Source organism: Ranitomeya imitator, chromosome 2 (assembly GCF_032444005.1).
Source record: "Ranitomeya imitator isolate aRanImi1 chromosome 2, aRanImi1.pri, whole genome shotgun sequence".
Classification (NCBI taxonomy): domain Eukaryota; kingdom Metazoa; phylum Chordata; class Amphibia; order Anura; family Dendrobatidae; genus Ranitomeya; species Ranitomeya imitator.
In genome coordinates, this window is record NC_091283.1 from 833,815,785 (window position 1) to 833,937,680 (window position 121,896).

At 46.3% G+C, this 121,896-nt stretch overlaps 3 protein-coding genes and 1 non-coding gene across 11 annotated transcripts; all 4 read left to right on the top strand.

Annotated features, from left to right (window-relative positions):
• Positions 1–8,066: 8,066 nt before the first annotated feature.
• TPI1 (triosephosphate isomerase 1) lies at positions 8,067–28,186 on the top strand. Its single transcript, XM_069754159.1, has 7 exons — positions 8,067–8,273; positions 24,795–24,918; positions 24,996–25,080; positions 25,266–25,398; positions 25,798–25,883; positions 26,624–26,711; positions 27,931–28,186. The coding sequence occupies exons 1-7, from the start codon at positions 8,162–8,164 to the stop codon at positions 28,047–28,049; spliced, it is 747 nt and encodes a 248-aa protein (XP_069610260.1). The 5' UTR covers positions 8,067–8,161; the 3' UTR covers positions 28,050–28,186.
• A 32,890-nt stretch (positions 28,187–61,076) lies between these two features.
• LRRC23 (leucine rich repeat containing 23) lies at positions 61,077–69,861 on the top strand. The gene is made up of 8 exons (XM_069754160.1): positions 61,077–61,149; positions 62,484–62,633; positions 62,747–62,859; positions 65,458–65,714; positions 65,926–66,056; positions 66,157–66,293; positions 66,376–66,595; positions 66,686–69,861. The coding sequence occupies exons 2-8, from the start codon at positions 62,484–62,486 to the stop codon at positions 66,698–66,700; spliced, it is 1,023 nt and encodes a 340-aa protein (XP_069610261.1). The 5' UTR covers positions 61,077–61,149; the 3' UTR covers positions 66,701–69,861.
• A 7,517-nt stretch (positions 69,862–77,378) lies between these two features.
• ATN1 (atrophin 1) lies at positions 77,379–110,803 on the top strand. 8 transcript variants are annotated; one of them, XM_069754163.1, is made up of 11 exons: positions 77,727–78,427; positions 83,862–83,987; positions 97,705–97,856; positions 98,088–98,225; positions 98,311–98,421; positions 98,757–100,465; positions 100,627–100,825; positions 101,016–101,826; positions 101,911–102,054; positions 104,121–104,301; positions 105,426–110,803. In XM_069754163.1, the coding sequence occupies exons 3-11, from the start codon at positions 97,830–97,832 to the stop codon at positions 105,457–105,459; spliced, it is 3,354 nt and encodes a 1,117-aa protein (XP_069610264.1). In that variant the 5' UTR covers positions 77,727–78,427; positions 83,862–83,987; positions 97,705–97,829; the 3' UTR covers positions 105,460–110,803. The 8 variants fall into 8 exon arrangements, with proteins under 8 accessions (XP_069610262.1, XP_069610263.1, XP_069610265.1 ...); XM_069754168.1 differs by having other exon boundaries at positions 78,150–78,427; positions 100,627–100,819; XM_069754165.1 differs by having other exon boundaries at positions 78,333–78,427; positions 98,085–98,225; positions 100,627–100,819.
• Positions 110,804–121,214: 10,411 nt separating this feature from the next.
• On the top strand, positions 121,215–121,270 carry LOC138668308 (U7 small nuclear RNA). Its single transcript, XR_011319134.1, has one exon. It is a non-coding gene; the product is annotated as a U7 small nuclear RNA (small nuclear RNA).
• Positions 121,271–121,896: the final 626 nt, after the last annotated feature.

The following is a 121,896-nucleotide window of genomic DNA, read 5'->3' on the forward strand; positions in this document are numbered from 1 at the left end:
AACGTGCACTCGGGGGATCCAGGTAAGGAGACGCCACTCTCCCCCTCCCCACACTACCTCCAACAGCATAAAGGCCATGACCAGAATTCCCTGGTCTTAAAGGCACATGACCAGTATTCCCTGGTCTTAAAGGCACTTGACCAGCATTTCCTGGTCTTAAAGGCACATGACCAATATTCCTTAGTCTTAAAGTCACATGACCAGTATTCCCTTGTCTTAAAGGCACATGACCAGTCTGAAGCCGGTTACCCCAAATGAGCGCAGGAGCCCTCCACCGATCCTAGCTTATCCCAGAGTACCTAGTTCCCCTGAGTGGGCTTCGTCACTGCCGCAATCTATGGCTTCTCTGACCAAGACATTGAATCCCTCCGTGAACCCTCTGTGGCTCGGCGTGCTCGCAGGACCGATATACATGGTCCCTCTCCTACATGGGAGATGTCGGCAAGCAGGGGCTGCAAGTATTCTAGAAACGTACAGGCGTCTAGAAAACGGGAACTTCACTTCCTGAGCTCCCTCACCAATGATTTGCTGAGAACAAGACTCTGAATATAGATCGGATATTGCATTGGATCTGGACTCGCCAGAGCTTCAGAAAAGGATGGATTCGCCTATTTAGACCATCAACCAATCTCTGTAGATTGACGAAGACTCTGGTTCTGCTCTAGATCACGCAGTGTCCTTCAAAAGGAGACTAAACTCCCTCGTAGAGATTCACCCGGACAGGGAGGGTCCGGATAAGCGATTCACTGGACAGAAACCTCTGCAAGCGCGGTACCCTTTTTCAGCCAATATGCGAACACTTGAGGTGTCCCCTCCACGTATACCCCCCCCTGCGACATGGGTTGCCATGCCTGGTCTGATTCTTAGGGGAGACGGGTCCTTTTGAAGGGCACCGATCTCCCAACACCATCAACAGACGAGCACATGGAGTGTCGCCTCCATGTATCGTCTTCTGCATCCAGGCCTAACGCTGTACAACCAGCCCTGTCCACCAGGGGACCTGAACTCCGTGGATGTACAGAGTCACCCTTTTGGCGTCCGAACACCCCCCTCTGCATTACCACTATTTAGCGGATGATGCAAGAGGGCGGACGATCCCTCTCCACTTCCCTGTTAAGAGGATGGTGGATCGAGGGTTCATCATTTTAACTCTTCACCGTCAAAAGAGAGCGGCGATAGCAAGAGATGGCTTTTTCCTGACCTGCTGGATGTAGCCGCGCATTCTGCCACTTGGCAGATTAACCAGGTAGAATCTCTTGTGGTATACCTACCAGTATCCCTACTCGTTGGGTCATCAATGAAGAATACCACGGACTGTCCGATAGCAAATCATGGATTGCTAGAGCAATGGTCTCTTGGTCGGAGACCTTAACTACTTTGATTCACAACAGTAACCTTTTCCCCAAGACGTACAGCTGGCCAATCAAATCTCTTGAGCAGGAGACTATGTGGTTCACGCCTCTTGGATGCGGCTAGTTGAGCGGCGCTGTCAGCAGCAAATACCATTACATTCAGAAGGGCATTATGGCTCAGAGAATGGATGTGTACTCTGCTTTCAAAAATCCTCTGACACAGTGGCGTAACTAGAAAGTTATGGACCCCGATGCGAACTTTCAAATGGGGCCCCACACCATGCAAAAATATTTTTCACCCAAATTCAGATTTTCCCTATTCATTTCGCACACTATAGCTTTATTGCAAAGTTGTATAGTGTGACCTCAGTGGCGTAACTATCCGGTGCCCCATCCTGGTATATATCTGTCCCCCGTACTGCCATTGTTATGTAATTTATAAAAGAAAATAAACCATTATACTCATCAGGGGCTTACATAGAAGTCATGGGGATCCATATAAGAAGTATAATGCACCCCCATAGTCCTCTATATAATATACTGCAAAGTTCATAGTCATCCATATGGTATAATACACTCTCCATATAGTACAATAGTATAATACACTCCCCATAGTCCTCCATATAGTATTATACACTCCTCAGTCCTCCATATAGTATAATACACTCCTCATCGTCCTCCATATATTAAAATACATTCCTCATAGTGCTCCATATAGTGTAATACACTGCTCAGTCCTCCATATAGTAAACTACACTCCTCAGTCCTCCATATAGTATACTACACTGCTCATAGTGCTCCATATAGTATAATGCACCCCTCATAGTCCTCCATATATTATAATACACTCCTCAGTCCTCCATATAGTATTATACACTCCTCATAGTCCTCCATATATTAAAATACAATGCTCAGTCCTCCATATAGTATAATACACTCCTCATAGTGTTCCATATAGTATCATGCACCACCATCGTCATCCAAGTCGTACAATTCAATTCTCATAGTATAATACACCCCATAGTATTTCATATAGTATAATGTATTCCCCATAGTCCACAGCCCACATATGGTATAATGCAGCCACCCCACAGAGTATAATACAGCCACCCCACAAAAGTATAATGCAGCCTCACCATACAATATAATGTAACCCCCATAGAATATAATGCAGCCCCTCCATACAGGTGCAGTGAGAAAGACACGGCAAATGGTGACTATGGGGCAGGGGAGAAGGACACAAGGGGGCTAGGGGAGACAGGCACAATGGTGACAGGTGGGCTAGGGAGCAAGGAAGACAGGCACAAGGGGACACATGCAGGCTAGGAGGCAGGGGAGAAGGGCACAAGGGGACTAGTGGGCAAGGGAGACTGACACAAGGGGACACACGGGGACAAGGGACACAAGCACAAGGGGACAAAGGAGACAGGCACAAGGGGACACACGGGGACAAGGGACACAAGCACAAGGGGACACACAGGGACTAGTGGGCAAGGGAGACTGACACAAGGCTACACATGGGAACAAGGGACACAAGCACAAGGGGACTCATGGGGACCAGGAAGAAGAGGAGAAGGGCACAAGGGGACACACGGGGACTAGGGGGCAAGGGAGACAGGCACAAGGGGACTCCGAGGGCAGAGTAGATAGGGACGCAAGTAGACGGAGTTGCAAGGGGACAAGGAAAGATGGGGGGGAGACTTGGGAGCAGGGAAGAAGGGGGCACAGGGATTACGAGGACAGGGTAGATGGGGAACACACGGTGAGAAAAGGGACAGGGGAGACTTGAGAGCAGGGCAGATGGGTCACATGGGGACAAAGGGCTGGGAATGCATGGGGGGTGCAGGAGGACTCGGGGCATGGGAGATGGGGAGCATTGGGGGACCAGGGGAGGAGTGACAAGGCGCATACGGGGGCCTGGAGGAGCACAATGACCTGAACCTGGGGACCTACGAGGACACGGGAGATCAGGGAGGAAACGGGGCTGGTGTCACGGGGCCGGGGACGCTGGGAGCCAAAGACGGCGACACACTGGCAGCAAACACACTTCACTGCTGCCCGTCCCGTACACCTCCATGTTCGTCCCTGGATCCTCCACATGGCTGAGCGGCATGCCCCTCCTAGGCGGATCGGTCCACGTGCCCCCCGCCAGATCCGGAACCGAATGCCAATATGGTGGCCGCCATCACCTGTGCAGATGCTGTACTGCCTGGGTCCTGCAGAGCGGGTGCGCGATGAAGTGATGTAATCACGCACCCTCAGTGTCAGGCAGAGGGGAATGATGGGAGAGGGAGCGTTAGCTGACGCTATCTCCTCCATCATTGCTTTGAACTGTACCGGCGTCATAGATGCCAGTATAGTTCAATGCGGCGGCGGGGGGAGTCGGGTGCCTTTGACCTACCGGGCCCCTGACCTGCCAGGCCCAGTTGCAGCAGCGACCACTGGGACCGTGGCAGTTACGCCCCTGCCACACACGCACACACTACAGATCACACACACACACACACTACAGATCACACACATACTACAGATCACACACACACATACTACAGATCACACACACACATACTACAGATCACACACACACATACTACAGATCACACACACACACACGATACCAGCTCATACACACATCTCACACTCTACTCTCTGGTACAGGGGAGGCTGATATAAATGTGCAGCTCCTCAGCATCTCCTGCTTACAGCCACTCTGTCCTGTTCCGCACCTCCCCCCTGCTCTCGCCTTCTGTCCCGGGGCTGCAGAGCAGGAGACGCTGTCTCACCGTGCTGACTGGAGCTGCATCCTATCTCTCACATGCCCTGGCTGCCCCCTCCCCCTAGATACACCTCTGACTGTTGCCGTGAGCCAGAAATCTCCTGCACTGCAACATGGTGTCGGGTGCCTCGGACCTGCCGGGCCCGGTCGCAGTGGCGACCGCTGCAACTGTGGTAATTACGCCCCTGCTCTGACATCACTCCCTTACCAGAGTGGTCGGTTATTCAGTGAGAAGTTGGATGCGTTCCCCACGCAGTAACAAACGATCGCATGTTTCCTATAAACCCAACCAGCAGTGGAAGGGTTGCCCAAAAAAGTCTAGATCTGAGGGATCTTAGTCCCAAAAAGGGGAAGGAAAAGTAAGACTGATCCTGGACCTCAAACTGCTAACTAGGTTGACAAGGTCCTCCTTCTTTGGATGGAGTTCCTTCGTTCAGCCATTACCTCAATAGGAACAGGTGCAATTTTCTGGCATCCTAGACATTCGGGATGCTTACCTCCCGCATTTGTTTTAATTCCCCTCTCTGAAAAAAAAAATTCCTGTGCTTTTCCATTCACGAACAGCATTTTCAGGTCACGACCTTGCCCTTCGGCCTTGCTACCGCTCCCAGAGTGTTCACAAAGGTCATGGCGGCTGTCATGTCCATCCTGCACTCTCGGGGCGTGTTTGTCCTGCCCAATCCGGTCGACTTTCTAGCCGTCCTTCTAGGACTGCGCTGAGTCCGACTATATCACTTGCGATACCCTTTCTTACCTGGGCTGGCAGATAAACTTCGACAAGTCTTCTTCATTTCCAGCCCAGCAAATCTCCTTTTTGAGGATGATCCTGGACACCTCAAGAGGGTTGGTAATTCTCCCTTGGGACAAGGCCTTGGCCCTTCAACAGGGAGCTTGCGCACTTGGTCACTCTTCCCCTCATTCAATTTGATTTGCTATGAGGGTTCTGAGGAAAAATGGTGGCGGCAATGGAAGCAGTTCCCTTCGCTCCTCTTGTTTTCTGCAATCGGATAACGCCACAGCTGTTCCGTACGTCAATCATCTAGGAGGTACCCGCCGCCAGGCGACCATGGCCGAGGTACCTCATATTCTCAGATGGACCGAGATCAATCACTCGGTGATCTCGGCAGTACACATCCCAGGAGTAGAACTCTGGGTGGCAGACTTCGGCCGTCAGGGTCTCGCCTCAAGTGAGTGGGAACTTCATCCGGAAGTCTTCCAACAGATCCGCCTTCACTGGAGTATTCCAGATGTAGATTGGATGGCGTTCAGACTGAATGCCAATGTACTCGAGTTCATAGTTCGGTCTCGAGATCCAAAAGCCATCGCAGTGCATGCTCTGGTTCTTCTGTGGTACCAGTTCCGTCACCCCTCTTCCACGACTTCCGAGAGTCTTTAGGAAGCGGAGAGGGTCCCAGTGATCCCTGGGCGATCTGCACTGACCACGTCCGATTTTGTTTGCGGGGCTAGTACAACTCGTCGACGATTTTCTCTGACGGTTGTTGGACCGTCCAGATCTCTCCAGGAACAGATTCTGACCCAGGCGGGACTCACAACAAGTTGTCAGCGACTAGTGCTTGTAAGCCCGCCTCAATACGAATTTTGCTTGGGGCAGAGATCACTGACTCCTTCCCCTTTGTTTTGAAGGAAAACTTAAAAAAAAAAAAAAAAGCTAGATTGAGGCCTGACACTCGTCTTGCTGTAAGTCTAGATTTTAGCCTTTTCGGTCTTATTAATAATCTTTATTTTTATATAGCGCTAACATATTCCGCAGCGCTTTACAGTTTGTGCACACATAATCATCACTGTCCCCGATGGGGCTCACAATCTAGAATCCCTATCAGTATGTCTTTGGAATGTGGGAGGAGACCGGAGTGCCCGGAAGAAACCCACGCAAACACGGAGGAGTGTTTATATACAAACATACATACAAAAATTTACATACAAACTCTTTGCAGATGATGTCCTTGGTGGGATTTGAACCCAGGACCCCAGCGCTGCAAGGCTGCTGTGCTAACCACTGCGCCACCGTGCTGCCCATACTTACTGCAACAAAACTGCAAGTAGGGACTTTCTTGCATAGAGTTTTCCCATGCAGTTCTTCCCTATCGCCTACCATTGGATCTTTGGGACCTTAATGGTCCTGGGGGGTCTTGCAGTAGACTCATTTTGATCCGGACAGACTTTAGTGTAATGAAAGGTCGCCTTTTTCTCTGTGGTCACTTCATTCAGGCGAGTCTTCGGAGCTAGTTGCTCTGTCCTTTCAGACTCATTTCCTTATTACCATCTAGGCAAGGTTGTCTTCATGCCGTCCTCGTCCCTTGTTACCAATGTGGTATCGTACTCCCTCTGTTACAAGGGCATCGCTCGTCCCTCGTCTTGTTCGGCACCAGTCCACATAACGGAACGGGTTCCCCATACTCTGGACCAGGTGAGTGCTCTAAGAAGGTATGTATCGAGGACGGCGTCCTTCCGAAGGTTGGACACTTTATTTGCGCTTCCCGACGGTCACATGAAGGCTTCCTGATGGTTACAGCAAGAGTTTAGCCACTTCATCAGCCATGTTAGCCTGGTGGATTCGTTACACCACCCAGGGGTCCTTCCGCGTCAGGTCAGCCTATCCCGGAAGGGATCAGGGCACTCCCCACTTCGTCGATAGTGGCTTCTTGGGCCATTAGGCACCAGGTGTTGGCAGAGCAGGCCGACACGGTTGCGGTTTCATCCAGTCCGCACACGTTCTTGAAGCACTACAATTTTCACACCCAGACTTCCACAGATGTGAGTCTGGGCAGGTGGACTCTGCAGGCTGCGGTAACGCACTCTTAGGTAGCGGTTACGCAGGGCCTGATCTGATGTTGTCCCCACCCAGGGATACCCACATATTAATTTAATAGTCAACTTTCATAAAATAGCCTGTCTCCTGGCATACTGAAAATATACGTCTGGCATAATTAAGATAAAATGCTGTGTCGTGACAACGTTCACATCAGGAGGTGAGCAGAGATGCAGAGATAGAGTATTTTAGGCGTGCTCGAAAAAAAAATGATCTAGTTCCTGAGGCTCCATGTCTCGTGTCTGTTTGACAGCCGCAACGCATGCAGGGATTCCCTGTCAGCGGATATTTACGCACGGGAGCAGGGGCCGCGTAGCCGCTTATACCCCAATAATAACCGTGCTCTTCTTGTAGAGATCCCATGCGCTAATCATGGGAAATCTAGTGTAGAAGTCGCATGCATTAAAGGGACACTGTCACCTGAATTTGGAGGGAACAATCTTCAGCCATGGAGGCGGGGTTTTGTGGTTTTTGATTCACCCTTTCCTTACCCGCTGGCTGCATGCTGGCTGCAATATTGGATTGAAGTTCATTTTCTGTCCTCCGTAGTACATGCCTGCACAAGACAATCTTGCCTTGTGCAGGCGTGTACTATGGAGGAAAGAGAATGAACTTCAATCCAATATTGCAGCCAGCATGCAGCCAGCGGGTAAGGAAAGGGTGAATCAAAAACCACAAAACCCCGCCTCCATGGCTGAAGATTGTTCCCTCCAAATTCAGGTGACAGTGTCCCTTTAAATTACTGCTGCACGGGGCCCTATGAATAAGGGGGGCCCACACCACGGGAATTAGACCTTGCCTCACTAGATTTGCTGGAGTACTTACAGGAGCTCTTTGATGGTGACTGTACTGGTGAACAGGGGCCAATGCTTCCATACAGGGAGAACTAGGGAAACAAAGACTTTCTGGCTCCATGTAAATAATAATTAGCGATTTTCAGGTCCTAAAGAACATTGTAAGCGCAGATTTCCCCTCTCAAATGGCAGAGAAATAATTTGCCCACACTAAACATGGCGCCCACAGCCTGGAGACGTAGAGCAGCTGTCAAAACGTCAGTGGGCGTGGTCACTGGAACCTTTGCCCTGGAGAGTGGGCGTGTGCTCAGTGGTTATTTAAAGGCGCCGCGCAGAGAAGGAGCTCTTGTCACCGCCGCGCCTGATTCATTCTCCGGACCTTGAACCCATCGCCGCCGCAGCCGCAGACATGTCTCCAAGGAAGTTTTTCGTGGGTGGAAACTGGAAGATGAACGGTGACAAGAAGAGTCTGGAGGAACTGATCAAAACCCTGAACGGCGCCAAGACCGACGCGGAGACAGGTGGGGGGTGGGGAAGGGGTTAATCCTTGCAGCTGCTCTTTATCCCACAATGTGCCCCCCAGATGTGGCGCCATCCAGCGGCCCCTGTGGTCTGTGCGCCCATTGTCCGGAGTGTTCCGATGTAATCGATGACCTTTAAGCGATCAGATCGGTGGTGATCAGATTGTATTGTGCAGACGAGAAGCATTGTGGGCACTGAGGAGCTTTAGATGATTGGTGCAGGGGCCCCTCCAGCTGCACCGGGGGCCCCAGACTTTGCCCCCAAGGATTTCCCCCAGTTGGACCTTTCCACGATCTATTGGTCCCGATTGTAGATCCTAAAAATAACCCTATAACTGCCAACTGCATATTCTGCATCTCCGCAAACATTCAGCAGTGAAAGGTCAAACTGAGCATCGCTGAAGGGCAGGCGCCACTATTACTGGGCCTGGTATTGATCGGATGATGGGGGGAGCATCATCCTGTAGATCTGCCGCCTGCTCAATGACACTACAACCCCCAGCATGCCCCGACTGTCGCAGGTTGCAGCATCTCCACTGTGCAGCCCAGATCCACATAGGTGTGATGGTTTATTGTAGGCTGGAGGGCGCTACAGGTGAATGGTTTAGTGGGTAGGTGCCATGCAGTGAAGGGGTTAATGCATCATCACCCAGCGCCTAACTTCCTGTGACTGGTGCAAACCGTTAACATGTTTGGTGTAAGCCCCTCCCCCATGGGCATGCTTGGTGTAAGGTGTAAGCCCCCCCCCCCCATGCACTTGCTTGGTGTAAGCCCCCCCCCCCCATGCACTTGCTTGGTGTAAGCCCCCCCCCATATACACATGCTTGGTGTAAGCCCCCCCCCCCCCATGCACTTGCTTGGTGTAAGCCCCCCCCCCCTCCCCATGCTTGGTGTAAGCCCCCCCCCCCCATGCTTGGTGTAAGCCCCCCCCCTCCCCATGCTTGGTGTAAGCCCCCCCCCCCATATACACATGCTTGGTGTAAGCCCCCCCCCCCCCATGCACTTGCTTGGTGTAAGCCCCCCCCCCCATGCACTTGCTTGGTGTAAGCCCCCCCCCATATACACATGCTTGGTGTAAGCCCCCCCCCCCCCCCCCCATATACACATGCTTGGTGTAAGCCCCCCCCCCCCCCCATGCACTTGCTTGGTGTAAGCCCCCCCCCCCTCCCCATGCTTGGTGTAAGCCCCCCCCCCCCCTCCCCATGCTTGGTGTAAGCCCCCCCCCCATGCACTTGCTTGGTGTAAGCCCCCCCCTCCCCATGCTTGGTGTAAGCCCCCCCCCCCCCCCATGCTTGGTGTAAGCCCCCCCCCTCCCCATGCTTGGTGTAAGCCCCCCCCCCCTCCCCATGCTTGGTGTAAGCCCCCCCCCCCCCCTCCCCATGCTTGGTGTAAGCCCCCCCCCCCATGCACTTGCTTGGTGTAAGCCCCCCCCCCGTGCACTTGCTTGGTGTAAGCCCCCCCCATATACACATGCTTGGTGTAAGCCCCCCCCCCCCCCCATATACACATGCTTGGTGTAAGCCCCCCCCCCCCCATGCACTTGCTTGGTGTAAGCCCCCCCCCCCCTCCCCATGCTTGGTGTAAGCCCCCCCCCTCCCCATGCTTGGTGTAAGCCCCCCCCCCCCTCCCCATGCTTGGTGTAAGCCCCCCATGCACTATCCCTGTGTGTGGTCGGTTGGCAGTGCCCCCTTGTTCGGGCCTGGACGCCTCCTCTGTCCCCATCGCTCCTGACCTGCTGTCCTTGAACAGTGATGGAGCAGGGCGATGGGCACAGAGCGACAAGTGTGCAGTGCCCGGACCACCGGCTGGGCACGCTCCGTCCCCCACATGCCAGAGCTGGGGCTTCGTTGTAACCGTGGGGGAGGGGTGACCTAAAACCCAGTGAGAGGAAACCAAGGGGCCAGAGCCGAATACCCAGGGGCGTAACTGACTGCACCCAGGCCCTGGGGGCCCAGAAGGTCTTTGTCCCATATTAGAAGCCCTTTACTGCAATATTTGGGGACCCGCTAGATCTCTTGTAGCTTGGAGTAGCGCCACTGTCAATAACCATGCACTTGACCTAGAACTACAAATCCCAGAAGATCCTGCAGAAGAACTACAAGGAGAACCCTGCAGGGCCGATACAGGGCATATACGGGGCGGCTGCATTACTGTGGTTCTTCCCCTTTGCTGCAGCCTCCTGGCTCTGTGCTCACAGGCACGTACTCGTCCTCTGCAGTGTCAGCCCTTAAAGAGACAGTACTAATGTGCCCACCGCTGGCTGCAGCCGTCTGGTTCTTCACGCTTTGAACCATTTTGCCATTTTTCGCCTCCAAGTCTCCTCTCCTCTTTGCCCCAGGGGGTTGCGGTCACAATGACGGAGGATCAGTTTGGTCCCTGGCTTTGACCTTTAACCCTTCATGCATTTGGCAGCTGAGTAGACCGACTAAAACGAGCTCTGACCTTTCGCTCTGTACTTGGTCTGATGTGAAGGTCACGACTTTTAACCTTTTCATTTGCCCAAAATAAACTGAGCGACTGTCCCAAAATAGCAGAGAGGTGGTAGGGGGCGGCGGTGAAGGGCCTGAGCTCCTCCAATATGTGCGCAGAGTGGGAACGTCCAATGATCTGGTGTCAAAACCAAATCTGATCTCTGCTTGCGGTCAGTGAATAGCAAACAATTCTATCCAAAAAGCTGCACCAATACCTGATTGTACCAAAACCCGCTGTGTGAATGCGTCCTTACCGTATTCCAGGTGCTCCTGTCAGCTGCACAGCAATGAACGCAGATTTGCCATAAAAATCGCCTTTAAAATTGAGGCTGTTGTGAATTCTGTGGCTGAGTTCACTTCTGTGGTCACAAGTGGTATTGCAGTCTCTGGGCTTCCTCCCTCAGGTGTTTTGGTGAGCTCGTTGGCTGCCTTGCTATTTAGCTCCACCTGAGTCTGTCTTCCTTGCTCCTTGTCAATGTTCCAGTGTTGGATCTGAGCTACTGCATCTTTCCTTGGGCCTGCTGCTCTGCTAGATAAGTGCTTCTAGTTTGTTTTCTGTTTTTTCTGTCCAGCTTGCTATTAACTTTTGCTGGAAGCTCTGAGAAGCAAAGGGGTGCACCGCCGTGCTGTTAGTTCGGCACGGTGGGTCTTTTTGCCCCTTTGCGTGGTTTTCGTTTTAGGGTTTTTTGTAGACTGCATAGTTCTCTTTGCTATCCTCGCTCTGTCTAGAATATCGGGCCTCACTTTGCTGAATCTATTTCATTCCTACGTTTGTCTTTTCATCTTGCTAACAGTCATTATATGTGGGGGCTGCCTATTCCTTTGGGGTATTTCTCTGAGGTAAGTCAGGCTTGTATTTCTATCTTCAGGCTAGTCAGCTCCTCAGGCAGTGCCGAGTTGCATAGGTAGTGATAGGCGCAATCCACTGCTGCTTCCAGTTGTGTGAGGATAGATCAGGTACTGCAGTCTACAGAGATTCCACGTCTCAGAGCTCGTCCTATTGTTTTTGGTTATTGCCAGATCTCTGTATGTGCGCTGATTACTGCACGCTGTGTTGCCTGATTGCCAGCCATAACAGTACAAGGAGCCCTTCAATGATTTCCAATAGAGGGAAAAAAGAAATCCTGACATCATTTTTTTTTTCTTAGCTCTGTCTTCAGTCTTTTTTTTCCCCTAGACATTAGAGTGCTTCAGGACACAGCTGTGGACATGGATATTCAGGCTCTGTGCTCCTCAATGGATAATCTCGTTGTAAATGTACAAAAGATTCAAGATACTATTGATCAGAAATCGATGCTAGAACCAAGAATTCCGATTCCTGATTTGTTTTTTGGTGACAGAACTAAGTTCCTGAGCTTCAGAAATAATTGTAAGCTATTTTTGGCCTTGAAACCTCATTCTTCTGGTAATCCTATTCAACAGGTTTTGATTATTATTTCTTTTTTGCGCGGCGACCCACAGGACTGGGCGTTTTCTCTTGCACCAGGAGATTCTGCATTGAGTAATGTTGATGCATTTTTCCAGGCGCTGGGATTGCTTTACGATGAGCCTAATTCAGTGGATCAAGCTGAGAAAAATCTGCTGGCTTTATGCCAGGGTCAGGATGATGTAGAAGTATATTGTCAGAAATTTAGAAAATGGTCAGTACTCACTCTGTGGAATGAATCTGCACTAGCGGCTTTGTTCAGAAAGGGTCTCTCTGAAGCTCTTAAGGATGTCATGGTGGGATTTCCTATGCCTGCTGGTTTGAATGAGTCTATGTCCTTGGCCATTCAGATCGGTCGTCGCTTGCGCGAGCGTAAATCTGTGCACCATCTGGCGGTATTGTCTGAGAGTAAGCCTGAGCCTATGCAGTGCGACAGGACTATGACTAAAGTAGAACGGCACGAACACAGACGTCTGAACAGACTGTGTTTCTATTGTGGTGATTCTACTCATGCTATTTCTAATTGTCCTAAACGCACTAGGCGGTTCGATAGCTCTGCCGTTATTGGTACTGTACAGTCCAAATTCCTTTTGTCCATTACCTTAATGTGCTCTTTGTCATCGTATTCTGTCATGGCGTTTGTGGATTCAGGCGCTGCCCTGAATCTGATGGATTTGGATTATGCTAAACGTTGTGGATTTTTCTTGGAGCCTTTGCGGTGTCCTATTCCGTTGAGAGGAATTGATGCTACACCTTTGGCCAAGAATAAGCCTCAGTACTGGGCCCAGCTGACCATGTGCATGGCTCCTGCACATCAGGAAGTTATTCGCTTTTTGGTACTGCATAATTTGCATGATGTGGTCGTGTTGGGGTTGCCATGGCTACAAACCCATAATCCAGTATTGGATTGGAACTCTATGTCGGTAACCAGCTGGGGTTGTCAGGGAGTACATGGTGATGTTCCATTTTTGTCTATTTCGTCATCCATTCCTTCTGACATCCCAGAGTTCTTGTCGGACTTTCAGGATGTATTTGAAGAGTCCAAGTCTGATGCCCTACCTCCGCATAGGAATTGTGATTGTGCTATCGATTTGATTCCTGGTAGTAAATTCCCTAAGGGTCGTTTATTTAATTTGTCCGTACCTGAACACACCGCTATGCGCAGTTATGTGAAGGAGTCCCTGGAGAAGGGACATATTCGCCCATCGTCGTCACCATTGGGAGCAGGGTTCTTTTTTGTAGCCAAGAAGGATGGTTCGCTAAGACCGTGTATTGATTACCGCCTTCTTAATAAGATCACTGTTAAGTTTCAGTATCCCTTGCCATTGATTTCTGACTTGTTTGCTCGGATTAAGGGGGCTAGTTGGTTTACTAAGATTGATCTTCGTGGTGCGTATAATCTGGTGAGAATCAGGCAGGGAGATGAATGGAAAACGGCATTTAATACGCCCGAGGGTCATTTTGAGTATCTGGTGATGCCGTTCGGACTTGCCAATGCTCCATCTGTTTTTCAGTCTTTTATGCATGACATTTTCCGTGAGTATCTGGATAAATTCTTGATTGTTTACTTGGATGACATTTTGATCTTCTCAGATGATTGGGAGTCTCATGTGAAGCAAGTCAGAATGGTTTTCCAGGTACTGCGTGCTAATTCCTTGTTCGTGAAGGGATCAAAGTGTCTCTTCGGTGTGCAGAAAGTTTCATTTTTGGGGTTCATCTTTTCCCCTTCTACTATCGAGATGGATCCGGTTAAGGTTCAGGCCATCCAGGATTGGACTCAGCCGACATCTCTAAAAAGTTTGCAGAAATTCCTGGGCTTTGCTAATTTTTATCGTCGCTTCATCTGTAATTTTTCTAGCATTGCCAGACCATTGACCGATTTGACCAAGAAGGGTGCTGATTTGGTTAATTGGTCTTCTGCTGCCGTGGAAGCTTTTCAGGAGTTGAAGCGTCGTTTTTGCTGTGCCCCTGTGTTGTGTCAACCTGATGTTTCTCTTCCGTTCCAGGTCGAGGTTGATGCTTCTGAGATTGGTGCAGGGGCGGTTTTGTCACAGAGAGGTTCTGGTTGCTCAGTGTTCAAACCATGTGCTTTCTTTTCCAGGAAATTTTCTGCTGCTGAGCGTAATTATGATGTGGGCAACCGAGAGTTGCTGGCCATGAAGTGGGCATTCGAGGAGTGGCGTCATTGGCTTGAGGGTGCTAAGCATCGCGTGGTGGTTTTGACTGATCATAAGAACCTTACTTATCTTGAGTCTGCCAAGCGCTTGAATCCTAGACAGGCCCGTTGGTCGTTATTTTTTGCTCGTTTTGATTTTGTGATTTCATACCTTCCGGGCTCTAAAAATGTGAAGGCGGATGCTCTGTCTAGGAGTTTTGTGCCCGACTCTCCGGGGTTATCTGAGCCGGCGAGTATCCTCAAGGAAGGAGTCATTGTGTCTGCCATCTCCCCTGATTTGCGGAGAGTGTTGCAGAAATTTCAGGCTAATAAACCTGATCGTTGTCCGGCCGAGAAACTGTTCGTCCCTGATAGGTGGACTAGTAAAGTTATCTCTGAACTTCATTGTTCGGTGCTGGCTGGTCATCCAGGAATCTTTGGTACCAGGGAGTTGGTTGCTAGATCCTTCTGGTGGCCATCTCTGTCACGGGATGTGCGTGCTTTTGTGCAGTCCTGTGGAATTTGTGCTAGGGCTAAGCCCTGCTGTTCACGTGCCAGTGGGTTGCTTTTGCCCTTGCCGGTCCCGAAGAGGCCTTGGACACATATTTCGATGGATTTCATTTCTGACCTTCCCGTTTCTCAAAAAATGTCTGTCATTTGGGTGGTCTGTGATCGCTTTTCTAAAATGGTCCATCTGGTGCCCTTGGTTAAATTGCCTTCCTCCTCTGATTTGGTGCCTTTGTTCTTCCAGCATGTGGTTCGTTTACATGGCATTCCTGAGAATATTGTTTCTGACAGAGGTTCCCAGTTTGTCTCGAGGTTCTGGCGAGCCTTTTGTGGTAGGATGGGCATTGACCTATCTTTTTCCTCGGCCTTCCATCCTCAGACTAATGGCCAGACCGAACGAACCAATCAGACCTTGGAAACATATCTGAGATGTTTTGTTTCCGCTGACCAGGATGATTGGGTGTCATTTTTGCCGTTGGCTGAGTTCGCCCTTAATAATCGGGCCAGCTCGGCTACCTTGGTCTCTCCATTTTTCTGCAATTCTGGGTTCCATCCTCGTTTCTCTTCAGGACAGGTTGAGTCTTCGGACTGTCCTGGTGTGGATTATGTGGTGGACAGGTTGCAGCAGATCTGGACTCAGGTAGTGGACAATTTGACCTTGTCCCAGGAGAAGGCTCAGCTTTTCGCTAATCGCAGACGCCGTGTGGGACCCCGACTTCGTGTTGGGGATCTGGTTTGGTTATCTTCTCGTCATATACCTATGAAGGTTTCCTCTCCTAAATTTAAACCTCGTTTTATTGGTCCGTATAGGATTTCTGAGATTCTCAATCCGGTGTCTTTTCGTCTGACCCTCCCAGACTCCTTTTCCATACATAATGTATTCCATAGGTCGTTGTTGAGGAGATACGTGGCACCTATGGTTCCATCTGTGGAGCCTCCTGCCCCTGTTTTGGTGGAGGGGGAATTGGAGTATATTGTGGAGAAGATTTTGGATTCTCGTGTCTCTAGACGGAAACTCCAGTATCTGGTCAAATGGAAGGGTTATGCTCAGGAAGATAATTCCTGGGTTTTTGCCTCTGATGTCCATGCCCCAGATCTTGTTCGTGCCTTTCATGTGGCTCATCCTGGTCGGCCTGGGGGTTCTGGTGAGGGTTCGGTGACCCCTCCTCAAGGGGGGGGTACTGTTGTGAATTCTGTGGCTGAGTTCACTTCTGTGGTCACAAGTGGTATTGCAGTCTCTGGGCTTCCTCCCTCAGGTGTTTTGGTGAGCTCGTTGGCTGCCTTGCTATTTAGCTCCACCTGAGTCTGTCTTCCTTGCTCCTTGTCAATGTTCCAGTGTTGGATCTGAGCTACTGCATCTTTCCTTGGGCCTGCTGCTCTGCTAGATAAGTGCTTCTAGTTTGTTTTCTGTTTTTTCTGTCCAGCTTGCTATTAACTTTTGCTGGAAGCTCTGAGAAGCAAAGGGGTGCACCGCCGTGCTGTTAGTTCGGCACGGTGGGTCTTTTTGCCCCTTTGCGTGGTTTTCGTTTTAGGGTTTTTTGTAGACTGCATAGTTCTCTTTGCTATCCTCGCTCTGTCTAGAATATCGGGCCTCACTTTGCTGAATCTATTTCATTCCTACGTTTGTCTTTTCATCTTGCTAACAGTCATTATATGTGGGGGCTGCCTATTCCTTTGGGGTATTTCTCTGAGGTAAGTCAGGCTTGTATTTCTATCTTCAGGCTAGTCAGCTCCTCAGGCAGTGCCGAGTTGCATAGGTAGTGATAGGCGCAATCCACTGCTGCTTACAGTTGTGTGAGGATAGATCAGGTACTGCAGTCTACAGAGATTCCACGTCTCAGAGCTCGTCCTATTGTTTTTGGTTATTGCCAGATCTCTGTATGTGCGCTGATTACTGCACGCTGTGTTGCCTGATTGCCAGCCATAACATGAGGCGCTACATTAAGGTCACAGCGGCTGATTAATAAACTAATGGAGAGCGAGTAATGGGAGCCGGACTTATTAGGACGGAGCACGTCGCAGCATCCTCATGGGGGATACATGTATGCCAGGTGTTTCATAGACCATGAATTGGGTACAGCCATTGTTTAGCAACGCCCCTTTAAGAGTCTGTGCCCCATTGGTTGCAATGTTGTCTTGCAGCTTCAGGGCTCTGGGCTTGAATCTAACCAAGGGCAACATCCACACAGGGGCAGGGTCTTTTTGGGGGGTCTTAATTGCCTAGAGACTGAGCATTTCTGTACTGTTCTGCAGAAAAGGATTGCACTATAGAAATTAAAAAATATTGTCCAGTTTTTGCAAAAAAAAAATCCCTTTTCTGATTTGCAATAGCTTTATTATGTGAATTGCTAATGTTTTCAAAATCTCTGCTTGCTGTCATTGGACAAAAAAACCCTGTTTTATATAAAGAGGGACACCCCCCCCCTTCTCCTGGCTGTGGGACGGAAACCCTAAACCCCCCCCGGACTCCTGGCCACGGGACGGACACCCCCCTCTCCTGGCCGTGGGACGGACCCCCCCTTCTTCTGGCCACGGGACGGGGACCACCGGTATCGCAGTCCTGCATTCTCACATACACAGCACAGATTTCCATCCTCTGGAGATTAGCAATAACATTTCTTATTCTATGATCACAGCAGCGGTCCTGGAAATCCTGCACAATAAGTACAGAAACTGTCAGAGCATTGGGCGTCTTTTCTCTATACAACCATTCGGCTTTATTTCAGGAGATTGGAAGACCTGATTGATGCAATAAGAAGCAGATCAATGGAATCATTAATTACCCTTTAGAGAGAATGATTGAGCCGCTCCTGTAGCTGCAGAGCTCCATTTGTCCATTACCTGCCCATCACTCCACTGAACTGTAACTTTATCGACAACTTGTTGCTGCCACTAGGTGGCAGTATATATGCAGCTCTTGCTTGTGTATAGAGCGCCACCTTGTGGTGCCATCAAGCATAAAGTAACTTTACAAGGGAAGAGGACAATGCCATGTATTAAAAGAAAATGTGATCTAATGGGTAATGTTTCTCCTTGTGGAGAGCGACAAGCCAGGCCTGGCATGTCAGAGTGAGGAGACTTATAAGCCATGCGTTCTCCTCTGGGAATACTTAAAAATAAATAAATGGGGCACTGTTCATAGAGAACTCTCCTTGGACCAGTAAGGGCACGTTTAGGGTACAGATAGGGCTCCTGTGCATGGTGCGCTGTCACCCCCTGCTGGTGATGTGCAGCCTGCAAGCACCATCCTTGTATAAATGATTCATTATACTTAGTGCAGACCCTTAATGAACAATTACAATGTGACATTGCATCTTTTCCCTCCATGAAACCTTACATTTTACATGTGGTCGCAGTTCTCTTCCTTATTTCACTTTCACACGTGTCCATAGGAGTTAGTTAGCATGTAAAGTACATTGGCAAACAGCACCCCGCACCTCAGCACCCCCCGCATCTCGGCACCCCCCACACCTCTGCTTCCTTCGAAGCTGGATTTTAGGTCCTCTGGGGGAGACTTGTTTTGCATATGGGTGCACTTCCCCTGCCCACGGCACCTTACTATGGAGTCAGTTGCTCAATGTGCAGCCATTCGGATGCATCGTGTACTTCTATAGGTGCTGTAGTTAAAGGTGCATTCTCCTTTAAGATCATTAGGGAGTTGCTATTTATGCAATTCTCTAACAGACTTCCTTTTTGCTGCAGGAGGTCGGTATAGTTGGATGATCTGATGGCTGCAGCTTCGTACTGGGTTATAATATTGCAAGTCGGGGAAAAAATCTTGTTCTTGCACATTGTGACGAGGCACCATGCTACCTCCAACCTCGCAGCCGGGGAGCGGACGGCTCCTTGACTGATATTAGTAAGACATGGGACCCTGCGCGGAGCAGCTGGCCGTGCAGAGGAGCTGGCACCTGTTGTCCCACCTCATGTCACCCCGGTGGATAGGTCAGCGCCGGGAATGTCGGGATAGTTTTACAGTAAACTTTCCAAACTGTATTTGCAGAAAGTGCAGAAGGCATACAGATCTAGAATTCTCCTTAGTGGGTGAAGATCCAGACTTCTAGAATTCTCCTTATTGTTATCTTCTATGTCTTTCCCTCTTAAAGGCAAATCTACCGACCTCCGCGTCTGACATACTGCGGCTGATCCACATCCTTCACAATTCAGTTCACCAAGGGTTCATGCACACACGGTGGATTTGATGCATATTTGCCACAGTAAAATCCATATGTTGCATCCGGATTTGTCACAAATTTCACCCAATGATTTCTAAAGCGGTGAAACTGTGACAAAAACCATCAGACTTAACCTGCTGCCGATTTACAAATGAAACGTTGAAAATATCTGGAGAAAAGATGTCGTCAACTTGTCTGCACCGGATTTTCTGCAAGTAAATTTGTGCAAAAAATTAGAACAGGGTACAGCCGGGACCAGCTGCTTCGAAAGCATCACCAAACCAGGGATTCAAGCTTCAGGAGGCTAATTTGCATATTCCAGGTGCCTTCTGGGAGAAGCGAAGTCTCCCTAAGCTAGAAGATCGTTGGGTACAGCCGGGACCAGCTGCTTCGAAAGCATCACCAAACCAGGGATTCAAGCTTCAGGAGGCTAATTTGCATATTCCAGGTGCCTTCTGGGAGAAGCGAAGTCTCCCTAAGCTAGAAGATCGTTGGGTACAGCCGGGACCAGCTGCTTCGAAAGCATCACCAAACCAGGGATTCAAGCTTCAGGAGGCTAATTTGCATATTCCAGGTGCCTTCTGGGAGAAGCGAAGTCTCTCTAAGCTAGAAGATCGTTGGGTACAGCCGGGACCAGCTGCTTCGAAAGCATCACCAAACCAGGGATTCAAGCTTCAGGAGGCTAATTTGCATATTCCAGGTGCCTTCTGGGAGAAGCGAAGTCTCCCTAAGCTAGAAGATCGTTGGGTACAGCCGGGACCAGCTGCTTCGAAAGCATCACCAAACCAGGGATTCAAGCTTCAGGAGGCTAATTTGCATATTCCAGGTGCCTTCTGGGAGAAGCGAAGTCTCCCTAAGCTAGAAGATCGTTGGGTACAGCCGGGACCAGCTGCTTCGAAAGCATCACCAAACCAGGGATTCAAGCTTCAGGAGGCTAATTTGCATATTCCAGGTGCCTTCTGGGAGAAGCGAAGTCTCCCTAAGCTAGAAGATCGTTGGGTACAGCCGGGACCAGCTGCTTCGAAAGCATCACCAAATTTTTGCCTGTAGGACATTATTGCAAGAGAGCTTGGCTGAGTAGATTACACAAGAAGGAAAAACACAGCAAGTCAGCAGGATCTAGGAGCAACATGGCAGATGTGACAACCTACATGGTGAGCTGCAGCATGTGCTACATGTTCACAGATCGACCAGAAGAAGAATCCAATTTCACCTGTCAGAAGTGTAGACTAGTGGCCCTTTTAGAAGAAAAGGTGCGGGGTCTGGAAGAAAGAATAGCAACTTTGAAACTCATCAAAGAGAATGAAGACTTTCTAGACAGAACAGAAGCATCTCTACTGGTCACAGAAGGTGCAAAAAGTGTCAGAGAACCTCCAAAAGCAGATGAGTGGAAGCATGTGACCAAAAGAAGCAAGAAGACCATGGAGAAATCACCAACCACACAACTGAAGAACCGATATCAAATCTTTGTAGAGGATGAAGATGGCACACCTAAGAATGAAGCAATACCAGCAAGCAAAAAAGAAAAGGGCACACAGCAACAAGTGACAGCAAAAAGTACAGCCAAGAAGCAACGAAGAGTGGTGGTGGTGGGAGACTCACTACTGAGAGGCACAGAAGCAGCCATCTGCAGACCGGACATAACTGCAAGAGAAGTATGCTGCCTTCCAGGTGCGATGATCAAGGATGTGACCGATAGGATACCAAAGCTCTTCAGCTCCAAGGACGTCCACCCATTTCTTCTGATACATGTTGGCACCAATGACACGGCAAGGAAGGACCTACCGACAATCTGCAAGGACTTTGAAGAGTTGGGGAAGAAAGTAAAGGAACTGGATGCACAGGTAGTTTTTTCTTCTATCCTTCCAGTAGATGGGCATGGCACCAGGAGATGGAACAGGATCCTTGATGCAAACAACTGGCTAAGACGATGGTGCAGACAACAAGGATTCGGATTCCTGGACCACGGTGTGAATTACTTGTACGATGGACTCCTCGCCAGAGACGGACTACACCTCAACAAACCTGGGAAACACACATTCGCCAGAAGACTCGCTACACTCATCAGGAGGGCGTTAAACTAGAAGAAGAGGGGACGGGAAGAAAAACATTAGACTCGAACAAAGACGACCCAGGAAAACATACTCAGAAGGGAGGTAAGAACATTTCTAAAACAATCCACAGCGAGGAGATTGGAACAAAACAAAATCCTCTAAACTGCATGCTCGCAAACGCCAGAAGCCTGACAAACAAGATGGAAGAACTAGAAGCAGAAATATCTACAGGTAACTTTGACATAGTGGGAATAACCGAGACATGGTTAGATGAAAGCTATGACTGGGCAGTTAACTTACAGGGTTACAGTCTGTTTAGAAAGGATCGTAAAAATCGGAGAGGAGGAGGGGTTTGTCTCTATGTAAAGTCTTGTCTAAAGTCCACTTTAAGGGAGGATATTAGCGAAGGGAATGAGGATGTCGAGTCCATATGGGTTGAAATTCATGGAGGGAAAAATGGTAACAAAATTCTCATTGGGGTCTGTTACAAACCCCCAAATATAACAGAAAGCATGGAAAGTCTACTTCTAAAGCAGATAGATGAAGCTGCAACCCATAATGAGGTCCTGGTTATGGGGGACTTTAACTACCCGGATATTAACTGGGAAACAGAAACCTGTGAAACCCATAAAGGCAACAGGTTTCTGCTAATAACCAAGAAAAATTATCTTTCACAATTGGTGCAGAATCCAACCAGAGGAGCAGCACTTTTAGACCTAATACTATCTAATAGACCTGACAGAATAACAAATCTGCAGGTGGTCGGGCATCTAGGAAATAGCGACCACAATATTGTACAGTTTCACCTGTCTTTCACTAGGGGGACTTGTCAGGGAGTCACAAAAACACTGAACTTTAGGAAGGCAAAGTTTGAACAGCTTAGAGATGCCCTTAATCTGGTAGACTGGGACAATATCCTCAGAAATGAGAATACAGATAATAAATGGGAAATGTTTAAGAACATCCTAAATAGGCAGTGTAAGCGGTTTATACCTTGTGGGAATAAAAGGACTAGAAATAGGAAAAACCCAATGTGGCTAAACAAAGAAGTAAGACAGGCAATTAACAGTAAAAAGAAAGCATTTGCACTACTAAAGCAGGATGGCACCATTGAAGCTCTAAAAAACTATAGGGAGAAAAATACTTTATCTAAAAAACTAATTAAAGCTGCCAAAAAGGAAACAGAGAAGCACATTGCTAAGGAGAGTAAAACTAATCCCAAACTGTTCTTCAACTATATCAATAGTAAAAGAATAAAAACTGAAAATGTAGGCCCCTTAAAAAATAGTGAGGAAAGAATGGTTGTAGATGACGAGGAAAAAGCTAACATATTAAACACCTTCTTCTCCACGGTATTCACGGTGGAAAATGAAATGCTAGGTGAAATCCCAAGAAACAATGAAAACCCTATATTAAGAGTCACCAATCTAACCCAAGAAGAGGTGCGAAACCGGCTAAATAAGATTAAAATAGATAAATCTCCGGGTCCGGATGGCATACACCCACGAGTACTAAGAGAACTAAGTAATGTAATAGATAAACCATTATTTCTTATTTTTAGTGACTCTATAGCGACAGGGTCTGTTCCGCAGGACTGGCGCATAGCAAATGTGGTGCCAATATTCAAAAAGGGCTCTAAAAGTGAACCTGGAAATTATAGGCCAGTAAGTCTAACCTCTATTGTTGGTAAAATATTTGAAGGGTTTCTGAGGGATGTTATTCTGGATTATCTCAATGAGAATAACTGTTTAACTCCATATCAGCATGGGTTTATGAGAAATCGCTCCTGTCAAACCAATCTAATCAGTTTTTATGAAGAGGTAAGCTATAGGCTGGACCACGGTGAGTCATTGGACGTGGTATATCTCGATTTTTCCAAAGCGTTTGATACCGTGCCGCACAAGAGGTTGGTACACAAAATGAGAATGCTTGGTCTGGGGGAAAATGTGTGTAAATGGGTTAGTAACTGGCTTAGTGATAGAAAGCAGAGGGTGGTTATAAATGGTATAGTCTCTAACTGGGTCGCTGTGACCAGTGGGGTACCGCAGGGGTCAGTATTGGGACCTGTTCTCTTCAACATATTCATTAATGATCTGGTAGAAGGTTTACACAGTAAAATATCGATATTTGCAGATGATACAAAACTATGTAAAGCAGTTAATACAAGAGAAGATAGTATTCTGCTACAGATGGATCTGGATAAGTTGGAAACTTGGGCTGAAAGGTGGCAGATGAGGTTTAACAATGATAAATGTAAGGTTATACACATGGGAAGAGGGAATCAATATCACCATTACACACTGAACGGGAAACCACTGGGTAAATCTGACAGGGAGAAGGACTTGGGGATTCTAGTTAATGATAAACTTACCTGGAGCAGCCAGTGCCAGGCAGCAGCTGCCAAGGCAAACAGGATCATGGGGTGCATTAAAAGAGGTCTGGATACACATGATGAGAGCATTATACTGCCTCTGTACAAATCCCTAGTTAGACCGCACATGGAGTACTGTGTCCAGTTTTGGGCACCGGTGCTCAGGAAGGATATAATGGAACTAGAGAGAGTACAAAGGAGGGCAACAAAATTAATAAAGGGGATGGGAGAACTACAATACCCAGATAGATTAGCGAAATTAGGATTATTTAGTCTAGAAAAAAGACGACTGAGGGGCGATCTAATAACCATGTATAAGTATATAAGGGGACAATACAAATATCTCGCTGAGGATCTGTTTATACCAAGGAAGGTGACGGGCACAAGGGGGCATTCTTTGCGTCTGGAGGAGAGAAGGTTTTTCCACCAACATAGAAGAGGATTCTTTACTGTTAGGGCAGTGAGAATCTGGAATTGCTTGCCTGAGGAGGTGGTGATGGCGAACTCAGTCGAGGGGTTCAAGAGAGGCCTGGATGTCTTCCTGGAGCAGAACAATATTGTATCATACAATTATTAGGTTCTGTAGAAGGACGTAGATCTGGGGATTTATTATGATGGAATATAGGCTGAACTGGATGGACAAATGTCTTTTTTCGGCCTTACTAACTATGTTACTATGTAGAACTAAATGTGCACCGTGTGAATTTACCCTTAATTAAAAATATTCTGCAAATACTGGAGTGTTGGCAGAAAAATCCTGCTTTAAAATATGTGCGCATTTGGTGCATTTTTTTTTCCCATTCATTTTGAATAGGTGATTAAAAAAAAGTGACATGCTGCAGATTGAAGCTGCGTATCTACACTGATGCGCTGCAGTTTGTTACTCCCTCTGCAGACATGTAAGCTTACCGCCCCATCTACACTACCACACTGTTCAGCCTGTGATCTGCCCTCTCTGAAGACTTGGATGCTTTCCTTCCTCTCCACACTGTGATCTGTGTACACAACCTCTTCTTCATTGCTGCCATTTTTTAATGGGTAGATATGGCACAAACACAGCCAGGAGTAGTGATAAAGTGACAGTTATGGGCGGAATATCCAAAATGATCAATCTGATTGTGGGGCCGTCATTGATGAGGTTAATGGAGTCCTCATAGAAGAAGATTGGAGTGGAGGTCTGAGAACCTTATTCTCCAGCCTGTGCTGCAGGGTCATGGTAAGGTCACAGGGTGTGAGGTCAAGCTGACAGCTGTCAATTCATCATACGCCTGAAAACTGTTTGGGTACTATATTGGATGTTTTGTGTTCTCTTTTAATTGCATATGAAAGCCTCTTAAAGTAAAATGGTTCCTTTCTTTCCAGAGGTTGTCTGCGGCGCCCCCTCCATTTACCTGGACTTTGCCCGGCAGAAGCTTGACGCCAAATTTGCAGTAGCCGCACAGAATTGTTATAAAGTGTCTAAGGGAGCGTTCACCGGAGAGATCAGGTGCAGATGTCGATATGACCCCTCCATGCACTGTGTAGGGTGCTGCACCCAGTCTATAACATGGTCTTCTCTTCTAGCCCTGCCATGATCAAAGACATCGGCGTCACCTGGGTGATCTTGGGACATTCCGAAAGGCGACATGTTTTCGGGGAATCTGATGAGGTGAGATCCTCACCCAGTGATTCTCTTGCGGTCCCCTAAATGCACATTCATGAATCAGATGTGATTCCTTGCTGGTTTTCTCCCTGTTTGACTTTTTTTTTTTTTTTTTTGTTCATCTCCCATTTGCAACGAGGGTCGGTGGATTTTTGCAGATTTGAGTCTATTTTGCATTTTGTGCTCCACAGCTAATCGGCCAGAAGGTGGCGCACGCTCTGTCTGAGAACGTCGGGGTGATCGCCTGTATCGGAGAGAAGCTGGATCAGCGCGAGGCTGGAATTACAGAGAAGGTCGTCTTTGAGCAGACGAAGTTCATCGCGGGTGGGTGTCCTGCACGTTCAGGGTCCCTACGTTTTACCCCTCTGTGCGTGTCAGTAGGGTCCGTTGGTGTATCCTCACCCACCCCCTGCAGACTGTGAGCCCTCGCGGGCAGGGTCCTCCCTCCTTATGTACTCGTGTGCCTTGTTATCTGCTCATGTTTAATGTATTTGTCTATATTTGCCCCGTATTCACATGTAAAGCGCCACGGAATAAATGGCGCTATAAAAATGTATAATAATAATAATAATAATGCATGTGTGAGTAGCCCCCAGGATGCACATGATTACAGCTTCCCTCCATTGCTGGGGACTGCACGTCTGTGTGATGTAGTACTGCTGCTCGGTTGGGACGTCCACTTCTCCCGCACTGACGATCGATGTTATCCCTTCTCCCCGGCAGATAATGTAAAGGACTGGAGCAAGGTTGTCCTGGCGTATGAACCCGTCTGGGCCATCGGTACTGGAAAGACTGCAACACCCCAACAAGTGAGTACCTCTCTCCCCCCCCCCCCCCCCCCAGAAAAGGCAGGATCCCCACTCCATCAATGGGTAAAGATGTCTGAAAGAGAAACGGTTGGGTCATCCGGGGTTATTGGGTCAGGAGGCCAAAATGTCTGACAAGCAGGTAGATGATCACTAGAACTACGCGCAGTATCGGGGTGACAGGTAGGAGATGTTATCTGTGCCATTGTGGCTCTTGTCTTGGTGGCTGGGGGTCTTCCAGCTTAGGCTACGTTCACATTTGCGTTGTTAACGCTGCGTTTTGTGACGCATGCGTTCATTTTTATAGCGCAAAAAAATGCAACAAGCCGCGTCCTCTGCGCCCTGACGCTTGCGCCAAAAAAACGCATGCGTCACAAAACGCATGTCCATGCGCCCCCCATGTTAAATATAGGGGCGCATGGCGCATGTGTCGCCGCGGTTGAGCCCGACGCACCGCAAATGTGAACGTAGCCTAAGCCAAATAGACGAAAGAATGCTGAATCTGCTTGCTGTATATGAATAGTGTCGGGGGTGAGGCTACAGGAGGAGCAGCGCTAACACTCGCACCAGTGCCCAGACCACCTAAGACCCCAGTATTATAATGGCACGTTATGCTCATATGTCATGTGACATTAAACTCCCGTTTTTTTTAATTAATATCATTTCCCCTCCCCTGACAGTTCCCGTAATATGACAATCGCATTATAGAGCGTCCGTCACGTTTTTAATCTGTGTTTCTCCAGGCTCAGGAGGTTCACATAAAGCTCCGCGAGTGGCTAAAGAGCAACGTCTCTGAACAGGTCGCCCAGTCAGTCCGCATCATATATGGAGGTAATCGCCAGAAAACTACTTGTCCTGTTACTAAACTGGTAGTGGGGTGATTAACAGCAAGCATTGCTGACTGTTTCCAGCATCTACTAGCAGAATAGTGAGTGCAGCTCTGGGGTATAATACATGATGTAACTCAGGATCAGTAATGTAATGTATGTACACAGTGACTGCACCAGCAGAATAGTGAGTGCAGCTCTGGGGTATAATACAGGATGTAACTCAGGATCAGTAATGTATGTACACAGTGACTGCACCAGCAGAATAGTGAGTGCAGCTCTGGAGTATAATACATGATGTAACTCAGGATCAGTAATGTAATGTATGTACACAGTGACTGCACCAGCAGAATAGTGAGTGCAGCTCTGGGGTATAATACAGGATGTAACTCAGGATCAGTAATGTATGTACACAGTGACTGCACCAGCAGAATAGTGAGTGCAGCTCTGGGGTATAATACAGGATGTAACTCAGGATCAGTAATGTATGTACACAGTGACTGCACCAGCAGAATAGTGAGTGCAGCTCTGGGGTATAATACAGGATGTAACTCAGGATCAGTAATGTATGTACACAGAGACTGCCCCAGCAGAATAGTGAGTGCAGCTCTGGAGTATAATACAGGATGTAACTCAGGATCAGTAATGTATGTACACAGAGACTGCCCCAGCAGAATAGTGAGTGCAGCTCTGGAGTATAATACAGGATGTAACTCAGGATCAGGAATGTAATGTATGTACACAGTGACTGCACCAGCAGAATAGTGATTGCAGCTCTGGAGTATAATACAGGATGCATATTATATTACTGTTGGCACTGTATGACTATCAGATGCTTATGGTGGGGCCTAGTAATAAATGCATAGTCTTTAATAGTCTGTTAAAATATTTAATATGATAAACTTGCATTTTCTGGTGTAAAATTGGCTAAAATTCATTACACAATATTTTGTAATGAATTTAGCATTTCTCAGACTGTCCATGTAAACGAGTAAAAAGGTGGTTCGCCAAAATTTGCCATTTTTTCTACACCACTTAATCTAATAAACATACCCGATGGATAAGGGCATGAGGAAACCAATCCACGAGGCCCTGTGTGGTGTAATGGCTCCCAATCTGTGTATACAGTTGCTGTGTCTGTATATTTCTACACTTGCATTATGGAGCTGTATTTTCGGTTTCACCGCCTCTGCTGCTTTCTCACTGAATTCATCTGTGTTTAGGGTCAGTGACCGGCGGTACCTGCAAGGAGCTGGCATCCCAGCCCGATATTGACGGCTTCCTGGTCGGGGGGGCATCCCTGAAGCCTGAATTCATTGAAATCATCAATGCGAAGTGTTAATGCGTCCTGTCTGCCTACGATTCCCATCACATTAACGGTTTAGCAGTGCTGTGCGTCTCTCATGTAAATGTCCAGTAGTCCTTGGTGTGAGCCGCCTCTTCCCGGGAGCTCGATCTGTAATAAAATGTCGAAATTTCTGTCTGCTGTCTGTTCTGTTTTTCTCGCTGGAATAATCAAACTGTAAAATCTTTCTAATAATGGGAAAGAAGATCCTTGATGATGAAATGGTGCCTCGTGTTCTTCTGTCCCGTCCTCCCCCAGTGCCAGCTGATGTGTTTACATGTAGACATGATCCGGTGCAGTTCCCTAAGGACAGATAAAGGGCGACCTCCCTCCCAGACCCCGACTCCTTGATGGAACATCGAGCAGATATCTGCCTCGGAGGTCTCGGAGCACGGTGGTGGTATATGAGCAGATATCTGCCTCGGAGGTCTCGGAGCACGGTGGTGGTATATGAGCAGATATCTGTCTCGGAGCACGGTAGTGGTATATGAGCAGATATCTGTCTCGGAGCATGGTAGTGGTATATGAGCAGATATCTGTCTCAGAGGTCTTGGAGCACGGTGGGTGGTGGTGTACGAGCAGATATCTGCCTTGGAGGTCTCGGCGCACGGTGGTGGTGTACGAGCAGATATCTGCCTCAGAGGTCTTGGAGCACAGTGGTGGTATATGAGCAGATATCTGTCTCAGGTCTCGGAGCACGGTGGTGTTGTACGAGCAGATATCTGGCTCGGAGGTCTCTGAGCATGGTGGTGAAGTACGAGCAGATATCTGTCTCAGAGGTCTCGGAGCACGGTGGGTGGTGGTGTACGAGCAGATATCTGCCTTGGAGGTCTCGGAGCACGGTGGTGGTGTACGAGCCGATGTCTGCCTCGGAGGTCTCGGAGCACGGTGGTGGTATATGAGCAGATATCTGCCTCAGAGGTCTCAGAGCACGGTGGTGGAGTACGAGCAGATATCTGCCTCGGAGGTCTCGGAGCACGGTGGTGGTATATGAGCAGATATTTGTCTCAGAGGTCTCGGAGCACGGTGGTGGTGTACGAGCATATATCTGCCTCGGAGGTCTCGGAGCACGGTGGTTGAGTACGAGCAGATATCTGCCTCGGAGGTCTCGGAGCATGGTGGTGGAGTACGAGCAGATATCTGCCTCGGAGGTCTCGGAGCACGGTGGTGGTATATGAGCAGATATTTGTCTCAGAGGTCTCGGAGCACGGTGGTGGTGTACGAGCATATATCTGCCTCGGAGGTCTCGGAGCACGGTGGTTGAGTACGAGCAGATATCTGCCTCGGAGGTCTCGGAGCATGGTGGTGGAGTACGAGCAGATATCTGCCTCGGAGGTCTCGGAGCACGGTGGTGGTATATGAGCAGATATTTGTCTCAGAGGTCTCGGAGCACGGTGGTGGTGTACGAGCATATATCTGCCTCGGAGGTCTCGGAGCACGGTGGTGGTGTGCGAGCAGATATCTGCCTCGGAGGTCTCGGAGCACGGTGGTGGTGTACGAGCAGATGTCTGCCTCGGAGGTCTCGGAGCACGGTGGTGGTATATGAGCAGATATCTGCCTCGGAGGTCTCAGAGCACGGTGGTGGTATATGAGCAGATATCTGTCTCAGAGGTCTCGGAGCACGGTGGTGGAGTACGAGCAGATATCTGCCTCGGAGGTCTCGGAGCACGGTGGTGGTATATGAGCAGATATTTGTCTCAGAGGTCTCGGAGCACGGTGGTGGTGTACGAGCAGCAGCTCCTGGTAATATTACACAGATGTTATTCAATCCACACTATATACTCTTGCTCTTTACGCTCCCGGCTCTCGCTTCACCTATAACTTCTCAGCCAAAATGACGCTTGTGCTGATCGACATTGTGACTACCGCTCTCCGCCTGCCTCTCCTGTGCGTAGCATGGGGGTCTGTCACATGTGTTCTGTGTAGCATGGGGGGGGGGGGGGGGGTGTGCCTCATGCTCTTCTCTTCCTTACATGCATAGCTTGGGGGAATGTCACGTGCTCTTCCTCCCCTTCTGTGTGTTGTGTGGGGGGTCCTGTTGTGTGCACTCTTCTTGCCTTTCTACGTGTAGCACGGGGTACTCTCCCTTTCTCACTGCTTCTTCTGCCTGTAGCATGGGGTTCTTTCCCATGCCCCTCTGTGTAGTGTAGGGGTCAGTCGCTTTCACCCTGCCCCTCTGTGCGTAGCATGGGGGGGTCTGTTGAATGCTCTTGTTTTCCCTCCATGTGTAGTGTTGGAGTCTGTCACACATTCTTTCTGTGCGGGGAGGTCTGTGGCGCTCTCCTGGTCCCTCCATGTGTAATGTGCGGGGTCCTGTCACTCTTAATGCCTTTACACCTGTAGCATGGGGCCGCTCTCCCTGCTCCGCCTCCTTCCACCTGTAGCGCGGGGCCTCTCCCTGCTCCTTGTGCCTGTAGTGTGATGGTCCTCTCTCCCTGCTCCTTGTGCCTGTAGCGTGGTGGTGCTCTCTCTCCCTGCTCCTTCCGCCTGGAGCGTCGTGGTCCTTTCTCCCTGCTCCTTGTGCCTGTAGCGTGGTGGGCCTCTCTCCCTGCTCCTTTTGCCTGTAGCGTGGTGGTCCTTTCCCTGCTCCTTCCGCCTGGAGCATGGTGGTCCCCTCTCTCCCTGCTCCTTGTGCCTGTAGCGTGGTGGTCCTCTCTCTCCCTGCTCCTTCCGCCTGGAGCGTCGTGGTCCTTTCTCCCTGCTCCTTGTGCCTGTAGCGTGGTGGTCCCCTCTCCCTGCTCCTTTCGCCTGTAGCGTGGTGGGCCTCTCTCCCTGCTCCTTTTGCCTGTAGCGTGGTGGTCCTTTCCCTGCTCCTTCCGCCTGGAGCATGGTGGTCCCCTCTCTCCCTGCTCCTTGTGCCTGTAGCGTGGTGGTCCTCTCTCTCCCTGCTCCTTCCGCCTGGAGCGTCGTGGTCCTTTCTCCCTGCTCCTTGTGCCTGTAGCGTGGTGGTCCTCTCTCCCTGCTCCTTTCGCCTGTAGCGTGGTGGTCCTCTCTCCCTGCTCCTTGTGCCTGTAGCGTGGTGGTCCCCTCTCCCTGCTCCTTTCGCCTGTAGCGTGGTGGGCCTCTCTCCCTGCTCCTTTTGCCTGTAGCGTGGTGGTCCTTTCCCTGCTCCTTCCGCCTGGAGCATGGTGGTCCCCTCTCTCCCTGCTCCTTGTGCCTGTAGCGTGGTGGTCCTCTCTCTCCCTGCTCCTTCCGCCTGGAGCGTCGTGGTCCTTTCTCCCTGCTCCTTGTGCCTGGAGCGTGGTGGTCCCCTCTCCCTGCTCCTTTCGCCTGTAGCGTGGTGGTCCTCTCTCCCTGCTCCTTGTGCCGGGAGCAGGATAGTTCTCTCTCTACCTGATTCTTCCGCCTGGAGCGCAGGGGTCTTCTCCCTGCCCCTCCGTACATAGTGCGGGGTTCTGTCGCACGCTCTCCATGCCTATCCAAGCCAGCATTTTATATTACCTTCATAAATAGGGTTCTGACTTTCTCACCTCGTGAGAGGCTGACATTTCAATGACTATAACATTAGTTAGTTTCACATCTGCTCCTTGGGGTTTTGCCCTCCCCTTGAATCATGGCTGTAGCGTTTTGGGTATGTTGCTCTTTACGTGACAGTTTCACATTTCCTTGATATTTATAACTGCGGGATCCAACTCTGTGTTGGTGACAGATGTAGCAGTGCTCAGTAAAATGTGAATTCTTGCTAAAATGTGTGTAAAATACTGAGTCACAAGCGCTGTATCTGAGTGTACCCCAAAGCTGGCCATCCCTGCCCACAATCTGAAGGTTGGGAGGAGGCTGCAGTCTGGACGCCATATGGGGTTAAAAACAGGACACACATGTCGAACCAGAGAGCGAATCCCCAGCCATTGTAGCATTTATTTATTTTTATACTTTAGTGCCTGTATTGTGCCATCTTGTACCTCAGCAGGTTATTTGGTTTTACTTCCTTTCTCTGCCTCCATTTCTTCCCATTTGTGACAAGAATCAGAAATTCTAAAGTGGAGACTGCAGGGCCGGAGCGGTGGTCCTTTGGGAGAGACTGGTTGCTATGGATACGACTTAACATCTACATATAAGCCCTACATGTGTGGTTGCCGGGTAGCTTGTCCTTGGCAACCTGTCTGCCTCAGATCGCTCCTGTCATCGGCTGCCTACAGACCGTTGCTATAGAAGCCCCCTGACATGTTAAGAGCATGCTGGGAGGAGATGACTTGTCATCCCAGTATGCCTGCTCATCCCTGGTGACACCGCACTGGTTTAGGTGATGCAGTTTTCAAGGCCACTTTTATTTTCTGGCTGACCTATTACTAAACCCGGCCATACAGGTGTAACGGATGACTACCCCCTTCCAGATTTGTCCCTTAACCAGTTCAAGACCAGGAGAGAGATAGATATATACTGTGTGTGTATATATGTATATATACACACTGTGCAGAATTATTAGGCAAGTTGTATTTTGATCACATGATACTTTTTATACATGTTGTCCTACTCCAAGCTGTTGAGGCTGAGAGCCAACTACCAATTAAGTAAATCAGGTGATTTGCATCTCTGTAATGAGGAGGGGTGTTGTCTAATGACATCAAAACCCTATATAAGGTGTGCTTAATTATTAGGCAACTTCCTTTCCTTTGGCAAAATGGGTCAGAAGAGAGATTTGACGGCTCTGAAAAGTCCAAAGTTGTGAGATGTCTTGCAGAGAAATGCAGCAGTCTTGAAATTACCAAACTTTTGAAACGTGATCACCGAACAATCAAGTGTTTCATGGCAAATAGCCAACAGGGCAAAAAATGCGCATGAATTGAGGTAAATCAAGCGTGAAGCTGCCAAGATGCCATTTGCCACCAGTTTTGCCGTATTTCAGAGCTGCAACGTTACTGGAGTAACAAAAAGCACAAGGTGTGCGATACTCAGGGACATGGCCAAGGGAAGGAAGGCTGGAAAACGACCACCTATGAACAAGAAACATGAGATAAAACGTCAAGACTGGGCCAAGAAATATCTTAAGACTGACTTTTCAAAGGTTTTCTGGACTGATGAAATGAGTGACTCTTGATGGGCCAGAGGCTGGATCAGTAAAGGGCAGAGAGCTCCATTCCGACTCGGATACCAGCAAGGTGGAGGTGGGGACTGGTATGGGCTGGGATCATCAAAGATGGACTTTTGGGACCTTTTCGGGTTGAGGATGGAGTGAAGCTCGACTCCCAGACCTACTGCCAGTTTCTGGAAGACAACTTCTTCAAGCAGTGGTACAGGAAGAAGTCGGTATCGTTCAAGAAAAACATGATTTTCATGCAGGACAATGTTCCATCACATGCCTCCAACTACTCCACAGCGTCGCTGGCCAGTAAAGGTCTCAAAGAAGAAAAAATAATGACATGGCCCCCTTGTTCACCTGATCTGAACCCTATAGAGAACCTGTGGTCCCTCATAAAATATGAGATCTACAGGGAGGGAGAACAGTCCACCTCTCGGAGCAGTGTCTGGAGGCTGTGGTGGCTGCTGCACGCAATGTTCATCGTAAACAGATCAAGCAAATGACAGAATCTATGGATGGAGGCTGCTGAGTGTCATCATAAAGAAAGGGGGCTATATTGGTCACTAAGCTTTTGGGGTTTTGTTTTTGCATGTCAGAAATGCTTATTTCTAAGTTTTGTGCAGTTATATTGGTTTACCTGGTGAAAATAAACAAGTGAGATGGGAATATATTTGGTTTTTATTAAGTTGCCTAATAATTCTGCACAGTAATAGTTACCTGCACAAACAGATATCCTCCTAAGAGCCAAATCTAAAAAAAAAAACACTCCAACTTCCAAAAATATTAAGCTTTGATATTTGAGTCTTTTGGGTTGATTGAGAACATAGTTGTTGATCAATAATAAAAATAATCGTCTAAAATTCAACTTGCTTAATAGTTCTGCATACAGTGTATATAATATATATATATATATTCAATAAAAGTTGCAGCTGAACCGCGCATAAAGGGACCAAAACCACATAAACAATATATAACAAGAAATAAAGCAAATAAGCACACACTCGTACAGCCACTAGAACTGACAACTGGGTGGCTACTAGAGGCTGGACGGAACCACCCGAGAAGCGGACAGAGGGATCCACCCAGGGCCGCTGTGTAGGAGCGACTCAATACCTGCACTGATAGTGCGGTGGGCCCCCTACCAGATATAAAGTATAAAATGGTAAATGTAAAATGAAAACACAACTGTGTAAAGATAGCGGACTTACCAAAACATAGATGCCGCAGCGTCAGCAGAAGAGGCAAACATGTAGTTCTACGGTAAGGAGCCCAGAACCACGTGGATGGAGCACCGTGCAGGCCAGCAAACCTGGAGGGGCTACGGCGCTGCGTTGCGCCGAGAGGTGGATGTGACAATGAATGAATGCACGTGGGTGCTGTGCAGGGAAGCCCTGATGCAGGAAAGGGCTGAACGCACAGGCGGACCTGCAGGGGAGCGGGCACAGAATCGCTGTGTAGTAGCTGCGTAGAGCCAGGGAATGCCCCGGCCGGTGGCGTCCCTGGATACGAGCAGGGGGAAGATGGCCGACAGAAGACTCAGCGTGTGACGTCACAGCTACGGAGCGGTACTGGGACCAGAATTAACCAACGCGTTTCGGAGGCACTGCGTCCTCCTTCGTCAGGGTTACCGGTCCCTGGGTGCTCAGATGATTTATGTAGGAGCCCTGTGGGCCAACCCCCCAGAAACGAACCGCCCCCACCCCAATGATATGGACTGCCCATATATGAGAGCAGAATGTAAAAGTATGGTGCCAAACAGCCCCCACTTAACCCAATGAAACCAAGCCCCCCTGGAGGTAACGAAAAAGGGGATAATTCAATAGTGGATAGATACATAGTAAATAAATAAATAAATAATGCGATTAATACAAATGATCGTAGCAACGTGTGGGTGTACTCAATGGATGCTGTATACTGGAGGGGCAGAGAGAAAAACACTATTCACAAATAAATAAATATAATGAAATAAAATAGCTTTTAATAAATAGACTAAAAAATACAAAATAGTATAATATAAGATAAAAATGGAAATGTTAGGAAATAAATATGAGATAATAAAAAATGCAAAGTGCATTATCCAGGAAAAAAAGATATATAATAAAAGTCAGAGCAATGTCCCTGATACGTTAGTAAAATACATGGTTAGGCAGAAAAAACTGGTGTGTGACCCCCACTATATCAGAAAGCAAATAATTCCAGCCCATGATTAACCCTCCGTCACATACAATATTCGGACTAACGAGTTCACATACAATGTGCCTGTCAGGCGCCTGCTGGAAAAATACCTATAATATCTAATGTTTGCAATTTCAGTGCTCTAAAAGTGATCAGTGACCTTCATAGGGATGTAATAAAAGAGACTACACATAATCAGTTGCAAAAAAAAACATTTACTTAACATAAAACTAATAACTATGAAATACAAACTTTTCAAAACTCCCGCCAAATAGTCCCCAGTTCGACTCTCTCAAAAAAATGTACAAAGAAAATTTTTGAACACAAACTTAATTTTAAGGTACCTTAAGTACTATTAAAAACATATTCAATCAGAAGTAGATGCTGAGGTTTCCCCAGAAAAGTCACACTTGCAGAGCAAATAGCAAGAATTACACACCATTTTTGCATGTGTCAGGCAAATTGCTTTATGACATTTGAGACATTCATAATTTGAAAGCCTTCTGGTTCCGCTTTCCGTTTGGCAGGTGGTGCATCTCCTTCTTTTGTGAGGTGGTGCAGATGGTGACTTTTCACCATCATCTTCTGGGCGGAACCTTTTGAGCTGAACTTGAAGGTGAGAGGGGATAACGATTGTTTTCACGCTTCTCCTGCGTAGCTCTCCAAGTACTAGTTCATGGGCCAATTTTTTCAGATACAATTGTCTACGGAGTGGTTCAAGCTTGTTTTCAAGATAAATTACTTGTGAATTTATACCACCCAAATTCAACATAGCAAAAAATATGACCATTGGCCAGCGTTTGATGTTTCTGCTGACGTTGAAAGTGGAGCACATCTGATCTGCTGTATCCACAACCCCTTTGGTGGCATTGTAAAATGTAATTATCTCCGGTTTTTTTTCTGCCCCAGTCCCAGGATCGATGGCAGCATCATCATGAAGTGTTGATAGAAGAAGTACGATTTTTTTGGCATGTGGTACATAGGAAACTAAAGCCTTTCCATTATGGAATGCAAACATACTGCTGTACTGTTGTCTCTCTTTCACACTTACAAACTGTGGCGGCAATTCCCTTTTGTTTTTTCTTACAGTTCCCACATATGACAGCTTCTGAATTTTCAGATAATCAATCAGATCACAACTTGTAAACCAATTGTCAGCTGTAATATTGCGACCCGATCCAAATAAGGGTTCAGCCAGTCTTTTTACAACATCAATGGGTTTGTTGCTCACACAGTAAGGACCTTCTGGTTGTTTTCCTGCATAAACTTCCAGGTTGTAAGTGTAGGTCTTACTGGCATCAACAAGGGCATACATTTTTATTCCATATTTGTTTGGCTTTGATGGAATATATTGACGAAAGGCACATCTACCACAAAAACCAGGGAGCATTTCGTCAATAGTGAGATTCTCTCCAGGGTAATAACTTTGTTTACAGTTTACAACAAATCTTTGAAATATATCACGAATTGGAGCAAGTCGGTCATGTGTTTTGCGTTCGGTTCGGGTAGTTCTGTCGTCAAACCGAAGGCAACGAATTAGAATCTTGAATCTGTTTATGGACATAACAAGGCTAAATTTTTCAACTCCATCCCCATCTTTACCCCAAAGTTCCTCCAAACTTTGTCTATTTGCCCTATAAGCTCCTGCAAGGTACAGTAATCCAAAAAAAGCACGCAGTTCTATTTCATCTGTGGGCTTGATGGTTCTGTTGCAGATGTACTTGTCCTTTATAATGTCTATATATTGGTTGGTATATGTGACAATAGAGTCCAGAATGTCATCTGTAAATATACTGTTCCAGCATTCAACTGCAGTTTTTGCATTACGTGCAGTTCCTATTACTTCAGGAAGGTGAGTAATAATGTTTAAAGGTTCCCTACGTTTTTTCTGGAATGGCTTCTTGTTCCATTTAGTATTTTTATCTTTTCCAATATAATATGATCCAACTTCTTCATCCTCACCACTGTCACCATCTTGCTCTGTTTCAGAATCCAGGACACATTCTTCCACCTCATCATGAGAATCAATCTCACTTTCCTCTCCTAAATCCTCATTCAGTGTGAGGTCTCTATCATCTAACAGCATGTTTGTTACTTCCTCAACATCAAGTTGTTTGGATAAATTGTACATTTTCCTCTCCATTTCAGCAGATAATCTGAAGCAAGAGAAGGAATATGTTAGGGAACTACTGTATATGCCTGAGCAGCACACTTTCTTTTATAAAATCTCCCTTATTTCTATGAAATATCCTCACATTTTGTGCTATACATTCATAAAACAAGCTAAATAAACTATTGTGATGAATAAAAACATAAAATACCAACCTTACTGAATGTGACGTATTCACATACAATGAGCCTGAGAGATCTGTGCAGCTATATCCTCTCCCCTGAAGCTCTGAAATCCAACTGTGATATCAGGTTTCACAGACCTTCAAGAGACAGGAGACTACCTGGAGGGAGGGGGTTTCCTCACAATCTGGTGAGGAAGGAGAAATGAAAGTAAAAGAGAAGCGCCTGTCAGATCAGTTGTATGTGACGGAGGGTTAAGGCCCTTGGGTGCAAGGCAGTTAAGGGAAAATATCCATTTCGATTCAATCCAAGGATGGAAGGTTGAGGATGGAGTGAAGCTCAACTCCCAGACCTACTGCCAGTTTCTGGAAGACAACTTCTTCAAGCAGTGGTACAGGAAGAAGTCGGTATCGTTCAAGAAAAACATGATTTTCATGCAGGACAATGCTCCATCACATGCCTCCAACTACTCCACAGCGTCGCTGGCCAGTAAAGGTCTCAAAGAAGAAAAAATAATGACATGGCCCCTTGTTCACCTGATCTGAACCCTATAGAGAACCTGTGGTCCCTCATAAAATATGAGATCTACAGGGAGGGAGAACAGTCCACCTCTCGGAGCAGTGTCTGGAGGCTGTGGTGGCTGCTGCACACAATGTTGGTCGTAAACAGATCAAGCAAATGACAGAATCTATGGATGGAGGCTGCTGAGTGTCATCATAAAGAAAGGGGGCTATATTGGTCACTAAGCTTTTGGGGTTTTGTTTTTGCATGTCAGAAATGCTTATTTCTAAGTTTTGTGCAGTTATATTGGTTTACCTGGTGAAAATAAACAAGTGAGATGGGAATATATTTGGTTTTTATTAAGTTGCCTAATAATTCTGCACAGTAATAGTTACCTGCACAAACAGATATCCTCCTAAGATAGCCAAATCTAAAAACAAAAACACTCCAACTTCCAAAAATATTAAGCTTTGATATTTGAGTCTTTTGGGTTGATTGAGAACATAGTTGTTGATCAATAATAAAAATAATCGTCTAAAATTCAACTTGCTTAATAGTTCTGCATACAGTGTATATAATATATATATATTCCCTTTTTAATTTTACGTTTTTTTAATTTTTACACTGACACCGCTGTATGAGGGCTTTAACTAACTTTTTTTTTTTTGCAAGATAAGTTATACTATTTAATGATTTTACCATATAATGTCCAAAAAAGCAGGAACAAAAATCCAAATTGTGTGAAATGGAGGAAAAAAAACCATTTCATTGTGCGGCAAAAATAACCTGACAAACTGATTGTCCAAGCGAGTACCATTATGGCGATAACTGACTTGTATAGGTTTTTAGTGATTAAAAAACGTAGAACTTTGTAAAAGAAGAAAAAACTGTTTGTGAGACTCACAACTTTTCATATTTTATTTTTTTTTCTGTCTGTGAAGTTGTTTTGCATATCGAGCTGTAGTTTTAATTGATGCCCTTTTGAGCTCTATTTGTTGCATTTTCTGGGGCGAAAAAAATTGCAATTCTGACGTTCCTTTTGTTTTTTTGTTTTTTTTTCATTTCAGCTCTTTAAGACTCGTCTTAAAAAGAACCGGTCGGCAGGATTTAGCCCTGTAATCTAAAGGCACGGCCATAATGGCGCTGAGATACTGATTAATCTGATACCTGATGTGAAGGGATCGGCTCGGTGGCTGCTGAATACTCGCCTTGTGAAGTTTTCATAAAATGACATCTTGTGTTCTTCGGGGTGGGATGTGGGGGTCGAGTCCTCTTCTGGTTCTCCGCCCCCAGCCCCCACCAGCATCCTTTTTAAAATTCTGCACTGCTGCCATAATTGTGAGGGCGGCACGTGGCAGCCGGCGTCCTGTGTGCAGGACTGCAATAAAATGGCGCTGGAGGCGGCGCATGCGCAGATCAAGATTTCGGCTCGGTGAAAAATGTACTCAGCTGAAATCTTGATCTGCGCAAATTTTAAAAAGGGGGCAGGTTAGTAACCTGTACAAGAAGTATAGGAGGCTAATGATGGGGGGCCGAGAACCAGAAGACCCTGCCCCCATATCCCATAGCACAGAATTTTATGAAACCTTCACAAGGTGAGTATTCATCAGTCGCTGAGCGGATCCCTTCACATCAGGTATCAGATTAATCAGCACCATAGCGCCATTATGGCCGTGCCTTTCGCTTATAGGGCTAAATCCAGGTTAGATCCTGCCGAATAAGTTTCCTGGCAGAATTCAGGTAGCAATACAGGTAGGATTATCACAGTACTGTACATGTGATCAATCAAACATATGGTAAAAAATTGAGCCTGTCCTATGAAATAATCATGTTATTTATTGTGCACATAGAACTAAACCAGAACTGAAATAATTTATACCTCCCGTGAATGCCATTAAAGAAGCCGTCCTCCTGCCATCAAAGTTATCTTCCTTAATATATTACAGTCGTCACATTATACAGCACTGTGTACTTACAATTGCTCATTTTACTTTTCTGCCCAGATAATTCTCTTTTCTCTGCTCCATCTAGAAACAGGAAGTCTCTTTTCCCTGCAGAAATCATTCCCCTCTTCACCTCCTGGCCCAGCTGCTCCCTCCTCCTCCTCTACCAGGGACTTTTGCACTGACTTATGAACGGAAAATTTACCTCCTGTTTCTGCATAGAGCTTAGAATGATTCACCTGGTCAGTTTTTAATCATGTGATGTTATAGTCCTAATGGAAAAGAGAAGAATTATTTGGGTAGAAAGTCAAAATGAGCAATTGTAAGTGTACAGTGCTGTATAATGTGATGAATGCAATATATTAAGATGATACAAATTGTGATAGGAGAGAGTCTTGGGAAAAAAAATTGAACTTAGTGGCCATAAAACAGCTGAGAGGAGCACAGAAGAAAGACAATAAGGCTACGTGCTCATGCTGTGAGGACACAGCAGCTTCTCTGCCATGTATTCGCTTGGTAAAAACACTGCATTGAACAGTGCTAACATAGTGCAAGAGATCTTAAAAAATATAGCTGCGTGCAATGGACAGGAGCGGTGGGATTGATATCTGGAGCAAGTGGCTTTCTGCTGCGGATGTTGCTGCATGTTGCCCCCTTTGTAACGCTTTGGGGGAACCTTTTTTGCATTGATATCTGCAGCGGTAAATGCCACACTCGATTTCACTGCAGTGGAGTAAATGGGAACGCAGTCTACGGCCACATTCAGAAATCCAAGTCTCACAATCCTGATCCAAGGACTGTCCGTGGTTTTCCTGACCCAAACTCGACAGCCTCATAGGCAAAATTGATATCTTCGGCTATCCGTAGTCACAAGGATGTCTGAATTCAGCCTAAAAGTTCTAGACTCCTCCATTAGAATGAGCTCACTGAAGGATTCTCAGTGAACTCATTCTGTAGCCAGCAAAAAGACGGAGGGTATAGAAGGAAAACCGTGCAACATTTTCAATGAAACCCAATTGCAAAAATTATTTTTAGCCCAAAATGTATGCATTAAAGTAAAGAAAAATTGTCCTTGAGAGTGTCCACAGCCTTAAAACACATTATGCCAGCTTGAAATCGCACACGGTTTTGGAACGGAAAACACATGAAACCATTTAATAAAAAAAAAAATGTGCAAGTTTTACATTCTGCTCATGTCTAGTCTTAATAGCCTAGCAGTGACACTTACGGTAATATGTCCTTGATGTACGTGACCTTCACAGTCTACATAAAATCACCTGGGTAACAGATAAATTTAGGCTCCATGTGAGATCTGTTCCCATGCCAGCCCGTGGGCCAGTTCATAATAAGATTCTGGAGAAAGAAAAATCAAGGTGACGTACTTGTGAGAACTGTCTGGGGAAATACATGATATTCAGATAATATATAACGTATGGAGAAGAGTATGGGGCCGCACGTATTAATCACTCAATTACAATTTTTCCTTTAGCCCCTCGCTCCCGGTGTTTAACAATGGCCCCCCGGTGAATAAGTTCCGGCCCCCCGCCATGCTGTCTGCCTTTACTAATGTGACAGAATGGCCGGTGGTGCGGAGCTCCTGATACCAGCGTGGTCCTGTAATAGGAGCCATCGGGGTAACCAGTTTGTCCATGACATTTCTTCCTCCTGAATCTTCCACCATCACCTGTGAATGATATTATTGAGGAGTGCAAGGAACCGCAGCAACTCAGCCATGAAGTGGAGACCCCATAACGTAACAGAGCAGGGGGTCGAGTGCTGTGGAGCAGAGGGCAGAAAAGTCACCACCGCTCTTCTGGTATAACATCAGCACAAACACTGAACCCCGCCGGGAGCTTCATGGCCGAGCAGCTGCATACAGCCGTACATCACCAAGCACAATGCCAAGCATCGGATGGAGTGGTGTAAAGCTGCCATCACTGGACTCTGGAGGAGTACAAATATAACATGAATACACATAGGCATACAAATCTGCATTGCAAAATGGTGCTCCTTCACTTCTGAGAGGTGCAGTGTGCCCTAATAGCAGTTTCTGACCACATATGGGTTATTGGCGTACTCAGGAAAGATTGGGTTACCGATTATGGCATCCATTTTCTCCTACTGTGCCCTGTGAAAATGAAAAAAATTGAGGCCAAAGCAACATTTTTAGTGTAAAAAAATTCAATGTTTCATTTTTAAGGTCCACTATGATAAAATTTTGGGATGCACTTGTGGGTTGAAAATGGTCTAGATGAATTGTTTGATGGGTGTAATTTCCAAAATGGGATCACTTGTGGGGATTTTAAATGTGATCGTGTCCACAATCTATTCCAGCCAAAATTGAGGTCCAAAGGTCAACTATTGCTTCTTCCCTTCCGAGCCCTGTTGTGCACCCAAACAGTAGTTTCCCCCCACATATGGGGTATAGGTATACTCAGGTGAAAATGCTCAACAAATTGTGGTGTCCATTTTCTCTCGTTACCCTTCAGAAAATGAAAAATTTGGGGCTAAAGTAACAGCTAAACTTTTAACCCTTCTAACATGCTGAAAAAAAATGCTGACATAGAGAAGAAATATGGTCAATGTTATTAATTTTGTGCAGAATGACTGTTTTAAGATCATAAAAGTTCAAACGTCGAAAAAAAATAGAGATTTTCATTAATTTTCAAATATTTTCATAAATATAAGCAAAGTGTATCAACGTAAATTTACTGCTAACATAAAGGACTATGTGTCATGAAAAAATAAAAATACACAATCTCTGAAATCCTGAGATTTGTAGAAGCATGTGCTGTTAACACATAAAGTGACGCTGATCAGATTTCAACAATTTGGCCTCGTCTGGAAATTGAAAACTATCGGGAAGGGAATACGGTAAATGGGTGTATATATTCTCTGCACTATGCACGTGAGATTTCCAAAAGTAGATCCCAGTCCTAACATTTTGTTCTGGTAATGGATCCTTATGGGGAGCAAAACTTTAAGCCAAGGCACAAATCAGTGCAACTATAAGTGGGCACCAAAATGCACTCACCACCAATCACTTGATCGGGAGCACAGATCCGACATAGCTGCATGGAAAGCTAACAAGCTTGGGATCCATATAATCACGTAATGAGATGATTGTAAAAGACAGGACAGACCTCCATATGCAATGATATCGGTGTCATAGTTGTAGACATTTGTGTTTTTGTCCTTTCCCTAATTCTAGATGATTTCCAATGGTATTGAGCGCATTGCTCAAACTACACCGCTTCAGTGGACTCACGTCACTTGGGTGGAGGGTTGTCTTTGAATAGGTAACCCAATCCCTGCCACATTTGCATCTTCCTCTGATTACCTACCTGCACCTCTCACCTTGGACTCTCAGTATCACCATGTCTTCTACCACTATCGGGGTTTTTAGTGCAGTCCACACCTTGGCTTTCCTCAGCGGATTGCTCACAAATGGTTTTGTCCTCGGGGTCAACATTTGGAGCCAAAAACATTCAGTTCCTCTGACTAAATCCGACTTCTACATGTGCTTTTTGGCAATAACCAACCTTTCTCTCCAGATCTGGACCACGGCCAGATGGATATGTAACATTGGCCATGAGAACGACTTTGTCTGCCGCTTAATGAATGCTTTAATGACAACCTCCATTTCGTGCAGTCTACTGTTGACCGCATCTCTGTGTATGTTCTACTGCAGCAGGATTGTCGTCTTCCGATTCAGTTTTTTTCGATGGGTGCAAAAACACGTCGTCCAAAAGTACCAATACCTGATCATACTGTCTGTTCTTTTTTGTGCAGCGATGGGTTTGCCTTTGACATGGACCATTGACGTGTACAAAAACTCATCATGCCTTAGCTCATCAGCTCCGTGTAACAAAACGGTCGACACTCCTTCTTACAAAGTGATATATCGCTCGGTAATAATGCTTTTTGGGTACGCAATACCACTTTTTTACGTTGTCCTAGCAGCTGGTCTTATACTTCGGTCGCTTGTACGCCATGTAAGGCGAATGCATACCAATATGAGAATGGGACCTGAAATCCGCATGGCGGCCCACGTACAAGCCGGATGCACCGTGCTGTCTCTGCTCCTTTTGTTTAGTGTATACTTTGTAATATCTGTACTGTTTTTGGCAGACTTGGTTCCTCGGGACAGTCCGTTCTCACATGCTTCTTATTTAGCACCAATGTTCTACTCCACTGTACACGGTCCTATAATGATTAAAGGAAACGTCAAACTAAGAAATGCAGCAAGAGGCCTAGTAAAATGGTTAAAAAAGTGGTAGCTATTATCATTTCCAATCCATATCTATTTCTGCATTCTGTTTCTTTCCGACAATACCTACAACAAAACATGGATCTCATTGTGTGCACCCTCGATTGTCTAAAGCTGACGTGTTACTGCCATGGAAACATTGGTGGAGAAGGTAACCCAATGCTCCTGTATTTTGCATCTCTTTGCCTCTGATCTTTTTTTTTTTTTTTCACCTCCATCTCCATCCTATATTTATGTATTGCAGTCTTTGCTGGTGACTTTGTAGTATTGGTCGATCTACAGCACTGGAAATTCTGGAATCTGTGTCCACCACTGGCTATTAAATGTCTACTTTCCAGTTGTGATCGTGATCGACTCTTTGATGTTGACGACTTTAGCCAAATTACCATTTTGTGCTCTTTCAATTCTATCCTCTTTTCTAGAAGACGAGCAACAAAAGTATATTAAAGTAGATCTTCTGATGGTCCACCTTCCTTCTTCTTAAATTGTTCTGTCGCTATAAAGGAACTGTTGGAGGAAATAGCAACACGTTGCTTCTGTACATGCTCACGTTGTCTATTTTGACTTCCCATGTCTTTCCGTCATGTAGTCAGCCATTGCCTTCGATCTCTCCGCTGCACAGACGTTTTAGGTTTATAACCTATGAGTATATAGTGATGGATCTACAGGATCGCTCTGCAGTGATCTGTATGCCTATAACCAACTTTGCCAATATAATACATGGTCAGGATTAAGCTGGTTTTGAATCAACGTCCGATGCTCCTACTATACACCTTCTTAGTCTGGCGTCATATCACGTCTTGGTTCTAATTCATAACTCTTACCAGGAAGACTACGCTATTGTTTCCTAAAGGATGGACACCGACGGAATGATGGGCAAGTGGAGTCCAAAGTTTAATGTTTCATTAAAGTCAATGGCTTTTCTTGGGTCATCAGAGTGAAGCCTATGAACGGCAGTCAATCGCATTGTGAACTTAGCCTTACGTGATTTCCACAAATCGTACAGTTACATCGGCACAACTGTGGTGTCTAACCATAAGGCCGGGATCACACATGCGAGAAATACGTCCGAGTCTCGCATGGTAATACCCGGCAATGCCGCCATCTCTCTGGAGCGGAGCATGAGGCTCCATGTATTGCTATGCGGCCGACGCGCGGCTCCTGAGTGACGGCGGCAATGCCGGGTATTACCATGCGAGACTTGGACGTATTTCTCGCATGTGTGATCCCGGCCTAAGTCGTTGCGACGGTACTAGGGCCTACTCATTTTGCTAGTTCTTACCATTAGAACATCAACTTTTTGCGCTTTTCCAAACCAACTTCTTATAATTTTTATTAAAATCAAAAATCAAGGGAATGTGTATGTAAATGTACCTATGCATTATGACGTTTCTCAGGCTAGGGTCACATGAACATGGATTCTTGGATCCAAGAGAATAGGCCGATCATGCTAATCACATTCTTATCAAACTCTGTCCGAGCTAAAAATTGGACCCATGCACGGCCACAAGGAATAAAACTGATCTGATATTTAGTTGGATCACACTCGGAGAGAAAATATGGTCGTGTGCACGAGTCCTTAGGACTTCAAGCTGATCACCGCACTAATTTTTTCTCCTTCACCCTCCGTCTTCTAAATCTGGCATGTGAAGCAATTGGTGGCAGAGGTAACTCAATGCGCCGGCACTTTGCATCCATCAATCCATCTTCTACCTACTTTGACTCCATTTTCACATCAATCTCCATGATGAATGCAGCTCTTCTTTTCATTCTTTCTGCTGCCTCTTTCTGTGGAATATCAATCAATGGTTTTGCCGTTGGAGTCAATCTATGGGACTGGAAACGTAGAGGTGATCTGAAAGCCTCTGATTATTTTATAGGTAGCATTGCCTTGTCCAATCTCTCTCTCCAGCTGTGGTTGGGTTTCGCTTGGCTCTGTGAGAACGACTGGCATAACGACACCTTTTGCCACATCAACTATGTCTTGACCATGATTTCCACTCATTTTAGCCTCGTATTGGCTTCAGCCATGTGTTCATTTTATTGTTCCAAAATTGTGACGGGCAACAGCTGGTTAATTCAGATTGTAAGAGGACTGTACAGTAAATCTTACAAATTTATCATCTGTCGCATCTTCGTCATCTGCACCGTCTTGGGGTTGCCACTTTTCTGGGTTAAAAACCTAGAACCGTCCACCGGCTCAGATTCTACGTCCCTTAACATAAGTGATTCCTCCAACTTGTATGAGACCCAAATGGAAGGCTATTTCGAGGCTTATAAGTACTTTATTTTGACCTGTGGGTATACATATCCTGTGATGATGAGTTTGGTGTCAGCTGGTTGTATAATTACATCTCTAGTAAAGCACGGGAAGAGGATGCGAAGCACCATGGAGAAAAAGCATGGCGTCCTCATAGAAGCCCACCGACGCACCGCCTATACAGTGCTGTCTTTACTCGCATTAATCCTTATGCACTTTGTGGCATCCGTTGTCATTGTGATGGAGGTGTTTCCCGCAGGAGATCTCGGCTCGGTTCTCTGTAACGTTCTCTCTCGATTATACACACCGATGTTTGGGATTGTACTTCTTAGGAGTAATTCTAAACTTAGGAGGGTGGCAAGCGAGATTAAAAGGAAAGCAATACGGAAGATAAAGGCACTTACGTGGAGAAGAAAAAACGCACCCGTCCATGTTAATTAGCTAAAAATACATTCCGCCTGTTTCACAATTTGTAGAGGTTAAAGGGGATCTGTCAGAAGTTTTTTTCCTATGTAATCTGAGAGCAGCATACCGTAGGGCCTGAAACCCTGATTCCAGTGATGTGTCACTTACTAGGCTGTGTTTTATTATTTACCGTAAATAAAATCAGTGTTTTATCAGCAGGAGATTATCCCTCACAGGCTAGGCGTCTAATCCCTCCTGGTCCAATCCCCCACGCCCACTCAGCATTCTGATAGATCTGCAGCAAAGAAAACAGTGATTGTATAAAAATAACAGCAAGTGACACATCGTTGGAATCAAGCTATCTGCCCCAACAACATGCAGCAAAAATCTGGGAACAGATTCCCTTCAAATGCATGTACTTTGGGATAAAAATCAGTTATGCATTAGGGTTCAATTAAAACATTTTGTACCGTTTTTGGCTTTTGCAGGATTTTTCTCTCCCTGCACATTGCTGGCTGCAGAATGAGATAACTGAGAACCTGATAGTGAGCTCCTTCTGAAGGGAGAGTTGGCAACTCTCGTCGTTAACTGAGCAACACTGCTGATTTATGTTTAGCTCAACTTTGATGTGGTCTATGGTCGGAAGCGACGGATTCTCTGTCAACTCATCCTGTAGCCAGCAGTAAACAGTCCAGCATAAAAGCTATGGGTGGCAGTCGGTGCAACATTTTTAACGAAGCTCAATTAAACATATTTTTAGCCCAAAATACAAATATATTAAAGTAAAAGCTTATACCACAAAAGGGCCAAGAATGACATATAGCCCTGGTGGGCCGGGGTAGTCCCCGGAGAGGTGTGGGGGGAGGGGGAATTCCATGGAGGGGCGAGATTGGGAATTAAATATCCCAAGAAATGTTGGTAACTTTGGTATTTTGTTTGTACTATACAACCACGGAGACACATAGATTTGCATAGGATCTATAAACACTGCAAAAGTGCTTCATTCTTATAACTTCACTGCATTAGAGTCATAGAAATGTCCTCCTGACCAATGAAATAAGAGAATCTCGATCTCTATGTATCTTGCTTGCTGGAATATCTTGGACCTGCTTTGTGTGTTTTTGATGATTATTCAATAAAGTGCAGATATTGTTTTATGTCAACGTCAACAACATTCAATGTGAACAGACCTTCTGCATTATTAGTTACAAGTTTATCATCCACAATAATAACAGTATGTTCACACAGAGGATGGGTCCTCAGCAACAGGAGATCATCGCCTTGACGTTGGCCGCTGGCCAGGCATGAATTGGCCGGATTATGTGCTAAGAATCTCCACTTTCTTCTTATGATATAGGGCAGTAATGCAATTCACAGTTCATATATTTCATGTTTACGTGCTATAGCACTACAGAGTGCAACGTTAGTGTGATGTAGTCATGACAGATAAAACACAGACGGGGGCACCGATTGTTCAGGAGCCCCTTTTGTGAAACTGCAAATTTCCTTTAATATCAGACTCATGACCAGTCCCCTAAATATACTAAGACCCAAGACCAAGCCCCCTAAATATACAGTTAGGGTCAGTAACAGAATCTTCATTATTCCAGCTCTGTAGGCTGCTAGTTTGTATTTAAAATGATAAAACTAAGACGCAACTGAAGTGGAGACTTTCAGGTTTAAGTAAAGGGTTGAACAAAAAGATCCTGTGAGACGTTTAGGAATTGCAACCACATTTCAGGGGTTCAAAAGTAATTGGACAAATGAACTTTACAATAAATAAAATGTTAATTTTACATACTTTATAGAGAATCCTTTGCAGGCAATGACGACCTGAAGTCTGGAGGCCATGGACGTCACCAAACGCTGGGATTCCTCTTGTGTGATGCTTTGCCGTCTTTACGGCAGTGACTTTAGTTGTTGCTTGTTTGTGGCTCTTTCTGCCTTAAGTTTTGTGTTCAGATTGTGAAATGCGGCTCAAAGGGGCTGAGATCTGGGGATGACTCGGCCATCGCAGAATATTCCACTTCTTTGCATTCGCAGTATGTTTTGGGTCATTGTCCGTCTGTGCGGTGAAATGCCGTCCAATCGACCTTGCTGCATTTGGCTGAATCTGAGTAGAATGTATGTCCCTTTACACACAGAATTCATCCACCGCTTCTGTCTTCAGTCACATCATCAATAACCACCAGTGACCCGGTGCCATTGGAGGCCATGAATGCCCGCGCCATCACGCCGCCTCCACCACGTGTTACAGAAAATGTGGCGTGCTTTGGATCATGAGCTGTTCAAACCTTCTCCGTACTTTTTTCTTCCAGGTTGATCTTTGTTTCGTCTATCCATAAAATGCTTTTCCAAAACTGGGTGGCTTCTTTAGAAGTTGTTTTTGGCAAAGTCTAATCTGCCTGTAAGGCTCACCAGGTGAGATGGATCCTCCAAGTCCGGGTTGGCACAGAGGTCACAGTGCAGGTGGGTCACGTGGAATATTGAGAGATGAGGGACTGGAACCGCAGGTAGACAGGTGGAATGCTGGAAACTGCAAGCAGGCAGAGATGTCCAGGAGACTGCAGATAGGATGCTGGAAACCGCTGGCAGGCAGGAGACCACAGACAGGCAGGCTGGAAATATGCAGGAGACCACAGGCAGGAGGGATGCTGGGAACCGCTGGCAGGTGGGAGACCACAGACAGGCAGGCTGGAAATATGCAGGAGACCACAGGCAGGAGGGATGCTGGGAACCGCTGGCAGGTGGGAGACCACAGACAGGCAGGCGGGACACATGCAGGAGACCACAGGCAGGAGGGATGCTGGGATCCGCAGGCAGGTGGGAGACGTCCAGGAGACCGCAGGCAGGCAGGAAACTTCTAGGAGACCACAGGCAAGCAGGCAGGATGCTATAAACCGCTGGCAGGTGGGAAACGTCCAGAAAACCTGCAGGCAGCAGCTGAGCAGGGCGAGGTGTGTGGAGCAAGCCAGTGTCTTAGTAATACTGATATCTTAATACCAAGGCACAGGTGTGTGTGAGCCTTATATAAGCCCGGGCGGATATTCACATGGAATCACAACGGGCAATCTGCAAATCCAAAAGTGAAGCACAAGATAGCAGCAAGGCACAGATCCGGGACAGGTGGCATTTCCATTTTTAAGGTTGATCAATGGTTTTCACCTTGTGGTGAACCGTCTGTATTTGCTCTCATGAAGTCGTCTCTTTATGGTAGATTTCGATACCTAAACATCTACTTTCTTGAGAGTGGTTTTCACTTGGGTGGAAGTTGTGAAGGTTTTTTTTTTTTCAACATGCAAAGGATACTGTGATCATCCACCACTGTTATCTTCCGTATGTTTCCAAGCTCATCAGTGTGCTCTTTTTTTTTTTGCAAAATGTACCAAATTGTTGATTTGGCCGCTCCTAACATTTTTGCTTGCCTCTCTGATGGATTTCTTTTTTTTTTTTCAACCTAATGAAGGTCTGTTTCTCTTCCATTGAGAGCTCAATCAACAAATCGAACATGAAGAGGAAGTCCGGGCTGAAGTTGATACATGACTGCTTCATGTTCAATTCGACAGAAGGCGAGGGTAGTGACGCCAGATTGGGCGCAGGGCATGACAAGTCATACAGCTGCACTAGAGCCCCGGGAGAGCGAGTGCTGACACCGCGGGAAAGGCACCAGCACGGAAGATCAGCATAGTCATCTTTATTTTATTGAAGCCAAGTGTGGGGGATGAGTAGAGGTTGTCCTAGTAGTGGACAACCCCATCAGTTCTAAAGTCAATTCGGCAAATATATATCGGGTCTCGACTAGACTCAAGACAAGCTCCATAAATGTAACCAGACTCCCTATCTTAACATCAGTCCCTTTAACCAGGCCCACAAATTCAACCCAAAAATTCAGAAACCAATTCAAACTACAGATTTTGTCTCCTTGCTCCCGAATCTTGTGGTTTACAACGTGACCACATTGACATTATAGGACAACCCCTTTTTGATTATAAAAGGATTATTCCAAACTTAAGTCTTTAATGACCCATGATGTACAATTTTGTCATTGGTCGCTAAAGAAAGTGGGAAGCGGGCTTACAAGCTGATCCTAATTCATACCAGAACCACAATTTCACTATATACTGCAATACTATAGTATAAGTGATCAAATGCTCAAAGGTTCAAGATACCTAAGGGAACAAAAAAAAAATAAAAGTAAAATAATGAAGAAAAATAAAAATAAGTTATAGAAATAAATAACAAAAGTTTAAATCACCTCTTTCTACATTTCAAATATATATTTATTGTCGCCGTGTCTGAAAAAGTCTGATCAATTAAAATGTAAAATTATTTAGTGTAGGTTAAATGACGAAAAGAAAAACAAAAATCAGAAAGCCAGAATTGCCATTTTTCAAGTTGCCTAAAAAAACAAACAAAAAAAAAACAATAGAAAGCAGTCATGAAAATGTCTTCTGTACCATAAAATGTTATCAATAAGAACATAAGAAAAGAGGTCCTCACACGGATGGGGATGGAAAAGAAGAAAAGTTATGGTTCTAAAAACAAAAGCACAAAAATGAAAAATACCTGGGACTTTAAAGGGCTTTTATCATCATAAAGCATATAGTATAACTGAAGAACTGCGCATATAAAAACAAATTTCCCATGAAATCAAAATTGCGCAGTTTTCCAGAATAATAATTTTAACGCCTTGGATGCAGACCAATAGAAAATGTTGAAGAAATATTTACAGCTCTAGCAAAAATTAAGAGACCACTGCAAAATGTTCAGTTTGTCTGATTTTTCTCTTTATGGGTATATTTTTGAGTAAAATGTAAATTGTTATTTTATTCTATAAACTACTGACAACATGTCTCCAAAGTTCCAAGCAATAAATTTTGTATTTATTTTCTGAAAATGAGAAATGGTCAAAATAACAACAAAATGCATTGCTTGCAGACTTCAAATGATGCAAAAAAAAAACAAGTTCATAATCATTTAGAAATAAAAAAAAAATACTAATAAAATAAATACTAATGTTTTAACTCAGGAAGTGTTCAGAAATCAATATTTTGTGGAATAACCATGATTGTTAATCCCAGTTTCATGCGTCTTGGCAGCTTTCCACCAGTCTAATACACTGCTTTTGGGTGACCTTATGCCACTCCTGGTACAAAAATGTAAGCAGTTCTTCTTTGTTTGATGGCTTGTGACTATCCATCTTCCTCTTGATTACATTCCAGAGGTTTTCAATGGGGTTCAGGTCTGGAGATTGGGCGGCCATGACAGGGATTTGATGTGGTGGTCCTTCATCCACACCTTGATTGACCTAGCTGTGTGGTATGGCGCATTGTCCTGCTGGAAAAAAACAGTCCTCAGAGTTGGGGAACATACGATACGATCAGAGAAAGCTTTGGCCCACAGCGCCCACTGCCCCTCTTAGCTGCTCAACCCTGCTCCTCCAAAACCAGCTTCTCCACCATGACAGAAGATCAGCTCTCCACCCTCCTGTCAAGATCACACCTCACCACCTGCACGCTTGACCCGCTCCCATCCCACCTCATCCCTAACCTTTCCACGGTCTTCATCCCAACCCTAACGCACCTCTTCAACCTCTCACTCACAACAGGTGTCTTTCCCTCATCCTTCAAGCATGCCAAGATCACACCCATCCTCAAAAAGCCCTCCCTCGACCCATCCTCTGTGTCTAGCTATCGCCCAATATCTCTTCTCCCTTATGCCTCCAAATTGCTGGAGCAACACGTCCATCTTGAACTGTCCTCCCACTTCTCCTCCTGCTCCCTCTTTGATCGGTTACAATCAGGCTTCCGTTCCCATCACTCAACTGAAACTGCCCTAACTAAAGTCACCAATGACCTACTAACTGCCAGGAGTAAGCGACACTACTCTGTCCTCCTTCTCCTGGACTTGTCTTCTGCCTTTGACACTGTAGACCACTCCCTTTTGCTACAAATCCTCTCATCCCTTGGCATCACAGACTTGGCCCTTTCCTGGATCTCGTCATATCTGACAGACCGAACATTCAGTGTCTTCCTCCCCCACACCACCTCCTCACTTCGCCCCTTGTCAGTCGGTGTTCCTCAAGGCTCTGTTCTAGGACCCCTACTCTTCTCCATCTACACTTTCGGCCTGGGACAGCTCATAGAATCCCACGGTATGCAGTACCATCTCTACGCTGACGACACGCAGATCTACCTCTCCGGACCTGACCTCTCCTCCTTGCTTACCAAAATCCCGCACTGTCTGTCTGCCATTTCAGCCTTCTTTTCTGCTCGCTTTCTACAACTGAACATGGACAAAACAGAATTCATCATCTTTCCCCCATCTCACTCTACCCCTCCACCAGACCTATCCATCAATGTCAATGGCTGCTCACTATCCCCAGTCCCACACGCCCGGTGCCTCGGGGTGATCCTCGACTCTGCCCTCTCTTTCAAGCCACATATCCAAGCCCTTGCCTCCTCCTGTCGTCTCAAACTCAAAAATATTTCCCGGATCCGTGCTTTCCTTGACCGCAACACTGCAAAAACGCTAGTGCATGCCCTTATCATCTCCCGCCTCGACTACTGCAACCTCCTACTCTCTGGACTCCCCTCTAGCACTCTGGCACCACTCCAATCCATCCTACACTCTGCTGCCCGACTAATCCACCTGTCCCCCCGCTATTCCCCAGCCTCTCCCCTGTGTCAAGCCCTTCACTGGCTTCCTATCGCCCAGAGACTCCAGTTCAAAACCCTCACACTGACATACAAAGCCATCCACAACCTGTCTCCTCCATACATCTGTGACATGGTCTCCCGGTACCTACCTACACGCGACCTCCGATCCTCCCAAGACCTCCTTCTCTACTCCCCTCTCATCTCTTCTTCCCATAACCGCATCCAAGACTTCTCCCGTGCTTCCCCCATACTCTGGAACTCTCTACCCCAACACATCAGACTTGCGCCTACCATAGAAACCTTCAAAAAGAACCTGAAGACTCATCTCTTCCGACAAGCCTACAGCCTGCAGTGATCCTCAACCTACTGAACAGCCGCACAGCCAACTCTTCCCTCTCCTAGTGTATCCTCACCCACCCCCTGCAGACTGTGAGCCCTCGCGGGCAGGGTCCTCCCTCCTTATGTACTCGTGTGCCTTGTTATCTGCTCATGTTTAATGTATTTGTCTATATTTGCCCCGTATTCACATGTAAAGCGCCATGGAATAAATGGCGCTATAAAAATGTATAATAATAATAATAATAATAACATTGCCTGAGCAGAAGGAATCAACTTTTTTTTCAGGATAGCCTTGTATGCTGCTTGATTCATACGTCCTTCGCAAACAACCTGCCCAATTCCAGCCTTGCTGAAGTATCTCCAGATCATCACCGTTCCTCCACCAAATTTCACAGTGGGTGCAAGACGCTGTGGCTTGTACGCCTCTCCAGGTCTCCGTCTAACCGTTAAACGACCAGGTGTTGGGCAAAGCTGAAAATTAGACTCATCAGAGAAGATTACCTTACTCCAGTCCTCTATGGTCCAATCCTTATGGTCTTTGGCAAACTTCAGCCTGGCTCTCCTTTGCTTCTCATTGATGAAAGGCTTTTTTCTAGCTTTACATGACTTGAGCTCTGCCTCTTGGAGCCTGTTACAAACTATTCTTGCCGTGCACTTCACCCCAGCTGCCATTCCTTTTGTAGGTCACTTGATGTCATCATGCGGTTGCTGAGTGACATTCGAATAAGATGACGGTCATCCCGGTCAGTGGAGAGTCGTTTTCGCCCTCTGCTGGTCTGTAGCCTTGTTGTCCCCAATGTCAGCTGCTTGACCTTGTTGTAATGGACTGCCATCTTAGAAATTTTATGGATGGAGGCAACATGACGCTCACTGTGTCCCTCTGCTAGTAAAGCCAGAAGTGAGCCCTTCTTTTCCTCACTCAAGACTTTTCAACTCCTTTGGCATGGTTAAAAGTTATTTTTTCATTCCTACTACTTTTGGCATATTACTATCACTTGTTTTGCCATCTAGCTTGTCCCATTGCAGGAGGACTGTGAACACCACAGCAGGTTTTTATACTTTCCTTTGTTAAATAAGATTTGGTTCTGGTGATCACCTAATCAGAAGCACATTAAGTAGCATGAAGTGTACTCTAGTTGGAATTCAACTGACACTGGAATGGAATGGCTGTCCGACGTGTAGAGAAGTGGATTTTTACAAAACTGTGCAGTGGTCTCTTAATTTTTGCCAGAGCTGTATATAGCTGGTACACGTGTATACAGTGTGTGGACGGCTGTATATAGCTGGTACACGTGTATACAGGTTGTGGACGGTTGTATATGGCCGGTACATGTGCATAGTGTGTGGATGGCAGTATATAGCTTGTACACGTGTATACATTGTGTGGATGGTTGTATATAGCTGGTACACGTGTATACAGGTTGGGTACGGTTGTATATGGCCTGTACACATGTATACAGTGTGTGGACGGCAGTATATAGCTGGTACATTGTGTGGACAGTTGTATATAGCTGGCACATTGTATGGACGGTTGTATATAGCCGGTACATTGTGTGGACAGTTGTATATAGCTGGTATATTGTGTGGACAGGGTGGGCCATTTATATGGATACACCTAAATAAAGTGGGAATGGTTGGTTATATCAACTTCATGTTTGTGGCACATTAGTATATGGGCATGGGAAAACTTTTCAAGATGGGTGGTGACCATGGCAGCCATTTTGAAGTCAACCATTTTGGATCCAACTTTATTTTTTTCAAAGGGAAGAGGGTCATGTGACACATCAAACTTATTGAGAATTTCACAAGAAAAACAATGGTGTGCTTGGTTTTAACGTAACTTTATTCTTTCATGACTTATTTACAAGTTTATGACCACTTATAAAATGTATTCAAAGTGCTGCCCATTGTTTTGGATTGTCAATGCAACCCTCTTCTCCCACTTTTGACACACTGATAGCAAGACTGCAGAAGAAATGCTAGCACAGGCTTCCAGTATGCATTGTTTCAGATGCTGCACATTTCGTATCTTCACAGCATAGACAATTGTGTGGACGGTTGTACATAGCCGGTACAATGTGTGGACAGTTGTACATAGCCGGTACAATGTGTGGACGGTTGTATATAGCCTGTACATTGTGTGGACGGTTTTACATAGCCGATACAATGTGTGGATGGTTGTACATAGCCTGTACATTGTGTGGATGGTTGTATGTAGCCTGTACATTGTGTGGACGGTTGTATATAGCTGGTACATTGAGCAGTACTCCTTGAGCAGCACGTTCATGCTGAACTTTCCTCTCACTTTGCATCTAACTCTTCGACAACCTACAATCTGGATTCCGTCCCCACCATTCCACTAAGACTGCTCTGACCAAAATTACTAACGACTTACCTACAGCCAAAGCTAACAGACAATTCTCTATACTCCTCCTCCTAGACCTGTCCTCTGCCTTTGACACAGTTGACCACTGCCTCCTACTACAGATCCTCTCTTCCTTTGGTGTTAAAGACCTCGCCCTATCTTGGATCTCCTGATACCTTGCCAACCGCACATTTAGCGTTTCCTTCTCCCATACTACCTCTTCATCTCGCCCCCTCTCTGTTGGAGTCCCCCAAAGCTCTGTCCTAGGACCCTTACTCTTCTCAACCTATACACTTGGCCTGGGACAACTCATAAGGTCCTATGGCTTCCAGTACCATCTATATGCCGATAACACTCAGATCTACCTCTCTGGACCAGATGTCACCTCTCTGCTCTCCAGAATACCAGAGTGTCTATCAGCCATATCCTCCTTCTTCTCCTCTCGCTTCCTCAAGCTCAATGTGGACAAATCTGAACTCCTTATCTTTCCTCCATCACGCATATCTTCCCTACCTGATCTATCTATCAAAATAAATGAAATCACACTTTCCCCTGTCCCCAAAATCCGGTGCCTCAGAGTAAAGGTACCGTCACACTAGACGATATCGCTAGCGATCCGTGACGTTGCAGCGTCCTCGCTAGCGATATCGTCCAGTGTGACAGGCAGCAGCGATCAGGCCCCTGCTGTGCTGTCGCTGGTCGGGGAAGAAAGTCCAGAACTTTATTTGGTCGCTGGACTCCCCGTAGACATCGCTGAATCGGCGTGTGTGACACCGATTCAGCGATGTCTTCACTGGTAACCAGGGTAAACATCGGGTTACTAAGCGCAGGGCCGCGCTTAGTAACCCGATGTTTACCCTGGTTACCATCCTAAAAGTAAAAAAAACAAACACTACATACTTACCTACAGCCGTCTGTCCTCCAGCGATGTGCTCTGCACTCCTCCTGTACTGGCTGTGAGCGTCGGTCAGCCGGGCTTTCCGGCCGCTGTACTCACACAGACAGTACAGGAGGAGTGCAGAGCACAGCGCTGGAGGACAGACGGCTGTAGGTAAGTATGTAGTGTTTGTTTTTTTTACTTTTAGGATGGTAACCAGGGTAAACATCGGGTTACTAAGCGCGGCCCTGCGCTTAGTTAACCGATGTTTACCCTGGTTACCGGCATCGTTGGTCGCTGGAGAGCGGTCTGTGTGACAGCTCTCCAGCGACCAAACAGCGACGCTGCAGCGATCCGGATCGTTGTCGGTATCGCTGCAGCGTCGCTAAGTGTGACGGTACCTTTACCCTTGACTCTGCCCTGTCCTTCAAACCGCACATCCAAGCTCTCGCCACCTCCTGTCGCCTCCAGCTCAAAAATATTTCCAGAATCCGTTCCTTCCTCAAACCTCACTCTACCAAAAGGCTCGTGCATGCCCTAATCATCTCCCGCCTCGACTACTGCAACATACTCCTCTGTGGCCTATTTTTTAACACTCTTGCACCTCTCCAGTCCATCCTTAACTCTGCTGCCCGACTAATTAATCTCTCTCCTTGCTACACTCCTGCTTCACCTCTTTGCAAATCCCTTCACTGGCTCCCAATTTCCCAGCGTATCCAGTTTAAATTACTAACACTGACCTACAAAGCCATCCATAATCTTTCTCCTCCATATATTTCCACACTAATCTCTCAATATCTTCCCTCACGTAATGTCCAGCCCTCCCTAGACCTCCTCCTCTCCTCCACGCTTATTCATTCCTCACCCAATCACCTCCAAGACTTCTCCCGAATATCCCCCATCCTCTGGAAATCAGTGCCCCAACACGTCCAGTTATCCACTACTTTTGGATCCTTCAAAAGAAATCAGAAAACCCACCTCTTCAAGGAAGCTTACAGCCTGTAAAGACCACACGGCCACCTCAACACCATCGGAGCTCCTGCAACCCTCGACCTACTGTTTCCTTCCCCACCATCCTGTAGAATGTAAGCCCACAAGGGCAGGGTCCTCGCCCCTCTGTATCAGTCTGTCATTGTTAGTTTTGTTTACTGTAAGTGATATTTGTGTTTTGATGCAACCTCTTCTCATGTACAGCACCATGGAATTAATGGTGCTATATAAATAAATAATAATAATAATACATTGTGTGGACGGTTATATATAGCCTGTACATTGTGTGGACGGTTGTATATTGCCGGTACAGTGTGTGAACGGTTGTATATAGCTGGCACATTGTGTGGACGGTTGTATATCGCGGGTACATTGTGTAGATGGTTGTTTATAGCTGGTACATTGTGTGGACGGTTGTATATAGCTTGTACATTGTGTGGACGGTTGTATATAGCTGGTATATTGTGTGGACGGTTGTATATAGGTGGTATATGTGTGGACGGTTGTATATAGCTGGTACACATGCATACAGTATGTGGACGGTTGTATATAGCTGGTACATTGTGTGTACTCTGTTTATAGCTGGTATACATATATACAGTGTGTGTACGGCTGTATATAGCTGATACATTGTGTGGACGGCTGTAAATAGCTGATACATTGTGTGTACGGCTCTATATAGCTGGTATACATGTATACAGTGTGTGGATGGCTGTATATAGCTGGTATATTGTGTGTACGGCAGTATAAAGCTGGTCTACATGTATACAGTGTGTGGATGGCTGTATATAGCTGGTACATTGTGTGGACGGTTGTATATAGCTGGTACATTGTGTGTACAGCTGTATATAGCTGGTACATTGTGTGTACAGCTGTATATAGCTGGTATACATGTATACAGTGTGTGGATGCCTGTATATAGCTGATACATTGTGTGGACGGCTGTAAATGGCTGGTCTACATGTATACAGTATGTGGAAGGCTGTATATAGCAGGGCTACATGTATACAGTATGTGGATGGCTGTATATAGCTGGTCTACATGTATACAGTGTGTGGACGGCTGTATATAGCTGGTCTACATGTATACAGTGTGTGGACGGCTGAAAATAGCTGGTATACATGTATACAGTGTGTGGATGCCTGTATATAGCTGATACATCGTGTGGACGGCGGTAAATAGCTGGTCTACATGTATACAGTGTGTGGACGGCTGTATACAGCTGGTCTACATGTATACAGTGTGAGGACGGCTGTATACAGCTGGTCTACATGTATACAGTGTGAGGACGGCTGTATATAGCTGGTCACCATGTATACAGTGTGTGGACGGCTGTATATAGCTGGTCACCATGTATACAGTGTGTGGACGGCTGTATATAGCTGGTCACCATGTATACAGTGTGTGGACGGCTGTATATAGCTGGTCACCATGTATACAGTGTGTGGACGGCTGTATATAGCTGGTCTACATGTATACAGTGTGTGGACGGCTGTATATAACTGGTCACCATGTATACAGTGTGTGGACGGCTGTATATAGCTGGTCACCATGTATACAGTGTGTGGACGGCTGTATATAGCTGGTCACCATGTATACAGTGTGTGGACGGCTGTATATAGCTGGTCACCATGTATACAGTGTGTGGACGGCTGTATATAGCTGGTCTACATGTATACAGTGCGTGGACGGCTGTATATAGCTGGTCACCATGTATACAGTGTGTGGACGGCTGTATATAGCTGGTCTACATGTATACAGTGCGTGGACGGCTGTATATAGCTGGTCACCATGTATACAGTGTGTGAACGCCTGTATATAGCTGGTCTACATGTATACAGTGTGTGGACGCCTGTATATAGCTGGTCTACATGTATACAGTGTGTGGACGCCTGTATATAGCTGGTCTACATGTATACAGTGTGTGGACGCCTGTATATAGCTGGTCTACATGTATACAGTGTGTGGACGCCTGTATATAGCTGGTCTACATGTATACAGTGTGTGGACGCCTGTATATAGCTGGTCTACATGTATACAGTGTGTGGACGGCTGTATATAGCTGGTCTACATGTATACAGTGTGTGGACGGCTGTATATAGCTGGTCACCATGTATACAGTGTGTGGACGGCTGTATATAGCTGGTCACCATGTATACAGTGTGTGGACGGCTGTATATAGCTGGTCACCATGTATACAGTGTGTGGACGGCTGTATATAGCTGGTATACATGTATACAGTGTGTGGACGGCTGTATATAGCTGGTCACCATGTATACAGTGTGTGGATGGCTGTATATAGCTGGTCTACATGTATACAGTGCGTGGACGGCTGTATATAGCTGGTCACCATGTATACAGTGTGTGGACGCCTGTATATAGCTGGTCTACATGTATACAGTGTGTGGACGCCTGTATATAGCTGGTCTACATGTATACAGTGTGTGGACGCCTGTATATAGCTGGTCTACATGTATACAGTGTGTGGACGGCTGTATATAGCTGGTATACATGTATACAGTGTGTGGACGGCTGTATATAGCTGGTCACCATGTATACAGTGTGTGGACGGCTGTATATAGCTGGTCACCATGTATACAGTGTGTGGACGGCTGTATATAGCTGGTCACCATGTATACAGTGTGTGGACGGCTGTATATAGCTGGTCTACATGTATACAGTGTGTGGACGGCTGTATATAGCTGGTACATTGTGTGGACGGTTACCCAGCGCTGAGGGCAGCACATATCACTTTCCTGTCATTTTTGGGCCTATTGTATATATATTACATCAGACATCGCTGAGAGGAAAAGTAACAAAATGGCCGCCGCCTGCGGCGATAACACACAGAGCAGCAGCGCGGCCGGAGCTAGGGAGTCACGCGTCGTCATGGACACCAGCTCATGCACTTCCGGCAGTTTCTATGACAACTGAGTGACGCTATTACAGGTTTCCGGTGCTGAGTTTTACTACAGCAGCCAGAGTCGGGTGTCCGGTGGAGGTGAGTGCTGTCTCCGGCGGCTCCGGTGTGCTGGATCCTGTCACAGGCGACATTTATAGCTGAATAGTACATGATTATTGCTGTCTTCACTTCTTATGGGATTGTGCTCACACTGCGGCCATGTTTGGTCAGGGGAGGGTCACTACGCCCCGTGTTTGGTCGGGGGAGGGTCACTATGGCCCGTGTTTGGTCAGGGGAAGGTCACTACACCCCGTGTTTGGTCAGGGGAGGGTCACTACGCCCCGTGTTTGGTCAGGGAAAGTGGTCACTACGCCGTGTGTTTGGTCAGGGAAAGTGGTCACTACGCCCCGTGTTTGGTCGGGGGAGGGTCACTATGGCCCGTGTTTGGTCAGGGGAAGGTCACTACACCCCGTGTTTGGTCAGGGGAGGGTCACTACGCCCCGTGTTTGGTCAGGGAAAGTGGTCACTACGCCGTGTGTTTGGTCAGGGAAAGTGGTCACTACGCCCCGTGTTTGGTCAGGGAAAGTGGTCACTACGCCGTGTGTTTGGTCAGGGGAGGGTCACTACGCCCCGTCTTTGGTCAGGGAAAGTGGTCACTACGCCGTGTGTTTGGTCAAGGCAGGGTCACTACGCCCCGTGTTTGGTCGGGGGGGGGGGGTCACTACGCCGTGTGTTTGGTCGGGGGAGGGTCGCTACTCCCCGTGTTTGGTCGGGGGAGGGTCACTACGCCCCGTGTTTGGTCGGGGGGGGGGGGGTCACTATGCCGTGTGTTTGGTCGGGGGGGGGGGTCACTATGCCGTGTGTTTGGTCGGGGGAGGGTCACTATGCCCCGTGTTTGGTCGGGGGAGGGTCACTACGCCCGTGTTTGGTCGGGGGAGGGTCGCTACTCCCCGTGTTTGGTCGGGGGAGGGTCACTACGCCCCGTGTTTGGTCGGGGGAGGGTCACTACGCCCGTGTTTGGTCGGGGGAGGGTCGCTATGCCCCGTGTTTGGTCGGGGGAGGGTCGCTACTCCCCGTGTTTGGTCGGGGGAGGGTCGCTACGCCCCGTGTTTGGTCGGGGGAGGGTCGCTACGCCCCGTGTTTGGTCGGGGGAGGATCACTACGCCCCTGTTTGGTCGCAGGAGTGCCTGCATCTGGAGGGCTCCAGCGAGGAGCACTGCTGCTGTCGGCCAGTGTGGGCAGCCTTTGATGGTGGTCCCCCTCATGTACACCTTTTTATTGCCGCTCAGTATCACAGCTGGGGATGACGCGCCGTGGACCCGCTGCCAAGAAGCAGCTAAGAGCGTACATTTATAAAAGTTTGATGATTCGGCCCCCGGGGGCCACACATATTAGAATATTACGAGACACTAAATGTTTTATATTTTTTGTAGATGTCTGACGCAGAAGACGACATTTTAGATGAAGAGCAGGAAGGAGAAGAATCATTAGAAGAGCCAAATGAGGATGAAGAAGCCGGAGCTGAAGAGGGCGACGATAAAGCAGAAGAGGAGGGAGAAGAAGAGGAGCCTGAAAAGGAAGAGGTGAGGAGGCACAAGCAAAAGCGACCACCTCCTGGACGGCAGATGACGATGCCGCAGTCCACTGCCTCCGTGGGGAAAATGCTCCTTATAATTCACTGCCTGTTGTATTTCAGCCGCCACCTCATGTGCCGCTGACTGAAGAGATGATCAAAGAAGGATTGTCCGTACTGTGCAAGACGGGGAACGGCCTGGCCCACGCCTACGTCACACTAAAGGTGAAAGACAAGTGAGTCCAATATTCTGTGTGACCGGCGGTGACATCAATATCTACTGGAGGACAAAGCCTGCTGCAATTATACAGTAGTGAGCGCAGCTCTGGAGTGTACCGTGTGTAACTCAGGATCAGTAATGTATGTACACAGTGACTGCACCAGCAGAATAGTGAGTGCAGCTCTGGGGTATAATACAGGATGTAACTCAGGATCAGTAATGTAATGTATGTACACAGTGACTGCACCAGCAGAATAGTGAGTGCAGCTCTGGAGTATAATACAGGATGTAACTCAGAATCAGTAATGTAATGTATGTACACAGTGACTGCACCAGCAGAATAGTGAGTGCAGCTCTGGAGTATAATACAGGAGGTAACTCAGGATCAGTAATGTAATGTATGTACACAGTGACTGCACCAGCAGAATAGTGAGTGCAGCTCTGGAGTATAATACAGGATGTAACTCAGAATCAGTAATGTAATGTATGTACACAGTGACTGCACCAGCAGAATAGTGAGTGCAGCTCTGGAGTATAATACAGGAGGTAACTCAGGATCAGTAATGTAATGTATGTACACAGTGACTGCACCAGCAGAATAGTGAGTGCAGCTCTGGGGTATAATACAGGATGTAACTCAGGATCAGTAATGTAATGTATGTACACAGTGACTGCACCAGCAGAATAGTGAGTGCAGCTCTGGAGTATAATACAGGATGTAACTCAGAATCAGTAATGTAATGTATGTACACAGTGACTGCACCAGCAGAATAGTGAGTGCAGATCTGGAGTATAATACAGGAGGTAACTCAGGATCAGTAATGTAATGTATGTACACAGTGACTGCACCAGCAGAATAGTGAGTGCAGCTCTGGGGTATAATACAGGATGTAACTCAGGATCAGTAATGTATGTACACAGTGACTGCACCAGCAGAATAGTGAGTGCAGCTCTGGAGTATAATACAGGATGTAACTCAGGATCAGTAATGTAATGTATGCACACAGTGACTGCACCAGCAGAATAGTGAATGCAGCTCTGGAGTATAATACAGGAGGTAACTCAGGATCAGTAATGTATGTACACAGTGACTGCCCCAGCAGAATAGTGAGTGCAGCTCTGGAGTATAATGCAGGATGTTACTCAGGATCGGTAATGTAATGTATGTACACAGTGACTGCACCAGCAGAATAGTGAGTGCAGCTCTGAAGTATAATACAGGATGTAACTCAGGATCAGTAATGTAATGTATGTACACAGTGACTGCACCAGCAGAATAGTGAGTGCAGCTCTGGAGTATAATACAGGATGTTACTCAGGATCAGTAATGTAATGTATGTACACAGTGACTGCACCAGCAGAATAGTGAGTGCAGCTCTGAGGTATAATACAGGATGTAACTCAGGATCAGTAATGTAATGTATGTACACAGTGACTGCAGCAGCAGAATAGTGAGTGCATCTCTGGAGTATAATACATGAGGTAACTCAGGATCAGTAATGTATGTACACAGTGACTGCACCAGCAGAATAGTGAGTGCAGCTCTGGAGTATAATACAGGATGTAACTCAGGATCAGTAATGTAATGTATGTACACAGTGACTGCACCAGCAGAATAGTGAGTGCAGCTCTGAAGTATAATACAGGATGTAACTCAGGATCAGTAATGTAATGTATGTACACAGTGACTGCACCAGCAGAATAGTGAGTGCAGCTCTGGGGTATAATACAGGATGTAACTCAGGATCAGTAATGTAATGTATGTACACAGTGACTGCACCAGCAGAATAGTGAGTGCATCTCTGGAGTATAATACAGGAGGTAACTCAGGATCAGTAATGTAATGTATGTACACAGTGACTGCACCAACAGAATAGTGAGTGCATCTCTGGAGTATAATACAGGAGGTAACTCAGGATCAGTAATGTAATGTATGTACACAGTGACTGCACCAGCAGAATAGTGAGTGCAGCTCTGGAGTATAATACAGGGGGTAACTCAGGATCAGTAATGTAATGTATGTACACAGTGACTGCACCAGCAGAATAGTGAGTGCAGCTCTGGGGTATAATACAGGATGTAACTCAGGATCAGTAATGTAATGTATGTACACAGTGACTGCACCAGCAGAATAGTGAGTGCAGCTCTGGGGTATAATACAGGATGTAACTCAGGATCAGTAATGTAATGTATGTACACAGTGACTGCACCAGCAGAATAGTGAATGCAGCTCTGGAGTATAATACAGGAGGTAACTCAGGATCAGTGATGTATGTACACAGTGACTGCCCCAGCAGAATAGTGAGTGCAGCTCTGGAGTATAATACAGGATGTAACTCAGGATCAGTAATGTAATGTATGTACACAGTGACTGCACCAGCAGAATAGTGAGTGCAGCTCTGGAGTATAATACAGGATGTAACTCAGGATCGGTAATGTAATGTATGTACACAGGGACTGCACCAGCAGAATAGTGAGTGCAGCTCTGGAGTATATAGTAGCTGTAATATATACTCAGTGTGTCACCTTTTTGTGTCTACAGGTAGGTAGGTCTACAGGTAGTGTGTACCATGTATGTACAATGTTTGGTTTACGTGTTGTTCTTCTCTTTCAGGGAGATCACAGACATCTCCATTTTGGAGTCTTTCATACATCTGCGTTATGTGGATTTATCTCAGAATTCCCTTGGAGATCTGTCTCCCCTCCGATTCCTCACCCATCTGCTGTCTCTGCGTGTGGACCACAACCAGCTGGTCAGTGCCGCTGGACTGGGGGAGCTGCCGTACCTACAACAAGCAAGCCTGGCCCAGAACCGTATTCAGGACCTTCAGGGACTTGCACACCCGAGGCTGGAGTCCCTCAATCTGATCGGTTGGTGCTGATATTCATGTTCTCAGGGGCCTCTGTGATTCTGTGGCTCCTGGTGTCGGCTGCCTGATATCAAAGACTTATCCTAGTGATAGGATATTAATATCAAGTCGTACAGATAATGAGTCTGAGTGTTATTGTAGGGCCTGGCCTGTGATTGCCAGAGGCCGTGTCCTGTACGTCATGTATTGTGTATCCACCCTCTGGCCTGTAGGTAACGAGCTCCGCTCCTTGGAAAGTCTGGACTCCTCCAAGCTGAACAGTCTGCACAAACTGGAGCTACGAGGGAATAAACTGCTTGGCACAGCCAGACTCCACCTGCCCAACCTGCGGGAACTTTACCTGGTGAGTGAGTGCCATATAAGTAACTAGATCATGGTTAGTTATTGCCCATTGATGATGTCTTATTCACACTTCTAGTTGATGCTGATTTTTGCACAATTAGGCCCAGAATAACATTAAGACATTGGAAGGACTAGATCATCTGGTACATCTCACCAGCCTTCACCTGAGGGATAACCAGCTGGAGACTCTGGACGGCTTCTCGGAGAAGATGAAGGCCTTGCAGTATCTCAACCTCAGGTTTGGATCCCCCTGTAGATGTCTTCTGCCCACCCTGGTGGGTATCTCCATCAGCTTACTACCTCCATGTACTCCTGTGCAGGGGCAACCTCATATCCAGACTCCAGGAGGTGGACAAGCTCAAGGTGCTGCCCATGCTGCGGGCGCTGGTTTTGCGGGAGAACCCGTGCGAGGAGGAAGATGGCTACCGCCTGGAGACTCTCGTCGCTCTGCCTCACCTGGAGAGACTCGATAAGGACTTTTTTGAGGAGGAAGAAAGGACAGAGGCCGCAGAGACGCAAAGGTCGAGAATGGAGGATGGGGTGAGTAAGAAGAATGGAGGAATGAGGCTGCAGCGTTGTCTGAGGTGGAGGGAATTAATGATGTTTACACCTCACTCTTCTCTTTTTCAGATTCCCGAGTCGTAAAACAATCCCAAAGATCAGCTACAATGCAAAAGAAAAATGTCCTCCACTGTTCTGGCCGAGCGTGGGATGGCGGCATAGTGTAACACTGATCAATACCTGATCTGCGGGGGTCTGACTGTCGGCCTCCCCAACTATCAGCTGATTAAAGGAGCCACATACTGCAGTGTGACACAAATGCACTTTTAGGGGAAAGGGGACCTATTTTTGGGACATTTTGCTATCTTTCCAACCTTCTCCTGTACAATCGGGGGGGGGGGTGTCTCTATTCTGCCGGTGCCAGATGAAAACATTCACCTTAACGTGCCTAATAGGAGGTATATTGTGCCATCCTGACATACGCAGCAGGCGGTAGAGGATGAATGGTGTGGGCTATCTTGCAATAATTACTACCCTGCAGGATCCATTATACTCCGCATATGACAAAGGTAGGGAGCAAATCTTGGCGTCCTCCTACAATGCATTGCAAGCGCTAAAAACGTGCAGTACTCACAAGTGCCAGAAGGGGCGGCGTACAATGGAGGCCTCTTGTAAGGCTCGGTGTGCCCCTCTGTCCTGTATTGCATTGCTCTGCAGGTGCCATATTTATCTCTGCCACATTGATGAATCTCCTATACGGGGCCACCCGATACTATCAGCATATGTCTATACAGCTGATAGGCACATATACCACCATGCAGGTGTTATAGTGATTCTCAGCCTGTGACATGCTCGGGAATACAAACACCCTCTATCCACGATTTCCAGCCCCCCCCCCCCAAACCAGCGCCGGCAACCGCCGCCCACCCTCAACAATGCAGTTTTACATTACCTGTCCCCTTTAGCACATGTGGGTGACTGTCGCCACCTGGTGTCTGACAAAAAATACTACACATTTTCTGCATGTGCCGTAGGTGTACAACTAGGGGTGTACATCCGCTTATTACATTGGGCTGGGGGGGGGGCTCACAGATTCCACTAAGGTCAGCTGAGTATTAATCACAATACCTAACGGAAAAACAGCCTTAATTATTTTTCTAAACCCTACGCCGGCTCCATAAAGAAAAGCCAAAATGCTTCCATTGTAATATAAAGGGCCTTTTATAATTAGTGGCAGAAGAGTAAACCATTATAGTGTCGGCAGATGGCCCCCACAGACAATAGCGGTAATGATCAATACTCCAATCATTGTCATATAGTACGGATGAAATAAAAAAGGCACATGGGATAAGAAGAGACGGAGGAAGAGAAGGGATGTGGGTGGTTACCAGCAGGCATTGCTGAAGATTGTCTACACTGCCCAAAGTCTCAGAGATCCCCCAATGCCTCTTTATTTTTGAGAAATGTGGACAATCCTAGACAGTAGTTATATGGAGATTGTCATACACTTCTGGCCTTAGGTAGGGTCATTATAAATAAAAAAGATCAAGTCTTTCGTTCTAACTTACATTACACAAATCAATAGAACATGTGAATCTGTAAAGCTTTGTAATATATCTTATTGGAGAAATATGCTTCTTTATCCACTTAGGAGCCACTTCTCCCATCTGCCCCCTGAACTCACCCTACAAAAAATGCTGCTAACAATGGGATCAGATTATAGCTACTATTAAAATATATAGAGAGGAGGAGCTATATAAAGAGAGAAGGTGTTGCTGCTTTCTAATAAGCTTTTTTTTTTTCATTTTAGCTGGATTCACAGCAGCACTTCTGAGTACTTCTGTATATTGTCCTCCAAGCTCCCGATTTCTAGTAAATGTTTTATCTCAATCAGAGATGAATCTAAGTTTTCCTTCACCTAAGACAAAAAATTCAGTTGGCCGCCTCTTCCTATACACAAGTTAATCAGTTTGTGTTGTCGTCATGTGACAATTCACATGCGATTTTCAAACTTACAGTCACGTGATGACGAGCTGATCTTTCTAATTCTATCAGTGTTCAGTGAAATACTACAGCCCCTGCTTCACTGAGAGAAGTAGGAAGAAAAACTTGTGTGCATATGACGTTAGTATGAAAATCACATATAAGTGATCATGTGATGACTGCTGGAACGAGCCGGCAAAACCGAATGCTGACAGTGAGTATATTACACAGTATTAAGATTAGGCACTCTAGAGTGCATAGTGTTATAATGAATGCTCCTAACATAAATACAGATATATCAACTCTTGTCAGACAACACAATAGTTTATCCACTTGGCCAGGCACCACGTTAGATGACAAATTATTGTTAGATGTGTACAGGATCAGTATTAATAACCATAAATGAATACAGCACTAGAACCACCAATAGTGCTGGGATACATCATCCGAACCACCGGCAATACAGGAATACATCACCAGAACCACTGTCAGTACAGGAGCACATCACCAGAACCACTGTCAGTACAGGAGCACATCACCAGAACCACTGTCGGTACAGGAGCACATCACCAGAACCGCTGTCAGTACAGGAGCACATCACCAGAACCGCTGTCGGTACAGGAGCACATCACCAGAACCACTGTCGGTACAGGAGCACATCACCAGAACCACTGTCGGTACAGGAGCACATCACCAGAACCACTGTCGGTACAGGAGCACATCACCAGAACCACCGTCAGCACAGGAGCACATCACCAGAACCACTGTCAGTACAAGAATACATCACCAAGCTTAGTACAGCAATCAATTGCAATGTGAGGTCAGCCCCATATACAATAGATATGTCCTTAACAATGGTAATGAGATGCTGGGAGTTGTTACCAGCCATCATCAGACTGTGGATAGAGGGGAAAACTGGTGAAAAATGCTGGAAATGAGAAATATTATTCGTGATGTGACAGTAAGGGGAGACCTGTCAGTTTAGGGAAGCGGGATGGAGAGATGAAGAAAAAAATGTTTTAGAAAATATTGAAAAATATTCAATAAATTGAGAGAATATACATATAACATGAAATACCAGAATTACCGTTTCACCCCCCAAAAAAGTGCGCTAAAAACATTGCATGTACCCCAAAATGGTATCAATAAAAACGTCATCTCGCCACAGGCCCTCGCCCAACTCCATCAATGGAAACATGTAAAAAAAATTTTTTTTAGAAATATCAGAAAATGGCAAAATAAATCCTAAACATTTTTTTTCACAAACTTCTGAATTATATTTAATCGCTGAAATCTAAAATAAAAAACCTACACAAGACTGATATTACTGATTTTTTTTTTTTTTACTGCACGATAAAAGTTATAAAAAAAAACCTCAAAAGACAATGGAAATACTGTGTTTTTTTTCCCATTTCTCTGTCCATTTTATGATAAAAGAGAATGAGGTCATTCACAACTACAGCTCGTCTTGCAATAAAAACAGCCCTCATACGGCGATGTGGTCGGAAAAATCGTGGGTCTGGAGGAAATAACGAAAGTGCGAAAACAAAAAGGGTCTTTTCTATGGGACCGTACTTGGTTATTGTTATTGCCGGCCATTGCTCAGTGTAAGAACGTTCATCACGCTAACGATCTGTGATAATTCATTCGATTATGGCTCGCCCGATCTTTTATACTAAGCTACAAAATCGTCGTTCGGAGGACTCGGACCACCCACGTGACCACTGGACCAGGGTCCTGCAAATTATTTTTGCTCGACTCCTAATATTCGTGAATTGCTTAAAGAAGTAATTCCATAATGGCGTTTAATCCCCAGAATGTTCCCATTCACTGACTGCAAGCAGAGATCTTGAACTTGGTAAGAAATGGAAACATCAAATTGGGTCAGATATTCCTCACCGCCCCTTTAATAGTGTCCGAGGTTGTGTCCCCCTGTGTAACGTGATTACAGATGTGAATGGTTTTGGTCCGTCATATAATAAAGGCCTAAAGATGAGCAGAAGATGGAGGGACGTGGGTAATACCGAGGAAGAGGAGGCTGACATTGAGATCTGGTGTTACTGTAACGGGGGAGGGGTGGGCAAAGGGATACAGAATCTCTCTGATCCATTTTCTGTGAAGACGTCGGCAGGAGGAGGGGGCAGAGCGACTGCCAGAGGCCTAGTCGGGGTGACATATATATCCTAGGAGCAGTGTCTGCCTATGGGGGAGTGGGCTGGCGGAGAAGCGCGGGGGGCTCGCTGCCCATTGTACATTCATATTCACCATATGTAATACCCTCCTGAAGGCCGGAGTACGGGAATGGTGGCTGTGGGACCCCCGCCCTAGAGCATAAGAGAACCCCCCAACTGCTACATGGAAGCCCCGAGCTCCCCTGTATGGATGCCCTCTATATACCCTATATTTATTATATAGCCTATATGTACCCCTCAAATGCCACATTGTAAAAAAATACAGAGGACCCCAAACTTCCCTGTATGGGATAACATTGCCAGCCATAGTCATTATGCACAAAACAATGCCAACCATATTTACTGCCCCCATAACATTGTCATCCAGTTAGTGCCCCATAACATTCGCAGTCATAGTGTCGTATAACATTGTCAATCATATCTACTGCCCCATAACATTGTCATCCAGTTAGTGCCCCATAACATTCGTAGTCCGTGTTATATAACATTGACAATCATATTTACTGCCCCCATAACATTGTCATCCAGTTAGTGCCCCATAACATTCGCAGTCATAGTGTCAGATAACATTGTCAATCATATCTACTGCCCCATAACATTGTCATCCAGTTAGTGCCCCATAACATTCGTAGTCCGTGTTATATAACATTGACAATCATATTTACTGCCCCCATAACATTGTCATCCAGTTAGTGCCCCATAACATTCACAGTCATAGTGTCGTATAACAATGCCAACCATATTTACTGCCCCATAACATTGCCATCCAGTTAATGCCCCATAACATTCGCAGTCATAGTCGGTGCCGTATAACATTGCCAACCATATTTACTGCCCCATAACATTGCCATCCAGTTAGTGCCCCATAACATTCGCAGTCGTAGTCAGTGTTTTATAACATTACCAATCATATTTACTGCCCCCATAACAATGTCATCCAGTTAGTGCCCCATAACAGTCATAGTCAGTGTTATATAACATTGACAATCATATTTACTGCCCCCATAACATTGTCATCCAGTTAGTGCCCCACAACATTCACAGTCGTAGTGTCGTATAACAATGCCAACCATATTTACTGCCCCATAACATTGCCATCCAGTTAATGCCCCATAACATTCGCAGTCATAGTCGGTGCCGTATAACATTGCCAACCATATTTACTGCCCCATAACATTGCCATCCAGTTAGTGCCCCATAACATTCGCAGTCGTAGTCAGTGTTATATAACATTACCAATCATATTTACTGCCCCCATAACAATGTCATCCAGTTAGTGCCCCATAACAGTCGTAGTCAGTGTTATATAACATTGACAATCATATTTACTGCACCATAACATTGCCATCCAGTTAGTGCCCCATAACATTCACAGTCATAGTGTCGTATAACAATGCCAACCATATTTACTGCCCCATAACATTGCCATCCAGTTAGTGCCCCATAACATTCGCAGTCATAGTCGGTGCCGTATTACATTTGCAGCCATAGTCAATGTCCCCCATAACATTGCCAGTCATAAATAGTGCCCCCATAATATTACCAGCGATAGGCAGTCATTGCCTCATACTATTGCAGGCCATAGTGTCCCCATAACATTACCATAATCAGTTCCCCATAATATTACCATGCATTATCCGTGCCACATAATATATTTAGTGCCCCAGTCACATTGTAAGGAATAGTCAGTGCCCCCGTAACATTGCCAGCCGCATTCAATGCCCCCTGTGGATACAGTCTTGCGCCATTTAGACTGCTTGCGCTTGGTAATTACAGCATTTCTGTATTACTCATCTCTACTGTCTCTTCCTCTGTAAAAAAAACAAAAAGGACAGGGAATAAAAGGGACCTATTTAAAGGGATTTTTCATTTTCTGGAAACCCCTCTCTCTGGGCTCCAGTTTGTTTAAAAAGGTGAAACAATCTGCACTTTGCTCTTGCCCCCCTCCCCAAGTCTCCACCGCTGCTCCCGCTGTCGGTTATTGTCTGCAGCGCTTATTGTCACGTTGATAGCTTTGCAGCCAATCACAGAGCTCTGCCTGAGCTGATGACACAAGTCACTCAATTTGACTGAGCTCAGTGATTGGCTGCAGCGCTGTCAACATAATGTCAGCACTGCAGAAAATGAGCACAGCGAAGACCTGGGGAGGGGGAGTAAAGGACGGTTTGATTTTCTTTTACAACAAACTGCAGCCGGTTGAGAGAGGTTTTCCGAAATTTGAAAACCAATATAAAGGGGTATTCCCATCTCTAAGGTCCTATCCTAATATGTAATAGAAATAATAAAATTAGCAATTACCTCTAATTAGAAAGCTGATAAACTTACCCTGTGTGGTAAGGTTTCCATATTTACGACCGCTCGCAACTAACTCTCACTATATGATTGGTCATAACCATGGATACTGAAGATACTGCATCTTGGAGATTCACAATGCAGTCAGCCCCATTCAGGTTAATAGGGTGAGTTGCAGTACCCTGCACAGGCGGGTGGCTGGGAATGCTGCTCCACACTGAACACTTAGAGGAGGACCCTGCGCCAAACTTTAAGTAAATAGTTTAAAAAAATACATGTGTTCATCAAGTTCAACTGAGGGATGGTAAAAGATAAAAAAGATGGGGTATACTGCATAAGGCAGGACCCTGTCTGCCCTAAAAGAGCAAGTTAGTCCCGCCTGATCTCGAGTGTTGCTCCTCTACAAGTGACTCTCCTAGTTTTACTCCCCCTAGAACATATGATGCCTTCAGGTTATTACACCCAGATCCTTCTCTACCAGCGACTCTCCTAGTTTTACTCCCCCTAGAACATATGATGCCTTCAGGTTATTACACCCAGATCCTTCTCTACCAGCGACTCTCCTAGTTTTACTCCCCCTAGAACATATAATGCCTTCAGGTTATTACACCCAGATCCTTCTCTACCAGCGACTCTCCTAGTTTTACTCCCCCTAGAACATATAATGCCTTCAGGTTATTACACCCAGATCCTTCTCTACAAGTGACTCTCCTAGTTTTACTCCCCCTAGAACATATAATGCCTTCAGGTTATTACACCCAGATCCTTCTCTACCAGCGACTCTCCTAGTTTTACTCCCCCTAGAACATATGATGCCCTCAGGTTATTACACCCAGATCCTTCTCTACAATTGAATCTCCTAGTTTTACTCCCCCTAGAACATATGATGCCCTCAGGTTCTTACACCCAGATCCTTCTCTACCAGCAACTCTCCTGTTTTTTTCTCCCCCTAGAATATGTGATGCCCTCAGGTTATTACACCCAGATCCTTCTCTACAAGTGACTCTCCTAGTTTTACTCCCTCTAGAACATATGCTGCCCTCAGGTTATTACACCCAGATGCTTCTTTACAAATGACTCCTAGTTTTACTCCCCCTAGAACATATGGTGCCCTCATGTTATTACACCCATACCCTTCTCTACAAGTGACTCTCTTATTAATAATAATAATAATAGTAATTTTATTTCTATAGCGCCAACATATTCCGCAGCACTTTCCATTTTAGAGGGGACTTGTACAGACAATAAAAGACACAGAGGGCTATAAATGCATAAAGAATATGAACACATGATGTGAGGAACCTGATTATGGTTTAAGTTTTTTGAATGGGGCACACAGGGATCGTTAGGTTAATGCGTTGAGGCGGTAGGCCAGTCTGAACAAATGCGTTTTTAGGGCACGCTTAGAACTGTGGGGATTGGGGATTAATCGCATTAACCTAGGTAGTGCATTCCAAAGAATCGGCGCAGCACGTGTAAAGTCTTGGAGACGGGAGTGAGAGGTTCTGATTATTGAGGATGCTAACCTGAGGTCATTAGCGGAGCGGAGGGCACTGGTAGGGTGGTAGACTGAGACCAGAGAGGAGATGTAGGGTAGTGCAGAGCCATGGAGCGATTTGTGGATGAGGGTAGTAGTTTTGTACTGGATTCTGGAGTGGATGGGTAACCAGTGTAATGACTGGCACAAGGTAGAGGCATCGGTGTAACGGTTGGTGAGGAATATGATCCTGGCAGCAGCATTCAGCACAGATTGGAGCGGGGAGAGTTTGGTAAGAGGGAGGCCGATTAGTAGAGAGTTACAATAGTCCAGACGAAAATGAATAAGTGAAACAGTAAGAGTTTTTGCAGAATCGAAAGTAAGAAAAGGGCGAATTCTAGAAATGTTTTTGAGATGCAGGTAAGAAGAGCGAGCCAGTGATCGGATGTGGGGGGTGAATGAAAGGTCAGAATCAAGGATGACCCCAAGGCAGCGGGCATGTTGCTTTGGAGTAATGGTGGAACCGCACACGGAGATGGCAATGTCAGGCAAAGGTATGTTAGTAGAGGGAGGAAACGCGAGTTCAGTTTTTGACAGGTTCAGTTTCAGATAGAGGGAGGAAATGATGTTGGAGACAGCGGTAAGACAATCATTGGTGTTTTGTAATAATGCAGGCGTGATGTCAAGAGTGGTACTGGAAACCAAATCTACTGATTGTTTGTCGAGTAGGGGCAGTATGCAAAGAGAAGAGGAGGGGGCCTAAAACTGATCCTTGAGGAACCCTAACAGTAAGGGGAAGGTGAGAGGAAGAGGGGCCAGAAAAAGATACAGTGAAGGATCGGTCAGAGAGATAGGAGGAGAACCAGGAGAGAACGGTGTCCTTGAGGCCGACGGAGCGGAGCATAGTGAGGAGGAGTTTTACTGCCCAGCCTCTCTGCCAGGCCCTTCACTGGCTTCCTATCGCCCAGAGACTCCAGTTCAAAACCCTTACAATGACATACAAAGCCATCCACAACCTGTCTCCTCCATACATCTGTGACATGGTCTCCCGGTACCTACCTACACGCAACCTTCGATCGTGTCATGATCTCCTCCTCTTACTCCTCTCTCATCTCTTCCTCCCACAACCGCATCCAAGACTTCTCCCGTGCTTCCCCTATACTCTGGAACTCTCTACCCCAACACATCAGGCTCTTACCTACCACGGAAACCTTCAAAAGGAACCCGAAGACCCACCTCTTCCAACAAGCCTACAGCCTGCAGTGATCCCCAGTCTACTGAACTGCTGCATGACCAGCTCTACCCTCTCCTAGTGAATCCTCACCCATCCCTTGTAGATTGTGAGCCCTCGCGGGCAGGGTCCTCTCTCCTCCTGTACTTGTGTGTGCCTTGTTTTACTCATGTTTATTGTACTTGTCTATATTTGCCCCGCTCGCATGTAAAGCGCCATGGAATAAATGGCGCTATAAAAATATATAATAATAATAATAATGATCCACAGTGTCAAATGCTGCAGAGAGATCCAGGAGAATTAGCATGGGAACCATTAGAGATTTTAGTGAGGACAGTTTCAGTATGGTTTAAAAAGTGGAAACCAGATTCAAGAGGGTCAAGAAGAGAGGTTATTACGCCCAGATCCTTCTCTACAAGTGACTCTCCTAGTTTTACTCCCCTAGAACATATGGTGCCCTCAGGTTATTATACCCAGATCCGTTTTTACAAGTGACTCTCCTAGTTTTATTCTTCTAGAACATATGACGCCCTCATATTATTAGTGCCCATGTGTAGAGATCAACGAATATGTTAGGAAAATGATCGCCGAATCCGAATTTGCCATATTTGTGCCGATTTTATGTTTGATGATCGTTTCCGAACATATTCGCTCATTTGATCCCAGGGCCTTATGTGAGGTCTGACAAAGAATCTGAAAATTTCATCCCAGAATTGAAAGTAGTCATGGCATTGATGTGCGATCCTTCAAGCATATGCTTCTCCAGGCCATCACTGACCCACCGTCAAAATGGACAGACTTCAAAATTATGAATGCAGCTCTGGAGTGCACATAAATATAACGCTATCGCAAACAGTGATTAAAATTATCGCTGTGAATGGGGCGCTGCGTTAATCCAGAGCTGTCCCCTCCTGATTCTAGGGGTCAAACATATAAAATGAGAATTACGTGAGGCCATAGCTTTCTCTGGTGGGAGAGAGCGGACATTGCTGGGAATTCAGCAACATCCATGACTCATGAGGGGCTCTCATGTTTGGGACCTAAAACTTGGCAGCCCCCTATTTGCTTGTAGAGACACTTTGCACTATTTTTTGCAACATTAAGGGTATGTGCACACGTTGCGGATTAGCCTCTGGAATTTTTTTGTGCGGATTCTGCATCTCTTGGCAGAAAACGCAGGTGAGGATTTGACGCGTTTTTTTATGCGGATTTACTGCTGATTTCTTGCGTTTTTACCCCTGCGGATTTCTATAATGGAATGGGTACAAAAACGCTGCAGATCCGCACAAAAGAAGTGACATGCTCCTTCTTTTAATCCGCAGCTTTTCCGTGCGGAATTTTCAGCACCGTTAGCACAGCATTTTTTTTTTCATTGATTTACATTGCACTGTAAATCACTTGCGGATCTGCAGGAAATCAGCAATGTGTGCACACAGCCTAAAGCAATGCAGTTGATAAAAGTATTTGTAAGGTTCGTCGTATGTAAATGCAATTTTAGCAAAACCTGAGAACGAGGCCTCACGCTGCACGGCGGCGCGCGTATATCCCATGTAATACCTAGCAGCACAGTTACTTTCTCGTCCTGCAGATAAATCCCCCCCCCCTTTTGTGTTAGAAATTACAGGAAGAGCAGGGGGAGAGAAAAGCGAGGAGGGGGATAGAGAGAGACAGCTAGTGGGAGAACGAAAACATTCCTGTCTCTCCTCCCTCTTATATGGAGGAGACATGAGGCATCTTAGGCCCCCCCAAAACAACAACTTTGCGCCCCACAATCCCCATCTATATCAGCCCCCTCCTCCCTCCTCCGGTTTTGCTCCTTGCTGCTGTTTTCTGAGACCTGAAGGAAGAGAGTAACAGAGAGAGGGAGGGTTAGACAGACAGGGAGACGCAGAGAAAGAGAGGGAGGGAGGTAACCAGGCAAGGGGAGTGACAACCAGCAGGAGGGGGCAGGGAGGGAGCAGTTTAGGAGGGGGGGAGGAGGTGAAAAAAAATTTCGTCTTTTGTGGGATTTTCACTGCACAACGGATTAAAAAAAAAAAGAAAAGCAAAAAAAAAAAAGAAAAAGCTTTTTTTTAATTCTTTCTGCCGTGTGGCTGGTTTCTTGCGCACCCACTTTTTCTTTTTCGGCCTCAGCCAGCATCGCAGGCACAGAAAACCCTGGGCACGATGATTCGCGAGGGCTCACACTCCGATATCCCACTCGGCCCTGGATGACTGCGATCGGAGGGATCTGAGACGCTGCGAATTTAAAGGCGAGAGCGAGTGAGGGCGATCCATGAGGATTCACAGCCTCCTGTGCCCCCCAATCCTTTTGTTAGGTGGGTGCCGTTCTGGATCCTTCCAGAGATTTGCCAGCCGGGATTGAGATGGAGGTGTTAAGAGATTTAGACACGTACACACACATACGCACGTATCCGTGTAACCATCCAAAGCCGCGGAGGGGACGGACGCAGGCGACACGCTACATGACACACGTATGAAGCCATCCATCGTGTAGGTGGACGGGAAAGACATCGAACATACAGACAAAAATACACACACACCCCTCTCCGGTGGGATCCCCTCCGTGTACACACCCCCGGCACCGACATACACAAGTGCGCAGTACACACGGAGGGGCAACGCGTGCACCCCTAGGCTCAACAGCTTACAATCTACATGGCAAGAACACAGGAGAGGCCTACGAAGGGGAGCAGGTACTGCAAAATTTTTAGAATACTGCTGAAGGGTTCTTGGTTTTAATTGCTTACTGTTTCTTTAAGAAGTACTAACCTATTCCACCATGTTATTCTCATTCTATTCTATGTATATATATTCCTACGGCAGAGATAGAATCGTGTACGATCACGTAATGAAATGTTAGATCGTCGATGTAACCCCTGCGCTGTCTTCATGATCGTACATGTGGAATCTCATGCAAATGATTGAAAGGGTTAATCGATATCGCTTCTTGGTGTGGTACATATGACGGGAGGTCAGATAAGGTTTGCCGGGACTGATGCTTTATGGAAACGTCATGTCGGAATATAAAAATATCTAGAGAAATATATATACATACATATATTATATATATGTATATATATATTAAAAAGCCAATTCCCAGTTCACACCCAAGTCCTTGCGTCTCCCTCTCCTGCTCAGCTCTCCATCACCTTCTGGGAAAGCTGAGTGACGATCCATATGGCGGCCGTCACATTCCATACAGAGATGGTCACCCAGCTTTCCTGCACTCCTGAATGGCAGATCTGCTCCTGGATCTCCAGTTGTGTAGGCAGATTTGTCATATTGATTGTCCCAAAGCTTTCACAAAATTGGTGTTAATATAGATAATTTTTTATTTTAATTTTAGGGCTTTTTGGGTTTTTTTCTGATTCTTTATGTATAGAAAACATATATGGCGTATTCATGTATGTTGTTACCCTTAACTAGGGAGTATATTGATCACTTCAAAAATGAAGGGTTAGTCTGTGTTCCTGCTGTTGCATGTATTAGGGATGTACATAGAAAAATGGGGACCCCCAATCCTCTGTAATCGACTATGACCTCATTGTAGTAAGAGTAGCCCCTCGTAACCTTTGGGCCCTCATTTGATCGGTGGGGGGTTCACATTTCTCAGGTGATTGCTAATTCGGGGCCTGCTCCCTAAACGCCATTTCTTTTTACCCTAGTGTACATGTCAGGAGTGTAATTATAGTTAAAGTGGGGGTTGCAGTCGCACCCGGGCCTTGGAGCCTAGTAGGGCTCAAAAAGGTCCCTTTTAGCCCAAATGAGAAGACCAATAATATTGAAGACCTGTGATAATTGGGGACCCTGTGGAAAATTTTGCATTGGGGTCCTAAGCATCAAGTTACAGCAAAATGCTAAATATGTGCTAGAGATGTGACTGGTGGGGGAACAAGTGCACCGGCCCATGCTGAACCCAAAATTGTGGTAGACCTGTTGATGGAGAGTCATTGGAAGCTATCGAAACTTCAAGTCACTCAACCCTGGGAAATATTGGGCCCCATTTTCCATTGTCTAACATTCTAGTAGGAGTTGAGTAGAGGATCCCCTTACTCTGTCGACTGTTGGGGTGCACAAAAGCTAGTCCCAACAATGCCCACTGATCAAATGTGGATAACCGCTCTTCGGCCCAGTGGCAAAAATGGCCCCCCATATTCTTGAAACTGCAAATAATCACGACTGAAAAATCAGTATTATAGGTAACTAGTACAAATGTTGTCATATATCTTATTGGGGGAAAGTGTCACCTTTCAGCAGCTTGTACGTTTTATTTTCTGATGCAGGAATTCTGAAAGGGTTCAAAAACATTTTAAGTTTCCCCCCAAAAAATAATTTACAAATCTAGAGTAAAACAGTAAATAGAAGACGGGGAGGAGGGGGATGCGGCTGCAGCTTTTCTCACTTTTCTCTGCATGCTGGGAGAGGGATCCGAACAGGGAGATATTTTCTTTGCTCAACGCTGGTAACATATCAAGAAGAGCCAATCCATACAAAGGAATAGCAAGAAAATTACATCTTAAATACAGGTGAGACACTCTGGCTGTGTCTACATTATTTTGTTTTTCTTCTCTACTTCATTGACAGTGGCATGTAAGAGTATGGGCACCCCTGGTTAAAATTACTGTGATTGTGAATAATTAAGCGAGTTAAATCTCTAAATCTCTAAAAGGCCTACACTGTATGCAGAATTATTAGGCAAGTTGTATTTTAGAGGATTATTTATATTACTAGATGGTAGCCTGATTCTAACGCATCGGGTATTCTAGAATATGTATGTAGTTTATTTATGAAGATTTTAGAACAATACATTGAATACACAGGATTCGGCCGGCCGCGACCAATTAGCGAAGCGTAGTTCAAATCCCGCGCCAATTCGTGGCCTGACTGCCCCTGTCGCTGATTGTTCGCGGCCGGCCACGTAGTAAATAGCACAGCCACGTAGTATATAACAGCCCATGTAGTAAATAGCACAGCCACGTATTATATTGCACAGCCACGTAGTATATAGCACAGCCCATGGAGTGTATAGCACAGCCCACGGAGTATATAGCACAGCCACATAGTGTATAGGACAGCCCACGGAGTGTATAACAGCCCACATAGCATATCACACAGCCACGTAGTTTATAACAGCCCACGTAGCATATAACACAGCTCACATAGTATATAACAGCCCACGCATGCAGTATATAACACAGCCCACGTAGTGTATAACACAGGCCACGTAGTGTATAACACAGCCCACATAGTATATAGCACAGCCACGTAGTATATTGCACAGCCACGTAGTGCATTGCACAGCCACGTAGTACATTGCACAGCCCACGTAGTATATTGCACAGCCCACGTAGTATATTGCACAGCCACGTAGTACATTGCACAGCCACGTAGTACATTGCACAGCCCACGTAGTATATTGCACAACCCACGTAGTATATTGCACAGCCCACGTAGTATATTGCACAGCCCTCATAGTATATAGCACAGCCTACGTAGTATATAGCACAGCCCACACAGTATATTGCACAGCCCACGTAGTACATTGCACAGCCCACGTAGTACATTGCACAGCCCACATAGTACATTGCACAGCCCACGTAGTACATTGCACAGCCAACGTAGTACATTGCACAGCCAACGTAGTACATTGCACAGCTCACTTAGTATACTGCACAGCCCACGTAGTATATTGCACAGCCCACGCAGTATATAGCACAGCCCACGTAGTATATTGCACAGCCCACACAGTATATAGCACAGCCCACACAGTATATTGCACAGCCCACGCAGTACATTGCACAACCCACGCAGTATATTGCATAGCCCACACAGTATATTGCACAGCCCACGTAGTATATTGCACAACCCATGTAGTATATTGCACAGCCCACATAGTATATAGCAATGTGGGCATCATATCACTGTTAAAAAAAAGAATTAAAATAAAAATTAGTTATATACTCACCTTCCGTTAGCCCCCGAATCCAGGCGAAGCGTTTACCGATGCTCCTCGAGCGCTCCAGTCTCAAGAGTGCATTGCGGTCTCGCGAGATGATGACGTAGCGGTCTCGTGAGACCGCTACGTCATCATCTCGCGAGATCGCAATGCATGGAGCGGTCACCGGAGCGTCGCGAGGAGCGGGAAAGGCCTGTTCTGGATCCGAGAGGCCGACGGACAGTGAGTATATAACTATTTTTTATTTTTTTTATTATTTTTAACAGTAGATCTTTTTACTATTGATGCTGCATAGGCATAACGCGGCATAACGCGGTCCGTTAACGCTGCCATTAACCCTGGGAGTAAGGAGCGGCCATTTTGCCGCCGGACTGTGCCAGTCGCTGATTGGTCGTGGCTGTTTTGCCGCGACCAATCAGCAACTTGGGATTTCCGTTACAAACAGACAGACGGAAGTGACCCTTAGACAATTATATAGTGGATTGATCAACAACTATGTTCTCAATCAACCCAAAAGACTCATAAATATCATAGCTTAATATTTTTGGAGGTTGGAGTGGGGTTTTTTGTTTAGATTTGGCTATCTTAGGAGGATATCTGTTTGTGCAGGTAACTATTACTGTGAAGAATTATTAGGCAACTTAATAAAAAACCAAATATATTCCCATGTCACTTGTTTATTTTCACCAGGTAAACCAATATAACTGCACAAAATTTAGAAATAAACATTTCTGACATGCAAAAACAAACCCCCCAAAAATGAGTGACCAATATAGCCCCCTTTCTTTATGATGACACTCAGCAGCCTCCATCCATAGATTGTCAGTTGTTTGATCTGTTTACGATGAACATTGGTGCAGCAGCCACCACAGCCTCCAGACACTGTGCCGAGAGGTGGACGATTTTCCCTCCCTGTAGATCTCACATTTTATGAGGGACCACAGGTTCTCTATGGGGTTCAGATCAGGTGAACAAGGGGGCCATGTTCATCTTCTTTGAGACCTTTACTGGCCAGCCACGCTGTGGAGTAGTTGGAGGCATCTGATGGAGCATTGTCCTGCATGAAAATCATGTTTTTCTTGAACGATACCAACTTCTTCCTGTACCACTGCTTGAAGAAGTTTTCTTCCAGAAACTAGCAGTAGGTCTGGGAGTTGAGCTTCACTCCATCCTCAACCCGAAAAGGTCCCAAAAGTTCATCTTTGATGATACCAGCCCATACCAGTACCCACCTCCACCTTGCTGGCGTCTGAGTCGGAGTGGAGCTCTCTGCCCTTTACTGATCCAGCCTCTGGCCCATCCATCTGGCCCATCAAGAGTCACTCTCATTTCATCAGTCCATAAAACCTTTGAAAAGTCAGTCTTAAGATATTTCTTGGCCCAGTCTTGACGTTTTATCTTATGCTTCTTGTACAAAGTTGGTCGTTTTTCAGGCTTCCTTACCTTGGCCATGTCCCTGAGTATCGCACACCTTGTGCTTTTTGTTACTCCAGTAACGTTGCAGCTCTGAAATATGGCAAAACTGGTGGCAAATGGCATCTTGGCAGCTTCACGCTTGATTTTCCTCAATTCATGGCCAGTTATTTTGCGCCTTTTTGCCCAACACGATTCTTGCGACCCTGTTGGCTATTTGCCATGAAACGCTTGATTGTTCGGTGATCACGCTTCAAAAGTTTGGCAGTTTCAAGACTCCTGTATCCCTCTGCAAGACATCTCACAATTTTGGACTTTTTAGAGCCCGACAAATCTCTCTTCTGACCCATTTTGCCAAAGGAAAGGAAGTTGCCTAATAATTAAGCGCACCTTATATAGGGTGTTGATGTCATTAAACAACACCCCTCCTCATTACAGAGATGCACATCACCTGATTTACTGAATTGGTAGTTGGCTCTCAGCCTTAGAGTAGGACAACATGTGATCAAAATACAACTTGCCGAATAATTCTGCACACAGTGTAAAGTTAAAGATGACACATGTCTTTTGTATTTTAGGCTATTATGCAGTATATATGTATTGTGATTTTTTACATTTTAAAAATAACAAAAAGGAAAATGGGCCAATGCAAAAGTTTGTGCAATATGTGCAGTTAGTATCACAGTTTGTAAACGCTTTTTGTGGCCAGACTAGAGTCTTTCAATTCTTGATTGACGGATTTTCATCCTTTCTTCTAGTTCTGTGGGATTCCTGGGTCATCTTCCATCCTCTGCTATTTTGAGGTTTAGCCACAGATTTTCAATGATGTTCAGATCAAGGGACTATGATGGCCATTGTAAAAACTTCAGCTCGCACCTTATGAGGTAATTTATTGTGGATTTTGGAGTGTGTTTGGGATTATTATCCATTTGTAGAAGCCTTCTTCTTCCTCTTTTCAGCTTCAGCTTTTTAACAGATGGAGTTATGTTTGCATCAAGAATTTGTTGAAATTTCATTGAATCCATTCTTCCCTCTACCCGTGAAAGGTTCCCCGTGCCATTGGCTGCAACACAACCCCAAAGCATGATTGATCCACCTCCATGCTTATTGGTTGGCGAGATGTTCTTTTCCTGAAATTCTGTGCCCTTTTATCTCCACACATACCTTTGATCATTGTGGCCACAGAGTTCCATTTTAACCTCATTGGTCCACAGGACTTGTTTCCAAAATGCATCAGGCTTGTTTAGATGTTTTGCATACTTCTGACGATGAATTTTATAATGAGGATGCAGGAGAGGTTTTCTTCTGATGACTCTTCCATGAAGGCCATATTTGTCCAGGTGTCTCTGAACAGTAGAACAATGTACCACAACTCCACATACTGCTAAATCTTCCTGAAGGTCTTTTGCAGTCAAGTGGGGGTTCTGATTTGCCTCTCTAGCAAACCTACAAACCGTTCTCACTGAAATTTTGCTTGGTCTTCCAGAGCTTATCTTGACCTCCATTGTTCCTGGTAACTGCAATTTCTTAATAACATTTCAGAGGAAAGGAAAACTTGAAAACACTTTGCTCTCTTCTTATAGCCTTCTCCTGATTTGTGGGCCTCCACCATTTTCATTTTCAGAGTGCTAGGCAGCTTCTTACAAGAACCAATGGCTGCTGTTTTTTTGGTACACGGTTAGAGGAGGCTGGGTTTTTGTAAAGCTGAGAAATTTGCATCAGCTGGCCTTTCCCAATGATGATAATGAACAAGCCTTAACCCTAACAGACTAATTAAGGTCTGAAATCTTGTTCAAAGTTATCTAATTACACAAATCTCCAAGGGCGTCAAAACTTTTGCATCTGCCCATTTTCCTTTTTGTAATTTTTTACATGTAAAAACCCTGCTCCAATACCTCTTTCCATTGACTGCAACATATGATGATATTTTCTAGAGATTAGACCAGTCGTATACTTTGCCGATGATAATGACTCAAGTGCGGAGCTTTTTTGAATTTCGGGTGCAGTAACACTAAACTGGGACCAGAACGCGTGCCACAGTTGTAGGTATTGAAATAAGGAAGCATTAGGAAACCCATATTCTTGTTGGAGTTTATTGAAGCTTTTAAGTATTCCTTTTTCTAGTATACTGTCCATAGTTTGTATTCTCTTCGGTTCCCACCCTTTAAACCCCTTTAACTTGTCAAACTCCGCTAATTTATGATTGTGCCATATTGGGGTAAATTTGGAGTAACCAGTAATTAATCTCTTTCCCCTCTCGCACATCTTGTATATTTACGCCATAGTTGGCCACTCCCCATCCACGCGGCTCGCACCCCCTTACAAAATGTGAATAGGTGAAAAGTATTGTCTGTCATGTAAAACAAGTCTTCCCGCTTTGCCCATACTCTCCCTCTTTTCCCAACCGTGGATATGCTGTATCTGTGATGCTATAAAGTACATCCATGGATCTGGTAGATGTCTCCCTTCTTCTTCTGCTCCTCCTCCCTTCTCACAGCATATGGAGCTCTGATCCAGTCAGATGTCTCCCCTCTTCTGTTCCTCCTCCTTTCTCACAGCATATGGAGCTCTGATCCAATCAGATGTCTCCCCTCTTCTGCTCCTCCTCCCTTCTCACTGCATTGGATGCTCTGATCCAATCAGATGTTTCCCTTCTTTTGCTCCTCCTCCCTTCTCACAGCATATGGAGCTCTGATCCAATCAGATGTCTCCCCTCTTCTGTTGCTCCTCCCTTCTCACAGCATATGGAGCTCTGATCCAATCAGATGTCTCCCCTCTTCTGTCCTCTTCACAGCATATGGAGCTCTGATCCAATCAGATGTTTCTCTTCTGCTCCTCCTCCCTTTTCACAGCATATGGAGCTCTGATCCAATCAGATGTCTCCTCTCTTCTGTTCCTCCTCCCTTCTCACAGCATATGGAGCTCTGATCCAATCAGATGTCTCCCCTCTTCTGCTCCTCCTCCCTTCTCACAGCATATGGAGCTCTGATCCAATCAGATGTTTCCCCCCTTCTGTTGCTCCTCATCCCCTCTCACAGCATGCAACCTCACAGACACAGAGAGAGAGGGAAACTGCAGCTGCATCCCCCTCCTTTATGTCTGCCATTTACTATTTCACTCCAGATAGATTTTTTTGGTGGCCGATGAATATTTGGAACATTTAGAGAGATGTTACAGACAGGAAAAAGACGAACTACAAGTTGCAGAAGGTGAGGAAGAACTATGACATGGAGGTTTCCTATATTCACATAATTTAAGCTAAAATTGGTATTATAATTCTAGATGGCATTTGACATTATCATGCCATGCTGAAGGTATTATGGGCTGTGTCTGGTGATACTGGAGATACTGTTTATGTTATGTGGACACTGCTGCAGGATACTGCTACTTTTGCAATACATTGAAGTTTTTGAAAGATTGCTCATAGCTATTGATGTTGTCTAAAATTAATTAGTAAATATATAGTTGAGCAAATTTTGCAAACAGACTCTATGGTACAACAGTGGAGGGGATTCTGCACAGTAACAGGAGCCAGGACGCTGCAGAGTATTATTATTATTATGCTTACTTATATAGTGCCAACATATTCGGCAGCACTTTTGCAGACATTGGCATCACTGTCCCCATTGGGGCTCACAATCTAAATTCCCTATCAGTAAGTTGGACTGTGGGAGGATCTCACAGTGGCTGCGACCCGGTCCGTGGCCCTGGGCACCCTATAAAAGGGGAAAGGTCTTTTAAGGGGAATTGTGGATAAAGTCTATTGTTCTTGACGCCCCCTGTGGTTCTCGGTCAATAGGGACCGACGCTGCTTAAAGGGGTCCTCTGGGGTGATGTTGTTGCAGCAAGATGGTATACCTTCCCACAGGTGAAGCGGGGTCCCCAGGGCTTCCCAAGTGTAGAGCACCGATGGTGTGGTCAATGGTATGGCAAAGAACGAGGACACAGGGTTTGCAGTCTTTTACCTGGTTTACTGATGTTAGCAGTCCTCAGTCCAGAGTACCAAGTGCATGGGTAGCCATGGTCCGGCCGGCTTGTAGGCAATAGGTGATCCCTCTCCCAGGTGAGGTCTGTAAGCCTGTCCTACTTGCGCTACTTTAGTTGGCAAGGTCCCTGCTGCTTGAAGCTTGGTTGCAAAGTCCCCTCTCTCCTGTCCTAAGACAGATGTCTGTATGATAGGCAGTGCGAGCCTGTTTATAGGGTCTCTATCATGACCTGGGCTCTCAGTTTACTGCTTCACCTCAGACTTGATGCAGGCAATTGGCATACAGTCCTATGCCCTCCGGTTCTGTCGCGCGTCCTGGAGAACAACATCACCTCGGGCTCCTGGTACCCGGTTGCTGCGCTCTGGCTCTTAGGGTGTCCTTCCGCTGTTCCCCTCCTGAGCCTCTTCCTCCTCTGTGCTTGTTCCCTCTAAGCTCCTCCACTATTCAACTCCTTCAAGTTCTCACTCTTTCCAGGGGCCACAGCTCATATGAGGCTGTGCAGCCCCTGCCTCTCTTCCAGATGTCCTTCTCCTCTCCTCACTCCTCTACAACTCGCTGACTCCTCCTCCAGACCAGGATACATAAAGTCTAAGGAAGGTCCCCTGAATCAGGGTCCTGAGCTCCCCCTCCAGGCCTAGATTCACATGTGTTGAATGTGAGTGCCTTACCTGATAGAAAGAATCTCCCTTGCCTCCAAGCGAGACATCACCCTCCCCGAATGGAAGGCAACATCACTGCAACAACGGGTTACCTGGGGTGTTGCTGAGGAAACCCACGGAAATATAGGGAGAGCATACAAACTCCTTACATATGTTGGCTTTGGTGAAATTTGAACTCAGGACTAACCACTGAGACACTACTGCAGAAGAGGAGTAGGGATGTTGCAGACTAACAGGAGCAGGGAAGCTGAGCAGTATCAGGAGCAGGGAATTTGCAGAGTAATAGGAGCAGGGAAGCTGCATAATAACAGGAGTAGGAAGCTGCAAAGTAATAGGAGCAGGGAAGCTGCAGAGTAGCAGGGTCAGGGATGCTGCAGAATAACAGGAGCAGGGATGCTGCAGAGTAATAGGAGCAGGGAAGCTGCAGAATAATAGGAGCAGGGAAGCTGCAGAGTAACAGGAGCAAGGAAGCTGCAGCATAACAGGAGCAGGGAAGCTGCAGAGTAACAGGAGCAGGGAAGCTGCAGAGTAACAGGAGCAGGGAAGCTGCAGCGTAACAGGAGCAGGGAAGCTGCAGAATAACAGGAGCAGGGAAGCTGCAGAGTAATATGAGCAGGGATGCTGCAGAATAATAGGAGTAGGGAAGCTGCAGAGTTACAGGAGCAGGGAAGCTGCGCAGTAACAGGAGCAGGGAAGCTGCAGAATAACAGGAGCAGGGAAGCTGCAGAATAACAGGAGCAGGGAAGCTGCAGAATAATAGGAGCAGGGAAGCTATAGAGTAACAGGAGCAGGGATATGTTTTTGTGCATAGTTGAGTTTCTTGACTTTGTTTGCACGTTGAAGGTCTGGCTTTTGACCACGACTATTCCAGGAAGATGATTTCTGGCCAGACTTCTCCAAACAGTAGATTGTTGAAGCTGGGTTGCTGCCAGTTCTGAGCTGATGGCACAGCTGGACATTTTCCGATTTCAAAGGGAAGTAACATGTATTTCATTGGCCGACCATTGCGCCTACGGTCCTCAACATTGCCCATTTCTTGGTGCATCTTCAAAATAGCCTGAACAGCACCCCCAGTCTACTTTGAATTTTTTGCTTAGGCGAAACCTTGCTGATGTAGTATAACTACCTTTGTTTAGTTTTTGTGCTCAGTCTCGCCACGGTGCAAGACATGTGGCATGAAACTGTCTTCTACAACCTCACCTTTGTAGCAAACTTTGTCTACTCCTCACCCAGTTTTAAGCTTTTTTCTGTTTCATTTAGTGTCTTTGTTCCAGCCTATACAGTTATATGAAAAATTTTGGGCACCCCTATTAATCTTAAGCTTAATGTTTTATACAAATAGTTTTTTTTGCAACAGCTATTTCAGTTTCATATATCTAATAACTGTTGGACACAGTAATGTTTCTGCCTTGAAATGAGGTTTATTGTACTAACAGAAAATGTGCAATCTGCATTCAAACAAAATTTGACAGGTGCATAAGTATGGGCACCCCACCAGAAAAGTGACATTAATATTTAGTAGATCCTCCTTTTGCAACAATAACAGCCTTTAGTCGCTTCCTGTAGCTTTTAATGAGTTCCTGGATCCTGGATGAAGGTATTTTTGACCATTCCTCTTTACAAAACAATTCCAGTTCAGCTAAGTTTGATGGTCGCTGAGCATGGACAGCCTTCTTCAAATGATCCCACAGATGTTCAATGATATTCAGGTCTGGGGACTGGGATGGCCATTTCAGAACAGTGTAATTGTTCATCTGCATGAATGCCTGAGTAGATTTGGAGCGGTGTTTTGGATCATTGTCTTGCTGAAAGATCCATCCCCTGCGTAACTTCAACTTTGTCACTGATTCATGAACATTATTGTCAAGAATCTGCTGATACTGAGAGGAATCCATGCGTCCCTCAACTTTAACAAGATTCCCGGTGCCGGCATTGGCCACACAGCCGCAAAGCATGATGGAACCTCCACCAAATTTTACTGTGGGTTGCAAGTGTTTTTCTTGGAATGCTGTGTTTTTTGGCCGCCATGCATAACGCCTTTTTGTATGACCAAACAACTCAATCTTGGTTTCATCAGTCCACAGGACCTTCTTCCAAAAAGAAATTGGCTTCTCTAAATGTGCTTTTGCATATCTCCGCCGACTCTGTTTGTGGCGTGCTTGCAGAAACGGCTTCTTTCGCATCACTCTCCCATACAGCTTCTCCTTGTGCAAAGTGCGTTGTATAGTTGACCGATGCACAGTGACACCATCTGCAGCAAGTTGATGCTGCAGCTCTCTGGAGGTGGTCTGAGGATTGTCCTTGACTGATCTCACCATTCTTCTTCTCTGCCTTTCTGATGTTTTTCTTGGCCTGCCACTTCTGGCCTTAACAAGAACTGTACCTGTGTTCTTCCATTTCCTTACTATGTTCTTCACAGTGGAAATTGACAGGTTAAATCTCTGAGACAGCTTTTTGTATCCTTCCCCTGAACAACTATGTTGAATAATCTTTGTTTTCAGATCATTAGACACTTGTTTTGAGGAGCCCATGATGCCACTCTTCAGAGGAGATTCAAACAGGAGAACAACTTGCAAGTGGCCACTTTAAGTAGCTTTTCTCATGATTGCATACACCTGGCTATGAAGTTCAAAGCTCAATGAGGTTAGAAAACCAAAAAAAGTGCTTTAGTAAGTCAGTAAAAAGTAGGTAGGAGTATTTAAAACAATAAAATAATAAGGGTGCCCATACTTATGCACCTGTCAAATTTTGTTTGAATGCAGATTGCACATTTTCTGTTAGTACAATAAACCTCATTTCAAGGCAGAAACATTACTGTGTCCAACAGTTATTAGATATATGAAACTGAAATAGCTGTTGCAAAAAACAAACAAACAATGTTTATAAAACATTAAGCTTAAGATTAATAGGGGTGCCCAAACTTTTTCATATAACTGTATAAGAAAATTATGATCATCATCACTTATTTGGTATAGTTGGTCAGTCATACACCTGACTATAATCCTACAAAATCTCTGACCTTTTGGAAGTTATTTTAGATGGATTAGTCACCTAAGCTAAATTTTTGGAAATATAAGACTGAACCCTAAAAAAAGATTTGTGTCTTAAATTATTCTTGGCCCCAAAGTTACCATGAAAACTGTGTATTTGACACAACTATCTCTGTGATGATGCCTGTCGGCCGCCCGGGGTCCCGCTGGTACCCACCCATGCCTTGAGTAGGGGGCTTCTTCTTGTCCTGCTTTGATCGGAAAGGTGGTCGCACATGCATGGTTCACTCCATTCCAAAGAGCTGAGCGTGCACGGCCATCTCTCCATACTTTGAAAAGCCGACCAAGGACTATGCATCTTGGATAATTAGCCCCACGTTAGTCCTCGTTATCTTGTTCCTAGCCTGCTCTTCATGATTGTCAGGTCTCGCCCCATACGCGCACATAGGGAGAGACCTGTCAATCTAGGGGAGCAGAGTAGGGAAAAGACAACTGTGAACCACTAGTCATCCAATCCAAGATACATAGCGTCTGATTCATCATTTGTAGTGGTGGTGGTGGGGGGTAGAAGTCACTTTTTTTGTCTTATGGTACTCATTGACATTTTTTGCACCAAATTCTTCTGCTGTTCTTGAATTCTGTGCAAATGCAAAAATGCTCTGCATTTTTGTCTTTAACCTTTTTGACGCCTTTTTAAAGCAAAAAAGTTTTATGTCCTTCTAAAATGTTACACAATTTGCATGAAAGCTCCTAATAGTGCATAAAAACACTCTGGCGAGGAACTGGAGTACATTTGAGCACCACAATTTTAAAAAAGCAATTGATGAATCAGCCGAAAACATCTGGAAAATCCCAACCCCCACCCACAATCACAAACATAAAAAAAGCAAAAAAACAGGAGATCAAATAAAATAAATGTAAAGCGGTATTCCCAGCTTCAAGATCCTATCCCAATATGTAGTAGGTATAATAATGATAATATTAGCAAATGCCTCCAATTATAAATGTAGTATAGTTCTTCTGATTCGCTATCTTGCTTACTCCATGTGCAGGGCATTGCAGTAGCTTAGATATCCATGGTTACGATCAGTGACATACTGCCAATAGCAGCAAGACCACGCGGCTGCTATGGGGACCATGAGCCGGCGGGTCCCGGTGATGGTTCCGGCATCGGGCCCCCTTTTCACCCGTCATTGCAAGGTCAACTGTATAGGCAACCTAGGTGCAGGTAAAATTGAAAGCAATGATGAAAGAGGGAGCGTCAGCAGGCGCTGTGACATCACTACATGGCACCCGCTGTGCTGAGATGTGTGTGTGCTTCAGAACGCTCGTTGCCAAGACTTGAGCAGCAGGGGAATGAGGAGGAGAGGTGAGTATTGTATTTTTTTTATTTCTTTTTTAATCAATGAGTAAATTGTGGTGGCCATAATACTGTATAAAGGACTATGGTCTATGGAGGACTATGGGGAGTGTATTACACAGCACGATCTATGGAGGACTATAGGGAGTGCAATTATACTATATGGAGTACTATGCGGAGTGCATTATACTATATGGAGGACTATGCGGAGTGTATTATACTGTATGGAGAACTATGAGAAGCGCATTATACTGTATGGAGGACCATGTGCAGTGCATTATACTGTATGGAGGACTATGGGGAGTGCATTATACTGTATGGAGTACTATGCGGAGTGCATTATACTATATGGAGTACTATACGGAGTGTATTATACTGTATGGAGAACTATAAGAAGCGCATTATACTGTATGGAGTACTATGCGGAGTGCATTATACTGTATGGAGGACTATGGGGAGTGCATTATACTATATGGATGACTATGGGGGGTGCATTATACTGTATGGAGGACTATGGGGAGTGCATTATACTATATGGATGACTATGGGGGGTGCATTATACTGTATGGAGGACTATGGGGAGTGCATTATACTGTATGGAGTACTATAGGGGTGCATTATACTGTATGGAGGACTATGCGGAGTGCATTATACTGTATGGAGGACTATGCGGAGTGCATTATACTGTATGGAGGACTATGAGAAGCGCATTATACTGTATGGAGGACCATGTGCAGTGCATTATACTGTATGGAGTACTATGCGGAGTGCATTATACTGTATGGAGGACTATGGGGAGTGCATTATACTGTATGGAGTACTATGGAGGTGCATTATACTGTATGGAGGACTATGCAGAGTGCATTATACTGTATGGAGGACCATGTGCAGTGCATTATACTGTATGGAGGACCATGTGCAGTGCATTATACTGTATGGAGTACTATGCGGAGTGCATTATACTGTATGGAGTACTATGCGGAGTGCATTATACTGTATGGAGGACCATGTGCAGTGCATTATACTGTATGGAGGACCATGTGCAGTGCATTATACTGTATGGAGTACTATGCGGAGTGCATTATACTGTATGGAGGACTATGGGGAGTGCATTATACTGTATGGAGGACCATGTGCAGTGCATTATACTGTATGGAGTACTATGCAGAGTGCATTATACTATATGGAGTACTATGCGGAGTGTATTATACTGTATGGAGAACTATGAGAAGCGCATTATACTGTATGGAGGACCATGTGCAGTGCATTATACTGTATGGAGTACTATGCGGAGTGCATTATACTGTATGGAGGACTATGGGGAGTGCATTATACTGTATGGAGGACCATGTGCAGTGCATTATACTGTATGGAGTACTATGCGGAGTGCATTATACTGTATGGAGGACTATGGGGAGTGCATTATACTATATGGATGACTATGGGGGTGCATTATACTTATGGAGGACTATGGGGAGTTCATTATACTATATGGAGGACTATGGGGGTGCATTATACTGTATGGAGGACTATGCGGAGTGCATTATACTTTATGGAGGACTGTGGGCTGTGCATTATACTATATGGAGTACTATGCAGAGTGCATTATACTATATGGAGGACTACGGGGAGAGCATTATACTATATGGAGGACTATAGTGAGTGGATTATACTATATGGAGGACTATGGAGAGTGCATTATATTATATTGAGGAGTATGTGATGCATTATACAATATGGAGGACTATGGGGAGCGTATTATACTATATGGAGAACTATTGGGAGTGTAATATACTATGGTGAATTATTATGAAGTGCAGTATACAATATGGAGGACTATGGGACCTACTATACTATAAGAATGGGTGTGTGGGAGCTATTATAATATGTGGTGGCCATTTTAATATTTGGATGGCTATGTGGGAGCATTTATACTTTATGGAGGGCTATGAGGGGCCAATATACTGTGTGCAAGCAATTACACAGTGTGAAGGTTTGTGTGGGCTCCATCATACTGTATGTGTGGTCATTATACTGTTTGTTGGGCTAGCAGAGGCCATTATACATTGTGGTGAGGTGTGGGAGCCATTGTATTGTATGTAGTCCCATTATACTTTACTGCATGGAGGGCTGTGTGGGGTCACAGTTGGGCAATCATACTGTATTGGAATCACCATACTTTGCCGGGTGGAGTTTAGGTGGAGTACAGTCAGGTCAACCGAATATTTTTTTGTTGTTGTTGTTGAGGTGGGAGCCCAATTAGAACTTCTGCTATGGTGCCCAATGATTTCTATGTTTGCCCCTGTTACAATCATACCATTAACTGTTAATATGTGAGTGGTCATTATCATGGATACCTAAGTTTCTGCAATGCCCGCATCTTTTCAGGCACGTGACAGCTGATTTGATTTGACATCCGATCTGTAAAAATATAAAAAGAAATTATCTGATCAGTAAACAGCATAACGGGGAAAAAAATAATAACGCCATAAGTATGCTTTTTTTGGTCGCCGCAACATTGCAATAAAATGCAATAGAGGGGATCAAATCATCATATCCACCCCAAAATGGTATCAATAAAACCATCAGCTTGGCGCGCAAAACATAAGCCCTCATCTAGACCTAATTCCCGAAAAATGGAGACGCTACGGGTCTTGGAAAATCATACCATTTTTATTTTATATGTTTTATATACTTTTTTGGATTTTTTTTCACCACTTAAATAAAAAAGAACCTACACATGTTAGGTATCTGTGAACTCGTAAGGCTATGTGCGCACGTTGTGGATTTGGCTGCGGATCCGCAGTGGATTGGCAGCTGCGGATTCGCAGCAGTTTTCCATGCGTTGTACAGTTCCATGTAAACCTATGGAAAACGAAATCCGCAGTGACCATGGTGCAGAAAATACCACGCAGAAACGCAGCGTTGTATTTTCCGCAGCATGTCAATTCTTTGTGCGGATTCTGTAGCGGTTTACACCTGCTCCATAATAGGAATCCGCATGTGTTAAACCGCAGGTGGAATCCGCACAAAATCTGCATGAATTCCGCGGTAAATCCGCAGATAAATGCAGTGCATTTCACCTGCGGACTTTACAAAAAAGGTGCAGAAAAATCAGCACCCTATTCCGCAACGTGGGCACATGGCCTAATGGCCTGGAGAATCGTAATGGCAGGTCAGTTTTAGCATTTGGTGAATGTGGTAAAAAAAACAAAAAAAAAACTAAGAAAAATTGTGGAATTGCACTTTTTAAAAAATGTTTTCCCCCTTTTCCTGTACACTATACAGTAAAATCAATGGTGTTGTTCAAAAGTACAACTTGTCCCACAAAAAACAAGCCGTCACACGGCCATATTAATGGAATGTTAGTTAGCTGCTCGTTAGTCGTCAATTCCGAAAAAAAAAATAGACAGATCTTGTCCTCTACCAGGAATACTGGAGTAAAAAATGGGCAGAAAATGTTGTGCTATTTCGAAGAGTCCAAAATTGTGGATTAGGCTAAAACATAAAAATATTGTGCCAAACTGATGCCAAAAAAAAAGAGGAAATAAGGTAAAATTCTATAAAAAAAAAAAATAGGCACAAAGTAAGGTAAATACTGAATAAGGCGCAAATAAAAAAATAATAATTTTTTACTCAAAAAAAAAAAAAGTCAGAAAAGCAATGATGAATCGGCCCCAGCATGTACGGGGGAAGCATTATTCCCAGGGAGAGTAACTCCGTCACACAGCGCCGCACCGAGGCACCGTACAGCGGCATCCAGTGAGATAAGCCCTAAATTAAAGAAGCGCCATATTTACTCCACACGACTGTTCGGATCCCCCATTGTGCCTACAGGATAGGCGCTGTCACTGTCACAGTCAACTGGTAAAAAAAAAAAAAATCCAGTTATATTTAGGATCCGCCGATGCTGCACCAGCGCCCGTAGGCCGTCGTCTTGTCCTCTCGAGCATTCAATCAATAACCTAGGAAAATGTGAAACCCGAGCAGCTCTCCACCTGCGGACGACTCTCTTCCCGTAAGGCTCTGCCTCCAGCTCACATGACCGGTAGGCTGCATGGCTCACCTTCCACCAGGCAGGGTGAGTATAAGCCACCGGGGAAAGACAAGGGTGCACATACTTTTTTTTCTCCATAGTTTACATTCTGCAGGATGTTACGTGTCCGGTCAATAGAGACTTACAGATCCCCATTCACAATGGAGTCTCTGCTGCAGGTTTGCCGAGTGCGTCGTTCTCTGTCCTGGGAGGTTTCGTGGCCGGTGACGGCCGGTGTGCCCACATCCAGGTACAGATTAGGATTATGATGATAAACATGACCCCAAAAGCGCAGCTTGCAAGCCTCGACCCTTCACATGTTATTTTTCTCTTTTTCATTTTTTTTTTTAAGTTTTACAATTTTTCTTTTTTTTAAAGTTACCGTAACTTATCATCAGGTCAAAAGTCTCCAGTTTTTGCTCTATTTATTTCTCCTGCTGCTCTTCTTAGTAATTTAATTTTTGTTTTATTAAAATCCACCATACGGTTCCAGAGATATGAGAATTTACATTCAGTGTCAATTTTACCAAGGGGGTGTATCTTACTGGATTCTCTGGGGGGGCGTGTCTATATTATTACTCTGTGTGCAACGCCCCCTTGGTAAAGGTCATAAAAATTAGCGGCAAGTTAAAAGGGCCATATCTTGGGAACCGTGGATTCTATAAAACAATAACTAAGAATAAAATACTCAATGGATGAGCAAGAATAAAACAGGGGCAAAAATGGACACTACAAGGCCTGTATTTGTTGCAGTTTGTGTATAGGGCATTAATTTTTTTTCTTCTATTGAGTTCAGTGCCTAACTAATAAAAGGGGATTGGGCATGTTCGAATCCAGCATGCCCAACCCTTGTTTTTCCTAGGACATCCCCATATTCATTAGATGGTCAATGGATTTGGCCAAAATTCACCTAAATTTTTTTTTTTTTTTTTTTTGGGGGGGGGCATTATTGCATTTTTAATACCCTTTTACAAGTGCATTACTGTAAAGGGACGCTATCTACCTTTACAGTAATGAACTGCGACCACTTTGCACAGCTCTTTAGCCACCGTCCTTAGCTCTTGACATAATAGCCTTCCTACTACACCTCCTGGCTATGTGCTATACTGATACAACCAGCCCATTACCCCCTCAGTATAGCTTTTACTTTCCCACTACGCCCAGGATCTTCCTTACTACCCTATACCCATTTCAGAATACAGACTGCATACATTATTAAATAGATCTTTGCCCTAATAGTGTACTTTAAAAAAATACATGTCAAAAATGCTGTATAATCCTTTATTTCAAGTTTAAACTCAATCTCTGCCACCTAGTCTAATTGACAGCTCCTCAGTGCCCCTTCTCCCTGCTGCTGCTGCTGCTGAGCGCGAGGAGACTGAATACATTATATTCATGAGATCTCTCACATTTTAGCTAATTTTAACATCAGGATTATACAGCCATTTTTTTCACAGCAAGTACACCAGCCTCATCAGGCTCTAGATGTATCTAATAATGTATGGCTATTGTATTGTGAAATATGGTAATTTTTATTTATGCTCATCTATATTTCTCTTTAATTTTCCAGGTAGGATTTCCCTTACTGGATATTTTTGCCCCCTTCCCTTAACCCTCCCCCCTCCTGGCACTGTCGGAGGGGAAGTTCATGGTATCTGTTAACTGCAAGGAGATGGGGCCTGTGCACCCTGCAATATGAAAACGCGACAGAATAAAGACTCGGTGAGTATTGAATAATACTGGTATGGGGCCAATCGGATCATGGCTCCATCACACTCCCCCTCTGAAATACTTTGTGCTACAGGGGCTTTTTTCCTTCCTTTTCCTATTCCTGTCCTCACTGTTGCCCCCCAACCACCAAAAACTAAGCTCCCCTCATTTTCAAAATGTTTTTATTTTGCTTGAAACCCCAACCAATATGTCTCGTCCTCTGTTTTCTGTGTCGTCAAGAAGATGTCGATGAGGAGCGGAAGGAAAAAGGAGAGTGTGGGTCCACGGGAGGAGCGCAGAGCGAGGGGGAGAGCCTCTCCCGGTGCAATCAGCACATCCAGTAGCGACAGCAAGAGCGAAAAGGGCCGACCAAGTGCAAAGGTTAAAGATCTTCTTCTAGTCATCTTGGATCACTACGGTCAGGTCTGTCCGCCTTTCTTTATACTTTTCCATCTTTCTCCCACAGAAGGGACGCATGGATGACTCTGTCCCTAAGAATAGTAAACGGGAAAGAGTAAAAGACTCCTCCGAGAGTGAGGGAGAACCAGGGAAAAGTCAGAAGAAAGCTAAGATGGAGGTGAGAAACTCATCATTTGATTAATTTTACTTTTCGATAAATCTGATAACTATAGCCCGGTTGGAGCACTGCTTACTCCTGGGGTGCTGCTTTAAACCTCATTATTAGAGATGTGTTACCTGATGATAGGGTTAAGACTGAAATCTATAATTATATGAGTAAATTTACACCACGTTTCCTGGATTGTAGGTGTTGTACAATGTTTAAACCCAATTTGGAGAGTCGGACCCCCACCCACCCATGACGATAGTCCACAATTTTCTAAAACTTGAAAATCCCTTTATTACTGAATACTCAAAATGTAAATGTTATTCTTCATTTGTATTTTTCCACAGTCTCCTGAAGTTCCCCGTCCGCCTCCCGATGAAGAAAGCTTAGATGGGCAAAGCGGTAATGAAGATGGCGGGAGTGACCCCCGCGATATTGACCAGGATAACCGCAGCACGTCTCCAAGCTTGCACAGTGGGGACAGTGAAAGTGATGCGTCTTCTGTCCCTTCACCAAAATCATTTCCTTCTCTGTACAGGGGCCCTGGTTCTCCCCCACCGCCTCCTTCACCAGTTGCTGAAAATCCTGTGTTGCCACCACCACCTCAGGCTTCTCAGCCACCTGCGCCGAATGAGCCTCAGGCTGCTAGACCATACCCAGCTCTCCATCTTCCACAATTATATCCCAGTAGTGTTGGGATGATAAAATCTGGGCCTACACAGACTCCTCAAGCCAAGCCTCCACCCACCACCCCAATAGCAGGGTTGGGTTCTCCAAGGCCGCTGGCATCTCCTACAGCTCTCCCTCCCTCTTTACCCACCAGTTCTCCTTCCACAGCATCGTACCCCCATGTTTCCCACAACCTGCCTCCACCTCCAGCTTTGCGTCCCCTCAATGCATCTCCAGGACTGCCACCTCAGGTTGGAGAAAAAACTAGTCAACCTCTACCATCGTCTTCTTGTACACTTCGATATCCTCCTTACCCAGGACAGTACCCACCTGGTTATCCTCATCAGTATCCTACACAAGGGAAATATGGACAACCTCAGCCAGGTCCCCATCCATCTTGGGGCCAAGGTGGACTAAATTATGGACGGAATGAAGGAGCCCCTCGCTACCCTCAACCGTCTCCTCAAAATGGACAAATAGGTGGAGGCCAGAACCCTGGAGGCGGATTCGTTGCCCCTCACCACAGCAGCACACGTGCTCAATCTCCTCATAATAACCACCCCCCACACCCAATGCCTTCACCGGCCACAATTCAATCTCCAGCATCCCAAAGCAGTGTTCTCCACCCTCATGGAGGGTCATCAGTTGGACAGAGTCAGTCTCCGAACCATAATTCAAATAACTCTCACCATCCTCATATTCTACCCAACAGAGGACGCTCTCCTACCCCACAAAGTGGCCAACCACCAGCTGTTGCTCCACAATCCAGCCATCACCCCCCTCATGTTCTGCCTGGTGGAATTTTATCTCCAAGTTTACACCATCAGAACAACACTCAGATTTCAGCTCCTGGGTCTGGAAATGGTGGTGGACAATCACCTGTGCCCCCAAATACGTCTCAGCTCTCATCACAGCCTCCATCTACAGGTGGGAATTTGGGTTACTCCACCCAAGTGGAGCCCCAGAATTCTCAATCATCACATACTCCTTATCAAAACCACTCAACTTCGTCTGGTTGCCATCATCCTCCAAACACTCAGGCTTATGCTAACTACCCATTCCAAGGCTACAAAGGAGCTCCTCCAGCAGCACCACCTTATAAAAGTGGGCCTCCGCCACCGTATAAGGTGGGAACTCTTCCTGTTTCAACTCCTCCACCTGTCTCCACCCAGAGCTTTAAAGACTCTTCACCTTCTGCTCCTACGACTGCACCCCCACCGGCTCCTCCACCTGCAGCTCCTCCACCAGCACCGGCTCCAGTACAGATAAAACAGGAGCCAATTGAGGAGTGCGAGGCAGAGGGTGATAGTCCTGTTCCTCCTGTCAACAGCCCTTCACCTCCACCCAAGATTGTGGACACACCAAGTCATGCCAGTCAATCTGCAAGGTAAACTTAAATCAAATGTGTCCTTTTTTCAATGTTACATGTGACTATAAAATAAATGTATGAGCCGTTAGAAGTCCTACTATGCAACCGAAATCAAGCATTTCATGGATGAGACATTAATCTCTTAATCCATAAGATAATCATGCTTCATGCCTCTACAGGTTTAACAAACACCTGGATCGAGGCTACAATTCCTGCTGCCGGACCGATTTGTATTTTGTGCCCTTGGAAGGGTCAAAGCTTTCGAAGAAGCGAACGGAGCAGATAGAGAGAGCGCGACGGGAAAGCGAGCAGAGGGCCCGAGAGGAACGTGACCGAGAGCGTGAGCGTGAACGTGAACTGGAGAGGAACGTGGTAAGGGTGCGTCCATTGCTCAAAACATTGCTTCTTAGTTTACCATTCCCCAGCCATTAGCCACAGTAAGAGAGCTCCAATAGTCATGGCAGGAGAACTAGCTGGTTTTCTAATTTGCCCAAAATCTGGTGCCATGATTGAGACTACAAATATAATGCGGTAATCTTGTATTTCTCTTTCTTCTTTTATATTTTAGCAAAAATTGGAGTCTCGGTCTCACGACTGTCCTCAGCTGTGTCCTCAGCCCCCTCATCACCATCCCTCTTTGGCTTTACCTTCTCCATCATCTGCCCCACCTCGTCCACCTCACTTTGAGCCCCCCGGAACCGTAGCTGCTGTCCCTCCTTATTTAGGACCTGACACGCCTGCTCTTCGTACCTTAAGTGAATACGCTCGCCCTCATGTACTTTCACCAGCTGGGAGAGCACCTCAACATGGCCACCCTCCTCACCACCCATTCTATTTGCCGCTCGGAGATCCGCTCCTTGCATACAATTTGCCCGCTGTGTTCGCCAGTGACCCTACCAGGGCAGAAAGGGAGCTGCGAGAAAGGCTAAAACCTGGGTATGAAATGAAACCAGGAGAGCTAGATCCTATTCATGCAGCTACACTTTCCCTGCCTCCACCACCACATCACCAACCCCCTCCACAACCACCTCCCTCTAGTGCTGGTGTCCCTCCACAAATGGGATTGCACCACGCCTTCCAGTACCACCATGGGCAGCATTCTCACGCACATGCCCTGGAGAGGGAGAGGATGGTTCTGGGGGCCGCAGGAGCAGGGCCTGGAGGTGGACCCGGAGGCGCAGGAGCAGCTGGAGGGGCCCGAGGGGAGCTCTCCTACGCTGAACGACTGGCCGCAGAACGACAGCACGCAGAGAGAGTGGCTGCACTAAGTGGTGACCCCTTGACCAGACTCCAAATGTTGAACGTTACCCCGCATCATCACCAGCATTCCCACATCCACTCACACCTACACTTACACCAGCAGGACGCTATACATGCAGGTAAGTCCAACGGTCCTGGCTTTCTGCTCAGAAATAATAATCATTGTCCAGACTTTCAAAAACTTTCCCCATTTACATCCACAGCTTCTGCCGCCGTGCACCCACTGATGGATCCACTCACGTCAGGTTCCCACCTGACACGGATCCCGTACCAGGCAGCCGCCCTCCAAAATCCCCTGATTCCTCACCCTCTGCATGATAGCGATGTCCTCCGACAGCAGATATTTGGTAAGTGCTACAGCCTTGATTTCCAGTTCTCCCTTGGGTGAAATAAGCTGCCTAATTTCCCAGTATTTCTTTATAATGGTTGTATCTGTTTATATCATACAAAGCTCCAAACCCCCTCAAACTGCAGGGATGTCTTCTAATATTGATGCTAACCGCTCCTGTTCTGAGATCAAAACTCCTGCTCTACAGCCAATCCCGGCCCTCCGATAGCCGTGGTCCATGACAGACATGAGCACATAAGATTACACCCTGCAATGGACCCCATGGGCTGTCTGTTCTTAGGGCACACAAGTATACTAATATATTTTACATATTAAAGCTTATCGGTCACTAGATCTTACATTACATCCTGCATACATCATTAAATAAATCTCTTAGACCTGATGAGGCTGCTATACTTGTTGTGAAAATCCACGAAGAAATGGTTGCATAATCCTACCTGAAAGTTGAAACTTATTCTCTGCTCACCTATGTGATTGACATCTCTGCAGAGTCTGTCCTCATCTGGAACTGAAAGTCTGCCCACCTTGCCTGATTGACAGCTCCTCAGTTTAGTTTTTTTCCTGCAGTTGCTGAATCTCTACCCACCCACTTTATTGACAACTCCTCAGTTTCCCCCCTCCCTGCTGAAGCTGAGTGTCCCCCCACACCTTCTGATTGTCAGCTCCTCAGTATCCCTCCTCCCTGCTGTACTGAGTGTCCCCCACACCGTTTGATTGACAACTCCTCAGTATCCCTCCTCCCTGCTGAAGCTGAGTGTCCCCCCATACCTTCTGATTGTCAGCTCCTCGGTATCCCTCCTCCCTGCTGTACTGAGTGTCCCCCCACACCGTTTGATTGACAACTCCTCAGTATCCCTCCTCCCTGCTGATGCTGAGTGTTCCCCCACACCATCTGATTGACAGCTCCTCGGTATCCCTTCTCCCTGCTGAAGCTGGATGTCCCCCCACACCGTCTTATTGGCAGCTCCTCAGTATCCCTCCTCCCTGCTGCTGTTAAATCTCCATCCACCTATCCTGATTGAGATTGCTCAGGTTTCCTCTTCCCTGCTGCTAAATATCTGCTCATCTTGCTTGATTTGCAAATCCTCAGTGTCCCTCCTCCCCGATGAAGCGGAATCTCCATCCACCTAGCCTGATTGACAGCTCCACAGTGTCCTTCATACCTGCTGATGCTGAATCTCTGCACACCTAGCCTGATTGACAGTTCCTTAGTATACCTCCTCCCTGCTGCTGCTGAATCTCTGCACACCTAGCCTGATTGACAGCTCCACAGTGTCCCTCCTCCTTGCTGCTGCTAAATCTCTGCACACCTAGCATGGTTGACAGCTCCACAGTGTCCCATTTCCCTGATGAAACTGAATCTCCATCCATCTAGTCTTATTGACAGCTCCACAGTGTCCCTCATACCTGCTGTGGCTGAATCTCTGCCCACCTAGCCTGATTGACAGCTCCTCAGTGTCCCTCCTCCTTGCTACCCCTAAATCTCTGCCCACCTAGACTGATTGACAGTTCCTCAGTGTCCCTCCTCCCTGATGAAACTGAATCTCCATCCATCTAGTCTTGTTGACAGCTCCACAGTGTCCCTCATATCTGCTGTGTCTAAATCTCTGCACACCCAGCCTGATTGACAGTTCCTCAGTGTTCCTCCTCCTTGCTGCTGCTGCTGAGATCTCACACTGTTCAGTTCAAGCTGTAGCTGTCAGTCAGAATAGGTGGGCGGAGACTGAATACGTTAGACTGATGAGCTCTCTCACTCTCTAGCTGGACTGAAAGCTTATTTAAATAATTGGACATTTGAGCCATTCTGATGAGGATTTGTAAATGAAAGGACACCTGCCCAGTCAGGTCTTAGAGATCAATTTCAAGGGGTTGACTACTGGGCAACCCCATCTTAACTGCTAAAATGCCTCAGATACTCAGCTCCCGGACTGACTCTGTTCCAGCGATGTTTTCTCAAGTAGGTTATTGTCCCTTGAGTGCAAATATCCCCATGTGCCAATAACACCAAGAGGAGAAAAATCTTATTACTGACCTTTATATTGTTTTTTTTTTTAACCCCACCAGCCTCTCCTTACAGAGACCTCCCTTCGGCTCTTTCCGCCCCGCTCTCAGCCGCTCACCAGTTACAGGCCATGCACGCTCAGTCTGCAGAGCTTCAGCGCCTGGCCCTGGAGCAGCAGCACTGGCTGCAGGCCCATCACCCTCTGCAGGGAGTACCCCTTCCTGGACAAGAAGACTATTACAGGTGAGTCGTTTGGATCCAGGAGCCTAAAAAAAAAAACACGTTTCCATATTATCACATGGAAATAGGTCTGACAGGTGGGTATTGGGAGTTATCACTGTACTACTTAATAAATGATAAAAGTGATGAATTCCTCATCAAGTTCTGCCTGTTAAAGAGGCTATCCACCTATACTCAGATTTCCAAAAATCAGGTTAATACTAGAAGGGGGTGGTCCAAATATACGTGGACCCCCGGCAGGGCTGGCTCCAGATTTCTATAGAGTCCCATTGAGCCCCTCTTCACATTTGCATTACTTCTGTCCGCCCCTTCCATGAGCCATGACCAGGGCCGGACTGGCCATCTGGCAATTCTGGCAAATGCCAGATGGGCTGGTCCGGTCGTGGGCTGCATTGTTTGCTATACTGTGAACAGTATCAGCGTCATCAGGGTGCAGTTGAAATGGAGCAACAAGGGGAGGAACAACATGGGTCTATGTGCTTTCAAATGCCAGGGCTGAATTTGACTCCAAGTCCTCCCCTGGTGTCGACAGTCATCAGAAGGAACACTCTTCCAACATTTCAAACCTCTTAAATGCCGTGGGCATGAATTACCGTGGAGCTTAAGAGGTTAAACTGCTATGATCGGAGCTAGCGCCCACCGGCACCCACATGGTTTGGAGGGTGTTCACCTCCTGAGCCCTCTTTACTCATACACTGTGCCCCTACATGTGTGGTGAATGTCGCCAATGGACATTTGGACAGATGTCATGGGCACTTGTCAGGGATGGGCCGGTGCAGGTCAGAGTCACAATTTACCCTCCTCCAACGCCAGCTTCCCCAGTATAAAGAATGTATATTCAGACCACCATGGGCCAGCCAGTGGGCATTGATATCTGCCCAGGTCTGTTTGGTGGTGATGCCGGTACTTGCCCTTTCTTTTTTTTCATGGTAATCAGCCTATCTCCGATAATGAAGATTTTTTTAGCTGAATTATTACTGACAGTAACGACAGAGAAGGAAAATCCGCCGCCATCAGATCATTCCTTCCGTCTGCCTTATTAATCAGATTTTTCCAAAAAGTAGGTGCAGAAACTAAAAAAAAAAAAAAAAAAATTGTTTTTAAAGCTTGTACCATGCTTTTTACAGTCACTTGAAGAAAGAAACTGATAAAACGTTGTAATGAAGTTATGACGTCAGAGGTCATCTCGCTCATCGCAAGCTTCTGATTGGACGAGACAGGATGACATCACAGCTCCAGACATGTGACTCTGCTGCCCGAAAAGGGAGTAATATTTATCGCGACCAAAAAGAAAAAGAAAAAAAAAAATCCCAAAAGATGGTAGCAAGAGAGACATGCTTCCATAAAGTTTTGGAGACTGTATGAAAGATACTCCTGGATACCGAATCTGTGCCAAGAGACATACTGTATCCGTGACATCTCGTGAGAGTGAGACAACATGTGGAAAACAATGCCCCCGATTCTCCTCAGAGAGCGATTCTCCTCAGAGAGCGATCCTCCTGGGAATATAGATCCCCATGACAGTGAGACAGCCACTGACGCACCACACCTTGAGCATATTGAGATCCTTATGTAGAAAGAAACGTCCTGTAACACCGGAGACATCCTGTGACAGTCCGTGACCCTCTCGCGGGAAGTACACTGTGAGCACTTCTGTAGAGACAGCCCCACGACTGACGGCAGCACTTGTGACAGAGGCCAATGCCTTCTGCAAAAGAGACACTTCCTATGTGAAAAGAGACGTCATAGGATAGTATCAGCGAGATTCCTTTTACGTGACAGACACACATAGAGATTTCCTTCCCCGCAGAGAGACATCCTGCAATAGTGAGACCACGTAGTTATACACAGAGACCGCTTGCTCCATAATCCTGACATCTAATGGACATGATTTTTTTTTTGTATGTAATGTGTCACTAATTGTTCGTCTGGATGTGACTGAGCTCGGCTCTCCCCCGCACGCGTCCGTCTGTCTGTCTGATATTATAATTGAGTTGTCGCGCTGAGGCACAGGTACACAGATGGCGGGAAAGGTCACCTGACCGATGGGAAACGCAATTACAACACGACAGCGGCCATTTTATCACAAAAGCTGGTGCCGTTCCTATGTCTCGGTCCTGTTTTAACTCTATGACTTCCATACCAAAATATATATATATTTTTTTATATCTTCACTTTGTAGCAAAAACGCCCCCTAATATTGTTACTTGTGAGACACTTTGTACCTAAAATGGCTGCCATCCTTAAATGAATGCAACATATGACAAAATGGCTGCCTTAAAGGGGTATTCCCATCTCCAAGATTCTATCTCAATATGTAGTAGGTGTAATAGAAATAATATTAGCAAATACCTACAATTAGAAATGTGGTATAGTTTTCCAGATTCGCTATGCCTCTTACCCCATGTGCAGCGCATTGTAGCCGCTTAGGTATCCATGGTTACGACCACTTATATAGTGACAGTTAATTGCTAGTGGTCATAACCATGAATTCCTAAGCTACTGAAATGCCCTGCATATACTACATTTTTAATTGGAGGTATTTGCTAATATTCTTATTATTACATCGACTACAGATTGGGAAAGGAGTTGCTATTGCTATCTGAATTAACAAAATGGCTGCTACACACAGCGGGCCTCATTTATCCAATGTAACCAATTACTGCGCAGCTTTAATTTTAAAACAGCTGTTTTCAAAATGAAAGCTGAGCCCTTATTGGTTGCTATCAACTTCGAAGACAGTCTTTATTTTAGAAAGTTTGATAATTACAGCCCGCTGTGTGTACTTGTTGAGGACAGTTTACAAAATGGCTGCTGGACACAGCTGGCCTCATTTATCAAAACTGTGTAAAGGAAAGACTGTCTTTGCTACCGAAGGCAACCAATCAGGGCTTAGGTTTCATTTCTAAACTAGCTGTGGTTAATTGAAAGCTGCACTGTGATTGGTTGCTATGGGCCTCAACCAGTTTTGATAAATGAAGCCTACTGTGTCTGGTCGCCATTTTGTAAACTGTTCCCAACAACAACCATTTTACAATTACATTTTACATTTATGAATATCGATCATTTTAGGTAGATCTATTTCACAAGGGCATGTCAACAGACCCAGTGGTTCTCAAAGAGACCAATCAGAGCTTAAAAAATGGAAGTTTAGTCCTGACTGGTTGCTATGGGCAACAAGGTCAGACTTTCTATCAGGTAGTTCAGATCAACGTATATATTTTAGACCACGAATGGGTAACCATTAACTCTTTATGGTCAGCTTCCCTATGATGTCATTTGTCCCCGCTAATCATTGGGACGATGACATCATTATGGAACAATTAGTTGATTGGTCAGTTGAACTAAAACGTTACCCGTGTACCTGGTTGGCCCGGAGTCTGTATATACCCGTGTATGGATGTACATATATATAGGTGTGCGTGACTCTAGTTGACCTTGTATATACCCGTATGTGAGCGAGGATGGCCCCTTCTTGTCACTTTGTATATATATTAGCGCAAGTCTATAAGAGAGTAATGTATACCTGTATATAATGAGAACGACATTTTTAGGGTAAAGTGAGTGTGTACGTATATATTTTTATGTATATACCGGGTATGGCTGACGTTTTTCTTGGTTGTATATACATATATTTGAACCCCGCGTATAGATTATATCTGTGGATTTGCCTTCTGCAGTTCATGACCGCTGTATTTTTCCCTTCCAATATTATCTATCTATAGATGTTCTATAGAAGTAAATATTTCATTTTTTTCCCCTGAGAAAAACCAAATCTGTTGCCTGACCCCCACAAGTAAGTCTTAGCCCTCGCAGTGTATCCATAGCAACCAGTCTGTCTCAGATCCACATCTCTGTGCCTTATTAATCAGATTATTCCAAAAATGAAGAGTGTTTTTACCAAAATCTGATTAGCAGGGCAGAAGGAGAGAGGGGCAAATGTGGTATTAGCCATCCTGCCCCTTCTATTAACTGAGGTCAGAGACACATTTTCTCAATATTATTTGATAAAAACTGTATAAAAGGATGGATGTGTACCCATAGCAACCGGTCTGTCTCAGATGCCCAATTATTTTTGTATCGTTAATCAAATTATTCTTAAAATTAGTTGTATTTTGAATGAAATCTGATTAATAGGGCAGAACGAGACAATCTAAGAAAGAACGGCTGGACGTGTATCCATAGCAACCAGTCTACCTCAGATCAGTATCTCGTTCTGTGTTATTCATCAGATTATTCTAAGCCTGCCCATTCTCAGGCTTTCAGGTTAGAAATAATTCTTCTTAATATCTGAGTAATGTAAAATTCCTGTTCTACCGATCGTTTTCTCCTGTAAACAGCTGCTGTGTTCTCTACGAGAGAGGAGCTTTCAGCCATCTCTGGTGGCGTATCGCATAGAGAACAAAAGGATCCGCAGTCCGGAATTGGTCGTGACAGATTATTGTCTCCCCCCGACATAATTTATCATGGGGAGAGTCAGGAGGTCTCCATTTACATTAGACTGTTGGCGGTATCTTCCGGTTCAGCCTGAATCTAATGTGTATGGGGCCCTTAAGAAGGAACGTTTCAGAGGCTGGAAGTATATATATAGGGATTTCTGCGTTACTAATCAGATTTTTTTTTAAGAGCAGTATTCTTATCAATATCTGATTAATAGTGTATTCATCTATAACTACTTAGCGTGAACCTCAAAGCTGATTTGACGTTGTCCTTTTGACTCCAAACCTTTCCTTCTCCGACCCAGCATTAACAATCAGATTTTTTAAAATAATTAATAATCTTCTTACCAATATCTGATTAGCAGTGTACGTATCTATAGATACTTAGCGTGAACCTCAATGCTGGTTTGACGTTGTCTGACAGCAAAGAAGAGGAAAAATATCTTGGTACCTTTTAACTCCAAACTTTTCCTTCTTTGACCTTGCATTAGTAATCAGATTTTTTTTTTAAATTTATTCGTAAGAAAATTGCCAACCACGTGTAGCAACACTCTAGTTCTGAGAATGAATGGGCCTTGGTGCTCGCATAGGATACCCGCTGCTCTGGCCCTTCCATCGCTGGAAACCTCTGAAGTTGATGGATTTATATCTCCAGTTTTGAGATCTGAGATACTCAGTGACAAAAGCAAACCCTCGTGAAAGGGGGTTGGGGCTTTACTGAACGTGACATGACATATTTATATCGCACTTTTAGCATAATTTATGTTTTTCGTAAATGACACAATATTTTGGTAATTTTTTTCAAAGTATTTATTATTTTTTAAGCCTTGGACAAAGAGGTGGGGTTTATTCCATACGTATTTAGAAGAGGTTACTACATAGTGGACCAAAAAAGTGACTACTTGCTGAACTCCCTTTCCCCTACATATGAGGGAAGGGAAATCAACAAATATGGTCTTGGTTGAGGACCCCCTCTTCTCATTTCCAGGTACATAAATCTTTTCGCCCTTTATAAAGGCCACCTATTGGTGGTAATTAAAGACCCTCTTATGCCTTATTGAATTAATGAGTGATAGGAATAAATATTTTCTATGTCACCACATTGCACAATATCAGCATTTGACATTATTAAATAAATTTTTTTTGTTAGACTTGATGATGCCGGTGGACTTACTTTGGAAATCCATGTTAGAATGGATTACACAATCCTTTGTTGAAAGCTTTGTGCGTAATATTAAAGTTAACATTTTAGGAGTCCAGATCTAACTGGACTAGAAAAAATGCTTACCTTTATTGAAACGGATAATCTGATGGGAATTTTTAAAAGCAAGTACACCAGCCTCACTGGGTCTATGAGATCTGTTTAATAATGTATGGCATTGTTATCGTAATATCTGGTGACAGATCTACTTTGAAGAAGAACCACACCGGAATTTCTATTGCAGAAGGGATTGTCCTTGGGAAGGTCCATTGATCTGGACCTACAGTACAAACATGCTTTAATGCCCCTCCACAGGTCTAGCCCAATATATAAAAATTTCCATACAAATGTCCAGTCCTTTAATGTTTTGGTCCTTTGATGTATTTTCTTTTACTTTAGTGCAAATGTATACGGATGAAAAATGATGGCGAGAGCTTGGACGTATATACGTATGCGATGTTCATCATCTCCACCTATGGATGAGAGGCTTTCCTATATTCAGCTATGAAGTAAAACCTATAAACCTTCTCTACTCCTCATTTTATAAATGACGTATGTAAGTAGAGAGCGTGATCGTAAACCCTGTATTTATATCTGAGAGACGTGTGTGTATTTGTACATATGGGTGTGGCCTCGTATATGTACATATGTTTGTGAGAGCGAGAGAGAGATGGGGGAGAGCGAGAGTCTATGGAATATAACTGTACAAATATATATGGATATTACACTCCTTCATCCACCCAAGCCCCACCCCTTTTGTACTCTCCGCCTCCTCTTGCGCCTTTGCACGATGACTCTGCACGGCCAGCGGTGTAACGCGCGGAGGGGGGGGGTTGGAATAAAGTGAAAAGGCACTTACACTCTATATGTGGTGAGGGTTTTTTTTGTGTGTGAAATTTGTAGAAAAACTAAATAATTATTTTCGATTCTGAAATAATAATTCCAAACCTCCAATATATTAATGCAAAAAAAAAAAATCTGATGGACATCATTCAGAAAGACAGATATAACTAACACAAGGAGAAGTAAGGCTGTGTCTAAGCTAATTAAATAATGACAAATCTCCCGGTCCAGATGACATTCATCCACGGATACTGGGGGAGCTGAGCTCAGTAATTGATAGATCGCTGTATCTCATATCCTTAGACTCTCTTGTAACAGCGGTGGTGCCACAGGATTGGAGGACGCTCGCGTGGTACCGACTATGTAAGAAAGGTAAGAAGGTAGATCCAGTAAGCCTGACATCAGTAGTGTGCAAAGTTTTTGAGGACATCATAAGGGATGACCTGCAGAAATATATTACAGAGAATAATATAATAACTGACAACCAGCACGGATTCATGAAAGATAGGTCGTGTCTTACCACCATGTTGGGTTTCTAAGAGGAAACCTGGATGTTGTTAATGCAGCTGATGTGATTTATCTGGACTTTATTAAGGCATTTCAACCTGTACCACATAACAGCCTTATACTGAAGCTCCACAAGCAAGGACTGGGACTTCTATACGCAGATGGGTAAGGAATTGGATAAATGACAGGAAACAAAGTGTCGTCATAAAAGGTACGTTCTCTAAATGGGAGACAGACAGAAATGGGAATCGCAGGGATCTGTACTGGGAGCAGTGGGGGACCACAAGGAGCAGTGGGAACCACAAGGATCTGTACTAGAAATCACAAGGATCTGTACTGGGAGCAAGGGGAATCACATGTATCTGTACTGGGAGCAATGGGAATCACAATGATCTGTACTGGGAGAAATGGGAATCACAAGTATCTGTACTGGGAGCAATGGGAATTATAAGGATCTGGACTGGGAGCAATGGGGGACCACAAGGATCTGTACGGGGAGCAGTGGGAATTACAAGGATTTGGACTGGGAGCAGTGGGGGACCACAAGGATCTGTACTGGGAGCAGTGGGAATCACAAGGATCTGTACTGAGAGCAGAGGAAGCCACAAGGATCTGGACTGGGAGCAGTGGGAATTCCAAGGATCTGGACTGGGAGCAATGGGGGACCACAAGGATCTGGACTGGGAGCAGTGGGAATTACAAGGATTTGGACTGGGAGCAGTGGGGGACCACAATGATCTGTACTGGGAGCAGTGGGAATCACAAGCATCTGTAATGGGAGCAGAGGGCGACACAAGGATCTGTACTGGGAGCAGTGGGAATCATACAGATCAGTACTGAAGGCAGTGAGGATCACAAGGATCTGTACTGGGAGCAGTGGGAATTACAAGGATCTGGACTGGGAACTGTGGGAGACCACAATGATCTGTACTGGGAGCAGTGGGAATCACAAGGATCTGTACTGGGAGCAGGGGGAGCCACAAGGATCTGTACTAGGAGCAGTGGGAATCATATTGGTCAGTACTGAAAACAGTGAGGATCACAAGGATCTGTACTGGGAGCAATGGGGACCGCAAGGATCTGTACTGGGAGCAGTGGGAATCATATGGATCAGTACTGAAAACAGTGAGGATCACAAGGATCTGTACTGGGAGCAGTGGGGACCGCAAGGATCTGTACTGGGAGCAGTGGGAACTATAATCATATGTACTGGGAGCAGTTGGGACCATACAGATCTATGTGGTGAGCAGTAGGGACCACACAAATCTATACTGGGAGCAGTGTGGACAACAAGGATCAGTACTGAGAGTAGTGGGACTCACAAGGTCTATATTAGGAGCAGTGGAGACCAAAAGAATGAGTACTGGGGTAGGGGGGATCACAAGGATCTATACTGGGAGCAGTGGGGACCACAAGGATCAGTACTGGGAGCAGTAAGAACAGGGCCAGTTCAAGGTATTGTGGACCGTAGGCCAAAGAGTCTCAGTGGGCCCGCCCCTTTAACACATAACATGATTCATGCACAGATAAGAAATATAGGTATAGTACAATGCCAAAGATTTCACTTACTGTACTTCTTTCATTACATAAGTGATATATATTGTAAATTCTACAATAGCTCAGAAATCCTTGCAGCGCACCACATAGCCTTCCATACAGTATTATGGGCACCACATAGCCTTCCATACAGTATTATGGGCACCACATAGTCTTCCATACAGTATTATGGGCACCACATAGCCTTCCATACAGTATTATGGGCACCACATAGCCTTCCATACAGTAGTATGGGCACCACATAGCCTTCCATACAGTATTATGGGCCCCACATAGCCTTCCATGCAGTATTATGAGCACCACATAGTCTTCCATACAGTATTATGGGCACCACATAGCCTTCCATACAGTATTATGGGCACCACATAGCCTTCCATACAGTATTATGGGCACCACATAGTCTTCCATACAGTATTATGGGCACCACATAGCCTTCCATACAGTATTATGGGCACCACATAGCCTTCCATACAGTATTATGGGCACCACATAGAATTCCATACAGTATTATGGGCACCACATAGCCTTCCATACAGTATTATGGGCACCACATAGTCCTCTATACACTATTGTGGGCCCCATATATTGCTCCATACACTATTATGGGCCGCATCTACAGTATTGCTCAATATGCTATAATGAACCCCATATAATGCTCAATACAGTATAATGACCCCATATATTGATCCCTACAGAATAAAGGCCCCATATAGTGCTCCATACATAAAAGAAAAAAAATCAAATACTCACCTCTCCTCATTCTTCGCAGGTCCAGTCTCCCAGTGTCTTCTGACACTCTGCACTGCTCGCCAGAGGGCACACGGTGGTGACATCATCGTGCCCTATGCATGATGATGATGTCACAGCAAGTCTGAAGATACTGGAGCTACTTGTATTTGTGAAGGGCCGGTGCCAGGGCTGGCCCACGCTCACCTGACTCACGGGCCTCATAGTGTGCCACATAGTGACTGCAGACTTTTCATTTTAGACCGGATAGTATAGTCCTCTATACAGTATTATGGGCACCACGTAGTTTTCCATACAGTATTATGGGCACCACGTAGTCTTCCATACAGTATTATGGACACCACATAGTCCTCCATACAGTATTATGGGCACCATATAGTCCTCCATACAGTATTATGGGCACCGCATAGTCCTGAATACAGTATTATGGGCACCACATAGTCTTCCATACAGTATTATGTACACCACATAGTACTCCATACAGTATTATGGACACCACATAGTCCTCCATACAGTATTATGTACACCACTTAGTCCTCAATGCAGTATTTTGGGCACCACATAGTCCTCTATACAGTATCATGGACACCACAAAATCCTCCATACAGTGTAATGGGCACCACAGAGTCCTCCAATCAGTAGTATGGGCCCCATATATTGCTCCATACAGTATGAGCCCCATATAATGCTCCATACAGAATAATCGGCCCCATATAATGCTCCTTACAGTTTATTGGGCCCCATATATTGCACCATATAGTTTTAATGACCCCATATAATGCTACATACAGTATAATGGGATTCATATAATGCTCCATATAGTATAATGGCCCTAAATAATGCTTCAAATACTATATAATGGCCCCATATATTGCTTCATACAGCATATAATGGCCCCATATAATGTCCTATACAATATATAATGGCCCCATATGTTTTATACAGTATAATGGCCCCATAAAGTGTTCCATACATAAATAAATAATCAAATACTCACCTCTCCTTGTTCCCCGCAGCTCCAGTCTCCTCTGTGTATTCTGGCACTCTGCACTGCTCGGCAGAGGGTGCGCTGTAGCGATGTAATCGCGCCCTCTACCCTGAGACGCCACAGAGAGTCAGAAGACACTGAAGATGCCGAAGATGCGGGAATGCAGCACTGGCACCGGGTTCCCCCGATTCATGGGCCCCATAGCATGCTGGTGTCCCCAATGGCAAGTGGGACACCCTGTTTGTCCAGTGCCCTGGAACTTACCCGAGTGCGCTGGGTGGTGAAGCCAGACCTGAGTAAGGACCACAATGATCAGTACTTGGAGCAGTGCGGACCAAAAGGATTCGTACTGGGAGTAGTGGGGACCATAAGGATCTGTACTGGGAGTAGTGGGGACCAAAAGGTTCAGCACTGATAACCACGTGGATGGGATTGGTGGTAAAGTCTTTGCTAATAACACAAAACAAGGTAGGATAACAAACACTGAGCATGACCGTATCATATTACACAACAATCTGGATAAGTTGTCTGCATGGGTGAAAACGCATCAAGTGTAATAATGATAAATGTAGAATAAACAACTATCATGTAATCCACTATGGGTATATAGTCCTAGTGAATATTCACCAGAAGAGATCTACAGCAACAAAAAGAGTGAATGAACACTGCAATATTTAATAAATACTTTTTTATTGACACCAAAATGTAAAAACAACTGGATATTATTAGGAATATAAAATTACCTATAAAGGGGAATGTGATCCACACATGAAAGTCACGAGGAAAAGAAAAATGGGTCCAGTAATAATATGGAGTAAATCACAAACATCAAGATGAGTAAGGAATACCTGGGTGACCCTTGTGCATAAATAATAGATGTTACATAATAATAGAATACATCCGCATGGATTATATATAAGGACACCACACAGGATTTCTAAACACACATGAATAAATAAATAAAGATAATTTACCATATATATATCTATCTATATCTATCTATCTATCTATCTATCTATCTAAATAACCAGTAGCTCCAACGCGTACGTTTTGCCAGATGGCTTTCTCAAGCAATATCGGATGATGTGACTGTGCTGGTTAAATGACAGGAAAACGACTGGCACATCCAAACAAGTGTGAATAGGTGCCTACCGGGAGCAGCTACCTCCATACACAATATACAAAAAAAGGTTTCACTCTACCGTGCCAAAGCATGTCTAATATGGAATACATGAAATATGAATAGCAAAATGGCTTTTGAACATCAACCATCGTCAAGGTGGCCTCATTAATCTGATGGGTCCCTGACCTCCCTGTCCAAATGTGAACACTTACCAAAGGCTAATGTCTGTATGCATGGGTGAATGTGGACACCTCTCTAACTAAAGCCTACATATGGGTTGGTTGGAACCACATTTGGACAGGGAGGTCAGGGACCCATCAGATTAATGAGGCCACCTTGACAGTGCTGATGATATGGCGGATGATGTGACGTGCTGGTGATATGGCGGGTGACATATTGAGGACGTGGTGGTGCTGGTGACATGGCGGTGCTGGTGACTTGGTGGTACTAGTGATATGGCGGGTGACATGCTGGTGACGTGGCGGTGCTGGTGACATGCTGGTGACGTGGCGGTGCTGGTGACATGCTGGTGATATGGCGGGTGACATGCTGATGACATAGAGGTGCTGGTGACATGGCGATGCTGGTGACGTGGTGGTACTAGTGATATAGCAGGTGACATGCTGGTGACGTGGCGGTGCTGGTGACATGCTGGTGATATGCTGGTGACGTGGCGGTGCTAGTGACATGCTGGTGACGTGGCGGTGCTGGTGACATGCTGGTAATGTGGCAGTGCTGGTGACAAGCTGGTGATATGGCGGGTGACATGGCGGTGCTGGTGACGTGGCGGTGCTGGTGACATGGCGGTGCTGGTGACGTGGCGGTGCTGGTGACATGGCGGTGCTGGTGACATGGCGGTGCTGGTGACGTGGCGATGATGGTGATATGCTGGTGACGTGGCAGTGCTGGTGACATGCTGGTGACGTGGCGGTGCTGGTGACATGCTGGTGATATGGCGGGTGACATGCTGATGACATGGCGGTGCTAGTGACGTGGCGGTGCTGGTGACGTGGCGTTGCTGGTGACATGCTGGTGACGGGGCAGTGCTGGTGACATGCTGGTGATATGGCGGGTGACATGGCGGTGCTGGTGAAATGCTGGTGACGTGGCGGTGCTGGTGACATGGCAGTGCTGGTGACGTGGCGGTGCTGGTGACATGCTGGTGACGTGGCAGTGCTGGTGACATGCTGATGACGTGGCGGTGCTGGTGACATGCTGGTGACGTGGCGGTGCTGGTGACATGCTGGTGACATGGTGGTGCTGGTGACGTGGCGGTGCTGGTGACATGCTGGTGACGTGGTGGTGCTGGTGACGTGGCGGTGCTGGTGACATGCTGGTGACATGGTGATGCTGGTGACGTGGCGGTGCTGGTGACGTGGCGGTGCTGGTGACATGCTGGTGACGTGTTGGTGCTGGTGACATGGCGGTGCTGGTGACTTGGTGGTACTAGTGACATGGCGAGTGACATGCTGGTGACGTGGCGGTGCTGGTGACATGCTGGTGACGTGGCGGTGCTGGTGACGTGGCGGTGCAGGTGACATGCTGGTGACATGGTGGTGCTGGTGACGTGGCGGTGCTGGTGACGTAGCGGTGCTGGTGACATGCTGGTGACATGGTTGTGCTGGTGACGTGGCAGTGCTGGTGACGTGGAGGTGCTGGTGACGTAGCGGTGCTGGTGACATGCTGGTGACATGGTGGTGCTGGTGACGTGGCGGTGCTGGTGACGTAGCGGTGCTGGTGACATGCTGGTGACATGGTGGTGCTGGTGACGTGGCGGTGCTGGTGACGTAGCGGTGCTGTTGACATGCTGGTGACATGGTGGTGCTGGTGACGTGGCAGTGCTGGTGACGTGGCGGTGCTGGTGACGTAGCGGTGCTGGTGACATGCTGGTGACATGGTGGTGCTGGTGACGTGGCGGTGCTGGTGACGTAGCGGTGCTGTTGACATGCTGGTGACATGGTGGTGCTGGTGACGTGGCGGTGCTGGTGATGTGGCGGTGCTGGTGACATGCTGGTGCTGGTGACGTGGCGGTGCGGGTGACGTGGCAGTGCTGGTGACGTGCTGGTGATATGGCGGGTGACATGCTGGTGACGTGGCGGTGCTGGTGACATGGCGGTGCTGGTGACGTGCTGGTGATATGGCGGGTGACATGGTGGTGCTGGTGACATGCTGGTGACCTGGCGGTGCTGGTGACGTGGCGGTGCTGGTGACATGCTGGTGACATGGTGGTGCTGGTGACGTGGCGGTGCTGGTGACGTAGCGGTGCTGGTGACATGCTGGTGACATGGTGGTGCTGGTGACGTGGCGGTGCTGGTGACGTAGCGGTGCTGGTGACATGCTGGTGACATGGTGGTGCTGGTGATGTGGCGTGCTGGTGACGTGGCGGTGCTGGTGACATGCTGGTGCTGGTGACGTGGCGGTGCTGGTGACGTGGCGGTGCTGGTGACATGCTGGTGACATGGTGGTGCTGGTGACGTGGCAGTGCTGGTGACATGCTGGTGACATGGTGGTACTGGTGACGTGGCGGTGCTGGTGACGTAGCGGTGCTGGTGACATGCTGGTGACATAGTGGTGCTGGTGACGTGGCGGTGCTGGTGACGTGGCGGTGCTGGTGACATGCTGGTGAGATGGCGGTGCTGGTAACATGCTGGTGACATGGTGGTGCTGGTGATGTGGCGGTGCTGGTGACGTGGCGGTGCTGGTGACATGCTGGTGCTGGTGACGTGGCGGTGCGGGTGACGTGGCAGTGCTGGTGATATGGCGGTTGACATGCTGGTGACGTGGCGGTGCTGGTGACATGCTGGTGACGTGGCGGTGCTGGTGACATGCTGGTGACATGCTGGTGACATGGTGGTGCTGGTGACGTGGTGGTGCTGGTGACATGCTGGTGACGTGGCGGTGCTGGTGACGTGGCGGGTGACGTAGCGGTGCTGGTGACATGGTGGTGCTGGTGACGTGGCGATGCTGGTGACATGCTGGTGACATGGTGGTGCTGGTGACGTAGCGGTGCTGGTGACATGCTGGTGACATGCTGGTGACGTGGCGGTGCTGGTGACATGCTGGTGACATGGTGGTGCTGGTGACATGCTGGTGACATGCTGGTGACGTAGCGGTGCTGGTGACATGCTGGTGACATGGTGGTGCTGGTGACGTGGCGGGTGACGTAGCGGTGCTGGTGACATGGTGGTGCTGGTGACGTGGTGGTGCTGGTGACATGCTGGTGACGTGGCGGTGCTGGTGACATGCTGGTTACTTGGTGGTGCTGGTCACATGCTGGTGACGTAGCGGTGCTGGTGACATGCTGGTGACATGGTGGTGCTGGTGACGTGGCGGGTGACGTAGCGGTGCTGGTGACATGGTGGTGCTGGTGACGTAGCGGTGCTGGTGACATGCTGGTGACATGGTGGTGCTGGTGACGTGGCGGGTGACGTAGCGGTACTGGTGAAATGGTGGTGCTGGTGACGTGGTGGTGCTGGTGACATGCTGGTGACGTGGCGGTGCTGGTGACATGCTGGTGACATGGTGGTGCTGGTGACATGCTGGTGACATGCTGGTGACGTAGCGGTGCTGGTGACATGCTGGTGACATGGTGGTGCTGGTGACGTGGCGGGTGACGTAGCGGTGCTGGTGACATGGTGGTGCTGGTGACGTAGCGGTGCTGGTGACATGCTGGTGACATGGTGGTGCTGGTGACGCGGCGGGTGACGTAGCGGTGCTGGTGACATGGTGGTGCTGGTGACGTGGTGGTGCTGGTGACATGCTGGTGACATGCTGGTGACGTGGCGGTGCTGGTGACATGCTGGTGACATGGTGGTGCTGGTGACATGCTGGTGACATGCTGGTGACGTAGCGGTGCTGGTCTCACAAAATATACCGTGTGCACTACTGGAAAGGATGGTGCTAAGGTTAGGTTCCCACACCTTCATAAACTGTAAAAAAGAACCTAGCACTCAACTGATGCTTTAGTGCAGCTTTTATTGTAGTGGTACACAAAACGTTTCGGTCCAGTCTACGGACCTTCGTCAGTAACGTACTACAGAATAGTAAGAGAGACCGATGGGTCATAAGGTATTAAGAGGCAGCGTCTTGTACTTGAGCCCGATAGGAGCGGTACCGCTGAGAAGACTGGTAAGGATGAGGGCGCTGACAGACGCGGTGTCTACGTTTTGTGTTTTTGTGTACCACTACAATAAAAGCTGCACTAAAGCATCAGTTGAGTGCTAGGTTCTTTTTTACAGTAGTGGTGCTGGTGACATGCTGGTGACGTGGCGGTGCTGGTGACGTGGCGGGTGACGTAGCGGTGCTGGTGACATGGTGGTGCTGGTGACGTGGTGGTGCTGGTGACATGCTGGTGACGTGGCGGTGCTGGTGACGTGGCGGGTGACGTAGCGGTGCTGGTGACATGGTGGTGCTGGTGACGTGGCGATGCTGGTGACATGCTGGTGACATGGTGGTGCTGGTGACATGCTGGTGATGTGGCGGTGCTGGTGACATGCTGGTGATGTGGCGGTGCTGGTGATGTGGCGGTGCTGGTGACATGCTGGTGATGTAGCGGTGCTGGTGACATGCTGGTGATGTGGCGGTGCTGGTGACATGCTGGTGACGTGGCGTGGCTGGTGATGTGGCGGTGCTGGTGACATGCTGGTGATGTGGCGGTGCTGGTGATGTGGCGGTGCTGGTGACATGCTGGTGATGTAGCGGTGCTGGTGACATGCTGGTGATGTGGCGGTGCTGGTGACATGCTGGTGACGTGGCGTGGCTGGTGACGTGGCGGTGCTGGTGACGTGGCGTGGCTGGTGATGTGGCGGTGCTGGTGACGTGGCGTGGCTGGTGACGTGGTGGTGACATGCTGGTGATATTGATCTGCCGGGACTTGTCCTATTCTTACAGCGCAGGTTGGTGACGTCTGACCCCATATTTATTGTCTGTACCGGAGAGACTTTGTCGTTTTTCCCCAATCTGCTGCAACTACAACTCTCATCCTGCCCCGACTGTCAGTTGTACCAGTCTTGTTTATGCACCAGCACAGACTGTGAGTAGAATGGGAGCACTAGTGCAGGCATGCTGGGAGTCGTAGTGCCTCAGCCGCAGGGAGAGGAGCCGCGCTCTGTCTGCACTGACGGCCTCTGTGACTGCACTGCACACACAGCAGCCGCCCCGGGAGAACGAGTCTCACGAGGACAGGCCCCGCCCTTCTGCCTCAGGAATCCGCACACTCGTCTCCTAGCAACAGAACCTGGAAGACACGCCTCCTTTCTCTGCTGGCAGAAGGGAACACCCACAACTCTGCTCAACCAATGAGCGCTCAGGAATCTGCATATTTCTCCGGGAGTATCCTGCTGCAGCTATACAGATAAGATATGACATGTAAGGCTCTGTCCCGGGAATATGGCGGCCGGGCTCAGTGAAGACTAATGTGGCGTCACATGTACAGTCATGTGCGGGTGCGGAGTCGCCATGACTTGTTTAGATTGTGTGGAGAACTGGGCCCCGACCAGCTGATCTTTCTGCAGGTTTTATAGCTCTTTTGCTATTTGTCTAGAAGGTTCCTGGAAACAGGAGCCGCCCTCTGGTGGTGAAAAGCAGAACGGGCGATGTCACTGGGCGCTGAGTGACGCTCTCCATGTAATTCTACTGCCGGGCGGCAGATGGCGCTCTCATCCTATGTGCGCTCTCAGTAGTGATGCTATTCGGAATCAGGGCTCACACTGCTCCATGTAGTCCCACCTCCTGTTAGCAGAGGGGGGTTTCCATCGGTCAGACTCAGTTATGACATTATGAAACTGTAGTTCTACCTTTCGCCGCCAGAGGACGATGTATAGCTTTGTCTCGCTTTATTCCGACACTATCCTGAGTAGTTGTCCGTCCCGCCAGCAGAGGGCGCTGTCACGCTACGGCTCTCTTAGTTCTGACACTATCCTGAGTAGTTCTCCCTCCCGCCAGCAGAGGGCGCTGTCACGCTACGGCTCTCTTAGTTCTGACACTATCCTGAGTAGTTCTCCCTCCCGCCAGCAGAGGGCGCTGTCACGCTACGGCTCTCTTAGTTCTGACACTATCCTGAGTAGTTGTCCCTCCCGCCAGCAGAGGGCGCTGTCACGCTACGGTTCTCATAGTTCTGACAAATCCTGAGTAGTTGTCCCTCCCGCCAGCAGAGGGCGCTGTCACGCTACGGCTCTCTTAGTTCTGACACTAT

What these genes read in the sequence shown, in the direction of transcription:
- TPI1 (XM_069754159.1), top strand. Translation starts at nt 8,162, where the DNA reads ATGTCTCCAAGGAAGTTTTTCGTGGGTGGAAACTGGAAGATGAACGGT. An exon ending in GCGTTCACCGGAGAGATCAG is followed by an intron (nt 24,919 to 24,995) that starts GTGCAGATGTCG and finishes CTTCTCTTCTAG; the next exon opens with CCCTGCCATGATCAAAGACA. An exon ending in AGACTGCAACACCCCAACAA is followed by an intron (nt 25,884 to 26,623) that starts GTGAGTACCTCT and finishes GTGTTTCTCCAG; the next exon opens with GCTCAGGAGGTTCACATAAA.
- LRRC23 (XM_069754160.1), top strand. Translation starts at nt 62,484, where the DNA reads ATGTCTGACGCAGAAGACGACATTTTAGATGAAGAGCAGGAAGGAGAA. An exon ending in AGGAGCCTGAAAAGGAAGAG is followed by an intron (nt 62,634 to 62,746) that starts GTGAGGAGGCAC and finishes GTTGTATTTCAG; the next exon opens with CCGCCACCTCATGTGCCGCT. An exon ending in GGAGTCCCTCAATCTGATCG is followed by an intron (nt 65,715 to 65,925) that starts GTTGGTGCTGAT and finishes TCTGGCCTGTAG; the next exon opens with GTAACGAGCTCCGCTCCTTG.
- ATN1 (XM_069754161.1), top strand. Translation starts at nt 97,830, where the DNA reads ATGAAAACGCGACAGAATAAAGACTCG. An exon ending in TGGAGAGGAACGTGGTAAGG is followed by an intron (nt 100,826 to 101,015) that starts GTGCGTCCATTG and finishes TTTATATTTTAG; the next exon opens with CAAAAATTGGAGTCTCGGTC. An exon ending in GGACAAGAAGACTATTACAG is followed by an intron (nt 104,302 to 105,425) that starts GTGAGTCGTTTG and finishes TGCTTTTTACAG; the next exon opens with TCACTTGAAGAAAGAAACTG.